This window comes from Loxodonta africana, chromosome 6 (assembly GCF_030014295.1).
Source record: "Loxodonta africana isolate mLoxAfr1 chromosome 6, mLoxAfr1.hap2, whole genome shotgun sequence".
NCBI lineage: Eukaryota > Metazoa > Chordata > Mammalia > Proboscidea > Elephantidae > Loxodonta > Loxodonta africana.
Genome location: NC_087347.1, coordinates 1,943,295 through 2,076,583, shown reverse-complemented (window position 1 = coordinate 2,076,583; position 133,289 = coordinate 1,943,295). Strand labels below are relative to the sequence as shown.

Here is a 133,289-nt window from a genome sequence, read left to right as displayed (position 1 = left end):
TTGACGCAATGGCAACTAGCACCAACAGGGTTATTTTGCCTTTTTTTTTTTTTAGAATCTCGCACAGCAAGAGTACGTTAGCATGTACTCGCGCGCTTGGACGCTTTCACTGAGCATCACCCTCTCGAGAGTCATCTGTGCTGTTGTATCAATCGTCTGTTCCTTTTTATTGCTGAATAATATTTCATTGTATAGCTTATTCCACAGTTTCTTTATCTACTCTTTCGTTGATGAACATCTGGGTTGTTGCTAGTCTTTGGTTATTATGAATGAAGTCTGAACATTCTTTTTTTTTAATTTAATTTAATTTTTTATTGTACTTTAGATGAAGATTTACAGAACTAGCTTCTCATTTAAACAGTTAGTACGCATATTTTATGACATTGGTTAACAACTCCACGACATGTCAACACTCTCCCTTCTCGAACTTGGGTTCCCCATTACCAGGTTTCCTGTCCCCTCCTGCCTTCTAGTCTTTCCCCTGGGATGGTGTGCCCCTTTAGTCTCATTTTGTTTTATGGGCCTGTCTAATCTTTGGCTGAAGGGTGAACCTCAGGAGTGACTTCATTACTGAGCTAAAAGGGTGTCCGGAGGCCATACTCTCAGGGCTGCTCCAGTGTCTGTCAGGACAGTAAGTCTAGTCTTTTTTGGCGAGTTAGAATTCTGTTCTACATTTTTCTCCGGCTCTGTGTGGGACCATCTATTGTGATTCCTATAAGAGCAGTCAATAGTGGTAGCCGGGCACCACCTAGTTTTACTGGACTCAGCCTGGCAGAGGCCGTAGTAGCAGTGGTCCATTAGTCCTTTGGACTAATCTTTCCCTGTATCTTTAGTTTTCTTCATTTTTACTTGCTCCCAAAGGAGCGAGACTAGTGGAGTATCTTAGATGGCCCTCACAGGCTTTTAAGACCCCAGATGCTACTCACCAAAGTAAAATGTAGAACTTTTTCTTTATGAAACATTTTATGCCAATTGAGCTAGATGTTTCCTGAGACCGTGGTCCCTACACCCTCAGCCCAGCAATTCGGTCCTTCAGGGAGTTTGGATGTGGTTTTTTTATGGAGCTTCCATGACCTTGCCTTGTACAAGTTGTGCTGGCTTCCCCAGTATTGTGTGCTGTCTTACCCTTCACCAAAGTTACCACTTATCTATTGCCCATTTAGTGTTTTTCCATCTGCACACCTCCTCTCCCTCGTAACCATCAAAGATTGTTTCTTTTTTTGTGTTACCCTTTCATAAATCTTTATGGTAGTCGTCTCATGCAACATTTGTCCTTTTATGATTGACTTATTTCACTTAGCATGATGCTCTCCAGATTCTGTGTTGTGAGATGCTTCACAGATTCATCATTGTTCTTTATTGTTGTGTAGTACGCCATTGTGTGTATGTACCACAGTTTGTTTATCCATTTATCTGTTGATGGGCGTCTAGGTTGTTTCCATTGTTTTGTTATTAAGAACAATGCTGCAGTGAACATGGGTGTTCGTATGTCTATTTGTGTGACGACTCTTATTTTTTCTCAGATATATTCCTAGGAATGGGATTGCTGGGTAATATGGTATTCCTATTTCCACCTTTCTAAGGAAGCACCATATTGTTTTCCAAAATACTTGTATCATTTTGCATTCCCACCAGCAGTGCATAAGAGTTCCCATCTCCCCACAGCCTCTCCAACATTTGTCATTTTCTGTGTTTTTGATTCATGCCAGTAATGCTGGGGTGAGATGGTATCTCATCGGGGTTTTGATTTGCATTTCTCTAATGGCTAGTGATGCCGAGCATTTCCTCATGTGTTTGTTGGCCGCTTGAATATCTTCTTTGGTGAAGTGTCTGTTCATTTCCTTTGCCCATTTTTTAATTGGGTTGTCTTTTTGTTGTAGAGGTGTTGGATATTCCTGTAAATTTTAGAGATTAGGCCTTCGTCGATTTGGAATAGCCAAAAATTTTTTCCTGTTCTGTAGGTTCTCTTTTTACTCTCCTGTTGAAGTCATTTGATGAGCATAAATGTTTAATTTTTAGAAGAGCCTAGTTATCTAGCTTATCTTCTGAAGTTTCTGTGTTGTTAGTTATGGTTTGTATCCTGTTAATGCTGTATATTAGGGCCTCTAGCATTGATCCTGTTTTTTCTTCTATGGTCTTTATAGTTTTTGGATTTATATTTAGGTCTTTGATCCATTTTGAATTAGTTTTTGTGTATGGTGTGAAGTGTGAGTCCAGTTTCATTTTTTTGCAGATGGGCATCCAGTTTTGCCAGTATCATTTGATAAAAAGATTGTCTTTTCCCCCATTTGATGGACTTTGGGCCCTTGTCGAAGATCAGGTGATCATAGGTGGATGGATTTACATCTGGGTTCTCAATTCTGTCCCATGGGTCAGTGTATCCATTGTCGTACCAGTACCAGGCCATTTTGACTACCATAGCTGTATAGTAGTTTCTGAGGTCAGGTAGTGCAAGTCTTCCTACTTTTTTCTTCTTTGCTAGTGCTTTACTTATCCGGGGTTTCTTCCCTTTCTATATAAAGTTGATGATTAGCTTTTCCATCTCTTTAAAGAGTGGTGTTGATATTTGGAATGGGATTGCATTGTGTTTGTAAAGCACTTTGGGTAGAATCATCATTTTCACAACGTTGAGTCTACCCATCCATGAGCATGGTATGTTTTTCCATTTATGTAGATCTCTTTTGGTTTCTTGCAGTAGCATTTTGTAGTTTTCTTTGTATAGATCTTTTACATCTCTGGTTAGATTTATTCCTAAGTATTTTATTTTTTTTTTAGGGGCTACTATAAAAAAAAAAAAATTTTTTTTTTTTTTTTACTATAAATGGTGTTGCTTTCCTGATTTCCTTTTCATCATTCTCTTTATTGGTGTATAGGAATCCAACTGATTTTTTTATGTTTATCTTGTATCCTGATACTCTGCTCAATCTTTCTATTAGTTCCAGTAGTTTTTCCATGGAATCTTTTCAGTTTTCTGTGTATAGTATCATATCTTCTGCAAATAAGGACAGTTTTACTTCTTCATTACCAATCTGAATACCCTTTATTTCTTTTTCTTGCCTTATTACTCTAGCTAGGACTCCCAGCTGAGTTCTATTGGCTAGAAGTTTGTTGAGAATTTTTGCATCTATTATTCAAGAGCAGTATTAGTCTGTAATTTTCTTTTTTTGTGGTGTCTTTGCCTGGTTTTGGTATCAGGCTTACGCTGGCTTCATAGGATGAATTTGGAAGTACTCCTTACTTTTCTATGTTCTGAAACACTTTGAGTAGTACTGGTGTAAGCTCTTCTCTGAATGTTTGGTAGAATTCTTTAGTGAAGCCATCTTGGCCAGGGCTTTTTTTTGTTGGGAGTTTTTTCCTTTTTTTTACCTTTTCAATCTCTTCTCTTGTTAAGGGCCTGTTCAGATTTTCAACATCATTTTGTGTTAGTTTAGGTCGGTAGTGTGTTTCTAGAAATTCGCCCATTTTCTCTAGGTTTTCAAATTTGTTGGAGTATAGTTTTTCATAATACTCTGTTATGATCCCTTTTGTTTCAGTTAGGTCTGTTGTAATGTCCCCTATTTCTTTTCTTATTTGAGTTTTTGCCTCCTCTCCTGTTTTTCTTTTGTTAATTTGGCTAGTTGTTGATATTGTTGATCCTTTCAAAGAACCAACTTTTGTTTTTATTGATTCTTTGTATTGTTTTTCTATTCTCTATTTCACTTATTTCTGCTCTGATCTTTATTATTTCCTTTCTTCTGGTGGCCGTGAGCTTCTTTTGCTGTTCTCTATTTGTTTGAGTTGTGTAGCTAATGTTTTGATTTTGTCTCTTTCTTCTTTTATGATGTGTGAATCTAAGGCCATAAATTGACCTCTGCCTTTGCTCTGTCTCAAAAGTTTTGGTATGATGTGTTTTCATTCTCATTTGAGTCTGGGAATTTTTTGATTCCATCTCTGATTTCTTGTATTACCCGGTGGTTTTTAAGTAGGGTGTTATTCGGTTTCCATGTAATTGATTTTTTCCCCCTTGCTCTTCCTGTTGTTGGTTTCCACTTTGATGGCACTGTGGTCAAAGAAGATAAAAAAAAAAAAAAAAAATTTTTGTTTTTTTTTTTTTACTTTGTATTATTTCAATGTTTTGGATTTTGTTGAGGGTTGCTCTGTGGCCTAAGATGTGGTCTGTTCTGGAGAACATTCCATGTGCTTTGGAAAAGAATGTGTACTTTGCAGCAATTGGGTGGAGTGTCCTACATATGTCTGTCTTAGTCATCTAGTGCTGCTGTAACAGAAATACCACAGGTGGATGGCTTTAACAAAGAGAAGTTTATTCTCTCACAGTCCAGTGGGCTAGAAGTCCAAATTCAGGGCTCTTGCTCCGGGGGAAGGTTTTCTCTCTCAGTTGGCTCTGAAGGAAGGTCCTTGTGATGTATCAGTCTTCCCTTGGTCTGGGAGCATCTCAGCGCAGGAACCTCGGGTCCAAAGGACATGCTCTGCTCCCGGCACTGCTTCCTTGGTGGTATGAGGTCTGCTCGCTTCTCTCTTTTATATCTCAAAAGAGATTGGCTTAAGACACTACCTAATCTTGTAGACCTCATCAGTATAGTTGCTGCTAATCCATTTTATTTCATCATCATGATAGGATTTACAACACATAGGGAAATCCCATAAAATGGTGGACAATCACACAATGCTGAGAATCATGGCCCAGCTCAGTTGACAGATATTTTGGGGGGACACAATTCAATCCATGACAATGTCTATGAGGTCAAGTTGGCTGATTATGTCCTTTAGACCTTCCATATCTTTTTTCTTTCTGAATGTTCTGTCCTTTACTGACAGCGGTGTGTTGAAGTCTCTACTATTATTGTGGAACTGTCAATATCTCTTTTCAGTGCTGTTAGAGTTTGCTTTATGTATTGTGGAGCCCTGTCATTGGGTGCATAATTATGGCTATGTCTTCATGACAGATAATCCCTTTAATCACTACATAGTGCCCTTCTTTTTCTTGGATGGTGAATTTTGTTTTAAAGTCTGTTATCTGAGGTTAGTATTGCCACTCCTGCTCTTTTTTGGTAGCTGTTTTCTTGATATATTTTCTCCATTCTTTGATTTTTAATAAATTTACAGCTTTGTTTCTAAGATGAGTCTCTTGTAGACAGCATATTTATGAATCCTGTTTTTTTTTTTTTTTTAATCCATTCTGTCTCTCTCTGTCTCTTTTGGTGCATTTAGGTCATTTACATTCAGTGTAATTATTGGTAGGTGTGAGATTATTGCTGTCATTTTGTAGTGCTTTTGTGTGTGTGTGTGTGGTGCAGATGTTTTCTTTGTTCCCCTTACTCTTCTTTGCTGGATTCCTTTTGCTTGTGGATTCTTTTTTTCATTTCTTTTGTTTTTACTGAGACTGTATGTTTTTCTTCTTTATTTGGAGGAGTAGGTTTGTTAACTTTCTTTGTGGTTACCTTGAAATTTACTCCTATTTTCCTAGGTTTGAACCAGCCTATTATTACTTGGTATCATCTTGCCTTCCTCTCCATTAGAAAGTTCTATACCTACACCGGTTATTCCCTCTTTTATTGTTCTGACATTGTTGTCATTTGCAAATTAACCTCTCTGGTTCCCTGTTGTAAATCTTTTGGTTTTGAAAAGTCCTTGAGAGTTCATTTCCTAGGTTGGTAGCTGGCTGGTGTGATCTTGTGTCCTAGGTTCATTCAGGCTGTCATCTGATGTTGTTTTCAAACTGAAGGACTCCCTTTAGTAACTCTTTTAAACTTGATTTGGTTTTTACATATCCCCTTAATTTCTTTTTATCTGGAAATGTCGTAATTGCACCATCATATTTGAATGAGAATTTTGCAGGATATATTATTCTTGGTTGGCAATTTTTTTCTTTCAAGATTTTATATATGTCATCTCATCGCCTTCTTGCCTGCATGGTTTCTGTCAGGTAATCAGGGCTTAGTCCTTCTGTATGTGATTCTTCATTTTTCTCGAGCTGCTGTCAGGATTCTTTGTCTTTGGTTTTAGTGAGTGTGATTATGATATGCCTTGGTGATTTTCTTTCTATCCTATGTTTTTTTTGAGATTCTTGGGTGATCAGCTTTTCATCTTTCCTGATATTAGGGAAGTTTTCTGTCAGCAATTATTCGATGATCCTCTCTGTGTTTTCCATTTTTTCCCCCTCTCCTGGAACTCTGATCACTAGCAAATTTTTACTTTTGATTATATCCCACATAATTCTCAGGTTTTCTTCATTTTTCTTCGTACTTTTTTCTGATTTTTCCTCAAAGTTGTATCCAAGTATTTGTCTTCAATTTCACTGATCCTGTCTTCCATCATTTCAAACCTGCTCCTCAGACCTCCTATGACACTGTCTGATTCTGAAATCTTGTTTATCTTTTGGATTTTTAATTGTTGTTTTTGTGTGATTTTTAGTTGTGAATTTATTTTGCCATTTTGTTCCTGTATTATTTTCCTGAATTCTTCATTTTTTTGTCTGTATTTTCCATGAATTTTTCTATTTTTTTCTCGTTTTGTCTGCTTTTTCCTTCATCTCTTGGATTGCTCTGAATATTAGAGATTTGAATTCCCTATCAGGTAGTTCTAGTGCCTTTTCTTCTACTAGAAAGTCATCTGGTGTTTTATTTTGGACATCTACTGGAACCATCCTGTCCTGTCTTTTTATATGTTTTGATATTGTCTGCTATTTTCAGGACATTCAGTAGTTATTTTCTTGGTTTATTGATTGTAGATTTGTTTGTTTCATCCTGCTTTTTTTGCTTTATTTGGTTATGTCTGAGCAGGTGGGCTATCTGTTCTTTGTTGTTTGCTCCTCTGTGGGCATACTTTTCACCTCCTTGTCCAATGGGCAGCGCCAATTGCTCAGCTGTGGTGCAGCAAGGCAGGTCCAGCTGAAGAGGAAGGGCTGGGGTGAGTTGTTTGTGGCACACACTGGGGCAGATAGGGTGGTCCAGGGGCCAGTGCAGGGCAAGTTCTTGTAGGCCATACCTGTGCTGTTTGGGAGTGTGATGTTCAGTGCATGGTGCAGGTAGGCAGGAAAGAGGGGGGAGGTTGTGGTGTGTGAAGCTAAGATGGGAATGGGAAAGAAGAGAGAGAAACAGGAGCCAAAAAAAAAAAAAAAAAAAAAAGTGCGGAGGGAGCTTGCTGTTGGAGTGGAGAGATGAGAAACTGAAAAATGAAGAAAAACAAAAGGGAAAAGAGAAAAAAGAAGAAAAAAAAGCCCCCAGGGATTCCACTGATGACTGGGGAAGTGGCTCTCAGGCCTTGGGGCACAGCCTGTCTAGAAGGAGCAGAGATGATATACAGCACCATGTATTCAAGAGACAGGAAAAGAAGGAAAGCAGAGAGAGATGAGAAACTGAGAAATGAGGAAAAACAAAAAGAGAAAAGAAAAAATAAATAAGTTTTTTTAAAAAAAGGCCCCCAGAGATCCCACTGACATGGCTGCACAGATCAGGGAAGTGGCTTCCAAGCTGTACTATACTGCCCAGTATAAGGGGCAGAGATAGCACACAGTGCCCCGTATTCAAGAGATGGGAAAAGAAGGTAAGTTGAAAGAGATGAGAAACAGAGAAATGAAGAAAGACAAAAAGGAAAGAAAAGAGAAAGAAATACCCCCAGGTATCCCACCAATGCAGCTTTGCAGACCAGGGAAATGGCTCCCAAGCCATGCAGTACAGCCTGGCTAGAAGGGGCTCCCAAGCAGAGACAAGAAAAAGAAAACAAAGAGACAAAACAAAACAAAAAAAGGCCCCAGGAATACCATCAGCTTGGCGGCTTGGACCAGGGAAGCATCTCCCCAGGCGAGCAGTGGTTCACAGCCTGTCAAGAAGCAAAGATGGCACGTGGGGCCAGGTGTTCAAGAGAAAGGAGGGAGAAGAGGCGAGAGGCAGGGAAGAAAACAAAAGAAGCCAATGGAAGCAATGCCAGCAACAACAAAATGGCACTGTAGGAGCAGGCTGGTGTGGGTGGGGCGAATCCAAGCTGCACGGAGCTGGCACCTCCTGGGTCGCAGTCACTCAGCTTGCTGGGAAGAAGTGCAAGAGCAGGAAAGCATATATCGCTGGTTACCGGGTGCTCTTGTCTCCTGCTGGGAGCTCCGTGAATCTGCTTTCCTATACTCTCTGTCCACAGACCTCCAAGAGGAGTCCGAGATGGTGAATCCGTGCTGCGTTAGTTGATAGGGGTCCTCTGCTCATATCTCTCTTGTCCTCTGTCAGTTTCCTATTCCGTTCTGTGCTCGACTGAGCTCTTTATCTCTTCATTTGACACTTAGGGTCCCAGAACTGACATGTGTCTGTTTTACTCAGTTGTTTGGGTCTTTACTGTGGAGGGACGGCACGATGCTTCTGTCCATAGCACCGTGTTGGCTGTGCCTCCAAAGTTTGAACATTCTTGTACAAGACTTTGAGGGGCTGTGTGCTTTTAATTTATCTTTAATAAATACCTAGAAAAGGAGCTGCTGGGTTATAGCATAAACATATATTCAGCTTTTTAAGAAATTGAGGTTCAGTTTTCCAAAGTGGTTGTAGTATTTGAGGTTTCTAACAGCGAGGTAAGAGGTTCTAACTGTCCCGTGTTCTCACCAACATTTGGTATCTTCAGTCTTTCATTTTAGCCATCTTAGGAAGTGTATTTCCTTGATGATTAGTAAAATTAAGAATTTTTTTTCATACGCTTATTGGCCTTTCATATATCTTCTTTTGTAAAGTGTCCAAGTCTTTGCACATTAAAAAAAAGTTGGATATTTTTGTTTTTTACTACTAAGTTGAAGATTCTTAATATATTCTGGATATAACTATCTAGTCAATTACATGTGCTCTGAATATTTTCTGCTAGGGCGTGGGTTATTTTCTTGACTTGTTTTTGATGAGCAGAAGTTTTCAATTTTGATCAAGTCCAATTTATCATTTTTTTTTAATGGTTTGTGCTTTTTTGTGTCCTAAGAAATTTTTGCCTCCTCCAAGACTGCAAAGATATTCTCTTCTAGTGTCTTACTGCTTTAGCTCTTTCCTTTAGGTCTATGACACAACATGAATCGGTAGCCGGTTGTTCGTGCACCATTTGCTGAAGAGGTCAAATCTCTTTAGCACCCTTATCAGAAATCATTGACCATATGTTCTGGGTCTAGACACTCTATTCTGTTTCGTGTTTAGAACCTATGATACTGAAGGAAGAAGTCCAAACTGCACTGAAGGCATTGGAGAAAAACAAGGCTCCAAGAATGGATGGAATACCAAATGAAATGTTTCAACAAACAGATGCAGCACTGGAAGTACTCATTCATCTATGCCAAGAGATTTGGAAGACAGCTACCTGGCCAACTGAATGGAAGAGATCCATACTTATGCCTATTCCAAAGAAAGGTGATCCAACAGAATGCAGAAATTATCAAACAATATCATTAATGCCACACGCAAGTAAAATTTTGCTGAAGATCATTCAAAAGTGGTTGCAGCAATACATCAACAGGGAATTCAAGCCAGATTCATAAGAGGACATGGAACAAGGGATATCATTGCTGATGTTAGATGGATCCTATCTGAAAGCTGGGAATACCAGAAAGATGTTTACCTGTGTTTCATCGACTATGCAAAGGCATTTGACTGTGTGGATCATAACAAATTATGCATAACATTCTGAAGAATGGGAATTCAGAACTCTTAATCATGCTCACGAGGAACCTATACATAGACCAAGAGGCAGTTATTCAAACAGAACAAGAGGGTAGTGCGTGTTTTAAACTTAGGAAATGTGTGCGTCAGGGTTGTATCTTTTCACCACACTTATTCAACCTGCATTCTGAACAAATAATTCAAGAAGCTGGACTATATGAAGAAGAACATGGCATCAGGTTTGAAGGAAGACTCATTAACAACCTGCGTTATGCAGATGACACAACCTTGCTTGCTGAAAGTGAAGAGGACTTGAAGCACTTACTGACGAAGATCAAAACTATAGCCTTCAGTATGGATTACACCTCAACATAAAGAAAACAAAAATCCTCACAACTGGACCAACAAGCATCATCATGATAAACGGAGAAAAGACTGAAGTTGTCAAGGATTTCATTTTACTTGGATCCACAATCAATGCCCGTGGAAGCAGCAGTCAAGAAATCAAAAGACACATTGCATTGGACAAATTTGCTGCAAAAGACTTCTTTAAAGTGTTGAAAAGCAAAGATGTCATCTTGAAGACTTAGGTGGGCCTGACCGAAGCCGTGGTGTTTTCAATTGCCTCATATGCATATGAAAGCTGGACAACGAATAAAGAAAACAGAAGAATAATTGATGCCTTTGAATCGTGGTGTTGACAAAGAATAGTGAATATACCATGGACTTCCAGAAGGACAAACAAATCTGTCTTGGAAGAAGTACAGCCAGAATGCTCTCAGAAGCAAGGATGGCGAGACTTCATCTCACATACTTTGGACGTGTTGTCAGGAGGGACGAGTCCCTTGAGAAGGACACCAGGCTTGGTAAAGTAGAGGGTCAGCAAAAAAGAGGAAGACCCCAGCGAGGTGGTTTGACACAGTGGCTGCAACAATGCGCTCAAGCACAACAATGATTGTGAGGATGGCGCAGGACTGGGCAGTGTTTCGTTCTGTTGTTCGTGGGGTCGCTGTGAGTCAGAATGGCTTGACAGCACCCGGCAATTCTGTTCCATTAATCCACTTGTCTTTCCTTTTGCTGACACCATACTCCTTGATCACTCTAGCTATCTATAAATTTTATTTCTTAAAAAAAAAAAAAAGATACGAAGCACAAGTAGGAAAATGTTAACCTTTGCTAAATTTGGTGATGGGTACATGAATTTTGAGACCTTTCAAAATATTTTAAAACATGCACTAAATATATAATGGAAGACTGATTCCAATCACACCAGCAACAGCATTTGAACAGACCTTGAAATAGATCTTATAATAAAGACTATAAGTTCTGGGTTTATAAGATGTTATTGAAAGACATAGAAATTACCGGAATAATTGGGAGATGTACTATCATCCTGGAAGGGAAGGCTATCATTATAAATTTGATATTATATATATAAAACACTTTGGCTGTTATGAATGAAGGTTTAGGATATTTTAGTAACTTAAATTTATTTTTATGTTAATCTAGGCAAAACATTTTTTTGGAAAACAAGACTAAGTGTTGTAAATTTAATGTAATTTTTATAAAAATCATAACTGAGTATTTTAGTAACAATTTTCTTCTCAAGTTGATCTAGGCAAAGCAAGTGGGAGTGGAGAGCAAGAACCACACTGAAACAAGAAGAACAATAAGGAGTAGGTGGTTACCTGCCCTGTGGCAAACCAACCTTGAAGCTACAATAACTAAAACAATGCCATCCTGGTGAAGGACCCGAAGAAAAAAAAAGAAACAGATATAAATAAATTTAGCATATTTATCATATATGGACGACACTTGAAACCATTAAGAAAAGAGTCATTCAAATTTTCAAACCACGTTTGTTGAGTAAATCATCTATTGGGGGAGGTATCTTCCTCGTTTCACACACAAAAACAAATTCCAGATGGATTCAAGGTCTAAGATAAGAAATAAAACTTCTGGTTATTTTTTCAGTATAAAAACAATTTTATAATCCTATTTTTCATCTTCTTGAGGAATTTGGAAGAGCCTTGCTGAGCCCATAGGGACCTGAGAGCCATAAAAGGCACACCCAAAAGATGTGACCACATGAAAGTCTAGAGCCCAAGCATGACAAAAGCAACCACGGACAGGGTTAAAGACAAAAACCTATGTGGGAGAAGTTTCTGAGATCTGTAAAAGACAATGTGTCAGTATCCATAGTAAAGAAAAAAAAATTTTTTTTTTTTTTTTGTAATGAGCCACCCCCAAACGGTAAATTGATGCTTCAATGTGTTTGGGTTGGGTTAGGGTTAAGGTGTGGCTCCGTCAGCCTCTCCTCTCCTCGGCAGCACTGCTCAGTTCTCTGATGTGTCCTGTGGTTTTCTCTCTGTGGTAGCCAGCAGGAACCAGGGAGGTGGAGTGCAGACGGCTGGAGGACTTGCACTTCTCCTCACTTCCTTGGGTGACTGCAGGGCCTGCCCTTTGGGCACGCCCTGGCTCTGCCAGACAGAAGACAGACGGTCGGGCGTGGCATGTCCCCTGTCAAGGCCAGGAATGAAAAAGAGTCTGGAAAGACAACCCCGAGATGGGGCCCAGGGCCACTGAGAAACGGAGAGGTCCTGAAGTGAGTCCCAGGAATACCTGGTCCATGAGCCACGTCTCCCTGCGCTTCAAGAATGGTCCAGTGCTTACCATGGCAGCTCCCACCCTGGTCAGGAGGGGGCACACCTGGTCCCATTCCCAGCCTTACCTGTCACCTGTCGCTAGTGGGTGGCTCTGGGCAGGGTACTCCTCTGGGGCCCTCAGTCTCCCCATCTGTACTGAGGAGCCCTGAGGCCACACTCTCTGAACCCCCTCCGCTCTGCTGCTTGGCTTGGGGACCGCTGCGCCCAGGGCCAGCTCAGAAGGAAGGTCAGAAGATGGCCGCAAAGCGAACTTGGCATCGGAAGTGGCTGGAATTGATCTTTCCTTAGGTCTTGGCAGAGGAGCGGCCGACCCTGGAGAAAGGAGTGAGGAGATCAATTTCTTTCTCATTTCTTATTCAGGAGGATGTGGGAGCAGCCAAGAGGCCCTCCAGCGCCCCTGGCTTTGTGGTTTCAGGAGCGTTCTCCGGGGCGACTGAGACACTCGGACTCCAGGAGCTGCGGCCGGACGCCAAGGGCCGCTCCGCTCAACTCTGGGCTCCTTGCACAGGGGTCGTGGCCTGCGGTAGGGTGCCTGAGCCCCCAGAGCCGTCGCCGGGAGTTGGCGGGGTGTCCTGGGCAGCGGGAACAGAGGTGCCGAGGCAGCAGTGCAGGGGACATCAGAGGAGGCAAAGCATGTGGGCCCTGCTCCGCGGGCTGCGAAGAGCAGGAAGCGAGCTGCTTCGCTGGTCTCTGCTGCTGGGGTCCAGACATCTGAACCGGGGCTTGCGGCCCTCACAGCCTCCCCAGTTGTGAACTGCCCACTAGGAAAGCACGCCCTAGGGGATGACCTCCGCTGCTCCCTGAGGCGACGCGCCTCTTCCCAGAGGGGAGGGTCACCCTCACCGGGACAGGACGGGAGCCTCGCTTCATGACTTATGCCACACCCCGCCCCTCCCGCGCTCTCCCTCCTCCCGCCCCCTTCGCACCTCCCGGTGCCCTCGCCCGTGCTCTTCCTGGCCCAGGCTCAGTCTCTGCAGGCGGTTGCCCTTCCGCGGGTCCCTTCCCTGCTCAGTGCCCCAGTGTCGTCATCTGTATAAGGCGTGACCGCAGGCTTTTCTGGAGGGAGTGTGAGAATGGCTGAGCTGAGGTCTGCAGAGGTGAGGAACAGCCCTCGTTGTGGTCATCAGTCCTTGTTACAGCCTCAGCACTCCCCCCCACGGCCTCCCCACGACCCCCCACTCTGTGCAGGCCCTGATGGGAAATCACACCCAAGCTTCTTCAGCTACCTTCCATAGCACCATGAAGGATGTTGAGGCTCTGGGCTCTGAGAAGACCCTGATACCCCACCTGGCTCCCTTCAATTAGACACCTGGAGTCACAATCCTGGCTCAGGAAACCGAGCCACAGAAAGAACCAAGCTTTCCTGTGAACAGCATGGAAGCCCCCAGCTGGTTCTGAGGACAAATTCCAGCCTGGGCCCTGCTTTCTCCTGCCTACACTGGTTTCCCAGAGAGCACCATTTCCTGGGTCTACACTCCCTCTAGAAACCTCCGGTGTCTATGAAAATACTTGAATTTAGGGAAAAACCAAAATATCCAACCCAACCCATTGCTGTCGAGTTAATTCCTAGTGACCGTCCAGGGCAGAGTAGAACCGCTTCATAGGGTTTCCAAGGAGTGACTGGTAGATTCGAACGGCCGACCTTTTGATTAGCAGCTGAGCTCTTAACCACTGTGCCACCAGGGGTCCAAACCAGCTGCTGTCAAGTTTGTTTCTGCCTCGTGGTGACCTCACACGTGTCAGAGTGGAACTGTGCTCCATGGGGCTTTCGCTGGATGATTTTCAGAAGGTCACCAGGCCTTTCTTCCAAGGCACCTCTGGGTGGATTCAAACCACCAACCTTTTGGTTAGTAGCTCAGTGCTTAGCCACTTGCTCCACCCGCAACTCAGTAAGGGTCAGATGTAGGAGGGCATCGCACTGAGACAGGAAAGCAGAAATGTGCCTCTAGGAGCTCAGATGACTCCAGGAGGGCAGTGCTGGGCCCCCCAGCCCCGCCCCACCCAGCGCTGAAGGAAAGAGCCTGGGCAAAGATGTTCACAAGGTCCCCCTCAAAAGTCCCTGAAACCCTGGCTCCTGACGCCTTCACTTTCCAGACTGTGTGGCCACTAGGGGGCTTCTGGACCAGCCCTAGAGGTCCAGACTCCATGCTGCCCTCCAAGATGGGCCTTCCAGGGAGGAACCCTAAGAGAGGGAGGTGTATGGGGAGCAGGGAGGAAACAGCCTGGGCAGATGGTCACACCCTTAGCCTGTGATCTGACACGCAGAGGGATGCTGAAAGGGACAGCCACTGGAGACTGGTTTTCAGACGTGCTTCCCCTCCAGGGAGGGTGGACCCAATCTGGGCCCTGAGGTGGGTGGCCCTCCTGGGGCTTCCCCTTTTTACAGCAACCTAGCAGCAGTGGCATTGTGGGGGCTGCGGCCACAGGGACAGATCCACTAGCTCCCCACACCTGGGGGCCAGGGTGCACTACACAGAGCTGGCCTGGGGGCAGAGCCTGAGTGTCACTGCCGCCACTATTCCCAGGGTGCAGGCAGGTACCGTGATTGGCCTTGGTATATTAGTTATGCAAAGCCAGCCCCTCTGCCCCTGCCCCGGCCTCACCCTCCCAGCCTCCCAGCGCCTGCCTGATTACTCTGTCATCAGATTGGGGGCAGGCTCTAAGCTTAATAAGGGGCCAAATTCACCATGTCCAGAATTTAATTTGACTAAAATATTATCCAAACAATCTAAATATCAAGTAGTTAGCCTTGGAAGAAGCTCAACCAGAATGCTCCTTGGAAGCAAAGATGGTGAGACTACATCTCACATACTTTGAGCATGCTGTCAGGAGGGATCAGCCCCTGGAGAAGGACAGCATGCTTGGTAAAGTAGAAGGTCAGTGAGAGACGAAGACCCTCAACAGGATCGACTGACACAGTGGCTGCAACAATGGACTCAAGCGTAACGATTGTGAGCATGGCACAGGGCTGGGCAGGGTTTCGTTCTGTTCTACAGAGGGTCGCTATGAGTCAGAACTGACTCGTCGGCTCCTAACAACAACAGTTAGTCTGAGCTTATAAAGATGTTCCCAAACTGCACGGTGGCACCATGGCATAAGGGGGGCGTGAGAAACCCTGCTAGAGAAAATGCTCTCGTATTTAAGGAACTATGTACTGATTTCATCTCCAATGAAAACTCACCACCATGTCAGAATCCAGGCCGCACACGAGGCTGCGTCCCAAGTGGGGCCCTGGGGCAAGACCTGAAAGCAGCTTGGACTGGCCTGGAGTTGCCCCCAGAGTCTGCACCAGTTAGAGCCCACGTTCACTGAGAAGAGCTCATGTAGGTTTTTATTACATTACTGTCCTCAGTCTGTTATTTGAAATAAAGTGAACGAACAAGGAGACTTCTTTCTGGTGCCATTATGTGAAAGGGCACCATGATGCCCTGTGCCGGGATGAGGCACTGGTCACCGCTGTTACTGGGGTGGTCTGTGTGAGCCCAGACCCTGCTGGACCCCATGGCCCCCTAGAAAGCAGGTCAAGACAGAATCCTGCACAGCCTGCCCAGTGGCCAGGACAGAGCCGGCTCAGCCCCCTGCTCCCCGGTGATGTATGCATGGTGGAGGTTTACATTCTATCTCCTGTGTCTGGCGGCCCTCCCCCAGAGGTGCCCAAGCAGCATCCACCCCCTGGGGTGGGGCAGGGTGGTTCACGGATGGTGGCAAAAATATTGCCCTTTTGTCACTTCTCGGACAGCCACAACAAACACCGAGGGACATGGTGTTCCCTCCAGAGCCTGCTCATCAGCTCAGGCCTCACACGGCCAGCCCTCACCTGGCAGAGGCCTGCACCTGCCACTCAGAGTGCCACCCCCCCACCCCGGAAAGCTGCATCTCACAGCGTGGGCCCTCCAGCACCCACGGGCCCTGCCCCTGTCAAGGCCTCGGATTCAGGCAGACCCTCTTCTCAGGGCCGGAGAACTGACTGTGGCCATGAGCACGAGGGCCTTGGATGGCCCTTGCAGCCCATAGAGACACTCCAAGGAGGGGCAGCTGGCCGCGGGGGTGAGGGGCCTCCCAGCGTCCGCCGATGATGCCGTTACCTGACGCGAATGGCCAGGGGCCAGTGGACCGTCCACATTAAGGCAACTCTGCAGAGAGCAGCCCAAAGGGCAAAAGCATAGTTTTTTACGTCAGTCAGAAAAAGCTCCAAGTTAAACTGAAAACGGAGACTCCATGCGGGATCTGGCAGTTTCCTCCAAGCTCCCACCTGGAGAACCTCAGCCACGTGATGCCCCTCAACACTAACCTGGGGAAACCACAGGGAGCTGGGCCCACTGGGGGCTGGGTGGGGCACCTGCCTGTCCGCTCAACGCTCATTTACTTGGTCCCATAGTGTTGCTCCCGGGCGAGCTCCTTCTCTGTCCTTGGCCCCAAGGCTGGCACTGTCTGCCCCACCTGGCCAGGTATCCCTGAGCCCCAGGACTGGGGATAGGAGGCGGGCAACTGCCTGCTATTTGCTGACATCAGCGGCTGTGCAAACCACTGGGGAACCTCCCTCGGTTGCGAAAGCTGCCCCCTGAGTCAGGTCAACGCTGCTCAGGACACGCACACATCATCTGGCTTTTCCAGGGGATACCACCCACCAGAACCGCCGGCCAAACCCCGACAGGCCCCTCACGCCCTCCCAGAAGCTGACCCTTGCACGCCGCACTGCATAAAGGGGGGTCCTGTGGAGAGGGCAGGCATGTGGGGTGCACTCAGTGTCAGAAGGGCCGTGGAGCACAATCAACATCCAGAACCACTCCCTGAACCTGCAGGAGACATGGCTAGAGCTCTGAGAGAAGACCCAGAGGGGGTGGAGCAAAGCAGGGACAAGCATTGAGGCAGAGGGAACAGCACTGCAGAGCAGACACACGAGGCAGTGGGGTGCATTTTGTTAGACGTTCTGGAGCAAGAGACACACCTAGGGGGAGGGTATGATGGGCGGCCCTGGAGGTGGGAGGACAGTAGTGGTTGAGAGAAGGAACCAGGGCCTATGGGGCTGTGAGTGAGGAGGCCTGAGCAGGAGTTGAGAGAGGCTGGGCCGCCTCTTCACTCACAACAGACAAGAGGACTCCCGGACTGGCCCGGCTCAGCCCTTGATAGGTTGGTACCAGTGCTGGGCAGAGGCTTGGCTGGGTAGACCCCACAAAAGACTCCAGAGGCCCAGGGTTGGGCATGAATGTGTCTAGGCCTGCCCAGGCTAGGCCAGCAGGCCTGCTCCAGCTGAGTGCCCTGCTGCGCCTCCCACCCCCCACCTTGGACCTGTGTCCCTGCAGCCTCTTGGTGGAGCAGTCCTCATCCCACCCACTTCCCCAAGGCCTAGGTCCCATGCCTCCACCCCGCCCCCATACCTCTTCCTGGTATCCCCGGGGCCCTCTCTCTCCTATAAGCTCACGGGCCCTTCTCACAGCACATGCGGCTGTTACAGACCTGGGCTTGAAAGGACACCACGGGTTGTAATGGGGAGGCCACCCCCCACAACAGAGTCCTCCCATTCCTTCTCTGCAGAGAGCCTTGCATTGCTCTCATTCTGCCCACCTGCCCTCACAGAGCGCCAAGGAGACCCCCAAGGGGAGTGCACCCTGAACCTCAGGGCACTCTGGATAGAGGCCAAGGAAAGACACATTCCATAAAGAAAAGGAGAGAACATGTCCTCAGTGAGTGTGTGAGTGTGTGTGTGTGTGAGGGCATGTGTGTGCATGTGTTCATGTGTGTTATGTGAGTGTGTGTGCTGTGAGCATGTGTTGTGTATGTGCACATGTTTGTGTGAGGGCATGTGTGTGCATGTGTTCATGTGTGTTATGTGAGTGTGTGTGCTGTGAGCATGTGTTGTGTGTGTGCACGTTTGTGTGAGTACACGTCAGTGCATGTGTTCATGTGTGTTATGTGAGTGTGTGTGCACGTGTTCATGTGTGTTATGTGAGTGTGTGTGCACGTGTTCATGTGTGTTATGTGAGTGTGCATTCATGAGTTTGCATTCACATGTTGAACTGTGTGCGTAAGTGCATGGGGTATATACATGTGTGTAAGTGCGTGTGTAAGTATGAATGTATATGCACAGTGCATGTGTGTTTTCTCAGTGGGGCCTTTTCATCAGCTAAGCTGTGTCAGCAAACTACCACTCACAGGCCGTTTCTGGCCCCCTCTCCTGATCTGCACACAGCCATATCGTAGCTGCTTGCACTCAACAACTACAGTGTTTAATTGTTTCAACTCAGATAGTGTGACCCGCCAAGCCTAAAATATTTGCCTTCTAGCCCTTTAAGGAAAACTTTTCAAACCCCTGAGCTCAGCCGGATGGGGCCAGGACTGGCCTCCAGGACCTGGTAAGAGGGAGCTGGAAGGGGTTGGAGGTGAGGACAGAGCCAGGCACGCTCTGTTTGTCATTTACAGGCCTGGAGGCACCGCCTCCCCCAGCCAGAGGTCAGCGCCCTGGCTGTCAGGCCCTGTGAGCAAGATCCCCATCGATAAGGGGTCAGGTAACAACAACCAACCAAAGGCAGTGAGGGCAGGAGGACTGCGGTTGGCACGGGGCCGGCTGGGAAATGTTCCGAGCTCTGGCCGTGGCCAGTGTGGCCCTGAGACCCCGAAAGGCAGGGCAGGTGTGGACCATGGCCTCCCACCAGCTGCTGGTGTCGCCCCCAGAGGCTCTTCGGAAGCCCCTCTCTGTCCCCAGCAGACTCCTGCTAGGGCCCGGCCCCTCTAACCTGACCCCGAGAGTCATGGCCGTGGGGAGCCTCCCGCTAATCGGCCTCATGCACAAGGAGATGTTCCAGGTAGGCCTGCGGGTGGGGTGCAGGCACCACCCTAGCCCCCTCTTTGCCGGGGGCTGATGTGTGTCCTCCCCAGATAATGGATGACATCAAGCAAGGTATCCAGTACGTGTTCCAGACCCAGAACCTGCTCACACTGGCCGTCAGTGGCTCGGGACACAGCGCCCTGGAGGCTGCCCTGTTCAACGTGCTGGAGCCGGGGGACTCCTTCCTGGTGGGGGCCAACGGCGTCTGGGGGCTCCGGGCCGCAGACATTGGGGAGCGCATTGGTAAGGGCAAGGGGGCCCCGTGCCATTTCCCAGGTGGGCACTTGCTCTGTTTTGGCTCTTCATACCTTCACCGCCCCCATGACCGCCCCCTGTGCCCTGGCCCCAGGAGCCCGCGTGCACACCATGCTCAAGGACCCCGGAGGCCACTACACGCTGCAGGAGGTGGAGGAGGTAGGGGGTGTGGGGTACACTGGCCTGGGGGGCTCTAGGGGGTTGGGAAGCCTACCCTGCACCATCATCTGGCTGGAGCCCCAGGAAGGCTCCCCACGTCTGGGAGCAGGTGAGACGCCAGGTAGGGTGGGCTCTGCCTGATAGGGAAACTGAGTCAGAAACCGAGGCCAGGGTCGGGGGCAGGAGGCAGGAGGCTGGGTGGGACAGGGCAGTGGGGCTCCCCAGTGGTGAGGAGGCCCCGACCAGTCCAGACGGTGCTGGCCTCATGACGGCCATTATCCCCACAGGATGACAGGAGGCTGGGGTCTCTGGACAAAAGTCCTTTTCTTGGGCAAAGTCACTTCCCAAGCTGACAAGCCTCCCCCTGCACACACAGAGGAGGGGTTTGAGGCATGTGGGGCCCTATGGCCTGGATCCTGGGTGTTCATGGAGGGTGTGGGGTGGTCCTAGCCCTGCCCTCCTGTGGAAATGGCCCTGGAGCGGGGGTGGTCAGTTGGCCCCAGGTGGCTCCCGACAGGCTCTGCCCCAGCTCTCCCGTGACCCTCAGGGCCTGTCCCAGCACAAGCCAGCACTTCTGTTCCTGACCCATGGGGAGTCATCCAGTGGTGTGCTTCAGCCCCTTGACGGCTATGGGGAGCTCTGCCACCGGTGAGTGGCCATGGGGACACTTGTGGGCCCTTGGGGGTGGGGGGCATGCTGGCTAGAGCTGGGCCCAGGCCTGTGTCAAGTAGCAGGCATGCAGGCACCCCTGGGGTCCTCCTGCTCTGGGTCGAGTCTGGGTGGCTCCTCATCTGGAGAGCTGTGGGGCTTGGGACAGAGCCAGGTGCTCAGGTGCTCAGGTGCTCAGAGTTCCCGCTGCCCTCTAGTCCCCACGGCTGACTGCTGCCAGGTACCAGGGCCTGTGGGTTCTGCCCCTCCTCACCCCAAGACCCCCAAAGGTGTCTCAGCCCCACTGCCCTCCTGGCAACGGGACTCAAAAGGCACTCCACGCCTAGTCATGGGACAGTTTTTATGCCTTTTTTTACTAAAAGCATGTGGAGGGGGAGGAGGAGGAGGTCTTCAGCATGTCTGCCTCTGGACTCTGCCCCCTCTGGCCCTGGACTTCAGGCCAGGAGGCTAGGCTGAGCCATGCGGCAGAGGGAGACGCAGGCCTTCATCCCTCCCCCAACCCACCCCCACACAGCCTGTGGGCCTGAACACCCAGAGCAAGCCCGAGGACCACAGCCCAGGCCACCCAGGGTGACCCTCCCCACATCTGTGTGCCAGGCCCTGTGGGAAGGGCCACTGGGGCCTTGACACCAACCAGACCACTGCCCCTGGCCCTCAGGGAGAGACAGCTGCTGGGAACAGGAGGCCCTGGGGAAGAGGGGCCACATGTGGGAGGTAGAAGCTTCCGCCTGCTTCCTTACTGGCCTCTAAGGGCAATTGAGGCCCTCCACACACAGTCAGGGGAGGACTGACCCCGAGGCCCCTCGTCCTGCTTCACACTGGTCCCCCCTCCCCAGGTACAAGTGCCTGCTCCTCGTGGACTCTGTGGCCTCCCTGGGTGGGGCCCCCATCTACATGGACCAGCAAGGTAGGGGTGTTCTGATGGCTGTTCACCCGGCGGGATCTCAGGGCAGACAGGCCCTGGCTGGAGCACTTCCTGTGAAGTGCCTGGATGCCCACCATGAGCCCACCCTCTGTCACCAGTCTGAGGGCCCAGGGAAAGGGCCCACTCCTCCTTGGGGGCTGGCAGGCTCCCTTAACTAGTCTGTACCGGACATTTCTGCTTGGCGTTCAGAGCCGGGCCAGGGTCAGGGTCTGACCGGGCACCCAGGGCAAGCGGAGGGGGTACCTCTCAGTGGGGCAGTCCCTGGAGAGCAACTAAGAGCACCTGTAGGACTGGGAGGAGGGATGTCAGGCCCTTTTAACCGGGGACAGGAGCGGGAACACTACCACACACAGCCTCAGCTTCCCCCCAGCTGTGGCACTGAGTAACCATGGGGTTGTCAGGGCCCTCTTGCTGCACCCCGCCTGAGAAGCCTCCATTCCCAGCCCAGTGTACCCTCGGCAGTGCCAGCCAACAGCCAGCGCCTGGCTTGGCGGGGCTGACTGCTCCTTCCTGTAGGGCCTGTCTGATGAGGGTCCCTCGGCAGTGAGGTTTCCCTGGGTTGACCCTCAAACTCCTGCTCCCAAAGGACAGACATGATGCTGGGGGCACAGGGCTACTCTGGGGTGCCCACACTGCACCCCCAGGGTGGGCCACACCTTCCTGATGGAGGGAGAAGCTGAGCAGGAGGCTAGGGCTCAGGTGACCCCAGCACGACGACTCCCCGGCCTCATTTACCTCCTGGGCCCCAGCCACCAGTCCTCCAGCACAGCACCCCCTCTCCACAGAGATCGACATCCTGTACTCGGGCTCCCAGAAGGTCCTGAACTCCCCCCCAGGAACCTCAATCATATCCTTCAGTGACAAGGCCCAGTGAGTGACCACAGACCCAGAGATGGGTGTCGGGGAGCCTAGTGAACACTGAGGAGGGGGACCCTGGGGCCAGTGTTCCCATGGCCACATCCTTCTGTCCCCCGGGAGCCCTCACCCTCATCCTGAGCAGAGTGTGCTGAGGCCAGTTCACAGGGGACAGTGGTCTAGGTACAGTGAGACCACAGGGGGCTGGGGAGGCTCTAGAGGGGGGCTGGGTGTGTGGGGGGCAGAGGCCTGGTGTGTGGGGACAGAGGACTGGTGTGGGAGGGAGCAGAGGCCTGGTATGTGGGGGGCAGAGGCCTGGGTGTGTCGGGGGCAGAGGCCTGGGTGGGTGGGGAGCAGTGGCCTGGCATGTGGGGGGCAGAGGCCTGGTGTGTGAGGGGCAGAGGCCTGGTGTTTTCAAAGCTACCAGCTCCAAGTCAAGGGGTGACCATCAGGATGGGGGAGCCGAGCCCAGGCCTCCTGCCTCCACCCTCCAGCTCAGCTCTACGGGCCACCTTTGCCCCCTCCAGACAGTGTCATCCACTATCCCCATGTCCAGACCCTGAGCAAGGCCCGGTCGAGGGGTTCAGCAGGCAGTCAACACCCAGCAGCCTTGCTCCTTGGCTGTCCACCTGTGGCCTGGCCAGTGTAGCGCCTTTACCAGACAGGCAGGGTTCCGGGAGGATCCGGCACCTGCGCTGGACGCTGGACCGTGGGAATCAGGAGTCACTAGGCTGAATCAGAGCTGGATGTACTTAAAGCCACAGCCAGTTGGCACTGCCTGTCGTAGGAGCAGAGAGAGCAGGGGTCCAGGCTGGGCCAGGCCCCCCAGGGTGCAGCTCCTAAAGACAGGAAGAGAGACAGCCTGGATTCTGTGCGGTTGCCAAGTGTGCGGACACGGTGTGAGGCGCCGTGGTTGGCCTCCCAGTTACACCTCAGCCTTGCAGCTCACACCTCAAGAGTGCAGCTGCCTCCTGAGAGGAGAGACTCCAGCCCCACACCCCGAGCCTCAGCTTTCCTGTCATGATGGATGGGTTGGACTGGCTCACACCGCATCTTCCTGTTTCTGGCAATGAGGCAGAGTCACTGTGAGAGGGGCCTGGGGCAGGCAGAGACCCACAGGGAGGGTTCAGGCTGGCCGGGTCCCTAGAAGGCCTACTTGTGCCCCAAACCAAGTGTCAGAGGCACAGCCAGGACCTTGGGGCTCCACACTGTGAGCTCCCTTCTGTGAAGTGTAGGGGGAGGAGTAGACAAGATGGCCCCAAAGACCTCCACCTGCCCTGCAGTGCTCAGTCTGACCCTTCTCTGCAGAAGTAAGATCTACGCCCGGAAGACAAAGCCCTGCTCCTTCTACCTGGACATGAAGGGTCTGGCCAACTTTTGGGGCTGTGAAGACAAGCCCAGGATGTGAGGGCCGGGCTGGGGTCGGGGTGGTTGGTCATGGTGACTGGGGGATACAGGGGTCGGGGGGAGACTTCTCACGATCCCCAGCCTCTATGAGAGACCCTGAGCCCCCACATTCACATCCCCACACGTCACCTGGAGTCCTGGCGCTCACCTGTGTCAGGGCTCACCTGTGTCAGGCCATCCAATGCCCCACAGGGTCCATCCTTCCCTCACCTGGTCTGCAGACTCGGGGCAAAAAGTGTGGCTCCCACCTTCCCACAGATCTGACCTCCAGAGACACCCCAGTACGCCCTCCCATACCTCATCGGGGGCCCTGCCACACCTCCCATCCTGGGCTCCTGTTTACCCACCCCAGAGGAGAGAGTAAACCCATTCAAAACAAAGCTCGTGATGCTGGGTTGGCCCCTCCTGTCTTCCAGATACCATCATACTGTCCCCATCATCAGCTTGTACAGCCTGCGGGAGAGCCTGGCCACCATAGCGGAGCAGGTGAGGGGTTGCGTGCCCAGCATGGGGGCTGAGGCTGGGCAGGAGCGGCCACTCCTGACGAGCCTAGTTGACCCATGGGGGTGACACATCCTCCCCACCCTCCCCCCCCAGGAGCACCAGGAACAGGAGGTGTGGGCAGGACACAGGGGTCTCCCGGCCTCCGTCCCCTTCCCATCAGACTGCGGGCAGTGGAGGTCGGGAGGAGACACCCTCAGAGGGAAGGGGCCCTGTGCTAGGTCGATGTGCCTTTCCTGGCACCATTCCTGAAAGCCCCTGAAAAAAACCCACTGCTGTCAAGTCGATTCGGACACATAGTGACCCTATTGGACAGAGTAGAACTGCCCCATAGGGTTTCGAAAGACTGGCTGGTGGATTCGAACTGCCAACCTTTATGGTTAGCAGCCGAACACATAACCACTGCACCACCAGGGCTCCGAAATCCCCAGAGGAATTGGCTTTCTGCCCTGAACCACCACCCTCGGCAAAACTCTGCAGCAACCTGAACACAGCTCCTGTCTATTCTTGGCTCGCGCTCAATCCCCGACATTCGCTAGCCCCACGTCAGGGCCGACGGAGGAGAGGCTTGACCTCTGTGCCCCCTTCTGGGGTCACAGGCTGCTGGGAGTGGCATGGAGATGGTGGCCTGGGAGGACGGTCGCCTCACGTCAGGGCCGACGGAGGGGAGGCTTGACCTCTGTGCCCCCTTCTGGGGTCACAGGCTGCTGGGAGTGGCATGCAGATGGTGGCCTGGGAGGACGGTCGCCTCACGTCAGGGCCGACGGAGGGGAGGCTTGACCTCTGTGCCCCTTCTGGGGTCACAGGCTGCTGGGAGTGGCATGCAGATGGTGGCCTGGGAGGATGGTCACCTGGAACAACTGCACGGCCTGACAGCCGAGTTCTGTCCAATGACTGGCCTCCCCTGGAACACTAGTTCTGAAAGTGTCGTCCGTGGCCATTTTATCTGCTGACTTGCACTCGGCCCCCAGGGCTAAGGTGCTCTCTGCCCCTTGCTATTCCCTCATTTCCCAGAAGATCCCACGTATTCTAAGTGCTCCGCGTCTTCCCAATGGGAGGCAGAGGGAGCCAGACCCCCCAGCCTAGACACCCCACTTGGGGACCACACTGCCCAGGTCTATGGGTGCCCCACGACACCAGCGGTCCGTGATAAAGGACCGGAAAGCCCCTGCCCTGTGGAGCCCCCAGCAGTGAGCGCGGATGCAAGTAGGTAAAGGCCGGTAGTGAGATGGAGGGAGGAGGAAGAGGCGCACCTGAATGGTGCAAACGCACCCAGCTGCTAGCAGAAACTTTGGAGGTTCAAGTTCACAGAGAGGCTCCTCTGAAGAAAGGTCTGGAGATCCACTGTTGAAAAATCACCTACTGAAAACCCCGTGGAGTACAGTTCTGCACTGACCCATGTGGGGTCACCATGATTGGGGGTTGACTCCATGGCAGCTGGGTTGGTTAAGGAGGAACAGGAATGGGGTAGGGGATGGAGACAACTGCAAATTAAAATAGGTGGGGTTCATTGCCAAGATGGAGGAGGTGAGGAGGCCTGGGCCCGGGAAGTGAGCCACAGCTGGGCCCTGAGACCGAGAGGGGGAAGAAGCAGGGGAGGAATAGAGGAGGCCAAGAGGGGGAGGATGGGGAAGGGGTGGAGGGATGGTGTGTGGGGGTCCTGGTGAGGTCAGTGCACTGGGGACAGGAACCGGGGCCCAGAGCCCAGAGGGTTGAGAGACATGGGAGCCAGTGGCTGCAGTGGGTGGAGGGCAGGGCTCCTGGGGGTTAAGGAGTGGGAGGCTTGGAAGCCTGGCCCCTCCTTCCCTCCCTAGGGTGAGAGCTGGCCAAGCCCCGAAGCAGAAGGGGGCTATAGAACACAGGGCTAGGACCTCCACCCCACTCTGTTCCTTTCCCCTGGACCCTCTTGTCTCGGCGCCTCTGACAGCTCAGCCCCTCCCCCTCCACTTCCCTTCCGCCAGGTGACAGACAGTGGAAAGAGTCCGGCTCCCCTCTGGTTCTGACCCAGCCTGGGCCCTGTGTGGACAGCAGCCCCTTCCCTCCCTTTGACTTGCCCCCACCTCCCCAAATGCCCCTACCTAACCACCACCAGGGGCCACATAGCTCCAAGGGCAGGTTGGACCCTGGGCAGAGCCACAACTGGGGGCTTGGGGGGCTCTAGGAGGCAGCGGGGACTCCAGGGGACTAGGAATCCAGGCCCGGAGAGGAGGCCTCCAAGCCTGGGGCTGCTCCCCATTGGAACCTGTGGGGCCTGACCCCTGCCCCACCCTGCTCAACGTCCTTGGTGCCCTCTCCCCACAGGGCCTGGAGAGCAGCTGGCGGCAGCACCGGGAGGCCGCAGCCTACCTGCATGGGCGCCTGCAGGCACTGGGCCTGCAGCTCTTTGTCAAGAACCCAGTAAGGGGCCTGGAGGCAGGGACAAGGAGCAATGGTCTGGTCCCTCCGAGGTCCTGACACCTGCCTGGAGTTCAGGGCAGAGCCAAGCCAGTGGAGCTGGAGGGCACAGCCCAGTGGCCTTTGGATGCTGGGGCTCAGGGCACTTGGACACTTGGCCTGCAGCCCCCAATCCTCCCCCAAAGCCTCCCTGCCTGGGGGTAGTTACAGGACCATGGGAAGGCACTCCTGAGCCCCCAGGCAGGGCCCCGTGGTAGGGGTGGGGGCTCCAGGGCTCACACCAGGCGGGCGGACATGAACAACCCTGGCTGTGGGGTAAAGGCGGCGCTCAGGCAAAGCTGAAGCCTCTGGCCACCTCCCAGGACTGGTGAGACTCACCCAGGCTCAGCTGCCCTGTCCTTCTGAGCCTTGGATGAGGGGCAGGCAGTGGGGTGGTGGGGGGCCTGCTTTCCTTGGGCCCTCTCCCCTGCTGCTGCCTTGGGCAGAGGCCAGGACTGGGCAGGCTGGGCAGGTGGCATGGGCGGCAGTGAGGGTGGGTGCAGCACTGCCCACCTTCTTGGCTGAGCCACCCTGTCTGGCAGGCACTCCGGCTGCCCACAATCACCACAGTGGCCATGCCTGCTGGCTACGACTGGAGGGACATCGTCAGCTATGTCATGGACCACTTCAACATCGAGATCATGGGTGGCCTTGGGCCCTCGGTGGGGAAGGTAAGAGGGCAGCGGCTCTGGCCACAGGACCGCTCTGGGGGCGAGGGGCAGGGCCAGTCCCACCTACACAGAGCGGATGCTCCGATCGGCGCACCCATGTCCAGCCGACTGGCCCGGTCAGCAGACACACAGCAGGAGGGCCCAGGACGGCAGGGGCAGCGAGAAGGAGCGACCCTGTTCCAACGCTTGTGACCCCTGCAAGGGGAGACCCCGGCGAGCGTTTTCTCCTGCCTCCAGCACCCGTACTTGGTGGGGTCACATGGGATTGCTGTAACATCAGCCTGGCCCAACTGACCTCCATAGTTCCACACAGAGGCCCCTTCCCACTGAGCAGCACTGATGCTCGGAGTCTACTGCCTGCTGGGGAGGCAACGCTCAGAAGGAGCCCTTGTTAGACAATCCTGGCCCCCCACTTCCTTCACTTGTTCTGTGGGCACAGGGGGAGGGTTGAGAGCCTACCTCTGGCCTGGGTCTGCATGGTCCCCCTAGTGGGGACAGGAAGAGTGACATCTGCACCCACCTGTGCCCCATCCCCCTAGGTGCTACGAATTGGTCTGCTGGGCTGCAACGCTACCCGGGAGAATGTGGACCGTGTGATCGAGGCCCTGAAGGAGGCCCTGCAGCGCTGCCCCCGGAACAAGCTGTGACCACCCACCCAGCCCCACACCTACCAGGAGGGACTTGAGGGAGTGACAGGACCAAACAGACTGTAAGACCCAGGGGCCGGGCAAGAGAGCTACTGACCCAGCAGGGCAATGCAGAGCGAAGGGCAGGACCAGGCAGCCTCCCTGAGCCTGTCTGAGTAGGAACCCGAAATCACACCCTTCAGGCTCAGTGTCAGCAGCTTCTAAATGCCCTGAAGCCCCCAAAGTCACTGACCTTCCTGGGAATATTCAATAAAGAACCCTGTGGCTGGGTCTTCGCTCCTCCCTGTAGGGTGGGCTGCGCGGAAGGCCCTCAGGGGAGCTGCCACTATGTTCTCAGCACTGCCCCGGGCAGACCCTGGAACCTTGGTAGCATGGACATTTGGGGCGCCATCTTGTCCTGGAGCCGAGGGGGCTGACCTCTCCTGGGGTCTCCCTGCGGTTGGAGGACAGGGATGTGCAAGTAAGTCAAGATGGCTGGGGATATTGTCTCCTTACGGCCTGGCCTAGGTGTCGCACCTGCAAAATGTATCAACAGACACAGCGACACCAGACGGACCCTTACAGCCGCAGGGCAGATGCGCGACCCTGCTCACGCAGACCAGGATATCCATATGGACCAGGGCACCCCCATTCCTGGGGCCGCATACCTGCGTGCACACACGGGGCAGTGCAGGTGCCAAAGGCCTAGGAGGGATACCACAATGGGCTACTTGCCCTCATACATGCTGCCAAGTGGATCACCCCCAGGCTCAGCCCCTCATCTGCTCAGATCCCTCTGCCTCTGGCCCCAGATCCCTGTCCCATGCTTGGGTTTTCTGCTATAGCGCGGTGGGGGTCCCTCCAGCCTCTCCTTCCTAGCAAGGCTCAGGCTATGTGGAGGAGGGGCCCTGATTACTCAGAACCAAGATGTGCTGGGCAGCCACCCACATGTCCACATTTCCCAAGAGGATGGTTGAACAGGTGGCTCTCCCCTTGTTGAGAGGGTATTCATAGTCCAAATGCTGCTATGTGCCTTTGTGTAGTCACTAGCCCTACCCCCTGTGCAGCGAAGGGTTGGCCTGGCTTCTTCCCTATGTCACTCACCTGGCACTGGATGAGCACAGTCTACTCACATGCGTCATTGGACTATGTTCGTGAGCAGATGATAGGCCAACAGGCCCATGGCAGGTTTCACAGCTGCTGGTAGATGTGGGCACAATGGATGGACACAGGCACTGTAACATCTTAGCTGTGGTCAGCACAGGAACTGTGAGGGGCCGGTGGGTGTGGAGCACAGAAGGCAAAAGGAGGAGCTCTCTAAGAGGAGGTGACAGTTTGAGAGGCCAGAGCATGCAGGGCCACGTAGGCCATGTTTGAGACTTTGGTCTTTGTCATAAGAGAGCAGTCCTGTCTTGGTTTGGGTTTCCCCAGAAGTGGGTGCTGAGAGCAGGGTTCAAGTGCAATGCTTGTTTGGGAGGAGATCCCAGGAATGACCCATATGAAAGTTCCCTTGGACTCCCAACCAGCTAGTACCTCTGCACTCCATCTTCTGATTTCTGTCAGCATAGATGAGTTCTGCCGGTATTTGGATTTCATATGGATGGAATCGTACGTATATTCTCTATTGTGTCTGCTTCTCTCACTGAACGTTTTTGAGATTCATACATGTTATTGTGGAAATCATGGTTTGCTCATTTTTATTGCTTAGTGGTATTCCATTGTATGGATATATTGCAGTTTGTTTATTCATTCTGAGTTGTTTCCAATTCAGGGCTATCATGAGTAAGGCTGTGATGAACATTCTCCTATAAGGTTTTGTGTGGATATATGTTTTAATTTCTTTTGGGTAAATGCCTGGGAATGGAATTGTGGAGTCATAGGACATGTGTAGATTTAACTTTAAAAGACACTGCCACAGAGTTCTCCGAAGTGGTTATAACATTTTACCTCCCCACCAGTAGTATAAGAGAATTCCAGTTGCTCCGCGTCCTCATCAACATTTGGTGTTTGTTGTCTTTTTCATATTAGCCTTTCTAGTGGGTGGGAAGTTGTGTCTAACTTTGTTTTAGTTTGCATTTTCCTGATGACTAATGATTTTGTGGACCTTTTCTTGTGCTTATTACCCTTTTGCATATCTTCATTGAGAAGTGTCATTTCAACAATTTTGCCCATTTTAGTTGTATTTTTTGTCTTTATTGATTTGGGGTAGCTCTTTCATATATTCTGGATACTGTCAGATGTGTGTGCAATGAATATTTTCTTCTGGTCTATTGCTTTCCTATTCATTTTCTTAATGATATCCTGAAAGAGTAATATTTTTTGATTTGGGGTTCTACTTATCAATTTCTTTTTTCTTTTATGTCCTGTGCCATTTGTTTCTTGTCTACCTCAAGGTTGTAAAGTTATCCTTCTGTTTTCTTCTAGAAGTTTTATGGCATCAGTTTTTTATGTTTCTATGAAATGAAAAATGAAGTTTAGTTTTTATCCATACTGATGTCTAGTTGTTTCCACAGTATTTGTTATAAAGACTTTACCGTTGAGTTGACTTGGCAACTTTGTCAAAAATTAATATATATAAGTTTATTTCTGGCCTCTCTGTTCTGTTTCTTTCTCGTGTTTATCTGTCCTTATGTCAATACGGAAACTCTGGTGGTGTAGTGGTTAAGTGCTATGGCTGCTAACCAAAAGGTCAGCAGTTCGAATCCACCAGGCACTCTTTGAAAACTCTATGGGGCAGTTCTACTCTCTAGGGTCACTAGGGTCGACTTGACGGCAATGGGTGTTTTTGGTTTTCATGTCGATACCATACTGTGTTTAATACTGTAGCTTTATAGTACATCTTGAAATCAAGCAGATGAAGTCCTCCAATTTTGTTCTTTCTTTTCAAGATTGTTTTATCTATCATACAGCCTTTGAATTTTCATATATATTTGAGAATCATCTTGATTTTCTTCAAAGTCATTTGCTGGAATTTTAGTAGAGATTACACAAAGTCTATATACCAAGTTCGAGGAATATACAGAGTCACTATACCAAAAAGAATTGGTCAACACTCAACCATTTCAGGAGGCAGCATATGATCAGGAACCAATGGTAATGAAGGAAGAAGTTCAAGCTGCACGGAAGGCATTGGCAAAAAACAAAACCCATTGCTGTCGAGTCAACTCCGACCCATAGTGACCCAATAGGACAGAGTAGAACTGCCCCATAGGGTTTCCAAGGAGCGGCTAGTAGATTCAAACTGCTGACCTTTTGCTTAGCAGCTGTGGCTCTTAGCACTACGCCACCAAGGTTTCTGGCAAAACACAAGGCTCCAGGAATTGACGGAATACAATTGAGGTGTTTCCACAAAGGGAGGCAGCACTGGGAGTGCTCACTCATCTATGCCAAGAAATTTGGAAGACAGATACCTGACCAACCGACTAGAAGAGATCCATATTTATGCCTATTTCCTAGAGAGGTGATCCCAACGAATGTGAAAATTATTGAACAATATCATTAATATCACATGTAAGTAAAATTTTCCTGAAGATCATTCAAAAGCAGCTGCAGTAGCATATCAACAGGGAACTGCCAGAAATCCAGGCCGGATTCAGAAGAGGATGTGGAACCAGGGAAACCATTGCTGATGTCACGTGGATCCTGGCTGAAAGCAGAGAATACCAGAAAGACGTTTACTTGTGTTTTATTGACTATGTAAAGGCATTTTAGTGTGTGGATCATAATAAATTACAGGTAACATTGCAGAGAAGGGGAATTCCAGAACACTTAATTGTGCTCATGAGGAACCTGTCCACAGATCAAGAGGCAGTCATTTGAACAGAACAAGGGAATATTGCGTAGTTAAAAGTAAGGAAAGGTGTGCGTAGGGTTGTATTCTTTCACCATACTTATTCCATCTGTATGCTGAGCAAATAACCCAAGAAATTTCTGGACTGTATGAAAAAGAACAGGGCATCAGGATTGGAGGACGACTCCTTAACAACCAGCCTTATGCAGATGACACAGCCTTGCTTGCTGAAAGTGAAGAGGACTTGAAGCACTTACTAATGAAGATCAAAGACCACAGCCTACAGTATGGACTGCACCTCAACATAAAGAAAACAAAAATCCTCACAACTGGACCAATGAGTAACATTGTGTTAAACAGAGAAAAGATTGAAGTTGTCAAGGATTTCATTTTACTTGGATCCACAATCAACAGCCATGGAAGCAGCAGTCAAGAAATCAAAAGATGCACTGCGTTGGGCAAATCTACTGCAGAAGACCTCTTTAAAATGTTGAAGAGCAAAGATGTCACCCTGAATACTAAGGTGTGCCTGACCCAAGCCATGGTGTTTTTAATCACCTCATATGCATGCAAAAGCTGGACGATGAATAAAGAAGAGCAAAGAAGGATTGACGCCTTTGAACTGTGATGTTAGCGAAGAATATTGAATATACCATGCACCGCCAAAAGAATAAACAAATCTGTCTTGGAAGAAATACAATCAGAATGCTCTTTAGAAGCAAGGATAGGAAGACTACATCTCACATACTTTGGACACATTGTCAGGAGGGATCAGTCCCTGGAGAAGGACATCATGCTTTGTAAAGTAGAGGGTCAGCGAAAAAGAGGAAGACCCTCAACAAGATGAATTGACACAGCGGCTGCAACAATGGGCTCAAGCACAACAATGATTGTGAGGATGGCGGAGGACTGGGCAGTGTTTTGTTCTGTTGTACGTGGGGTCGCTGTGAGTCTGAATCGACTTGAGGGCACCTACCAACAGCAACAATGTGTATCAAGTTAATGAGAATGAAAATCATCAAAATAATATGAATTCTAATATAGTAACAGTAATTTAGGTCTTCTTTACTCTCAACAATGTTTGCAGTTTTCAGTGAAGAGGTGTCATGGATTGAATTATGTCCCACAAAAAACGCGTGGTATCAACTTTGTTAGGCCATTATTCCCAGTATTGTGTAGTTATCCTCCATTTTGTGATTGTAATTTTATGCTAAAGAGGATTAGGGTGAGATAGTAACATCACCCTTACTCAGGTCACCTCTCTGATCCATTGCAAAGGGAGTTTCCCTGGGGTGGGGACTGCACCACCTTTTAAAGGAAAGGGAAGCAAGCAGAGAGTCAGGGATCTCATATCACCAGAAAGAAGCACCAGACCAGAAGAAAGCAAATAATAAAAATTACAGCAGAATTAACTGAAACAGAAAACAGAAAAACAATTGAAAGAATTAACAAGACCAAAAGCTGGTTCTTTGAAAAAATTAACAAAATTGATAAACCATTGGCAAAACTGACAAAAGAAAAACAGGAGAGGAAGCAAATAACCTGAATAAGAAATGAAATGGGTGATATTAGAACAGACCCAAATGAAATTAAAAGAATTATATCAGATTACTATGAAAAATTGTACTCTAACAAATTTGAAAAGAAATGGATGAATTTCTAGAAACACACTACCTGCCTAAGCTAACAAAAACAGAGGTGGAACAACTAAATAAACCCATAACAAAAGAAGACATTTAAAAGGTAATTAAAAAACTCCCAATAAAAAAAGCCCTGGCCCGGAGGGCTTCACAGCAGAGTTCTACCAAACTTTCGGAGAAGAGTTAACACCACTACTACTAAAGGTATTTCAGAGCATAGAAAAGGACGGAACACTCCCAAACTCATTGTAGGAAGCCAGCATATCCCTGATACCAAAATCAGGTAAAAAACAAAACACAAAAAAACCCAGTGCCGTCAAGATGATTCTGACTCATAGCGACCCTACAGGGCAGAGTAGAATTGCCCCATAGAGTTTCCAAGGAGTGCCTGGCGGATTCGAACTGCCGACCCTTTGGTTAGCAACCGTAGCACTTAACCACTACTCCACCAGGGTTTCCAATCAGGTAAAAAAAAAAAAAAAGACACCACAAAAAAAGAAAATTACAGACCTATCTATGAGGCAGTTCTACTCTGTCCTATAGGGTCGCTATGAGTTGGAATCGACTCGACGGCAGAGGAGGAGGGATGCAAAAATTACAGACTTACATGCAAAAATCCTCAACAAAATTCTAGCCAATAGAACTCAACAACATATCAAAAAAAATAATTCACCATGACCAAGTGGGATTCATACCAGGTATGCAGGGATGGTTCAACATTAGAAAAACAATTAATGTAATCCATCATATAAATAAAACAAAAGACAAGAACCACACGATCTTATCAATTGATGCAGAAAAGGCATTTGACAAAGTTCGACACCCATTCATGATAAAAACTCTCAGTAAAATAGGAATAGAAGGAAAATTCTTCAACATAATAAGGGCATTTATACAAAGCCAACAGCCGACATCATCCTAAATGGAGAGAGTGCGAAAGCATTCCCTTTGAGATCAGGAACTAGACAAGGATGCCCTTTATCACTACTCTCATTCAACATTGTGCTGGAGGTCCTAGCTGGAGAAATTACGCTAGATAAAGAAATCAAGGACATCTGGATTCTTAAGAAAGAAGTAAAAGTATCTCTATTTGCAGATGACATGATCTTATATACAGAAAACCCTAAAGAATCCTCAAGAAAACTACTGAAACTAATAGAAGAGTTCAGCAGAGTATTGGGATACAAGATAAACATACAAAAATTAGTTGGATTCCTCTAAGCCAACAAAAAGAACATTGAAGAGGAAATCACCAAATCAATACCATTTACAGTAGCCCCCAAGAAGATAAAATAGTTAGGAATAAATCTTACCAGAGACGTAAAAGACCTATACAAAGAAAACTACAAGACACTACTGCAAGAAATCAAAAGAGACCTAAATAAGTGGAAAAACATACCTTGCTCATGGATAGGAAGACTTAACATTGTAAAAATGTCTATTCCACCAAAAGCCGTCTATAGATACAACGCAATTCCGATCCAAATTCCAATGACGTTTTTTAATGAGATGGAAAAACAAATCACCAACTTCCTATGGAAGGGGAAGAGACCCCAGATAAGTAAAGCATTATTGAAAAAGAAGAACAAAGTGGAAGACCTCACTCTACCTGATTTTAGAACCTCTTATACAGCCACAATAGTCAAAACAGCCTGGTACATTTACAATAACAGATACATAAACCAATGGAACAGAATTGAGAATCCAGACTTAAATCCATCCACATATGAGCAGCTGATATTTGATAAAGGCCCAAAGACAGTCTCTTTAACAAATGGTGCTGGCGTAACTGGATATCCATCTGCAAAAAAATGAAACAAGGCCCATACCTCACACCATGAACAAAAACCAACTCAAAATGGATCAAAGACCTAAATATAAAATCCGAAATGATAAACATCATGGGAAAAAAAAAAATAGGGGCAGTGCTAGGAGGCCTAATACATGGCATCAACTGTATACAAGACATTACTAACAATGCAGAAGAGAAACCAGATAACTGGGAGCTCCTAAAAATCAAATACCTATGCTTATCCAGGAAACCCTGGTGGCATAGTGGTTAAGTGCTATGGCTGTTAACCAAAAGGTCAGCAGTTCAAATCCACCAGGCACTCCTTGGAAACTCGATGGAGCAGTTCTACTCTGTCCTATAAGGTCGCTACGAGTTGGAATCTATTCGACAGCAACGGGTATGCTCATCCAAAGACTTCACCAAAAGAGTAAAAAGATTACCTACAGACTGGGAAAAACTTTTTAGCTATTATATTTCCGATCAGGGCCTGATCTGTAAAATCTACATGATACTGCAAAAACTAAATTACAAAAAGACAAACAACCAAATTGAAAAATGGGCAAAGGGTATGAACAGGCACTTCACTAAAAAAGACATTCAGGTAGCTAACAGAATCATGAGGAAATGCTCACGATCTTTAGCCATCAGAGAAATGCATATCAAAACTACATTGAGATTCCATCTCACTCCAACAAGGCTGGCATTAATCCAAAAAACACAAAATAATAAATGTTGGAGAGGTTGTGAAGAGACTGGAACAGTTATACACTGCTGGTGGGAATGTAAAATGGTACAACCACTTTGGAAAACAATTTGGTGCTTCCTTAAAAAGCTAGAAATAGAACTACCATACGATCCAGCAATCCCACTCCTTGGAATACATCCTAGAGAAATAAGGGCCTTTACATGAACAGATATATGCACACCCATGTTCATTGCAGCACTGTTTACAATAGCAAAAAGATGGAAGCAAGCAAGGTGCCATCAATGGATGAATGGATTGGAGGAAGACTCATTAACAACCTGATTTATGCAGATGACACAACCTTGCTTGCTGAAAGTGAAGAGGACTTGAAGCACTTACTAATGAAAATCAAAGACCACAGCCTTCAGTATGGGTTGCATCTCAACATAAAGAAAACAAAAATCCTCACAACTGGACCAATGAGTAACGTCATGACAAACAGAAAAGATTGAAGTTGTCAAGGATTTCATTTTACTTGGATCCACAATCAACAGCCATGGAAGCAGCAGTCAAGAAATCAAAAGACGCATTGCATTCGGTAAATCTGCTGCAAAGGACCTCTTTAAAGTGCTGAAGAGCAAAGATGTCACCCTGAAGACTAAGGTGCGCCTGACCCAAGCCATGGTATTTTCAATTGCACCATATGCATGTGAAAGCTGGACGATGAATAAGGACGACTGAAGAAGAGTTGACGCCTTTGAATTGTGGTGTTGGCAAAGAATATTGAATATAACATGGACTGCCAAAAGAACAAACAAATCTGTCTTGGAAGAAGTAAAACCAGAATGCTCCTTAGAAGCAAGGATGGCGAGACTGTGTCTTACATACTTTGGACATGTTGTCAGGTGGGATCAGTCCCTGGAGAAGGACATCATGTTTGGCAGAGTACAGGGTCAGCGGAAAAGAGGAAGACCCTCAACGAGGTGGATTGACACAGTGGTGCAACAATGAGTTCAAGCATAACAATGATTGTGAGGATGGCTCAGGACTGGGCAGTGTATTGTTCTGTTGTGCATAGGGTCGCTACGAGTCGGAACTGACTCGACGGCACCTAACAACAATAGCAACAATATTCACACAATGGAATACTACTCATCGATAAAGAACAATGGTGAATCCGTGAAACATTTCATAACATGAGGAATCTGGAAGGCATTATGCTGAGTGAAATTAGCTAGTTGCTAAAGGACAAATATTGTATGAGACCACTATTATAAGAACTCAAAAAATAGTTTAAACAGAGAAGAAAATATTCTTTGTTGGTTACGAGAGCAGGGAGGGAAGGAGAGAGAGGGGTTTTCACTAATTAGATAGTAGATAAGTACTATTTTAGGTGAAGGGAAAAACAACACAAAATACAGAAGAGGTCAGCACAACTGGTCTAAACCAAAACAAAAGAAGTTTCCTGAATAAACTGAATGCTTTGAAGGCCAGCGTAGCAGGGGTGGGGGTTTGGGGACCATGGTTTCAGGGGACATCTAAGTCAATTGGCATAGCAAAATCTCTTGAGACAACATTTTCCATCCCACTTCAGAGAGTGGTGTCTGGGGTCTTAAAAGCTGGCAAGCGGCCACCTAAGATGCATCAATTGGCCTCAATCCAACTGGACCAAAGGAAAATGAAAAACACCAAAGATACAAGGTAATTATGAGCCCAAGAGACAGAAAGGGCCACATAAACCAGAGACTACATCAGCCTGAGACCAGAAGAACTAGATGGTGCTCGGCTACAACCAGTGACTGCCCTGACAGGGAACACAACAGCAAACCCCTGAGGGAGCAGGAAAGCAGTGGGATGCAGACCCCAAATTCTTGTAAAAAGACCAGACTTAATGGTCTGACTGAAACTAGAAGGACCCCAGAGATCATGGTCCCCAGACCTTCTGTTAGCCCAAGATAGGAGCCATTTACAAAGACAACTCTTCAGACAGGGATTGGACTGGACTATGGGATAGAAAATGATACTGGTGAAGAGTGAGCTTCTTGGATCAAGTAGACACATGAGACTGTGTGGGCAGCTCTTGTCTGGAGAAGAGATGAGAGGGCAGAGGGGGTCAGAAGCTGGCTGAATGGACATGAAAACAGAGAGTGGAGGGAAGGAGTGTGCTGTCTCATTAGAGGGAGAGCGACTAGGAGTATGTAGCAAGGTATATATAAGCTTTTGTATGAGAGACTGACTTGGTTTGTAAACTTTCACTTAAATCACAATAAAAATTAGAAAAGAAAGAAAGAAAAAAGCACAGGGAGCAGAGCATGTCTTTTAGACTTGGGGTTCCTACACAGAGGAGCTCCTAGTCCAGGGGAAAATTGACAAGAGAGACCTTCCTCCAGAACCAACAGAGAGAGAAAGGCTTCCCCTGGAGCTGCCACCCTGAATTTGGACTTTTAGCCCACGTTCCTGTGAGAAAATAGACTTCTCTCTGTTAAAACCACCCACCTGTGGTTCTGTTATAGCAGAGCTAGATGACTAAGACAAGAGGTCTTGCATATCTTTGGTCAGTTTTATTCCTAAGTGTTTGATACTTTTCATGCTGTTATAAACGGTATTTTTAAAATTTCATTTTCCACTTTTTATTCCTAATATATAAAAGTACAATTAGTTTTTATATATTAAGCTTTTGTCTTGTGGCTTTGCTAAATTCTAGTGGTTTTATGTAGATCCCTTCGGATTTTGCATGTAGATAACCAAGATAACTGTGAATAATGACAATTTTATTTCTTCATTTCCAATATTTATGCCTTGTATTTCTTTTTTTCTTGCCTTATTACATAGGTGAGGACCATGAATACAATCCTGAATCAAATGGTGACTACAGACATTCTTGCTTTGTTTCCAGTCCGAGGAGACCTGTGTTGACTGTATATGATGTCATGTAGTTTTTCGGTAGATGCCCTCTATCAGATTTAGGAAGTTCTCTTCTATCTTGGTTTGCTAAGAGTGTTTATCGTTATCTGGTGTTGGATTTTGTCCAGTGCTTTTTCTGTAAGAGAGAGATGATCATAGGATTTTTCTCCCTTACTCTACTAATGGGCTTTATTTCATTGATTGTTCTCTTATTTTCTTGAAATCACTGAGAGTGGGATGTTAAAATATCCAACTGCCAATGTGGATTTATCTGTGTCTCCCCTTAATTCTGTCAGTTTGTCTTCATGAATCTTGAAGCTCTATTGTTTGCATTGTTATGTCTTTTTGATGAACTGATCTTGTTATCATTATGAAATATTCCTCTTTATTTCTAGTAATACTCTTTGTCTTAAAGTGCATTTGGTCTAAGATTAAATACACACATCAGTTTTCTTGTGCTTAACATTTGCATGTTATACATACCCCCTCCCCCCACTTACTTTGAATTTAAAGCATATTTATTGTGAAGAGCATATAGGTGCTTTTTAAAAAATCTATTCTAAAAAACTGTAGCTTTTACTTGGAGTGCTTAACCTATTTACATGAGTCTCCAATTCTGATACAGATTTTTATTTATCCCACTTGTTCTCTGTTCCTCTGTTCTTTCTTTCTTGCCTTATTATGGATGAACTACATATTCTATTTTATAACTTGCATTGGTTTGTTAACAATACCTTTTTATATTATTTTTAGTGGTTGTTCTAGAGATTATAGTATCCATATTAACTTATCACTCTCTACTTTCCAATAATATTAAACTACTTCACACACATTTTGAGACTTTTAAAATAGTGTAATACCCTCTTGCATATTGTGATATTGTTGGTTTATATATCATTACTACATAACACATATATGTGTATATATGTAGTTAGGTGCTGTTGAGTTGGTTCCGACTCATAGCGACCCTACGCACAACAGAATGAAACACTTCCCGGTCCTGCACCATCTTTAAAATCGTTGTTATGCTTGAGCTCATTGTTGCACCACTGTGTCAATCCACCTCACTGAGGGCCTTCTTCTTTTCCGCTGACCCTGTACTCTGCCATACATGATGTCCTTCTCCAGGGACTGATCCCTCCTGACAACATGTCCAAAGTATGTAAGATGCAGTCTCGCCATCCTTGCCTCTAAGGAGCATTCTGGTTATACTTCTTCCAAGACAGATTTGTTTGTTCTTTTGGCAGTCCATGTTATATTCAATATTCTTTGCCAACACCACAATTCAAAGGCGTCAACTCTTCTTCAGTCGTCCTTATTCATTGTCCAGCTTTCACATGCATATGATTTGATTGAAAATACCATGGCTTGGGTCAGGCATACCTTAGTCTTCAGGGTGACATCTTTGCTCTTCAACACTTCGAAGAGGTCCTTTGCAGCAGATTTGCCCAATACAATGCGTCTTTTGATTTCTTGACTGCTGCTTCCATGGCTGTTGATTGTGGATCCAAGTAAAATGAAATCCTTGACAACTTCAATCTTTTTTCTGTTTATCATGATGTTGCTCATTGGTCCAGTTGTGAGGATTTTTGTTTTCTTTATGTTGAGGTGTAATCCATACTGAAGGCTGTGGTCTTTGATCTTCATTAGTAAGTGCTTCAAGTCCTCTTCACTTTCAGCAAGCAAGGTTCCATAACACAGGTTGTTAAGGAGTCTTCCTCCAATCCTGATGCCCCGTTCTTCTTCATATAGTCCAGCTTCTCTTATTGACACGTACAAAGAGCTGGAGAAGGAAAACCAAAGGGGAAGAACATGCTTGGCGTTTCTCAAGCTGAAAGAACTGAAGAAAAAATTCAAGCCTCAAGTTGCAATAGTGAAGTATTCCATGGGGAAAATATTAAGTGACACAGGAAGCATCAAAAGAAGATGGAAGGAATACACAGAGCCATTATACCAAAAAGAATTAGTCAGTATTCAACCATTTCAAGAGGTAGCATATGATCAGGATCCGATGGTACTGAAGGAAGAAGTCCAAGCTGCTCTGAAGGCATTGGAGAAAAACAAGGCTCCAGGAATTGATGGAATAAAAATTGAGATGTTTCAACAAACAGATGCAGTGCTGGAGGTGCTCACTCGTCTATGCCAAGAAATATGGAAGACAGCTTCCTGGCCAACTGACTGGAAGAGATCCATATTTATGCCTAATCCCAAGAAAGGTGATCCAACCGAATGTGGAAATTATAGAACAATATCATTAATATCACACGCAAGCAAAATTTTGCTGAAGATCATTCAAAAATGGCTGCAGTAGTATATTGACAGTGAACTGCCAGAAATTCAGGCTGGTTTCAGAAGAGGACGTGGAACCAGGGATATCATTGCTGATGTCAGATGGATCCTGGCTGAAAGCAGAGAATACCAGAAGGATGTTTACCTGTGTTTTATTGAGTATGCAAAGGCATTCGACTGTGTGGGTCATAACAAACTATGGATAACAGTGCGAAGAATGGGAATTCCGGAACACTTAATTGTGCTCACGAGGAACCTTTACATAGATCAAGAGGCAGTTTTTCGGACAGAACAAGGGGATACTGTTTGGTTTAAAGTCAGGAAAGGTGTGTGTCAGGGTTGTATATTTAATGTGTATATATATATAACATATATATGGATATATACATTTATAAAACTATATATATATAAACTCTCAAAGATTTTTTTTCTTTCAAACTATCAATAGTCTTTTAATGACATTTAAGGAAAAAAAACCCACATACACATTCGTAGATATAAAATAAACCAAACCCACTGCTGCTGAGTCTATTCTGACTCATAGTGACCCTACAGGACAGAATAGAACCACCCCACAGGAGTTCCAAGGCTGTAAATGTTACGGAAGCAGACTGCCACACCTTTCTCCCACAGAGCGACTGGTGAATTCGTACTGCCAGCCTTTCAGTTAGCAGTTGAATGCTTTAATTATTGTGCCACCAAGGATCCTTAGATGTAAAATAAAGATCTTTTAAAATGAAAAAAAAAAAAAAAAAGTCCTTTTATGTTTACCCAGATATTTTCCTTTCTGGTAATTTTCATTTTTCCTGAATATCTAGGGTTCTTCTATCTGGCAGTATCCCCTTAAGCGTAAGGAGCTTCCTTTAGCATTTTTTCTAGTGAAGGTAAATTCTCAGCTCTTCTCTGGATAAGAATGAATTTATTTTTTAAGGATATTTTCACTGGATGTAGAATTCTAAGTCAATAATTTTTTTTCTTTCAGTACTTAAAAAATGTCTTCCCACTGCCAACCGGTTTGCATTGCTCCTGGTGAAAAGTAAGCCATTACTTACGTGGCATCATATCTCATATATGATGTGTCCTTTTCCCTCTGGCTGTTTTTACGGCTGCTCCTTCTCTTTGGTGTTCAGCTGTTTGTCTGTGATGTACCTGAGTGTGGTTTTCTTGGTACTTATCACACTTGAGATTCACTGGGCTTCTTTACTCTGTGAATGGATGCCTTTCAACAGTATTTGAAAGTTCTTAGCAATTATCTCTTCAAATATTTCTTCTGCCCCTTTATCTCTCTTTTCTCCTTCCAGTACTCCAACTACACTTATATTATCCTAAAAAAAACCCAGTAAAAGGGTACTTATATTATCCTAGTTACCTCAAATAGTCTCTCTATTTTCTTCACTCTTTCCCTTTGTTTTAGTTTGTATCCTTTCTATTCACCTCTCTTCTAGTTCACTGAAATTTTCCTCCACTGTTCCAGTCTTCTGTCAAGCTCATCTAGTGAATTCTTCATTTCTAGTATCACTTTTTTTAATTTCAAGAATTTCCATTTTAAGGAAATGTATGGCGTCCTCATCTCTTCTTGCATATTTTCTACCTTTTGGAATGGACATTTTAGCATTTTCATCATAGTTGTTTCAGAGTTCCAGTTCCAGAGTTCCAGTTCCTATCTTATGATTCCATCATTTGGGCCATCTCTGGCTTTGCTTCTTTTGACAGTTTCCTCTCTTAATTACAGGTCACATTTTTCTGGTTTTGCGTGTGTCTAACCCAAGGGAGCTAGACATGTGAGCTGAGGAAGAGGCGGATGTGGTGAGAAGATAGTCCAGGCTACTGTTCATGTAACTACTGCCTTGTTACATCCAACCTGCTTGACCTGATCTGGAATGCACCATGCCCATGGTACAACAGGTTACTGCTTCACCCCCCCAAACTTATGGCCTTGTAACACCCAGCTCATGATAGGCAGCTCAGGTCAAATAGTCATTTGGTATCCCATGGCCAGGGGCTCAGCCTCTGCTGGGGCTCAATATCATGTCGGAGGCTGCTTTTGAACAGTGAATAGTTCTCTGCTGCAGATGATGTGGTCTTGCTCCAGAACTCTGTGATCGGCTCCCCTGTTGGGGTGCCCCTTACTACCATGGATACCACCAGTGTCATTGCGTATGGTAGCAAGCACCTGCTAAATAGCGCACCCATACGCTGGCCCCACTCAGAACTAACAGCTTTTTGAGTCACCCAGTAAACGGACAATCCTTAGTGAGGTATGTGTATGCAGCCTTCAAAATCCAACGAGGCTGCCAAGCACTGTCCTTGTTCTTGGTGGTACCATATTTTTATGCAAATAACGCACATGTGAAAAAAATTGGGATAGTGGAGCTTGCGAAAATACTTCACAGGGAAGGGGCAGTTGGCAAACAAAAGTAGAAGATGCGGGTCGTTTACTTAAAATACATCGCCCTACAGAAGTCTGAACTCAGGGCACTGGCTCTAGGGGAAGGCATTCTTTCTGTCAGCTCTAGGGGAAGGTCCTTATCTCAGCTTCTGTTGTTCCTCAGTCCCTTGACAATCTTCATGTGGCATCTGTCTTCCTCCCGTTTGTACTTGCTAGTCTCTGTGTCTCCTTGTAACTTAGAAGTGATTGATTTAGGATACACCCTACACTGATATGGTCCCATTAACATAACAAAACCGTATTCGCAAACAGGATCACAGGTACAGGAGTTAGGATTCCAACACATATTTTGAGGGGACACGATTCAGCCCATAACACCTTGGATGCAATGTCTCAGCAAGTCCAGGATCACTGAACCTCTACCACCTTATTCTGTGTCACACTCTTGAAACTTTGCGAGGCTTATTTCCCACCCTTTGGAATGAATGTCTCTTACAAGGCATCCAAAGTACTTTTTACAGTAAATACTCCCCAGGTCTGATAAACATGATGTCTTCGATATGGTGAACCAGCATGAAATTCATTCTACAGAAGATCCAGGTGATGAGGGTCACCAGGTCTGTACTGTGACCGAGAGCAGCAGAGTTAACATCAACCTGGGGCAAGATGGTGAACTGACATTGTTAGTTACCTGTTTCTAGCGAATGAGAGCTCTTTCTGATCCTCCTTTCTGCTGGGAGTTGAAATGGATGCATTCCCCAGATTGGTGGCCACTAGCCACTTCCAGAGGTTGTGCTGACCTGTTCTACCAAAGATACCACACCCAGAACAGCACCTAGGGTACAGGTTACCACTTGGTTAAGTTTATGAATTCACTGCCATTCGCTATGATCCATCTGATTTTTGCTGGGGCCGTATGGATTAATTAAATTTTCTGAGGGTGGTGCTTAGCTCTGCTATTACACCTGGGATACAGCATCATTTTGATGGCCTGTTCTGGCCATGGAAATAGGGATAGTTTCAACATCTTCCCTTTAGCCTTTCCTGACATTACGGCTTTTACTCCTGTTAAGTATGGTCACCTACATGTACTCAATACCAGTGAAATGACCATAGGGTGGGCTTATGAGTCAGATTTTGACCAAGATCCTATTTTCCACAAGCCCCCACTCTAATTGGGTGGGGGGGTCATGATGGCATTTGCGTCCCCTTGTGTCAGTGTCAGCTCAGGCTCTGAGTCTCAGATCCTGCAAAGGGTCTGGGCATTTCCTTTCATCCATGTGCATGATGGTGTGTGGCCACAGGTCCCTTTGGAGGAGGTTTAAGGGAGTTCCTGTCATGGACTTGCTGTGGTATTGCAGGCCCTACCCCCAGGAGCCCAGAGTTTCGTTGTGTCTCAGAAGCTAAGGAGCAAGTACCACCAAGAGGCCAGAGCAAATGGAGACCAGAAACTGTCTACTGGGTTGGGGCACAGGAGGATCACCAGAACTTTTGTGCAGGTGGTTCACTAGAGTGAGGGGCTGCAGCCTGGAGGCAGTGGGCTGTGAAGAGCATATGGGCTGGGAAATAAAGCAACAAGAATGGTTGGGATGGGGTGATGCCCAGATGCTAGAGGACAGGTCGCCTTACACAGGAGGGAAGAGGGTGTCTCCACTGTGACAAGAGGAAGCAGACAGGACCAGAGCCAGGTGGGCAGGCTGGATCAGCACCAGGGTGGGCAGGTTGGACCAGTGCTGGAGCAGGTGAGGCGGGGGAGCGGCTAGTAACAGGAGCTATGGATGCCCCACCTCTATGAAATGGGAAGTGGAAACACCTGCTGAAGAGGGGTTCATTACCTAGAGGAGGAGGAAAACCAAAGCTCATTGCCATTGAGTCGATTCCGACTCATAGCCGCCCTATAGGACAGAGTAGAGCTGCCCCATAGGGTTCCCAAGGAGCGGCTGGTAGACTCAGACTGCAGTCCTTTTGGTTAGCAGCTGAGCTCTTAACCACAGCGCCACACGGGCTCCTAGGGAGGACAAGGTAGATTTCAAATTGTCTACACACAGCCTTTTCTACTTCTATTTTTTCTAGGGGAAAATACTTACACAAAGTGAGTGCCACCTCGGCTGTATATATTCAGTGCATTAGTTTATTCTAGCATATATATACTATTTCATCTCTAGAAGGAACCATGTGGTATAGGCAGGGACAAACCCCTGAGCTCCAGGTCCATGAAGATACTTGGTTTTCAGAGTCTCGACATCGCCACTGGGATCAACACAGTGTCACACAAACCCCACAGCACCGTCATCCCAGACCTTCACCCCGGAGGACAAGGCAGCAGTTCCAGGAGAGCCCACCTGCCCAGCACCTTCAGGTTGCCATGAGGCCACACCCTGGACAGTCTGAGGGTGGTCCCTGGGATCAAGTCTCTCCACCACCCACCACTTGTCTCGAGGTGAAGCCACCTGCCCTTCATCATACGTCCCGCAGCCTCCTGTGGGCGGTATAGGGAGGCATGGGGCGTCCCGCTCAGCTCTCTTCGCTGCCCAGAGTCTTGGTCTTCCGGAAAATGCCCTGCATGGCTGCGATCCGGTCCTTATCCTGGATGTTGAAGACCTGGAACTGCGGCGGGGTGGGGAAGAAGGACCAGAGACATCTGAGAGCCCATCACTCATCACAGGCCCTGGACGCCACAGTGACCCCTTACATAGTGCAGGACAACTTGCCCACACCTGGCCACTGGGCCTCCTCCTTTGGGTCTCTGCCTGGACCATTCTCCCCATAAGTGGGCCCCAACTGGCCCAGCATCCTCTCCTCCAGGAGCCCTCCTAGTGCTCAGGGTCCCTGTGTGTGTGTGACACAGAGGAGTCCTCACTAGGGCTTGCTGAAGACTGATTGTGTACCACCCCTCCCCCCATGCACACCCAGGTCTGCTGAGAGCCCACCCCTCCCGCCTCCCCTCACCCTTTTTGTTTCCTCACCCTTCCTGCTGCCATCTCCCCAAAAATACTGAGGTCTGCTGAGAGCCCAGAGCCGGTCCTTCCCTTCTCTGGTCTGCAGACTTTGGGGTGACCCCAGGAGGCTATAAGCACCCATCAGGTGGGAAGTATGGCTAAGACAGGGTTACCACTGGGGCCCTGCTGCACTAGAGCAAGGGAGGCTAACCCGGAAACATAGGACAAAGCCACAGAGAGGCATTTGCTTTGAGGGGTTAACCCTTGGAGACAGAGTGGGACTGGACACCATGGGGATAGAGACAGGAGGGACAGCGGCCAGAGCAGCAAGAGAGGCCAGGCACCCCTAAATGCCCGGTCATAAGAGGCACGGGGGAAGGAGGGAACTGAGTCACAGGGAGGGGCGGGAAACTGTCCCCATGAGGGGCAGGGAAGGCTGATCCCTCCCCGCAGAGTGGAGTCCCTGGGGTCAGCATGCGGGTCTCTGAGCCTTCCCTGAGTGTGGGTTTGGTGGTGATTCTGGTGGGGAGCAGGGACCAGCTCAGATATGCCACCCTGGCTCCCAGAAAGTGGCCATGGGGCCACAAGGTCACTGGTAAGGGGGTACCCCATGATCCATCTGACCCCCGACATCACCCTCTCCCCCAGTAGATACTCTCGCTGTCTGGAGGAGGCCTGGCCTGGCTCCTGACCTGGGGGTCCTGACCTGGTTCCTGACCTGGGAGGGCCTGACCTGACTCCTGACCTGGGAGGGCCTGCCCTAGCTTCTGACCAGGGGAGTCCTGACTTGGATCCTGACCTTGGGGCTCCTGACCTGGTTCCTGCCCTGAGGGTTCCTGACCTGGCTCCTGACCTGGGAGGGTCCTGACCTAGGGGTGGCCAGGGTGCTGAACCAGGGCTCTGTGCCCACTGTGGGTGGTCCTGATCTCACATGGCCCCTCCAGCCAGCTGTACCCACCTTGTCCAGAAGGATGTCGAAGTAGGCGGTGGTCCAGTAGGCTGGGTCACTGGCGGGCAGCTGCAGCAGGGCCTTGACGCTGTTGTCAATGCGTGGCGGTGGGCTGCAGCCCAGGTGCGTGACATGGATGCGCAGGGATGCCTCGGGCTGGCTGGCGAAGTGCTCCACATGCTGGTACAGGGTGCCGAGGTCCAGGCCACTGGCCAGCAGCAGGTTCTGCCCCGGCCACAGAAAGTGTGGCAGGTTCCTGGTGGCCAGGCAGCAGAGCAGCACCACCAGCAGGCGGTACACGGCGCCCTCCAGGTCAGCCCAATCCTCGGGTGCTGGGAAGAGCACTGAGGCCCACAGCAGCACCATCTGGAGGGGGATGCAGGGGTGGTGGCAAGTCAGCCAAGCCCACCTACCTGTACCCTGCTTCCACCTGCCTGCACCCCACCTTGGACACCCCCGTCAGTACCTCTTCCCCTGTCCCTCCCCTCCTCCCTCTGCCCCCGTCTTTGGTCTTTGTCCAGACCCCTCCCCACCTGCTGTCCCCTGCCCTGGCCATGGTGGTGGCCCTGAGGCTCTGACACCCCCACCTGCAGCACTGATCCACCTGTCTGCCTCCCCAGCTCTCCTGGAGCACTGCAGCCTGAGTCTAAGCCCACTCTGACTGCAGTCCCCCAGCCTAACCTCCTCTCCTCACGCTCCAAGACATCCCGTGCCAGTCACCCAGGACCTCTCTCAGGAGCTTCTGATGCTCCCACCTGCCCATGCTCCTGAGCCTTTCCCTCATGCACCCTCCCAGTGAACTCCTACACACCCCCGCACCCCCATCCAAAGGGCCCGTCTGGTGGCATCATCCCAGCCCCGTCAGTGTGCCTATGACTCCTGAGCCCAGATAAACCTCTGAGAGCAGCAAGAACAGACTTCCCTGGCTGCCCCAGACACCCTCCTCCCTCCTGCCTGAGCCCCCAGCCTGGGCCCCTCCTGTCCCCAGAGCCTGCAACCTGGGGCTTCTCCTGTCCCCCAAGCCCCAAACTGGAGCCCCTCCTGTCACAGGATGCACCTTTCTGTGTCCTTACCCTCTCCTTCTGCCGATCCCATCACCCCTCAGCTCAGTCTGGGGCTCCGGAGCCACAGTAGGGGAGACCCATAGACTGCTGGAAGCCAGCCCTTACCTCAGGGATGGGAATAGAGACCCCAAGAGGGTATGGAGGAGTCCCAGGCTATATCGGGGATGCACACAGCACTGTTTCCAGAGGCCAGGTCTGGCCACCTCTCCCTGCACCTGGAGCCAGATGGGGGGCCGTCCCTCTCCTCCTACCATGGGGCTCTGCAATGGTGCCCACTTGGGGAGGAGGAACTGACAGAGCCCTGAGACTCCACAGCCCCCTTGCTTCCCTTCACCTCCTTGCAGGACAGGGGTAGGTGGAGAGGGGCAGTTGGGCCTAGGCTCTGCCCAGGGCTGGATCAAAACCCCCAGCCTGGGGCCCCTCCCTGGCTTCTCTCAGCACTTGACAATTCACAGAACCCTACCAGGACTCGGCTTCCCCTCGGGTCACAGCAGCTCAGTAAGCCACGGAGAAGGGGAAGTTTTCCCTCATGACAACGGGGGTCCCTGAGAGGTGACAAGGCTCTCCCTACATCCTCAGGGGCTGGTTCCACTTGAGAGAAGAACCCTTCTCAGGGCTGAGGAGCTGGGCAGACACCGGCTCAGCCCAACTGAACAAGAGGACTCAGAACTGAAGCCCTCGGTGGTCCTGGTGAGGGACAGCAAGTACAGGCCTTGCTGCCGGCACGCTGCGGCCACACCCTTGCCCAGTGCCCCTCACTGGCCGTGGCCTCCTTTCCTCCCACCCAGGCAGGCCCCACACGGAGCTGGCTCCAGAGCTTAAAGGGGAGGGACAATGTGGGCTCCTGGCTCTGATCAGGGTCTTAGTGATGACAGAAAACAGTGCCTCAGGCAACTAGTGTTAAATTGCTGAATGATCTCTCACAGCTGTGATGGAAAATGTGCTGGCCAATAGAAACTGCTCTTTGGTGCCCCACCTAAAGCACTCCCAGGGCAGCCCCCCAGATAGGCCTCTGCCTCTGACCCCTGGCTCACAGGGAGCACCAGCAGGACAGAGGGGCCAGGCGAGTCCCATGCACACTCACCTTCATGTGGCTGAAGGCCAGGCCAGCACTCCGGCCATTGTCCCGCCAGCTCTCGTGGTTGACCCGATCCAGGATGGAGATGCTGTCCAGGCGGTGGCCGGGGAGGGAGCCCAGTGCACCCAGCAGCCTCGTCAGCAGGTAGTCAGTGGAGACCCTGAAACCAGAAGTGCTGGAGACCCCTTGGCACCAGGAGTCACCCATGCCCCACAGGTCACCACTTGAGGGAAGCCCCCAGGCTTTGCTGGCCCCCAACATCAGGAAGGCCCAAGCCCTGTGGGACCGCCCAGGTCCGACGGTGGCCCCTGTAGTGACATGGCCTCCCCTGTTTGACCCAACCCAGTCCTCTCTCAGTTTTCTAAATGGCCCTCCATGAACTTTTAAGGGTGAAAGTTCAGCTGTTACATAGACTGCCAGCCCCAAGACATGAGGGACTTAGGGTGCCCCAGGCCAGCCCAGCCCCTGTTGGTGCAGACAGGAAGGTGGGCACTTCCCTTTCCCGCCCTCCCTCCCTCTCTCCCCCTTCCTTTCTCACAGACTCTGACTTGGGGTCCTCCCCCCATTGCCCTGCAGATGGGGGTCCTCACAGAGCCCTCAGGCCTCCTGGGCACGGAGGAGGGGCTGCTAGAACCCCAGGGCCAGGTAGATGAAGGGGCTTCCCTCCCTAGACACCTCAGGAGGAGGAACCCTCGTGGGGAAGGAAGACACTGTGATCTCTAAAGCGTGGCCCAGGTGGAAGATTTCAAAAAAGCCCAGAGCTGTTTAGTCTCCTTGACTTCATGCATCTCCCAGTGGAGACCCCTCTGCCACATGGAATCTGTGACCACTGTCCCCTGCCTCCTCAGCTGCTTTTCCACCTGAGAGGGAGGGAGTGGGCTGGGGGAGGCCCTCCCAGTTCTGTGAGCTGTGACCTAACACACCCCCCATCACAGGTTCCCTGTGGCCCGGAGACAGTGCCCTGTACTCAGAGAGAAGTGATGCCGGGTGTTTTGAGGTGTCTCCTCAAGACTCCAACAACCTCTTGCGTGATACAGGTGCCCCAGGGGGCAGAGGCAGACTGGAGAATTCCCAGGAGCAGCGGTGCCCACCCACAGGACCTGCAGATGGGGAGGTTTGTCCTACCTCCAGTGTTGGGTGCTGGCTGGCACGAGGTCCACCCCCTGGTCCAGGATTCTCTCCAGGCTGCCTGTGGGGAAGCGGGTCACCAGTAGGGTCCTCTCTGGGGCAGGTACCCTGCACCTCCTTCTCACCACAGGCACCACGTTGAAGCGGATGGTCCTCCAGCCGCTGGACACCAGCAGGGACAGATGGAGCTCCTCCTCCTGAAGGCTGGAGGCATTCAGCGAGCCTGCATAGAGGCCAGCACTGAGCCAGACCACTGGCCCTCTGTGCAACCCACACCTGACCCTGTCCCACCGGGCCACCCACTCTCAACATGACTTACCTGCAGTCCTCTCTGCCCTGCCACCTAGACCCCTACCTTTTCAGGCAGCTGCATCTCACCTCTCACCTCCTCCATCCCTCCCTAGACACCTGCACCCTCCTACCCTGGACATCTGTACCCTCCCATCCCTGGACACCTGCACCCCTATCCCTGGACACCTGTACCCTCTCTCCTTGGAGATCTGCGCCCCCCATTCCTGGACACCTGCACCCTCCCTCCCTGGAAATCTGTACCCTCCCACCCTGGACACCTGCACCCTCCTGCCCTAGAAACCTGCATCGTCCATCCCTGGCTGGGGCCAGGAGGCTGGCAAGGCCCCCACCTGCCTCAAGCGTGGAGGTGGTTCTTAGGGCCACTTGTGCCCTAGCTGCCACGGTGCCCCACGCCCCGATGGTCCCGCCTCAGGTGGCAGTCTGGGAAATCTGATGGTGTCACTCACTCCCTGTCTCAACACTCTGTGGCTTCCCCTGCTCAAGGGGAAGCTCGGCCTCCCCAGCAGAACACACAGCAGCCCCCTCCCAGGCCTCTGCCCCTCTTCCCCCACTGCCCAAGCCCACTCCATCCGAACCTAGTGATACCACCCCCAGACATGCCTCCCACCCCTGCCAGTACCACCCCGCTGCCTGGCTGCACTTCAGCCCTCTCCCGTCAGCACTGGCTCCCCTCTCAGGCTGCCCGACTCCCCCGCCCCCCCGAGAGGAGGTGGCTGCTTTCTGGGCTCCCTCAGCCCGTCTGGCACCAGCACTGCCCTCTGACTGGATAAGGTGGCCCAGAGCCACCCTGGGGCCCTCGAGCCGCCTTCCCAGGGACTCTTTGAAAGGCACTTACGCAATTACGATTAAGTGCCTTGGTTCCTGATGGAGACCAAGTGGGAACACCCCTTCTGGTTTGGTTACATTTTTCTCCTTTGGAGGGAGCCCAAAAAAATAGGAGTGGGCCCTTCAGGGCAGCAGCTGTGGCCCCTGAGGTCAGATGAGGGACTTTGTAGAGGTGGAGTAAGTGGACGGAGCTCACCCTGTGGGGCCCCACATCGGCACCTGTGACCCGTCCCTTTGGCCTCCGGGCATCCCTTCACCTAATGTGGCCCTGTCTTCTCCACCTGAGATGGGCTGGACGTGGGCTCCCAGGGGGCAGGCAGGGCTGACCCCCGATCCAGGCCTCCACACACATGTGGAGATTCCACGGCAGCCCCTGCATATTACTCTTGCCCCCCAGGCCCCTCAGGGTCAGAGACCAGCTTGAATTTGCTCACATTTGAGCTTATGCTGCCTCATCAGGAATGTCCCTTCTCAACCTGTGCAGCCCAAGGTGTGGGGAGCTCTCCTGCCCCAGGGATGGGACACTTCCCAAGGGTTCCCCCAGAGGTCCTGACCTATGGCCCCTGGAGGTGGGACACCACTTCCCCATGCAGTGCCAGACAGTGGCTGGGAGCCCCTCAGTCTGGGGGTACAGCCAGCATCCCCCGGCCCAGCCTGCTTACCCCCAAACCAGGAGCTGGGAGCAACTGAAGCCCTAGCGAACAGGTGGCCTTTAAGGCCCTGAGCTGGTGGGCTGCCAGCAGCCTTGGCCACTCTCACTGAACAACCAGCCCCTCTTTCCTGACGTGATCCACCTCAGTGGTGGTCATAGGAAGGGCCACCCAGGAAAGGGCCACTGGGGAGGGCGGGCCAGGCAGGACCCCCAGCGGCAGAGCACTCTGCCCCTCCCACAGATGAGGTCATGGCAGCCCCCGTTAAAGGACAAGGCCCGTGTGCCCCCAGACGCTGACAGCGCCCTGCGGCCCCTCCCAGAGCACTGCCCTGGCCGCTGGCCACTGACCAAGGTGGCGGAGGTCAGGCCTCCCAGGGGCAGCCTGTGCCCAGGAAGGCCTGAGGGGGTATAATAGCCCCTCAGCTTCGCCTTGGTGGAAAAGGAGGGGCCTCCTTCCAGACATTGGAGGCTCCTGTCACACCAAGCCAATTTCCTCTCTCAGCCCTTTAGTTGCGTTCTATCTATGAGCGGCAGCTTGGGAAGCAGCCAGCTGTGCCCACTGTGCCCATGCCCACCGCAACCTCCCATCACACAGCCCCTCACCTCACAGCCCCCACCTCACAGCCCCCACCTCACAGCTCCTGGGCAGAGGCAGCCTGTGCCCTGGTCTCCTAGCTTCTGTATCCCTCTCAGCTGAGCATCCCAGAACAATGTCTGCAATTCCCACATACCCAGCAGGGTTTTGGGCTGGTGAGTGTATCTCTCAGCCCAGAAGAGAGCTGGGGTGGTGAGGGGAGCTGGCAGTTCAAACAGTACCCCATGCTCACCCCAACTGTGGGCCTGTCTGTGGCTAGGGTGGTGGGCCCGCTGGGGACAGGGCCAGGTGGGAAGGGCCACGGTAGTTCAGACCACAGACAAGGTCCTGCCAACTCGTGCACAGTAATTACATGCTCAGAGGATGACCAGATGGGATGCTGAGGAGGGGAGGATGGGGAGTGGGTGCCAGACACCTAATGACAGGCCTCGCCACCCTTGGGGGCTGCTCACCATCCTCCGAGAAAAGTGGGCACCTGCTCTGGTCACAGGGCTGGTCTTCGGGGGGGCTTTTCCCATGGCCGTGCAGGTGTCCCTGCCATGGGTAGCACCCTGGGCCCAGGACTTCCTGGTGCTGAAACTCAGTCCAGAAGTCAGGGGGTCTTCTCAACCTCCCTCCACATCCCAGCCATGTCCTCCATGTGCTGTGCCTGACACACCCCCAGGAAGTGCCCAGGAGGAGACAATGGTCCTGTGGCCTTGGTGGCTGAGCCCCCAACTGTGTTCCACCTGGTGGGCCAGGCACCAAGGCTGGGAACCCTGAACAGGGCACACCCTGGTGGGTGCCTAGCGTCTCCATCCCCAGCCTCACAGACTGGGCACCTCATATGAGCCAACACCAGGGCAGATGCCTGGGGACTCTAGGCAACAAGCCCGTGGGAGTAAGTGCCTGTCCCCATCTCAGGGAAGCAGGATGGGTCCCAGGTCTTGTCGGAACAACCCACCACCTTAGCCCCGTTCACCACCCAGGGTCACTGCTGTGCTGGCCCTGAACAGGCAGCCTCTGCTGGAAGGGAGACCCCTGCTCCTGCCCTGCTGGAGCCCTGCCACCCCAGGATACGCCCCACCGCCTCAGTCACATCAGCATGGCATGGTGGGAGGGGTCAAGGCCAGCTCTCCCCTCAGCTCAGCTGAAAGCGTGCAGTCTCAGGCCCACAGGGCCCCAAGACACAAATTAGCAATGTGGCCATCAACAGAAACAGACATGTTCACACACACATGCATACACATGGTCCTACACATGTACACATATGCACACACATGCATACACATGCTTACATGCATGCACACACTCACGCTTGCACATACACACACTCTTGCACATACACACAGGCTCACACTTACACACACGTGAACATGCTCACACACACGTGCACACACCTGCTCCTCCCAACCTTTTGCAAAGTGACCAGATATCACAGTGGGGTCGGCTGCAAGGACCGTACCAATGGGCTGTGACTGGTTACACACCCACCTGCCCAGAGCCATAGCAGGGATCCCCATCAAACAAGCCAATTGGAAATCAGTACCCTGGTCACGAAGTTTCTTGCTATTTAAAAAGTAGCATCCATTAGATTTTTGTTATAAAAATCACTTTGTGAAAATGAGATAACACGAAAGTCATAATCTGTGTTAGAAGCGTATGAGGCTAGAAAGATTCAGGACATCTTCCAGCTCATGAGCACCCCTGAGCAGTCCCACTCCTGTACACACATGCACAATGATCACATGTGTGTGTACTCACTCATGTGCACCAAACACTCCCCCTGAGCAGTCCCACCCTTGCACACACACATAGAGATCACAGGTGTGTACTCACTGATGTGCACCAGATGACCCCTGAGTAGCCCCACCCCTGCACACATGCAGAGATCACACGTGTGTGTACTCATGTGCGCCAGCCATGCCCCCTGAGCAGCCCCACCCTTGCACACACACGCACAGTGATCACATGTGTGTGTACTCACTCGTGTGCACCAGACACACCCCTGAGCAGCCCCACCGTGCACACACATGCACAGTGATCACACGTGTGTGTACTCACACACCTGCACCCAGACTCGCATCCTGAGCAGTCACACATGGGCATACCTACACAGCAATCACACACATGTGTACACAGACTTATGCATGCCCGGTGCTCTCACGCATGTACGCAGACACCACGTGCAGAGGGCCAGTCCCCCTACCTGGAGCGATGAGACTGTGGTGTTTGCAGTGCACGATGGCGGCCACCAGGAGGTCCCTGAGGACGCACAGGACCTTGCCCGGCACGATGTGGCCGCGGCACCGGGCGCTGCTCTCCGAGGAGGCGCTGAAGACATCGTTTGCCGTCCAGGGCTCCAAGCCCGCGCCTTCTGTAGGGACCCCCAGGCGGCAGCATGCAGGGCCGCCCGCAGGCTCGGCGGCGCCCGACTCCTCGATCAGGAGGTCCTCGGCATCCAGCCCCAGGGGCACCTCCAGGTCCAGGGGCTCTTCGGAGGAGCGCAGCGCGAACTGGAAGGCCCCCAGGTCGCGGGAGTAGTCGACCAGGAAGCGGGGGTCCAGGGCGTGCACGCGCTCCAGCACGGTGAGCAGCACATCCTCCGCTCGCTGGAAGTCCTGGGCCCGGGGCGCCGCGCGCGACCGGACCGCCTGCAGGTAATGGTGCCACAGGGGCACCTGCACCGCCATGCCGGCGGGCGGCGGAGCACCAGCCAGTGCGGGCAGGACTGCAGGTGGGCTGCGATCCCAGGTGCTGGTGCGGACGGGCGGCGGAGCACCCGGCCGTGGGAGCGGGACTGCAGGTGGGTGGCGATCCCAGGTGCTGGTGCGGACGGGCGGCGGAGCACCCGGCCGTGGGAGCGGGACTGCAGGCGGGCGGCGATCCCCAGTGTTGGGAGCGGGCGGGCAGGCTAAATAGCTGAGCCCAGCAGAGGCCTTTCAAGTGGGTGAGTCAGTCACCAGCAATCAGGAATGTCACTGGGGCCTCGGCCAGGCTCCACCCTCCTCTCAGGGCCGAGGCACCGCCCCACCCTCCTGTCCCCTCTCCCAAAAGCCGCTCAGGGCGCCCCCTCCCAGGCCGGCCTCCTCCGCTGCCTCTGGGAGCGGGTGACGGTTTTCTGAGGGTTCCTCCTCGTCCTTCCCCAGGAGCAGGTCTCTGCGGAAGCCAGGGCCTCGCCACCCCGCCGAAGTTGGAGGGGACACGCAGTACATGCCTGTTTCTCAGACGAGGAAGGTGAGGGAGGCCTGCGGCTTCCCGGCGTCTGCAGTGTAGGAGCCACCTTCCCCACCTCCTCTCCCTCCCGCGGCCACTCTCCAAGCAGTTTGAGAGGCAGTGAGCCAGGCTGGGGCTGCATGGGCAGAACAAAGCTGAACAACCTAGACAGTTTCCGCCTCCATCGCTTCTGCCTGGTGCAAAGGCTGGAGCTCCACTCTCGGTGCAGAAGCGGTAGGGGTGGACCCTGCCTCCCCCCACCATGCGAGCAGGGCCTCCGGGCATCTAGCCCTCCTGGCTGGGGCCCTCATTGTTGCCACCCCCGAGCCTTGGGCCTTCTGGGCGTGGCACGCACCTGGGCCTGGAGCTGGGCCTCTGTCCTGGGTGGAGCTGGTCTCTGTGGCGCTGCATCACCAGCTGAAGAGCTCCCCTCCCCCCAGCACCTGTGCTGGGCACTGTGCCCACCCTCCTGTCTACCAGCTCAGGGTTTCACAAATCCCAACAAGCAGGGGGCAGGTGCCACCCCTGTGGCCCTTGATCCTGCCATCCAGTTCTCAGCCACTGGACCCTGCAAACAAAGAACAGGTGGCCCCCACTCAGGTGCTGCTAAGATGCCAGGTGCCAGCCTCTGGACCCCACCCCACAGCCCTCCAGGGGACCTATCAGCCCTCACTCGTGGTGGGACCTGAGCTGCGGGGTGCACAACTGGATACAAGGATGATGCTTGGAAGCCCCCTGTGGGGTCTCCCCTCCCATGTCTCCCAGGAAGAGGAGCTCACCCCACACTGGGCAGTCCATGCTAGCTCCAGCCAGACTGGCTTCCTTCCTGGGACCTGAAGTTCCTGTCCTCAGGCCGCAGCCCAGGCTCAGAAGATTTGGTCCCCAGCCCCATCCTCCCCACACACTCTGTGGCCCCTCTGTCTCCAACCGGCTCTGACATGCAGGGGTCTTCCTCTTGGGGTCCTCCTCTTGGCAGGAGCCAGAAATCCTGCAGCCCAGGTCATCGGGGTCTCAGCCCTCAGCCATGGGCTCGAGGTGGGCAACTCAACTCCTGGCTCTGAGCCTGGGCTTTAGGTCTGTAAGGACTGGGGAGGCAGACTTGATACACCTGGTTTCTTGGGCCCCACTCTCCTAGGAATCACCCAGGAGACCCCGTGGCCCCCAGTCCATCTGAGGTGGTCCTTGGGAGCAGCCCCACCTGTGCCCTGTGCCCACCCTATGACCCTGGAGTTCCCCAGGCCAGGCCTTGGCCCTCCTCTCTCCTCCCACTGACGTCACCTACCTGGGCACACGGCCCCCCTTTGCTGACACCCCCTCCTTCTGCCCTACACACCCTCCCCTGTGTGCCCAACCAGGCACCCCACACAGCTCCACACCTTCACTCCCCTAATCACACATCGAAGGGCACAGGCCTCCAGCTGCCACCTGCCAAGTCTGCTCAAGTCCCCATAACACTTTCACTTCTAACCTGCTAGCTAAAATTTGGGAATTCCCTCTACCCCCTCAGGATGCCCGCCATAAGCTCAGAGGTCCCCAGCCCCTCTCACTTCTGCCCTGCTGGCTCCCACTACTGCCTCGGGTTTGATAATTTTGTCAAACAACTCACAGAACTCAGGAAAACACTATACTTAACGATTGCAGCTTTATTATAGCAAAAAGGGTACAAAAGAAGAGACACAGAGGGCAAAGTCTGGGAGCGTCCCCAACATGGAGCTTCCATGTCCCAAAAAGGGTGCGTCACCCTGCAAGCATCAATGTCTTTGGACCAACCAGGAAGCTCACGGAATGTCTGAGTCCAGAGCCTTTACTGGGGCCTCTGTAGGCAGAGTGCCTGGGTGGCACCAACTGTGAATGTGCTCGACTGGTTCGAGTTCACTCAGAGGCCCCTAGGAAGGAAGGCTTGGAAATCTACTGAAAAATCAGCCATTGGAAACCCTGTGGAGCACGGTTCCACTCCGCACACCTGGGGTCGAAATAAGTCATAATTGACTGAATCAGCTCCCTCCCCTGAGGTTGGCTGAGGCCACATGGGGGTGTTTCTGGCCTGGGCAGCCCTCTACCAAGAGGCCCCTCATTGGCCTAAACCCTCAGGTATGGTCTGGAGACCGTTTCAAAGACATCTCAGCCACTGGGGATTCCACAGTTTTAGAGGTTCTCTCTCAGGAACCAATGACAAGGACCAAATTCTCTGGGCGAAGTTAGATTCTTTGACCCACAGAGGATTATCTGCTTTACCTAAAGTGAACCGACCTTAGATGTTAGTCACAGGTAGATACCTGAGTTGACCACATAAACTTCCTGTCACTCCTGAGGGTGCGGCGTCGCCTGCGTGGTGGGGGAGCTGGTTTTATCCCTAACACTCCACAAGAGCAGATAGGGAGGCAGGTCCTCATGAGTCACCCCTCCCCCAGGGCCCCCCAAGCTGGGCTCACGTGCAGCCACTGAGTGGATAAATATGGGGTGGGGTCTTGGTGCATTCCTCTCCCCCAGCCTCTCAGGCTGACCCACGCTCTGGATCCCCCACCAAGGCTGGCAGCCACCTTGTGGTCCTGCCAAGGGCCCACTGGGGGGTGTCCCAGAGAAGCTGGGTTGGTGGTGTCCCCAAACATGAGCCTCCCAGAGGCCCATCTGATCTGGCCACCCCATGACAGGTGTCCACTGCTGTCCTGTGGCTGGGCCCCCCAGAGGGGCACAGAAACAACAGCTGCACCCAGGGCCCAGCACCCACCAAGCCCATGTCCAGAACAGGGCTGTATCTGGTACAACCATAGAGTGACAGCGGCTACTTCAGTTCCAGCACCGCCAGGGGTCATGCCCTCAGGCACAGCCCACAGGGGCCATGAACCCAGGTCAGCCAAGCAGATCCAGTCACTGAGACTTTCAGCCAACATGGCACCATAAACAGAAGCACCACGTCATCCCTCCACAGCAAAGACCAGAAAACTAAGTAAAACAGAGACAAATGTCATTCCTGGAACCTGAAGTGTCAGATGAAGAGATGAAGAACTCAGCCAAGCACTGAATGGAATAAGAAACTGACAGAGGATGGAGAGTGAGGAGAGATATGTGCGGAGGGCCCCATCAGCTAACGCAGCACAGATCCACTTTCTTGGACTCCAGCCGGGGATTGGCAGACCGGGATCGTGGCAAAGCAGCTTTGCAGAACTCCCAGCAGGAGACAGAGCTTGCTGGCTGGCTGTGGTGGCTCAGCCGGATGGGAAGTGCAGCGTCCGCCCCACCCATGTCCGAGATCAGCAGACAGGGAGTACAAGAAGCAGGTCACAAAGTTCCCAGCAGGAGACAGAGCACCCGGTAATGAGCAATACAAGCTTTCCGAGCCCCTCCTCCTTCCTCCCCGCTTCAGCCTCCTCTGCTTCCCACCAGCCGCAGTCTCTTGGCCAGGAGGCAACTGCTTTGGCCTCAGGCAGCTTGGATTCTCCCTGCCCACACTGGCCAGGCCCTGAGCTGGTGTTGGTTCTTTCCGTCTCTTTTGGTTTCTTCTGTGCCTCCTACCACCTCCCCCTCCTTTCTCTGGAACATCTGGCTCTGTGTGCCATCTTTGCTTCTTCTCGTAAGGCTGTGAAGCCATGCGCAACTGGGGAACCACTCCCCCGGCCGGCAACATCAGGCTGGTGGGATCCCTGCAGCTTTTTTTTTTCCTCCTCTCTTTTCTTTTTCTTTTTGCAGCTTGGGAGCCCCTTCTAGCCAGGCTGCACTGCACCGCTTAGAAGCCACACCTCCCCCCATCTGCACAGCCGTGTAGGTGGGATTCTTGAGGGCATTTCTTTTTTTTTTTTCTTTCCTCTCTCTTTTTCCCTTTCTGTCCTCCATTTCTCAGTTCTCATTTTTCTACACTTATCTTCTTTTCTTGTCTCCTGAATACCTGGTACTGTGTGACATCTATACACCCTCTAGCCAAGCTATACTGTGCAGCCCGGGAGCCACTTCCCCAGTCCTAGCAGCCCCACTGGTAGAACTCTGGGACTCCTGGGGGCTTTTCTTTTCCAAATTTTTATCTAGTTATTTTTCTTTCTTTTTTTTAATTTCCTTTCTGCTTGTCTCCATTTATCGGTTTCTCATCTATCCACTCCAAAGGGAAGTTCCCTTAGCACTCTTTTTTGTTTATTTATTTGTTTTTGGCTCCTGTTTCTCCCTCCTTTACTTCCTCTTTCCCATTGCAATCTTAGCTCCACACATCACAACCTCCCGCCTCTTTCCTGCCTACCTGCAGTGTGCACTGAGCGTCACACCCCTGAGCAGCACAGGCACGGCCTACTGGAACCTGCCCAGCACTGATTCCTGGCCTGCCCTGTTGGCCCTAATACGTGTCATAAACAACCCACCCCAGACCCTCCCCTTCAGCTGGACCTGCCCTGCTGCACCACAACTGAATGACTGGCCCTGCCCATCAGACAAGGAGGTGAAAAGTACCGTGACTACAGACAAGCAAACAACAAAGAATGCACAGCCTGGCTGCTCAGATGTAACCAAATAAAACAAAAAAGCAGGATGAAACAAACAAATCTACAATCAGGAAATGAAGAAAATAACTACTGAATGTCCCAAAGGCAGCAGACAATACCAGAACATACATAAAAATAGGACAGGATGATTCCAGTAGGCATCCAAAATAAAACACCAGATGACTTTCCAGTAGAAGAAAAGGCACTAGAGCTACCTGATAGGGAATTCAGATCTCTAATATTCAGAGCAATCCAAGAGTTGAAGCAAAAAGCAGACAAAAATGAGGAAAAAATAGGCAAACTCATGGAAAATACAGAAAAAAAAAAGGAAGAATTCAGGAAAATAATACAGGAACAAAATGCCAAAATAAATTCACAACTAGAAATCATTTGAAAACAATAATTAGAAATCCAAAAGATAACAAGATTTCAGAAATGGACAGTGTCATAGAAGGGCTGAGGAGCAGTTTTGAAATGATGGAAGACAGAATCAGTGACATTGAAGACAAACACTTGGATACAACTCTGTCTGAGGAAAAATCAGAAAAAAAGAATGAAGAAAGATGAGGAAACCCTGAGAGTTATGTCGGAAACAATCAAAAGCAAAAATTTGCAAGTGACTGGAGTTCCAGAACAGGAAGAGAAAACGGAAAACACAGAGAGGATCATTGAAGAATTGCTGGCAGAAATCTTCCCTAATATCATGAATGATGAAAAGCTGACCGTCCAAGAAGCTCAACGAACTCCATATAGGATATTCCCCCAAAGAAAAACACCAAAGCATATCATAATCACACTCGCTAAAACAAAAGACAAAGAAAAATTCTTGCGAGTGGCTTGAGAAAAACAAGAAGTCTCACACAGAGGAGAAACAATAAGACTAAGCTCTAATTATTTGGTAGAAACCATGCAGGCAAGAAGGCAACAGGATGACATACATAAAACCTTGAAAGAAAAAAATTGCCAGCCAAGAATAATATATCCTGCAAAACTTTTGTTCAAATATGATAGTAAAATTAGGACATTTCCAGATAAACAGAAATTAAGGGAATATGTAAAAACCAAGCCAAACTTACAAGAATTATTAAAGGGAGTCCTTCAGTCTGAGAACAAACAACATCAGACCACAGCCTGAATCTAGGACACAAGATTGTAGGAGCCAGATATCAACCTAGGAAATGAACTCTGAAGGACTATCCAAAACCAAAAGAATTGCAACAGGGAACCAAAGAGGTTAATCTGTAAACGACAACAATGTCAGAATAATTAAAAGAAGAAATAAATGTATAGGTATAGAACTTTCTAATGGAGAGGAAGATAAGATGATACCAAGTAATAACAGACTTGCTCTTACCTAGGAAGATAAGGGTAAATTTCAAGGTAACCATCAAGAAAGTTAACAAACCTACTCACCAAAATAAAGAAGGAAAACACAAGTCTCAATAAAAACAAAATCTACAAAAACAAAAGAAATTCACAAACAAAAGGAACTCAGCACAGGAGAGTAAGAGGAACAAAGAAAATTTTAGCGCTACAAAATGACAACAATAAACTCACACCTGTCAATAATTACACTGAATGTAAATGGCCTAAATGCACCCATAAAAAGACACAGAGTGACAGAATGGATTAAAAAACGGGATCCATCAATATGCTGTCTACAAGAGACACACCTTAGAAACAAAGATGTAAGTTTATTAAAAATCAAAGGATGGAAAAAAATATATCAAGCAAATACCTACCAAAAAAGAGCAAGAGTGGCAATACTAATCTCAGGTAAGACAGGCTTTAAAACAAAATCCACCATAAAAGACAAAGAAGGGCACTATATAATGATCAAAGGAACAATCCATCACGAAGACTTAACCGTAATAAACATCTACACATCCAATGACAGGGCTCCAAAATACATAAAACAAACTCTAACAACACTGAAAACAGAAATTGACAGTTCCACAATAATAGCAGGAGGCTTGGACACACCACCCTCAGGAAAGGGCAGATACCATCACTGCTGTCTGTGGGAGACACAGCAGCCAAGGCAGGCAGAGACCTGGGGAGACAGAGACACCCAGGGACAGAGACAGTGAACCAGGTCCAGATCCCAGAGCAGATAGTGTGGGCAAGGGCAGCCTGGAGGCAGGGATGGGCGGGGACAGAAGTCTCCACATTCCTTTGTACCCCTCCCTCTTCCCAGGAACTGCCCTGCCTTTGAAGCCAGACACCTCGTGCTCAGGGAGCCAGGCTGGGTGACAGCCCTGAGTCACAGGCCCTCAGTAGGAAGCAAGATGCATCTCATGTGGGTTTCGGGTCCCTCCCCTTCCAGGGAGGCTCTGGGTCAGCTGCAGGTTCTGGACCCATGAGGGCTAGCTGGTGACCTGAGAAGTGAGGTTGGCAGGCAGGGGCTGGTCAGCTCTGTCTCAGCCCAGCCCCCACCTCCACCCTCTCCCCAGGGTGCCCATGTCCACCGTGGCTGGGACCACCAGGAGATGGAGTCCAGGTGTTGTGAAGGATACTCCTGGCGTTGTACACAGGGTAGAGGCCAAGCCAAGCCTGCCTAAGGGGCCCTGCTTCAAGGACGAACAGAATGACCAAGCCCAAGGTGGCCTCTGTAAGGGAGGGGGCAGCACAGTACAATGCCAGCAGAGGGTCCCTGATGAGACAGCAACAGGGACCGTGATGGATCGGGCCAGAGCGCTCCTCCTACTGGACACTGAGCACTGGGCAGGTGGCCTCCCTGCAGCGGGCCTCAGTCTACCGTCTGTAATGCCCAATTGCACTCTCTAATGCTCTCCCAAAAGTTAAATGAAGTTGTGATTCTAGACCCGGAAGCTGTGGTCTGTGCACTGCTCCGCCCAGTGTCAGGGTGGGTCTAACCGTCCCTGCCCCTCCCTGTGTGTGATCACTCAGGTGGACTGTTCCCCACGGCGTCCCCAGGTCTCCAGGGAAACGGCTTCCTGCCAACAGTGTTCTCTAGATCCCATGGCAACGGGCCCTGCACTCCTGTTTCCAGGACAACCAGCTTTAGCGTCGCGGTTACCACAGCAACGCCCCTGGGTTCGTTGGCTGGTGTTCCTGTGAAAGCAGCCGAGTGCCCAGCTCAGGAGGACCAGGCAGAGCAGCCAGGGGCCTTGCAGGTGTGGGCCAGGTGTCCCGAAGGGAGCCTGAGGGGAGGGCCGCCCAGGAGCCGCCGGGTTCTCCTGAGATGAGTTCTGCCTCCAGTGAGCCTGGCGATGGGGCTGCTGCTGAGCGGCCCCGGCTGGGGCTGGACGTCGTGATCCAGGTCAGTGGGCTGCAGGCACTGGGGGGGCAGGGCGCTGCAGGGGGGGCCCGGGCACTTCCTAGCTCCAAGGGCCACTTTTCACCCACTCACGTGTTCAGCACAAGCGTGCACAACACATGTGCACACACATGAGTGTAGATGTCCCTTGGGAGAGGAGCCTGGGAGAGCCCAGACTGGGGGTCCCTGACCCAGGCCTGCCCTCCCTCCGTGCTGCAGAAACTCAGGGGATCAGGCCCCTCCGAGACTCAGGCTGCAGCTGCACGCGGGGAGCAGACAGCTCTGCAGACTCCCCCAGCACAGCCCGCTCTGGACCCTAGTTCCCGGCAGGTGTTCAGTGACAAAGTCAGAGCCAGCGTTTGCTCCCTGGAGAGGTGCTTGCCATCAGCTCCGTGTGGTCCGTCCTCAATAGCCACTCTGACTCCAGAAGTCGTGGCTGTCTCTCAGCCCACTCACCTGCACAACAACAACCACGCAGTAACAGTAACAGTAAGGACCGGGAGTCGCCCTGACGACAACAACAACCACGCAGTAACAGTAACAGTAACAGTAAGGACTGGGAGTCGCCCTGACAACCACCACACAGTAACAGTAACAGTAAGGACTGGGAGTCACCCTGACAACAACCACCACACAGTAACAGTAATGACTGGGAGTCGCCCTGACACTCTCCACTTGCCCTTAGTCCCAGCACCAGCCCAATGCCCAGCCCTGCGACACCACCCTCTGCCTCGCAGCACGCCTGGCCATCTGTGCTGCCACCCCTGCCCCGGTCACCATGACCAGGAAGTCTCCACCTCCACTGACCTCTTGGGGAGCCCCATGAAACCTCAGTGAACCAGCTGACTCCGAGTTGTTTATTAACTGCTGTGCTGTAGGGGTTGACCTGGCCCTACATAAACAATACAGGTCACCTGAGGAAAGTAATTACCCATGGTTGGTGGCGGGTGATAGATAGCATGGAACAGCCATCACACACACACGTATACATACATATGCAGCTATATGCATGCACACACAGAGCACATGGGCAGGTCACATACACACATATAGGTATGCATGCACACACCTGTAGGCACACATGCACACTCACCCACAGGTGCACACACATATAGGCACGCATGCACACACACACATCTGCAGGCACACACATACACTCACACACACATGCACACAAGGACAGAACGGACAAGGGCAGGTGATGCAACAAAAGAGAAGGCTGGTCGGTGCCTTTCCCCTGGGGCTCGGCTGGCTCTCTGGCTCCCGTGGGATCTCAGCCCTGTGAAGTCCTGAGGGCTGGACGAACAAATGATGGGTGCAGTTTACAAGACACACTCAGCCATGACCCAAATGTCAGCCCTTTGGGGTTTTCATCACCTCATGGATGCTGCAGTTACAGGCTGGTTTGGGCAGGACCCAGGGTGGTGCCGATATCGTGCGGTGGGCATTGGAGCTGGGTAAACATGGCTGAGGGACACGTGTGTGAGATTGTCATCTGGAAGCCAGGTGAAGCCTTGCAGGGTATGCCACCAGGTCTGCTGGACCGCCCACCAACACCTGTTATTTGCACTGCGGTGATTGAGATCTGGGTGCAATTACATCTGGGGCCAGCGGCAGGCAGGCAGGCAGGCAGGCGCCACAGATGCCCAGATAGGCCTGTCCAGACTGCGCGGGGGGCTGAGGGGTCCTCTGCCCCTCCAGTGACAGAGGGGGAAGCTGAGGACCTGCGAAGGGTGTGGCCTGAGGATGGGGAGCCTGGAGGGTGACCAGGAGTGGAGTCTCCGTGCACTGAGTGTGCCCCCACGCCCCAGAACCGTCCCTGACTTCCCTCCCCCTCAGCGCCCCCCCCCAGCAACATCTGCACAGCATCCTGAGATCCCACTCTGCATCTCAGAGTTGGCATTGGCGCTCCCCTGGGACAGGTGTGGGAAAGATTCTTACCTTCGGCCCCTGGGCGGACACAGTTGGGTTGGGAGAGCGCACAGACCCTGAAATTCTCTGTGAAGTGAGGGGTGGCCGGGGCATATGTGAATGGTTTGGAGGGACCCATGGCTTTTCCCGGATTTTTGGAAGGTCCTGTCCCAGAGTAGACAGACAGTGGTGGGGGCAGGGAGAGTCCCGGAGGAGGAACGCAGATGAGGCAAGACTTCTGATCCTGTGGCTGGCTCCTGGAATAGCTGCAGGGCCTTTCAGATGATACTTTTTCTCGGCTCACTTTGAGTTAATAGTATTTTCATAGGAATTTGTCCATTATATATAAATTTTTCAATGGGTTGGCGTAAAGTCGTTCATCTTCTGCCTTTTTAATGTCTGCAGAGTTGAGGTGGGGCAACTCACTGTCCCAGTTTGCTCGAGACTGAGAGGTTTCTGGGACTTGGGATCCTCAGTGCTAAAACTAGAAAGTCCCCAACAAGCCAGGACAAGCTGGTCACCCTAATGTGAACTGACACCCCTTTTTTCATTTCTGGCACTGGTCATTTGTTGGTACTGTATTTATTTATTTTTCTATTTCATGAATTTATGTCTTTTCCTTGCTTTTAATTTCTTGGGGTTTTTAAGTTTCTTGCTTATCTAATTTTTTGGGATGAGTGTCCGGCGCATTGATTTTCAGCCTTTCTTCTTTAATGTACGCATTTCCCTCTCAGCAAGGTTTCAGCTGCATCCCACAAGTTTTCAGATAACAGAACTTTGATATAATAATTTTCATTATTATCCAGTTCAAACTATTTTCCATTTCCTAACTTCCGTTGTGATTTCTTATTTTACCCGAAGGTTACTTAGAGGTATATTCCAAACACGTAGAGATTTTCAAGGAGCCCTGGTGGTGCGGTGGTTAATAGCTCAGCTGCTGACCAAAAGGTTGGCGGTTCGAACCCACCAGCCACTCCACGGAAGAAGGATCTGGTTGGTGGTCTGCTTCCAAGGAGGTTTGCAGCCTTGGAAACCCTGTAGGGCAATTCTACCCTGACTTATAGGGTCGTTATGAGTCAGAATCAGCTCGATGGTAATGGGTTTGGGTTGGTTTTTTAGAGATTTTCGAATGACCTTTTTTCTTAATTTATTTTTTTACATCTAGTTTAATTACACGCATGGACCAAGCATCAAATTGTTGTGGATTTGATTTCCGAATGATTAAAAACATTGAGCAGCTTTTCACATGCTTATCGGCTATTCCTGTCTCTTCTTTTGTGAAGTGTCTGTTCAGATCTTTTGCCTATTTATTAAGTTGGTTGTTAATATTCTTATTCTCGAGTTGTAAGAATTCCCTGTGTATCCTAGTTGCCATTTCATTTTTGTTAACGATGCCTTTTGGAGAGCAGACATTTTTAACTTACATGAAGTCCAGTTTACTAATTTTTTTCTTTTAGGGTTCATGCCTTTTGTGTCCTAAGAAATCTTTGCTTACCGCAAATTATGAAGATTTTCTCCTATGTGTACTTGTAGAAATTTTCCGGATTTTTCTTTTATGTTTAAGTCTATGGTGCATTTCTAGTTAATTTTATATATAGTATGAGGCGTTCTTTCCCGTATGGATATCAAGCTGTTCCAACATCATTTATTAAGTTGATCTTTCTCTCTCCCACCTAATTATCTTGGTGCCTTTGTTGAAAATTAACACAGCAATGGTCTAGGTCTATTTGGGGGATCTCTCCTCTGTTCTGTTGATCCATTTGTCTCTCTTTATGCCAGTTCCACACTGTCTGGGTCACTGCAGCTTTATCAGAAATCTTGAAATCAAGCAGCGTGTGTCCTTCAACTTTATCCTTCTTTTTCAGATTTTTTTTTTAACAATGCTAGGTCCTTTGGAAACTCTATGGGGCAGTTCTACTCTGTCCTATACGGTTGCTATGAGTTGGAATCGACTCGACGGCACTGGGTTTTTTTTAGGTCCTTTGTATTTCCATGTATTTTTTAGAACCAACCTGTCAGTATTTTAGGGTTGCATTTAATCTATAAATGGTATTTTTTTATTTCAATTTCCAGTTGTGTCTTGCTACTACATGTATTTATTTTTTGATATATTGACCTTGAATCCTGTGAGTTGGCTAAACGCGTGTATTATTAGTTCTAGAAACTGTCTCATAAATTCTCTAGGGTTATTTACATGCACTGTCATGTTGTCTTTGTGTACTGAAAGGGCTACTTCTTCCCTTCCAGTCTTTCCTGCCTTCTATTACTTGTTAATGCCTTATTGCACTGGCAAGGACCTGTAGTCCAATGTGGAGTAAAAATGGCAAGAGTTGACGCCCATGTCTTATGCCCAGTTTTACGGGGGCAATTATTCAGTCTGTCTCCATTAAATATGATCTTAACTATAGGTACAGAAAACCTGCAAAAGCCAGAATTTGTCAGAGAAGGAAAACTCAAATGTTTTCCACTAAAATGGCTGATAGAAAAGTGGTAAGACTGCACCCTGTCACAGGTGGAAAACTTGTGAGACCCAGAAAAACAACACAGCCCTGTCGAGTTCCAGTTCTCACAGGCTTCAATGTATTTTGTAGCTATAGTTTAGCAGATTGAGGATATTCCTTATCTTCCTAATTTGCTTAGAGCTTTCATCTCAAATGAGTGTTGAAATTTGTTAAATTTTTTCTGCATCAGTTGACATGATTTGTGGTTTTTTTAGACTGTCAGTACAATAGAGTGCATTGGGTTTTTGAACACTGAAGAAGCTAGGGGTCTGCTAAACTTCTTGAATCTATAAGTTGAATGCCTTTTATCAGTTTTTAGAAAATTCTTGGGTATCACATCTTTCAGTATTTCTTCTGTCACATTCTCTCTCTCCTCCCCTGTTGGACTCCAATTACTTGTGTGTTAGACTTTTTGCACACACCCCTATCTGTTTTTAGCATTCATTTTTACCTGTTGATTAGTTTGGGTATTTTCTATTAACCTGATTCCCAGCTCACTAAACATGTCTTTTGCTGTGCCTACTCTGCTGTACCCACAAAGTTTCTCTGGTGAAATTCTTCAACCTTTCACCTATTTTGCCTATATTTTCCTGAGCATAGTAAATCTTTGTTAATTTGAAATCATCGACAGCTAAGTCCAACATCTGGACCATCTGCTTTGATTTGTTTGATTTTCCCTATCATCAGTCATTCTGTCTCTCCTCTTTGAGTGTCTACTGATTTTTTATTGTATGCCAGACATTGTGTATAAAAGAATGTTATCAGCTCCAGGGGATATCATATTTCACCAGGGAGATTTAATCTTTCCAGTGTTAAGCAGATGGAGTTGGGGGCTGTTTTGGGTTTGAGCTTGCCTGTTTCACTGCAGTTCTGATAATAGCCAGCCTGCTACTGGCTTGTCCCTGTCCCTCAGGCACACACAACAGCCTAGTGGGCCATTGTCTTCTCAGCCCTTCAGAGGCTTTCAGCTTAGCCTTCAGGTGTGTTCACCCCATGATGCTTCAAAAGTTGTGCATATCTTGAGAGGCAAACCAGCAGTGTGTTTGAACCCTTCAAGTCTCAGATGTTGCCCCTCCAGTACCATGGGAATGTCAAAATCCTGGCTGGTTTTCTGTTCCCCAACAGCAACCTTCCCACCATCTCCCCAGAATCAGTGAGGATACAGGCGGAGAGACACTCAAGATGCTTAGTGTCAAGTCACCACTCCCTTGGAGGCTTTTGAGCTGGCCTTTTGTTGTCAGGGCCTTTGCTTCTTAAGCACTGTGAGACTGAAGGGCACTTCCTCTGCCTGGCAGAGATGCTGGGCTCCCTCTTCAGCCTCCTCAATGACCTCCAAAATTAGCAAACGCTTTGTAGGAGAAGCCACATCTGGATCTAGGCTCCTCAGCTTTGTCACCGCAGTTTCATCACTCCGGCCCCATGTACCTCCTGGATGCTCTGTTGGCTGGTCTCCTTCCTCAGTGCCCCCTGTTTAGGCTGAGCTCAAACCATGACCTCCAGCGTATGCCGACCCACCTCTCCTCTCTGAATGGATCCCATTTCTCATTCCAATCCATCTCCTCGGTGCTTTCATAGCTCTTAGCTGTCTTTTAAAACACGAGCTTAATGATTTAACGGGCTGTTCTAGTCACTGCAGACGGAGTGTTAGCTCACCGCGTCCTCCTGCATCTTCTCATCTTTCCTGGAAGGCAAATCCTGTGTCCCTGGATTTTAACTCTGAGGATAGAGCTTCCACCCACAGGTTTTACAGGGCCCTGGGAATCACTCACAAGAAGGACGATAGGTCTTGTGGGTGGAAGCTCTGTGATCAGAGAGATTACACACATGTTCACAAGGTGGGGAGGCATGAAGGGGAGGAAGAGGAAAAGGGAAGGTACCAAGGAGGGGAGGGAAGGTGCTGTCAGGAGATACAGGCAGAAAGGTGAGTGAGGTGATGGGAGTCAGAAGGGAAGGCTGTGTGGAGTCCTCGTTCTGGTTCCAACTCTGCCGATGATTGTCTCGGCCTCAATGTCCCCACCTGTACGGTGGAGTGAGGCAGGTGGTCTCTGCGTGGCCTGCCCGTGGAACCGGAATTGTGACTGCTTTGAGAGTGGGCTGTGGTGTAGCAAGTACTTGCCAGTCCCTGGGAAGTGCCCAGCCCTGTGGGGGTAAGCCAGAGAGGGAGGAGGGAGAGTCTGGTCTCCCAGTCTCCCAGGCCCTCCCTTGGTGTCCATACAGCCAGCACTGCTGTGCCAGCCAGACGGGCCACAGCCCCCGCTCAGGAACCCGCCCCAGCCCCGCTGTCATGGATCAGCCCCACATTCCTTGGCTGGACCTCTGAGGCCCTCACAACCGGGCTCTACCTGGTCTCCTGCCTTGTTCCCCATAACCCCCGGACCCTGCTAGTGCCCAGCTGCCTGTCTGTGTGCCTTTGCTTCCACTGCTGCCTCTACCTGGACACCTGTACCTGGGCTCCCTAACTGTTGGACCCGTACACATCCTCTAAGGTCCACCTCACAGGCCACCTCCTCCAGGAAGCCTATGTAGGCACTGAGACATGAAACAAACAAGACAGACAGGGCCCTTGCCCTCTGAAGAGGCCTGTTCTGAGTAACGTGGAGTTAGTGATTCATACTTTTGGCAGTTGCTGCTGGGTTTTTGGTCACTTGTGTCCTGGGCTGTGTCTGAGGCCTTGCTGGAGGCTGGGGGTGCAGAGATGAAGGAGCCCCTGCTTTGGTGCCTCCCTTCAGGAGCACCCTGGATTAGCTCTCAGCTGAGGACCAAACCCCCTCCCTGGAGACATAAGCTCCTGTCCCTGGGGTGATGCCCAGACCCCCCCTGCCAAATGCTGGAAACACACAGGGACATGAATTGAGCAGCTGCTGAAAGGCAGCATGTTAGAGCCAGGTGCTCGAGGGACACAAAGCCACTCATTCTCCTCAGGAAGTGGACCTGGCAGGAGGCTCTGGCCAGCGCCCTCTCTGCGCAGGCCAAGGGCAGAAGGCCAAGAAGGCCGGGCCGCAGGCCCTGTCCTCAGATGTGCCCTCCAGCTGAGCCTGCCCCTGGAAGGAGCCCAAACGGCCACCTGGGCCTGCAGGCAGAAGCATGGGAGCGCCGGTGCGGAAACCAGCAGAAACAGCAGGAAGCTGGGGGTCTGAGTGGGAGTGGGGCTGCCAGTGCCTGCCGGGGCCATGCGTGTTTCTGCGTGAATCCTGGTCTTGCACAGAGGGCCCAGGCTGTGAGCATTAGCAACGCTGGTTCACTCGAAACTGGTTTGGGGGTTCAAGGTGGGGTCCCAGTCCTCACGCTGCCCCTTGTGACCCTGAGCAAGTCCCCAGCTTCCTGGGCCTCGGCTTCCTCGCAAGTGAAGTGGAGGTGAGAAGTTGCAGGATTCAGGGATATGACAACGCTTGCTAAATGGCCAAGTGCGAAGGAACTTTGAGCACTCGATGTTCGTGGGCATCCCTCCTGACTCCCTGGCTTTGCCCAAGCAGTCACTGTCTTCTTTTCCTCAGCCCCTGTTGCCCATCAAAGTCCCCATCCTGGGCGCCGAGGGCGGGGGCCGGGCAGCCCCTCCTGCAGTGCCCCGCGCGACCACACGGTGGCACTGGTGAGCTCCGCCGCTGCAGACCCCCGTCCCAAGGCACCTCTGGAGTTCGGCGCTCTCAGCCCCGCTCCCACCCGAGTACGGGGGCTGGGTTTGCGTCCTGGTTGAGTCGGGTCACCCCGGGGCATCTCCTCTCCTGAAGTGATTTTAAACAGGGGCTTTGGCGTCTTTTCCTACCTGCCACTAGGCTGGTCCACCGGAGGTGCCCCTAACTTGGAACCCAGAGTTGGGGGGGGGGGCCTCACCCTCTTCGCCCCCAGATATGCCTGGGCTCCTTTTGCAAATGTATCCTCCTGCGCTGCGGACCAGGACATAACACCAATCAGAGATACCCCAGGAGTCTCTGGGGACGGTGGTCTGACCCTGGCCGTGAGCGGAGATCGCTCTAAGGTCACATTTCCAAAGCGCTTGTGGCCTCAGTCTCCCCACCCCCGCACGCGGCCCCCGTGGGGGCTTCAAAGAAGCCGTGGGCACATCTGTACAGCCCCCCGCCACCGACTCTACACCGCCACGCGGGGGACCGGTCGTGCCCGGGTCCCTGCCCTCCTGCTCTTGCCTGAGCGCCCTACCCTGCAGGTTGGGGGGGAGGGGGTCCCATTGGACTTACCGCCCCCCCGCCCCGTTACAGGAACCTGACACGTCAAGAACCACAGCATTCTGCTTTCAGTGTGGTGCCAAGGGCGAGGAAGGCCCTATGCCCCGCGGGGGTCTCAGTGTCACCCCAACCTCCTCTCAAAAGGTGGCCCTGACCACTGCCTTGTAGGAGCGCCCCAAGATAACGCCCAAGGCGCGGGGAAGGGGGGCATGGGGTGGCCCACAGCGACCCAGGGCAGAGGCTGGTCCAAGAGGTCGGGTCCTTGTGTGCAGAGCGCTGGGCTGGGCGGTGTGGGCACCGGTTCCGACCCACTACCCTGAATAGTGGGTCATGCCCCTGGCCTATCTGCAGGGCCCAATAGGATAAGGCGACTTCCGGACCCACCGTCCGGTGATCGGCGGTACTCAGCCGGGATCTGAGGGGGAAGCGGAGGAGGGGACCCAGCAGCAGCCCCAGAAGCCTAGAACCACAGGGTCCACAGCAGGACACTTACCCCTGGGGGAGGTGGGGGAGCCAGGGTTGCTAGCAGCTTCCATTCCACGTGCCCTTCCCAGATGGTGCCGCTAACCGGGACGGTTCCGAGGCCTGGCATGGACGATGGTGGTGGGGGCTGCGGGTTCTAGGTCACCCTAGCACCGGGTCCAACTGCCAGTACCTCTAGCAGCCGGTTGCCCCTTGCTCCATTCCCAGCAGCCACGCTCCACCGTTGGCAAATTCCATGCCCAGGGTCTCTGGGGCCCAGGCAGCCGGGGCTACCCTCCCCCTTTTCACAAAAGGGACACTGAGGGCCATGGCACAGCTGAGGTTCAGGAGGGCAGGTGACATGCCCAGGGTTGCAGCACGCTGACGGCAGAGCTGGGACCCCAGTTATTTCTTAGCGGGGAGTCCTTCTCTAATCCTGGTGGTGGGGGAATACCCGAGGAGGGTGGGGACTACCCTTCGCCCAGGCAGAGAGCCCGAGTGGGGGTGGCCGGTATGAGGAGGAGGATAGGTACCCCCTTGTCGTGCATGGGCGGGACCCAGGCCCAGAACTGAGAGCCAGAGGCGAGGACCCAAGAGCTAGTGAGACGGGGCATTTAGCGCAGGAGGAGGGGCTGGGGCAGCAGCGCGACCATGGGGGCGGGACTCAGCTGAGTCTGGGGTCTTCTGGAAAACGGATGGCCAGCCCCGGTGTCCTTAAATCCAAGGCGGTGCCTCGGTTGAGGCTCCCAATGGGCCTTCTAGAAGGTTCTTCGCGCACTGTCCGGGTCAGAACTGGGCGCCCGTGCCCGTTAGCCCCCAGCCCCAACCAGGAAGGACCCACCAGCTGCGGGGGGAAGCGCCCTGCTCGGGATCTGCTGTGCCGCAGGTCGCAGCGCGACAGGAGCCTGGGGCGCCGGGGACGGGGGAACGCTGGGCGGCACCCCCACGAGGGGCAGGAAGGTCGTGGCCTTGTGACTCGGGCCGCGAGGCGGGCGGCAGAGCCCGGAGGGACCCGACCCAGCCGGAACGGGGGTCCGCGCAGACCTGGGATCCCCCAGATGGGGCCCCCCCCGCCCCTCCCCCCCGCGTCCCCCCCCGCCCCTCCCCCCGCGTCCCCCCCGCCCCTCCCCCCGCGTCCCCCCCGCCCCTCCCCCGCGCCCCTCCCGTCTCACTTCTCGGGCTCGCCCCCTTCTGTTGTTTCCGTGGGGGCGGGGCAGCCTTCACTCCCAGCCGACCCCCTCCTCTTGCCCCCCCTACGGGCGGCAGGGGCGGGGGAGGAGGGGACCCGGCACCCCTCCGCGCGGCCCCCCACCGAGCCCCCCGCCGACGCTCGGCCGGCCCGTCGCAGGCACCCGGCCACAGCTGGAACCCATTACGCCCCCAGCGCCTCCTGGGACGTCTGGGCTAATAGTGACCCTGTGTAAACGTTTGCAGTGAGTCAAGTCCATGCGGCGCTGCTTTCCCGTTAGCGGGTGGCGCCAAGGATGCCCCGGGGAGAGGCGAGGGGGCCGCTGCGGAGGAGGCGGGCAAGGGGCGCGTCCTTCCCGGCCTCGCAGGGTGGGCTCTGGGGAGTTCTCGTCACCCCAGGCCTCAGCTTCCCCGCGTGTAAAATGAGGGGTCTGGGCAGGTGATGGCTGTGGGCCCTCCAGCTGTTTCCTCGTCAGAGGACCTGGGAGGCGGCTGCTTCCAGATGGGGGGCAGCTCTGCCTTGGCCCCCTCCCGCCCCCAGGGCAAGGGCATCCCTCACTGCCCACCAAAGTAAGACTCTGAGGGCTTGTCTGGGGAACCCAGGGGACCCCAGTCCCACACCAGTGAACAGTAAGGCCCAAGTCCAAATGAGGGCAGGCAGACCCAGGCCATGGGCTCAGGCTGGTGGGGGCGGGGGGGGGCACTCAATGAGGGCCTGCCCGGGGGGCTGCTGGCTGTGCCCTCCCGCCTCTCTGGGCAGCACCCAGGTCTGGGGATGACTCGGCAGGCTGTATCTGCCCAGGAGGGGGCCGGCCTGGTGGGGAGCAGATGGGGAAGCTGCCCTGCAAGACCCGTGTGAGGGGGGAGCAGCAGGGGGGAGGAGAGGACAGGAAGCCCTCTAAACCCTCTCTTCCAGCCCCAGCTGGGGGGCCTAGGGTTAGAGCCAGGAGGAGGCTGGGCCTGGAAAGGGTCTTCAGGGAGAGAAGGGAGAGGTGGCAGGAAGGCAAGACTGGTGGGGAGGGGTCCCTCACCAGGACCCTGGGCTGGGAGGAGGTCGTTTTGGGCAGTCATGGGAGGGGGGGTTGCATGGGGGAGCTGGCCATGGGGAGAGGGCTCCCAGGTGACAGGGAGGGAAGGCTGTGGAACTGGGGGCAGGGAAGCAGGGGGACTCCAGCTTTGCAGCCCGGAAAACCCTCGCCCCCCCACCCCAGCACACACACACTGCCCTGAGTACTGGAGCCAGTGCCTTAACTCTGACGTCCTAGTGAGGTAGAAGGGTGGGAGGCTGGGGCTGCCCTCAGCCCTGTGTGACTTTGCTGGGCCCTCTGTTCCCCAAGGTTTCATGCTGGTTTGAAATGGGCCCGTATTGACCCACACTCCTGCTCCAGCTTTGCTGGGCCCTGCCAGTTCCCCCCATTTTAGCCATCTAGTGCTGCTGTAACAGAAATACCACAAGTGGGTGGCTTTAACAAACAAATTTATTCTCTCATAGTTTAGGAGGCTAGAAGTCCAAATTTAGGGCACCAGCTCCAGGGGAAGGCTTTCTGTGTCAGCTCTGGGGGAAGGTCCTTGTCATCCATCTTCCCCTGGTCTAGGAGTTTACTCAGCACAGGGACCCCAGGTCCAAAGGACACACTGCTCCCAGCTCTTCTCTCTTGGTGGTAGGAGGTCCCTCTCTCTCTGCTCGCTTCTCTCCCGTTTTATCTCTTGCAAGATAAAGGTGATGCAGACCACACCGCAGGGAAACTCCCCCTACATCAGATCAGGGCCCTGACCTAAGTAAGAAAGTTGCGTCGCACCCTAATCCTCTTTCACATAACCAAATCTTGCCTCGTTAACCACAGGCAGAGATTAGGATTTACAACACACAGGGCAAGCACATCAGATCGCAAAATGATGGACAGCTGCACAATACTGGAACTGATGGCCTAGCCAACTTGACACACACTTCCGGAGGACACAATTCAATTCATGACACCTCTCCAATCAGCACCCTGCTGAGACCCACGGGACGCCCTGCCCAGGCTGACTTCCAGGTCCACTATGGCCTGTGCAGCTGGGCTCCTCCCCAAGGAGCAAAGGGGCCCCAGGCCAAGAGAATGTGCCTGCTCAGAGACCAGGATTCCCTTTCTAGATGGATTCTGGGGTACCATCTAGAAAGGTACCCATCCCACCCAGCTGGGCAAACAAGCTGTGAGCCCTTGCCTGCTCCCATGGGTGGGAGGGGGTTGGGGACCCTGTGCTCCATTGCTCAGCAGCCCCAAGGACCAGCCACTGGGGATGTGGAGGCTTACATCACAGCTCTACCTGACAGTTATCTGCAAGCCTGAGCCCCAGTTTCCCACCTGTGAACAAGGCACCAAGCCTGCCTCCAACATCCCTGAGAGGAGGATTCTGGATGACAGGCATGGCGCTCAGCCCGGCCCACAGGGGATGGATGGGGCAGGGCAGGGCTGGTCTTGGCCAGGTGTTCTTCAGATCTGATCCTCTGAGTACCTTACTCGCCGCTCCTCAGAGCAGTCCCACTTGACAGGTGGAGAAACTGAGGCACAGTGCTCTGGGTGACCTGCCCAGCCTGGCACAGTCCTCTGCGGGCCCTTGGCCTTCACAAACTCCAGTGGGGTTCTTATGAGAGGGGTGCCAGGCAGCTGTCCAGGGACAATAGCACCAGGGTCTCCGGGCCCGTGTTTTTTCAGAGACTGGAGGATACCATCCTGGGCCCCATGGCCAGCAGAGAGGACCGGGCACTGACTGTCCGGGGGGAAGGCCAGCAGGCGTCACCCACCCCCGTGCCTGTCCGCATCCGTGAGATCGTGGCCGGCAGCCTGGGCGAGGAGCAGCCGAAAGGTGAGGGGGGTGCGAGGGCACCAGGGAACCTCGGGCAGCGGACTAGGGTCCAGCTTCTGGGGGCCAAAGCACACCCCCAGCCAGGACTGCCCTGTGGCCTGTAATTGGGGCTGCCTCTGCCTGGTGGGGCGTGGTGCCACAGGGCTGCCCATGGGGTGTTCTGTCCACGCTCGCGGGGTCCCCCTGAGACCACAGGAACTGTCCCCAAGCCAGGCTGCATCTGCACCTGCTTTAGGTGGCCGCCAGTCTAAATGTACCCCTTCCTCCTTGACGTTTCATCAGCCTGGCCCCCGGGGGCACAGACGCTTGGCGGTGCTGTGCCACGCTCCTCTTGCCTCCCACCCAGCCCTGCGGGGCCCCCCCACCACCACAGCACCATCCTAATCCTTACCCCTCACACCTGGGCACCTGGGCTCCCAGTCGGTCCATGTTGGGAGCCTGTGCCAGGCTCACACCCTCATGGGGGGGCCCAGGGGTCCGTCTGCTATAGCAAGGGTTTGCGCAGCTTCTGAAGGACCTGGGACACTCGCCGTGTGCATGAAGGAAAAGGAAACCCCACTAGGTATTTAGAAAAGCAATTGATACAGGGGTGGGGCCTGGCCGCCCTGACACCGTGGCCTCGCTGCCTCACCAGGCAGGAACCCCCGTGTTCAGGCCGGCCCGCTGGCTCTGCTGTGGCAGGTTCGGGGCAGCAACTGGGCACAGGGATCTGTTTGGATTTGCTGTTCGTGTTAGATGCGGTGGGGTCAGTTCCACTCATAGTGACCCCGTGTACAACAGAGCACAACCCTGCCCGGTCCTGCTCCATCCTCACAATCCTTGCTATGCTTGAGTCCGTTGTTACAGCCACTGTGTCAATCCATCTCTTTGAGGGTCTTCCTCTTTTCCGTTGACCCCCTATTTTACCAAGCATGATGTGCTTCTGCAGGGACTGCTCCCTCCTGACAACATGTCCAAAGTACATGAGATGAAGTCACGCCATCCTTGCTTCTAAGGAGCACTCTGGCTGTACTTCTTCCAAGACAGATTTGTTCTTTCTGAGGTTTAAGAATGTTGATAAAGGCAGAGGGAGCAGTAGACTGCCCACCGGCAAGTGGGGAAGCCAGGCCCAGAGCATCCAGGTGTCCCCACCCTGGCTCCTGGGGTGTCTGGGGTCTGAGCTGTGGCCCTGCCCAGTGACTGAGGCCGACCCCACTTGGGAAGCCGGCGGGCAGCCCACCGTCCCACCTGGGGGCCAGGTGCCATGGCTGAGGGGACTGAGGGGACAGGGCCCTGAACTGGGGTACCCTACCTACAGGGGTGCTGGAGCCCCCTGCTGCCGCGGCCCATACGCGGGAGGAGAATGAGCTGCTGCAGAAAGAGCTGGCCCGGCTGGAGGACCTGCTGGCCCAGGCGGGCGCCGAGCGGGACGAGCTGAGCAGCAGATACCACGCAGTCAGTGAGCGGGTGAGTGTGAGGGGGAGCTGGGGCCGCCTGCATGGGGTGGGCATTGTGCAAGGAGTCTCAGAACATGCCACGAGGCAGCCAAACCCTGGCGCTACAGATGGAGAAACTGAGGCCCAAGGTGGGAAGGGCAGAGCAAGCGGTTTCCCCAAAGCCCCCTGAGGTCTCCAGACCCAGCTCAGCATTAACGTGTCCCCATCCACCTGCCTGGGAGTCCTGTAGGCTGGCCTTGCCTGCCTGACCGCTCGATTGAGCACAAAGCTGGCCCCACTGGAGGGAGCTGCAGGGCCAGCAGGAAGGATCTGGCCCCACCCTGGGAGGAATGGCCCTCCCCCAGCCCTCTTTTCAGGCCTCTGAGGGTGGAGATGGGGCAGTGGGGTCAAGGTGCCTTCCAGTGTGCCAGAGAGCTGCATCCAGGAACCTATTTGATCTTGAAGTGTGGTCAGGGAAACTGAGGCAGGAAAGTGAAGAAACTTGCTAGGCCAGAGCCTCTTTCCTGTGTTGGCCACTCCACAGGCAGGGCCAGGCCAAGGTGAATGTGGAGCAAGGGGCCCAGCTCAGAGGGTGGGGGCTCAGAGCCCCACTGTGCTTGGCCCAGCCCCCACCAGGCTTCTTTCAGAACCCCAGCTGTTCTTTGAGGGGCAGGACCTAAGACCCACTTTCCAGATAAGGAAACGGAGGCTCAGAAGGGGCCAGTGCTTGCCCAGGGCTGGGCCACCACTGCTGGGGCCAGGCCTGAGCCGGGGCCAGCCCTTTCCCTGGCCTGTGGCCAGTGACCAGTGCTAATGCCCGCAGGCCAAGCAGCCTCCCTTCTGTGGGGCCCCCGGGAGGCTTCTGCTGTCATGGGCCCCCAAAGTCTCTCCCCCTCCCCCATTCTCTGGTCCTCCCCTTCTGTAAACCCAGCCCTCATCTGTGCACCCTTTACCTGCCCCTCCTCCCAGGGAGTTCCTGGGGCAGGAACCATGAGAACGTTCTCACCTCTGGGGAGACCCAGCCCCAGGCCCTCCTTCAGGCTCTGTGTGTCCCAGGCTGGGTGTGTGGGAAGGGGAAGCTGTTCCTCACACAGGGTGGGGAGATGTTGGGAACCGGCCCTGGGGTGGCGGGGACAGAAGCCACAGAAACGCTGTAGACAAATTAGTAAACTCTGAGTCAGCGCCCAGCTCCCAGACGTGGCCGCCCCACGCTCGGCTCCAGCAGGACATTTCGACACCCTTGGACGCTACAGGAGCCCCTGGATAGGCTTCAAGTTGCCCCCAAGTCAGTGGGGTGGGATGTGGAGGGGTCAGGGTGGCAATTGCACCTGCTTCTTGGGAGTCTGCACCCCAGTGGCCCTCCCAGCCCTTCTGGCCACCAGCCTTGCTCTGGGCCCCTCAGCCCCTTGTTCTCACCTTGCTGGGGGCTGTGTGGGGCCCATGTACCCCCACCTGCCCACCCACCACGCCCAGCCCTCCACCATGCTCACCTTCCTCAACCTCACTCCCGAGATGGTGGGGTCAACTTGCACCCCAGCCAGAGGGGGCCAGATCATGGGACTGGACCAGGCTAGGAGGTGTGGGTACCCTTCAGCCCTGCACCCCTTAGCCTCAGCTCCAGCCCCCTTCTTGGAGGAGACAGGGCACCCCAGGAGGGCTGCGGGGAGCTAGGCAGGAGCTGGGAGAGGATGGGGTAGGGGCCTAGTCGTTCACACCAGGCCTTGGCCCTTGCTGACGCAACCAACTCCTGGTAAGGCCTAAAGCTCTGTAACAACACAAAACAGAAACCCCTGCCTTCTGTGGGGGTCGACTGGGGTGGGAGGGCGTGCAGTGAAGGTGAGGGCTCATATCCCCAGGCTACCGGAGAAAGAAGGCAGGTGCCCACTGCCCAGGCACTGTGCAGGGTCAGAAGCCCACCTGTGAGGAGGCTGCAGCAAGGAAGCTGAGGCCCAGAGAGCGGGTTCTGCCCTGGCCCTGTGGCCATAATGCTGTGCTCAGTGCCATGTACCTCCTGCCAGCTCCCCAAAACCCCCTGGCAGGGAAGCTCCCCATGGTTTCTGGAGCCCTGTTGTCCATGGGACCTCACTTCCAATCCGCCATTGGGGCGGCCTGGAGGCTCCTCCCCATCCCTCAGTTTACCCGCCTGTGAGCCAGGTGTAAGGCTGCACCAGCCACCTCAAGCACCCTGCAGCCCTACCTGTGGGCCACCCACCTTGCACACCCACACCATGCCCTGCCCAAGCAGGGGCCCATCAGTCACACCTCCAAGCTCAGCCCAGTGCCCCTCACCTGCCCTCTCTCTGCTGTCCCTCGGGTATAGGGGCAGGCCTGATGCAGATGGCACCCCCAAGCGTGTGCTGACTGTGGGGCCAGCTGCCTGACTGGATGTGTGGAGGGCCAGAGCCTGGCCCACTCCAGCCTCTGCTTTTACCAAACTGTCCACACCTGGCTTGGTGGCTTACGCACCTTTCCAGCTGCAGGCCCGGCTGGAGACGACCGAGGCCCGGCTGCGGAGGTCAGAGCTGGAGCACAGCGTGGACCTGGAGGAGGCTCTGGGTCGGCTGGAGGCCGCCGAGCAGAGGTGAGGCAGGTGGGTGGAGGTAGAGGGCAGACTCCACTGTGTCCTGCCCTCTGCCCAAGGGGGCTTTCAGTGACATAGCCCCAGAGCCCCAGTGGTAACACCACCATTCCCAGAAGTGACCCCACCAACCTAGCAGGGCCCCCAGCTCCCCAGTTTCACCTCCCAGCTACCATGATTGTTAGCCACAGCAGGTGGGGCGGGGCCAGAGGAGAGTTCAGAGTGAGAGTAGGGGCTCACATCAGAGGCCGGTGAAGGCAAAGAGCCATGTCTCAGGAGAGAAGGGGTGCAGAGGATGGCCCCATCCTGGGCCTCAGTGGGGGCTGATGTGGGGCCATGGCAGGTGGTCAGTGCTTCTTGGGCTCACTGCAGGGCTGTACACCTGAGCTGGGCCAGCTGGTACAGGAGGCCTGGGGTGCCATTTGAGCCCCTTAATTGAGGGCCTGGGGCTCTGAGGCCGCCCTGAGGTTCCTGCCTGCCCACCACCTCACTGCTGTGGTCTGTCCTGTCCAGGAGCACTGGCCTCGCACAGGTGAACACGCTTTTGCGGGAGCAGCTGGAGCACATGAAGAAGGCCAACGACGCACTGGCGGAGGAGCTGGCCAGGACGGCAGGCGGTGTGCTGCGTCTGAGGGGTGAACTGGGGCGTCGGGAGGAGCGGCGTCAGCCCAAGAAAGAGGTGCTCATCCCCGTCCCCCACCTGTTGGGGGACTCTGCTTTGGGGCAGCAGAAAACAGGGAAGGGTGGGCTGGCTCCAGCAGGCAAGACCACTGGCCTTCTGGAAACCCCACCCCCCACCTGGCCACAGCAGTCTGGAATGAGAAAGCCTGGTGTTCCCCTAGAGGGGAGAACTCCTTGAGATGAGGTAGACAGGACCCCGAGGCAGACGTGAAAAATAGAATGTGATGGAGGGGCCGAGTCCTGGCTTGGGGGGTCTGCACCCTGGTGGCCCTCCCAGCCCTGCCTGTCATGGACCTCCTTCGTCTCTGAGGGAAGGAGGCCCTGTAGGTCAGTGCTGGTCAGATTGCAGGAGGGGGTCTCTCAGAGGAGCCTGGAGCCTCACGGTCACCCACCGACCCTGGCCAGGTCACCAACAGTGCCTCCACAGCTCACCTGCTCAGTTTCTAAAACCCTGAGCCATTGGTGGTAAAGGCACAGTGCTCCAGGGGTCAGCACCTGTGGGAGAGCAGTGTCCAGGTGTTCATGGCCCTGAACCCATCTGTCACTGGAGGTGGGTCCCTCTGGAAGGGGTGTGGTGTTGAGGGAGGCAGCTCTCTCAGTTGAGGCAGTCCCTAAAGAAGCTGGGAGCTGAAAGTGTCCCCAACACCCTCCCAGCAGAGGCGAGGGCAGCAGCCCTTCACCAAAGGGCATCTGGACAGCACAACCCAGTGTCCACCACATGTGCTGTGGGCAGGGCTCTCCCCCAGGAGCTGCTTTGAAAGTGGGCTCCTTCCAGGTGGAGAAGAAGCCTGAGGTGGTCCCCAAGTGCCTGTGCCTCGGGCTGGGCTCTACACAGACATCCCCCCAAACAAGCCCACCTCAGAGGATCCGTAGGTCAGGCAGCAAGGGCAGCTACTTGGGCTACTGTGGGCCCACAAGGTGTCCTTAGGCAGAGCCATCACATGGGAGGGGCTCAACTCCCCTGCCCCTAGAGCAGCAGCTGTGGACCCTCTTGCTGCTGCCACCCTAACCCCATCCCCCCACCCCCCTCCTCCTTACCCCCCCACCCCCGCCGAGTTGGGAAAGGAAGGAATCATAAACCAATTGAGACATAAGAGAAGACGTGGCCACTGAGAGAGCTGTGTTTGTCATCAAGGGGTAATCTCTAATGATGGAACGTTGGTGTGGTAGGGGAGACACTCGAGGCAGATCACTCCTCATGGGCTATTGCCTGGTCTACACTTTATACAGCTCATACGGCTCGCTCAGCACGTGTGCCAGCAAGGGTCCTGGGAGAAGGGAGTCCCCAGAGTTCAGTCTGGTGTTAACGTGAATCCATTTCACCCTTGTCCTTGAAATATATTCTCCCTGGATGACAGTTGTTTTCCTCTCAGCACTTTAAAAACATCCTTTCTCTGTCATCTGGCTTCCATTGGTGCTGTTGAGAAGTCAGTTTTCCAGCCTCCTTTGATTCTGACTGACTCCTTGTAAAGGTAATTTGTCTTTTCACTCTAGCTGCTTTTTTCCTTTTTTTTAATTCTTATTGTGCTTTAAGTGAAAGTTTACAAATCACGTCAATCTCTCATACAAAAATTTATATATATCTTGCTATATACTCCTAGTTGCTCTCCCCCTAATGAGACACCACACTCCTTCCCTCTACTCTATTTTTGTGTCCATTCAGCAAGCCTCTGACCCCCTCTGCCCTCTCATCTCCCCTCCAGATGGGAGGTGCCCACATAGTCTCATGTGTCTGCTTGATCCAAGAAGCTCACTCTTCAGCAGTATCATTTTGTGTCCTGTAGTCCAGTTCTGGCTGCTTTTAAGATCTTTGCTTTGACTTTGGTGTTCTACAATTTTTCTATGATGTGTCTATGTGTAGATTTATTTTGTTTTTTCTGTTTAGGATTCATTGGGCTTCTTGTGTCTTTCATCATTTCTGGGGAGGCACCATTATCTCTGTAAATATTGTCTGTGCTCGTTATTGCTCTCCTTTGGGCTCCAATTAGATGTATGTTGGCCATTCTTATGCCATCATCTGTACATCTTAACCTCTCATATTTTGTTCCTTTTTGTCACCCTGAACTGTACTGTATAAAATTTTTTCATTGTTAAAAGTTCTGTTTGTTTCTTTTCCAAATATTTCACTCTTTACTCATACTTTCAAACCTCCCACTTGTTTGCTGGAGCATATTTAAAAAAAAAAAAAAAACATTTATTTTGTATTCTTTGTGCAGTTTCTAATACCTGAAGTTTTTCAGGGTCTCATTCTATTGTTTCTGCTGGCTGTTGATATGGTGCTTTGTTTCCTTGTATTTCTGGAGATTTTTAAAACTAAGAGCTGCTTATTTTCCTTGGAACTTTGTGAGAATTTTTTGAAAGCTGGAATGAGTGTAGCATCTTCCAGAAAGGGTTTGCATCTCCTTCTGACCAATGCCCATGTGCTCTGCCAGTCCCTGGGGTCACTTGAAGTAAATTTGCAGGTTGAGCTTTTTGAGACCACCCAGATTGTGTGAAATCAAGTTGCAAACTGCGTGATGGATAACTTGTGGCTCCAAACTCACAGGAATTTTTTTTCCCTTTTGCTCAACTCCAGTGTTCTAGACAGGAAGTCTTCCTTACAGTCTGCTGCAGAAGTGTGTGTGTGTGTGTGCACGTGCATGTGTGTGTGTGTGTGTGTAGAAGAGTATTTTAATTAACTCTTATTCTGAGAGTGCAGATTCTGGGGTATCACCTTTATGTGTGAGGAGTTCTCTATTAGCCTGCCCACTTTGGGGGGCCCCTAGGATTTGCTCTCTGTCCCCTGAGCCCCTTGTGGCAAGGAAACTGATGTTCCAATTGCCCAGTTTGTCAAGAAGTTGCCTACATTCCTCTTGGGTCCCTGACTTCACCCGTTCTGACGTGACTGTTCCTTACTGTTTTGGTCCACCTATCCTTGAATTTAAGAAGTTGTTAAGTATGGAATCTAATGGATTTAATTGTGTTTATTGGACAGGTCAGTCCAGGCATTTGACTCTCCATGTTGCTCTTTTGATGATCACAATCAGGGTAGGGTAGAGGCACAGCTAAAACAAGTATACAGAAGGCTTGGTACCAGACAGAAAGTGTACACCTTACAGAAGATACTTAGCAAAGCGTTACTTGGCTCCGTGGGGTAGGGGTGACCTCAGATTTGGGACGAGGGGATCAGGAGAGGCTTTAAAAAGAGAGGCGCTTGCATGGGTCTTGAAGAATGGGCAGAATGTAAACACACTCGGTCTGAAAGCAACACTGAAGAGCGTGGGAAGGAGCTCATCAAGAGGTCAGGGTTGTCACAGTCAGGGAGGGGCAGTAGGGATGTGGCACCTCCAAGGTGCCAGACCCCACACCTGACCACTCACCGAGCACACCTCAGGTCAGAGCAGCATCTTCTGGGACTGGAGAAAGAGAAGGACCCCTGTCCTCCACCCTGTCTCAGGGGACAGGAGCTGAGTTTCCCAAGGGGTCTAATGTCCCAGCGGGGAGATAGCTGAGTAAGTCTTGGTTCTGGGGGTTTTAATTGTTGAGAAGTTCCAGATGATAGTTGGTGAGACCTGCTGAGTCAGCACCCCTGCCCCTTTGTGGGACCATAAACCCCACCCCACTTGGTCCCCACCAGTAAGCAGGTTCTGCGGGGCCTCTGGGGGCCATGCAACCCTCCGCCATTCATGTGGGGGCTGAGGGTGCTCTCCTGGGGGCCACAGCTTGCCAAGGTTGGGGTATGGAGGAGTCCAGTGTTCATATGCACTGTTCTGGCAGGCAAGCCAGCGGGACCTGGAGATTGGTGGGTGGTTCAGCGTCTTGGTACCGGGACCCTGGGGAGCTTGCCCGGCATGGAGCCTGGAAGACAGTCGGGGAGAGGGGTGAATGGTATCCCAGGGCTCCAATTCCCTGCAGCACCTAGGCCTCTCGCCTGAAGTAGACACACACCTCTTGCTATCCAGGCCTGTCGGACACGCCCAGGGGAGTCCCAGAACCTCCTGCCTCTGTGGAGACAGGCCACAGCACTCCAGGCATACCTGGCTGAACTTCGAGCAGCCACCGAGAGGTGAGTGTCAGCTGCAAGACTGCAGGCTACCAAGGGCCTGTGTGGGGGAGGAGGAGGGGTGTCGGCCCCTCTGCAAGGCTCCTCCCATGGTGCAGTGCCCAGTGGGCGTGGTGAAGAGGGAAAGGAGGGTGACCATCTGGGAAATGGGTAAACAGGCTGACCCAGGCAGGCACAGGGAGTAAGGAGGGGGACCACAGCAGAGAGGTGGGTCAGGTACCCCAGACTCACACAGGCCACCCGATGCCATGTGGGTGTTCTCTTGAGGATGGGGAGCAGGGCTGATGGGGTCAGATCGTGTTCCCCGCTTGGCTTAGAGCCTCCAGCCCCGCGCCCAGACAGCTGCAGAGGCACAGCTGTGATTGGAACCCCGCCTCTCCAGGGGTCTTGCCGACATGCGGGCAGAGGCGGCCAGGACAGCGCGACGCCTGCACACGGCTTGCCTGAACCTGGACCCCAACCTGCGGCTGTCAGCCCACAGTGCGGCCGGTGCCCAGGAGCAGCAGCTGCGTGACAAGGTTCAGGAGATGCTGGCACTGCAGGGCTGCTGGGACGCTGAGAAGGTGGCACTGCAGGCCAGGTGGGCTCCGAGTGTGGCTGGGCGGGCACGACACCATGTCCCAGCACCGTCCTTCCTGTCTGCTGGGCTGCGTGGTCTTGGGGACTGCGACACGTCACTGCGTCCAATTTTCACCCAGCAATCTAACATCAGGATGCTTCCTGTGACGCAGCAAATGCTCACAGTCACTGTTTCCAGTGGGGACATGACAGTTCCCAACTCCAAACCAAACCCTGCTGCCATCTAGTCAATTCTGACTCATGGCGAGTCTGTGGGACAGAGTAGAACTGCCCCATAGGGTTTCCAAGGAGCACCTGGTGGATTCCAACTGCCAACCTTTTGGTTAGCAGCCGTAGCTCTTAACCACTATGCCACCAGGGTTTCCACGTCCCCAATGCAGATGGGCCCAAACCTCCTTAGCCAGTCCCCTAGGGGCAAAAGTGTAGGGTGTCCCTAACATTTGAGGATTCCAAAGAATGCTGGAGTGAACACACGCATGGTTCCCAGGAGAGGGTTCCCAGGTCTAAAAGCAGGACCTTTTTAGCAGGCGCCTGTGTTTTGAGACCAGTTGGTTAAGGAGCTGAGGCCAGGGCAGAGGGTTATCCTGCCTTGTGAGGAGCCCAAGGCCCCGAGTTTAGGGTGTGCCCTGTGAGTGTCACAGCCCTACCTCTGGGGCTTGGCTCCCTGGCCGAGGTAGCACTGTGACAGAGCCTACCCCTCTGGTGTTTTCTCAGCCACAAGGCCCTGTATCCTGGCTAACCCAACTTGAGCCTCCCTGCCTACAGAGTGGCCCACCAAGTCCATCGTGCCCCAGTCCCAGCCCAAAAGGAGGGAGCACCTGAGTGGGGTCCAGGCATGTGCCAGGAGACCCTGTGCAGGGCAATCCCTGGGCCTGACCGAGGACTCTGGGCCATGGGAAGGTGGCCCCGGTGCCATGGGGTGAGCCAGGGGCCTTAAAGAAGAAAGGGGCCCCCAGGAAATGGGGATTCAAGTCTGTCAGACTGAGGGTGATGGCAGTGTTCCAGGCAGAGGGACTAGCCAGGTCAGAGGTCAGGGGGTGAGCGTTGAGTTTGCCGTGTCGGGGGACAGGGGCCAGGGTCTTGGGCAGCCACTGGCATGAGGCTGGAGTGCTGAGTCAGGGCCAGTATGGGGGCCTTGAATGTTGGACTCAGGGTCAGTGTTTTATTCCTGAGACAGCGGGAGCCATTGAAGATTACGTAGCAGGGGAGAGGTATCTGACTGGAGCAGGGACTGAGGCCCATTTGGGCAGGGTTGTAGCAGCTGACTGGTCGGCACTGGCACCAATCTCTGGCAGGCAGGCCAAGAGTGTCCAGGAGGGCCTGGGGCCGCGTGAGCTGTGCACTGACCACCTGCCCACCCCATGCCCACCCCTCTGCAGACTCTCGGAGCAGACGCAGCTGGTGGAGCGGCTCACAGAGGAGAACACCGAGAAGGAGGGCACCATCCGTGCCCTCACAGTGGAGGTGCAAGGACTGGTACGTGGGGCCAGGCAGCCTCCCACGGCCCACCGGGATGGCCCCACAGAGGGGATGTCAGCCTGCCCCGCTGAGGAGTCTCCCCAGTTGCAGGAATCCCGGAGAGGCAGGGGTCAGCCATCTGTGGACGACCTGAGAGATCAAGTGGACGCTCTGCGGCAGGTGTTGAACAGCATCACCAAGGTGCCCCTGCCCTCTCCAGCCCTCCAGGGACTCAGGGTGTTCAGAAAGAAGGATGCAGGTGGGCCCAGGGCTCGGGAGTGGAGCTGGGACTGGGCACCTGTGAGCATTCCAGACGTTGCCTCACTCTCACCAACTTTGTAGCCTGGCACCCGTCACTCAGCCTCCCTGGGCTGCCTCAGTTTCCCCACCATTGGTAAAAGAAATGCTCTGCAAGTCTGGAGGATTCGTGGGTCCAGCTGGAAGGTCCCACTTAGTCATGGCCCCGTCCCCTCTCACCCTCTGTCCCTTCCTCTCTGCGCCCCAAAGGTGGCCAAGGCAGACTTGGGGTGCACAGAGCTGGTGCAGAGCGGCAGCACAGAAGGCTATGAGATGCTGGGCCAACCAAAGAGGCCCCTCCACACCACGTACCCCGGACCTGGGGGGCTGTCCCCGCCCCAGGCCCAATCCCCAGCTGCCCTAGACCCTGCCCTGCGGGCCGTGCGGGTGGCCATTGAGAGGCGACAGCAGAGGGAGCAGGTGGGTGCCACAGCCCATGGGCCCCAGAGCCAAACTGTGCCCAGCCCCCTGGGCTGCCCCAAGGGCACGTCCTGGTGAAGGGCTGCCCTGAGCCCACATCCTGTGGAGGGGCTGCCCTGAGTCTGTATCCCAAGGAGCAGCTGCAGGCTTAAGGGTGTCTTTCCTGGCGGAGCTGGGAGCCCAACCAGCCTCACACCCACCCCCGCATCAGGAGCTACGCTGGAAGCTGGAGGCCTCCCAGGCAGTGGCGGCTGGGCTCCGGGAACAGCTATCCGAGTGCAGGCAGGAGCTTCTGGCCTCGAAGGGACCCCTGTGGGAGCAGGCGTGGGAACATGAGGCCCTCCTGGGCGAGCTGGAGGCCCATCGCTGGGAGGCCCAGGGCTGCAGGGCATCCGAGGAGCGCCTAGGAAGGTGATGGAGGTAGGGGGTGGGTGTGGGCCGGGCAGGGGCAGAGCAGGGCAGGACCAGGTGAGGGGCTATGCCTGAAGCCACCTCGTTTCCCCTCACCTGGCCCACCTGGGCTACCCCTGACACTTCCTGATGCACTGTCCACACTGCCCCAGAACCCAGGCTGAGCTCATCCCTGGGCTCCCCTGGGCCTGCGAAGAGCTGGGCCTGTGGTGTCCTAGTGAGCAAGAACCCTCACGTGACCTTAGGCCTCCCACAGGGCCAGAGGCCCCAGGAGTCAGAGCCCACGGTCTCAGTCTGCCTCACTCTTCCCTTGAGTCCCTGAGCTCCGTGCCCCATGGCTTCAGAAAGTCTGGACCCCACATCCCCACCTCACGCCAGGCTTGAATCTGTCCAGGGAGGGTCCTCATTTCCCCCACACTGCCCCTGCCCCAGAGAGAAGGCGGCCCTGGAGGCAGTGGTGGAGGAGCTGAGAGGGCAAGTGGACATCTCAGCTGTGGAGAGGTGCAGGCTGGAGGCCGAGAACGTGGAGCTGCAGAGAAGCCTGCTGCTGTGTGCGGAGCAGGGGAACGAGCTGGCCCAGCAGGAGCAACGGAGCCGGCGGGAGCTGGACACCAGGTGGGCTCAGCCTAGGGAGCTCCGAGTGTGGGAGGGCCTGGCCCAGCCCCCTGCAGACTGTGTGGCCTCAGTGTCCTCCCTCACTGCAGGGGCCGCATGCTCCCCACCCATCTCAGCTAACCGTGGTGAACCTGGGAGGCAAGGGGTCCACACCCCCAACATCTGGACCCTTGCTTTGCCCCCTGCAAATCGACTGTCCCAAGGGCCCAGCGAGGGGTCGGAGGGCCAGGGCAGTCAGCTCAGGGCACACAGTGCTCCCCACTCCCAGCAGGTGTGCACAGGCACACTCACACTTGGTCACACACATTTGCGTACTCGGGTCGATGTACACTTGCATGTATACACACACTTGCACACTCACAAACTCATAAATACACACTCACACACTCACCCTCTGTGGGTGGATCAGAAAACCCACACCTCACCCTGGTGAAGGATCTCGGCTGAAAACCCCCTCCAGCCCAGAACCAGGGGCACATTTGACCGCTGTCTCCTCCAGATTCACCCACTTCCTGGCCCTCTGGGGAGTCCCTGCTGGGCTGGGGGAAGGAGCAGGGGTGGGGCCTGGGGGTCACCCTGCCCACACTGTGGTGACCTCATGGCCTCTCCCCTCTTGGTCCTCAGCCAAGGGCACCTGGAGCAGCTGGAGGAGAAGGTGTCGGGGCTCAAGAAGGAGCTAGTGTTGGCCCGGGAAGCGTTGAATGCCACACAGCTGCAGCGGGATGTGCTGGAGGGCGAGAACGAGGGCCTGCGCAGTGCCCTAGCCCGGGTGTGCCCATTACCCACAGTGCCCAGGCCCCCCAGGCTCGCCCCCACTCACCTCCCCTCCCTGCCTGCTCCCTTAGCCACCACCAGAGCCCCCAAAGCAACACGGGAGGCCTCCTCCTGTCCCCACCCAGGGCGCCCCACCTCATCCTCCCTGGCCCTCGCTGCTCTTACCCCCATGGCTGCTCCCCACCTCTGCTGGTCTTCCCTGGCCACCCTCCCATGCCTCCTGGCTGGAGCCTTTGTGCCCTGGTGGCTCTCTCCTTCACTGGGATTGCTGTGAAAATCCTCCTTCTGTGTCCTCACTAGGGCCTGCCCACCTCCATGACGGGGGGCGGGGTAGGGCACAACTTCTCGGGGCCGTGAATCTGGAACACCCTCTCTGGCGTGCCCCTCTGGGATGACCTCTGCTCCTCTGCCCTGCCCCAGGCTGAGTCCAGCAACGCTGACCGAGAACTGCTGGTGACCCGGCTCAAGTCTGAGGGGGTGGAGCAAAGGGACTCCCTGGCCAATATGGCCACCCTGATGGAGGGGCTGGCTCAGGACAAGGGCACCCTGAACCACCTGATCCTCCAGGTGAGCCCAGGACTCAGGTAGGCCAGTGGGCAGGGCAGGGCCACCCCCACAGGGCTGTGCTGGGACCTGGCCCTGAGCCTTGGTTTCCCCTAGGGTAGCTGCGAGACTCTTGACCCCAGTCCCCCTCCTTCATTCCTTACCCAGTCCCCCATGGCCTTTTCATTCCTGGACTGAGGCTCACACTTCCCGAGGGACGAGGGCTTGCTAGATGCACGACCCCACCCCGCCTGACACTGTCCTCTCCTGCGGCAGCTGGAGCAGGAGCGGGACCGCCTTCGGGAGCAGCAACGGGTGCTGGAGCAGGAGCAGGCCCGCTCACTGGAGCAGCTGGCACGGGCAGAGCAGCAGCTGGCACGGGAGCAGGCGGAGCGCAGGAGCCTGCTGCAGGCCTTTGGGCACCTGGAGGAGCAGCAGGAGCAGCTGGAGGGGCAGGCGGCCCAGCTCCGGCGAGAGAGGGCCCAGCTGCAGGAGCAGGTGGGCCAGGTGAGGCATCTGTGGGCTGGGTTGTATGAGAGAGCCGGGGCAGAGCCACCTCTGTGGTGTGGACACGCCATGGCATCCCTAGACCCAGTACTGTTTTCTAAATTGCAGTGCCAACTCCCTCAGCTCAGTGGCAGTGACCCACAAGTCTCAGAATCTGGCTGGTGGTGAGGGCGGGGTGCAGCATGAAGGAAGACCCTTTCCATCAGACCTCTCCCCGGTACCCAGGGCCTGGGGTCTGCCCTCACCAGGGCACCTTGGGCCTTGGGCCTAGCGAGCTCCACATACCTGACCTGCTTCCTGGCATACCGAGCTCCCCTCCTTCCTCATCCACATCCAAAACACTGAGCTGTTAGTCGCTTGTGCATTCAGGCACTCATTCCAAAATCCACTATCAACATAAATCTTTTCTTGAGCAGCCTTGACTCATTGTGTAATAAAACTGAAGCTGTTTTGTTTTTTCCAACCCAGGCCTCAGGTGCACTGTATGACAGCTCCGTCCCAGCTGAGTCCCTGCTGCATCTCAGCCCGTGGTGGCACTCAGATCCCATAGCCCCTGTCATGCTTGGAATCTCTCTAATGCCTTCAGACAGATTTTATAAATGCCATACAGCTTTTCTGGTTGGTCTAAATGGGAGCATTGGTCTTCAGCAGTCTCCACCGTTACCAGAAGCAGAAGGTTCTGGTCTTCGTTTTTTAAGAGTATTTTCACTGGGTATTTTTTTTTATGGAATATTAGGACAGCCATTATTTTCTTTCAGTGTTTTAGGGAGAAGTCATTCCATCATCTTCTGGCTTCCATTGTTGCTGTGTGGAACACAGCCGTCAGTCTTACTGTTGCTCATTTAAAGATAAACTCAAAACCAAACCCTGTTGCAGTTGAGTCGATTCCAACTCGTAGTGACCCTGTAGTGATCCTATAGGACAGAGTAGAACTGCCCCATAGGGTTTCCAAGGAGTGCCCGGTAGATTCAAACTGCGAACCTTTTGGTTAGCAGCTATAGCTCCTTACCTACTATGCCACCAGAGCTGTCTTTTTCACTCTGATTTTTTTAAGATTTTTTCCTTTACCTTTGGTATTCAAAAAATTTACTGAGATGTATCTAGGTGATATTTTCTTTATATTGATTCTTTTGAGAATTTATGTCTCACCTTAAATCTATGGCTTGATGTATTTTGTGAGATTTGGACAATTATTAGCCAGTATCTTTTTAAAATATTCTCTCTCCTCTCCTTTTTTCTTTGGGCCCTTTTTACCTTGCCCTCTGTTTCTCTTACACCCTTTTCTGAATTTTCCATCTGTTTTTCTCTTCATGATCCAGGCTGAATACATTCTTTTTATTTATCTTCTAGATCATTAGTCTTCTCATCTATTCTATTAAATCTGTTGTTGAACCCATCTATTAATTTTGGCTATTGCATTATTAAATATATAATTTATAATGGGTTTCTTTCCTATAGATTTTAGTTCTATTGTGAATTCTACACCTTGCCAACCATCTTCTTGAACATATAATCACAAATATTTTAAAGTCCATGTTTGATAGCTCTAATATCTGGATAGCCTGGAGGTCCAAGTCTATTTTCCGTTTTTACATGTGTTTTTTGTTGTATGATCTTGTCTCCTGATACGCCTGGTAATGTTGATTAAGTGTCAAGTATCGTATATTACAAAATTAAGAAATAATTTGAGAGTCTTGATGATGTTACTCTCCATCCAGAGAGAACCTTTTGATTCTGGCAGACAATGAGAGTAGGAGATGATTACCACAATCCGGCCAGTGCTTAAGCTGATTGGAACCTGAGCTTCAGTTTTTGTGAGCCATGGCCTGTTCACCACTATGAGGGTGAAACCCTTTTGAGACTCCAGTGGAACACTTGAGGTGCTTATCAATGCCCCTCTGCTTTGGTGGCTCTAAACTCCAATTTTTGTACCCCAAAGGCCATAGCGGAGTCTCTAGATGGTATAAAAGGCTAAGTGCTTGGCTGCTAACTGAAAGGTTGGTAGTTCAAGTCCACCCAGAGGCATCTCAGAAGAAAGCCCTGTGATCTACTTCCAGCCGTTGAAAACCCTGTGGAGGAGCACAGTTCCGCTCTGACACAGGTGGGGTGCCATGAGTCGGATTTAACTGGATGACAGCTGGTTTTTTTAAGGCTGTAACACTGCCAGAAGTTCTCCTTGGCTTCTCAGCTTCGTCACAAAAACTTTTAAATGAGCAACTGCTTTGAGGTGAGAAGAGATACAGAATGGCGGGCTCATTCCTCTGCATCTCCTCCCTCCGTGATCTTGGCTTCCCCAGTCCTGGCACCTTGGTAGCTCTCTGAAGCCTCGGACAAATTCTTATGATGTTTTGTCTGGACTGACTTATTCTTCTCTGTCTGGAACAATCTAAGTTTTCTGCCACCTTTCACTGGCATTCCTATGCAATGTTTCTTGCCCCCTGGACACATATGGCTCAACAAACGTTACCATTTAGATTGGCCGCTGGCTCCTGCTGGGAGCGCTTAGTCTGATCAATTCTCCATCATGAACCAGGGAGTGGATGTCCCATCCGCTGTGAAAACAGACAGATGCGCTCTGAGGTTCAATATGTTTCTTGTGTCTTCCCCTCTTTTCCCTCTCTGCCATTCTTGTTCAGAAGCCCCTCCTTCCCTCAATAGGCCCCTCCTCAGCCTCCCACTCATTCTCATTGTCTCTGCTGGCCCTCCCCTCCCCCTCCCACAGGTCACATGCGGGAAGCAAGCCCTGGAGGAGCAGCTGGCACAGAGCCTGCAGGACCGGGAGGCCCAGATGGACACCCTGCAGCGAGCCATGCAGGAGAAGGAGGCTTTGTCCGAGGAGCGGGCCCAGCTGCTGGCCAAGCAGGAGGCTCTGGAGAGGCACAGCCGGCTTATGGCCAAGGAGACAGCTGATCTCAGGTACCCCTGGGCCTATGCTCAGGGCACAACCCACGTGGCCTCACCCTTGGAGAGCATGGCAGGGGGTAGACGCTTACACCGTGTCTGAGGGCTGAGCGAGTGTGTCTGTGCACAGGAGAGAGGCTGTGCCTTTGGGGTGGGAGGCACCTAGAAGAGGTAAAATCCAGTGGGAGCCCTGGCCTGGCCCCCCGAAGGACATGTCTTCCTTGTCAACACCTGCATGGTGCTCCAGAGACCAGCAGCACCATAACTTTTAAAACGTGCTCCCTTTCACTGACACTTCAGCCAGTAAGTCCAACTAATGCCTTACGGACGGCTGTAGTGGCCACTCTCGTATATGCGTTGTCAGGGCGTGTGAATTTCTGTAGAACTGACACCTTGAGATGGAAAAGCTGGGTCAAAGAAATGCATATTTTAAGTTTTGAAATTTTCCCACCCCCCCCCAAAAAAATGGCCCCCACATCCTTGCCAACGCTGGATATTATCACCGTTTTAGGTGTTTGCTGATGTGGTACACGATCACTACAACACTGCGGGACCGTGGCCTGATCTCGCTGTGTTCTAGTGAGGCTGAGCAGACTTCACATATTTAGTGTTCGTTGGCCATTTGTGTTCCCTTTGTGAACATTCTTCTGTAGTGTCAGCTGACCTTCTGTCATTGGTTGGTAGGAGCTCTTTGCATATGTTGGATCTTAGCCCTATATTAAAAAATATATATATATACGTATATATATATATGAATCCACTGCTGTTGAGCCAATCCCAACTCATAACAACCCCATAGGGTTTCTAAAGCTGTAAATCTCTATAGAATCAGATTACCATATCCTTCTCCCACGAGGAGCTGCTGATGGTTTCGAACTGCCAACCTTTCGGTTAGCAGTCCGTCCCTTTAACCACTGCACCACCAGGGCTCCTGCTATATATAGTGTGGATTTTTCTCCAAGTCCGCACCTTGTCTTTTAAGTTGGTTTATGGAAACTTCTCTGCACGAAACCCCCATTTCCCACTGCTGTTGAGTCGATACTGATTCACGGTGAGCCTATAGTGATCTTATAGGACAGAGTAGGACTGCCCCAGAAGGCTTCCAAGGAGTGACTGGTAGATTCAAACTGCCAACCTTTTGGTTAGCAGCTGAAACTCTTAACCACTGCACCACCAGGGCTCTGTACAAAATGCACCCCCACCTCCCTTTTTAAGTGTATTCAGGTCTGTTGGCCTTTTTGTTGTTGTCTGCTGGGTTCTGTGTCTTGCTTGAGAAGATTACCAAATTCCCTTCCATGTTGCTCCTCGAGTTCTGGTTTTGGTTTCCCAGGGCTGCCATAACAAGATACCACAAAGTGGGTGGCCTTAAAGAGCAGGAATTTATTTTCTCACAGTTCTGCAGGCTGGAAGCCCAAATTCAGGGTGTTGACCAGGCCGTACTCCCTCTGTCTGCCCTGGGGAAATCTTTCCTTGTCTCTTTCAGCTTCTGTAGCCCTGGGCATCTCTCTGCCCTCCTTGGCTTGCAGGTGCATCTCCACGTGGCGTCTGTCTTCCCCCGTGTGACACTGGTCCATGCCTAATCTCCCCTTTTATGAGACATCACTCAAAAGGAAATAGGACCTCATACTCTTGTATGGGACCCCTGGTGGTGCAGTGGTTAAGAGCTTGGCTGCTAACCAAAAGGTCAGCGGTTTGAATCCAGCAGCCGCTCCTTGGAAACCCTATGGGGCAGTTCTTCTCTGTTCTGTAGAGCCGCTATGAGTTGGAGTCAACTCCATGGCAACAGGTTTTTTTTTTTTTTTCTTTTTTTTACTCCTGTATGACTTCATTAACTTAACTGATAATAGAAGAAAAGCCCTATTTCCAGACAAGGTCACATTCCCAAGTACAGCGGTTAGGACTCAGCACCTCTATTTGGGGGACACAGTTCCATGTGTAGCATTGCTGTGTGATTTGTTCTGGTTTTGCATTTAGCTTTTTATTTCACCTGACATGGATTTCTGCATAGGGTCCAAGTTCACTTTCAGAGACCTGAGACAAATGCCATGTCTCCTGTGTGCTGTCTGATATGCCAGCCTGCTGCACAGCCGTGTCACCCAAAGACTGGGCTCCAGCTGGATGCCACTCCTTGTAGGTGGTGGGTGAGGGTGACCCCCTGTGGTCTGATGCTTGTCTGCAGGGTGGAGAGGGACTCCCTGGAGAGCAGCCTCTTTGAGGCCCGACAGCTGGTGTCGAAGTTGCAGACACAGCAGGAGCAGCTGGAAGGAGAGGCTCAGAGCGCACGCCTCATGCGGCAGGCCCTGCAAGGTGCTCCTCCAGGTCCCCGAGGTCCTGCCTCTATCAAGGTCCCCAAGGGGCATGGACATGGGGCCTGGTACCTGTGCAACTAGACAAGCTGTGCCAGCCGTTGTCTGTGGGGGTGGGCAGGTTCCTCCCTGCCTGGCTTGCTTCCAGCACTGGCCTGAGGCTCAGGACTAGGCCATGGCCACAGGGTCAACAAGCTGGCTCTCTGCCCCCCTCTTTGAGGTCCACTCAAGGGCTCCCCCACTACCCTGCCCCCACCCCGGCAGGCTGTCACTACCGGTACCCAAGCCTGGTCGCAGCCATCATGGCGTGAGGGCTCAGGACTCACCCTGGCCATGAGCGTGGAATGCTCCATGGGAGCTCACCAGGGCCTGGCTGGAAAGACAGCTCCACGGCCTGTGGCCCCCACTGGCCGACCTGACGTCGTGTCCTCTCACAGTGGACATGGAGCAGCTGAAGAGTACGGGGGAGGTCCGGGAGACAAAGTTGCAGTGGGACTTGGAGCAGCTGCGGCGGCAGGTGGCACAGCAAGAGCGGGACTCACAGCTAGCCCTGGAGAGCCAGGCAGTGGCCCACCGTGAGGACCTGGCACGGCTCCAAAGGGAGAAGGTCTGCTTCCCAAGCCCCACCAGGCTGTGGCCACTTCCCAGGGCTCTCCCACCTTCTGCAGGGTCACAGACCTCCGGCCTGAGGGTCGGGGGGAGGCTGGAGACCAGCCATGGAGGTGTGTGCCAGGCAACTGTGCAGGCAGGCCAGAGGGGACCACAGAGATGCCTGCTCACTCTCCATAGTCCAAATTGGGGTCCAAGTGGGCAAGCCCCTCTCACCTGGGACCCCAAAAATGTGTGCAGGGCTACTGTGGAGACCTGGGTGCAGCCTGAGGCCCCAGAGCTGGAGGGGGCCACATCACTCATCTGAGCTGCCCACTGGTCACAGGCTTCTGGGAAGCTGAGGCCCTGTTTGATGTGACATGGTGCTTGGCATTGTAGAGGCCAGGAAAGGTTTATAAAATGTTAAGCAAATGTAGGATGGCCGGTACTGAGGCCCAGAGAGGCTCTTCGCAGCTCTTGCCTCAGTTTTTCCTTGTGTAAGACAAGGGAAGTGCAGCTGACTGGGCTGGACAGCCCTGGAGACTCATCCATCCATCTATCCATCCATCCACCTATCCATCCACCCACCCACCCACCCACCCACCCAGCTATTATCCATCCACCTATCCATCCAAACATCCATCCATCCACCTATCCATCCATCCATCCATCCATCCACCCACCCACCCACCCATCCACCCATCCCTCCACCCACCCATCCATCCATCCATCCACCCACCCACCCACCCACCCATCCGTCCATCCGTCCATCCATCCATCCATCTATCCACCCACTCATACATACATCCATGTGCACATCCACCCATTCACTCTTTCATCATTTCATCCATCCATCCATCCACCTGCCCAACCATCCACCTGATGAGTCACATCTCACTCAGGACCGTGGGCCTGCTGGCCTCATGCATCCTGACCTGTGCAGTCCTCACAGCCTGTTGCCTTGCCTTGGCCCAGGAGACCATGTGTCTGGCACTGTCAGAGGAAAAGGACATGGCCGTGTGCCAGCTGCAACAGGAGAAGGAGCTGGTGGCAAAAGGTGCAGCCGAGAGAGAGGCTTTGAAGGAGGAAATTCAGAACCTGAAGCAGGAGCGCGATGAGAGCCTTCTCCAAATGGAGCACGAAATGCAGCAGGTGACGGAGAATTGTGAGACAGTGGAGGGTCCTGACCCCTACCTCGCCATGCCTTCTCTGGCCCAGCACAAGGGCTATGTGGCAGGCAACCCACAGCCAGGTGCAGCCTTTCCAAGTCACTGCTATTGCAGCTGTTTTCTTCTACAGCAGTCCTACAGACAGACATCCAGCCACCTACCCATCAATCCATGCATCTGTCCATCTGCCCATCCATCCACCCGTCCATCTATCCATGTATTCATCCATACATCCACCCACATGTCCACCCATCTGCTCATTCATCTATCCATCTACCCATCCATCCGTCCATCTGTCCGTCCATCCATCCACCCAATCTATCTGCCCAGCAATCTATCTGCCCAACCATCCTTCCACCCATTCATTCCCCCACACACTCAACTGTATCTCCATTCACCTGTCCGTCATCTACCCATTCGCTTGAAAATAACGTCTTTCCATCCACACACCCGACCATCCATCAACACACTTGACCGTTTATCCACCCAGCCACTGAGCCAGCCACTTACTTATTTCTCCACACATGCACACACAGAGTGTTGTTGTTCTTCGTCATGGCTGAGTAATGTTCCATTGGTGCAGGGGTCATCCTTTATCTTGAGGCCCCTCAGTGGACATTCAGGTGTTCCCAGTTTTCCTGCCCTTTTACAACACTGCAGCCGATGGCCCTGGCCACTGGTCATTCAACAGCTGACGTGTCCCCAGCTGTCTCCACCTCAACACAAACATATACCTCTGTGATTGTGTTGAGTGCTGCCAGGTTCCTTTCGATCTTCCAGCGTCACTGAGAGTATGTCTCTACTGTTAGTGAGACTTAGCATTTGGGGTATGGACAGACCATCAGTGGCTCCTCCTCTGTGCACTGGAGGGGTTGGGGGCTTCAGGTAGGGGTGGTTTTGAAGCCCCCAGTCTGCACTGGGCCTTTGGAGAGAGTAGGATCTGGACAGGTACAGGGCATCCCCAGTGGGGGGCAGTCTGGACAAAGGGGTGAAGTTAGGAAAGTGCCCAGCAGAGGAAGGAGACTCTGGGACTGGTAGGGACTCACCCCACCAGATCTCCCCCCAGGTCTTAGATCCTAGGTAGGGAACTCAAGGGCTGCCTCTGTAGGTTCCTGCCCCCTCCCCACAGCAGCAACGTACAAGTGGGAACATGAAGTGACTTGCAGGGGTGTTAGCGCCCAGCATTCTGTGGCAGTTCTGCTTAGAGAGGGGCTGCTTCATCCCGAGCCCCCGTGTCCTTCACCTGCACCCCATCCTGTCACCTCCAGGCCCTGTCTCTGAAAGAAGCAGAGCGGAACCTGCTGAGGGAGGAGCTCTCCACGGCCACACAGGAACTAGAGCGGGCACGGCAGGAGGCCCAGGGCCAGCAGGAGCGAGCCAAGGTGAGCCCCTGCACAGCCAGGGACCTGCACCCTACAGACACACCTTCTTCATGTCAACCAGTGTGTCTGGGCCGCCCCCTCCCTGCCCGCCTGAGCCTCAGTTTCCCCAGTGTCTCCTGGGCCCCTTGGGAGGAGACAGTCTTAACGGGCGGGAAGGGTCTGCAGGAGCTCAGCTCTGCTCAGGAAGAACCAAGAACCAGGACCACCACCCCAGACACCGTGTCTAGCACTGGCAGGGCCAGAGGCCAGGGCCCTGCCTGGGCCCCACCTGGTGAGCAGCGGGCCCTGCACACACGGCCTCCCCACTGCACACTTGAGCTGCTCCTAGCAAAGAACATAGGCATGGGGAGGGAGGCAGGGGGAACAGGATACGGATGAGGCCACGGAGGCTAGGGACAAACTCACCGAGAGCGCCCTTCAAAAGGAGAAATTAAACTGGAGAGGCCAGCAGATATCTCAGGCAGCCCTCAATCATAAGGACTGTTTCAGGGATCCCAAGCTGACCAGGAGAGGCTTCAGCCTGGGGGGCCACCAGGGGGCCACGAAAGCCCCCAGGGAGCAACCACGCACCCCAACAGTGAACTAAGGCTGTTGTGGGCAGCTAGCTAGTGTTCCTGGGCCTCTCATCTGGAGCGCGTGCTGGGGTGGCCAGGCAGGCAGAAGTCGGGACGACTCTGGGGCCCCATGCCCCCACCCCATGGGTGGGCTGGGCACTGCTGCTGTCTAGGGCAAGGTGGCCACCATGCTCTGGGGCCCAAGGGCTCCTCCAAGTCCTCTTCAGATGGTACAGAGATGGGGTGGGGGCGGCCTGGGGCAAGAGTGATGTGGCAGGAATCGGAGAGGAGGGGGCCAGAGCCGGGGAGGACAGAGGAAGGTGGGTGTGAACCCCTGGTTGTAGGGAGCAGGATCAGCGGCCAGGGGGCTCCCCCGCAGGGAGCAGCCGAGGTCCAGGGCGCTGGCCCTGCCCTGGCCGCCCAACTCCAGCCTTGGCCTCTCTCCCCACGTCTTGGTGGAACACGCCTCACCTAGCCGGGCCAGCCCTGCTTCCTCTGCCTTGGCGTTTTCCTGCCAGCCCCACGGCCGTTAGCCATGCCGAGGCGTATTCCGGAAGTCTTGTGCTCATTTTTAGTCCAGGAGATCCCAGGTGCCCCAGCTTCAGGAGGCCCCAGACTGGAGGGCCCAGTGGTGTGAGTGAGTCAGAGCGAGTGAATGGACGAGGATGTCTGCACTGGGCAGTGAGTGGGAACAGCTTTGCACCGCAGGCCAGCAGGCCAGGGGCATGTCGGCAGGACAGCAGCCCCAGGGAGGCGGCCTTGCTCACTGCCAGTCCCCAAGGCATCTGCGGCGGGAGAGGGTGTTGCAATGGATGATCTGCGCAGCCAGGGTGTGTCCTCACCTCCCCTGCCTGACGCCACGACCGGTCCCAGGTCACCCCAGCAGGGCCGCCCCAGGATCCAGGAAAGCCTTGCCCAAGAGCTTCCCGCTTCCTGGAGCCCCTGCTTGGCGCCACCCCGGCCCACACCAACCCCCCCCCCGCTCGGCGCTGTCCCCGCTCCCCCCTCTCGCCCCCACCACTTGCCCCCCCGGCCCCGCCCCCCGCGGCCTGGCCAGCCGGTGGTCTGAGCGGCAAGGCGAAAGGGTGAGCTGGTGCAGGGCTGTAGGGGTCTCTTCCCTCCTCCCACCCCGCCCCCTCCTCCGCCCGCCCGGTGGGCAGTGGAACCAGGACAGGCCTCCTGGGGGCAGTGCTGGCTTCCGGAGCCTTCCGTTGAGCTAGGTCTGAGTCTCCCCTGGACTGGAGCGCGCCTGCCCACCAGCCGGCTCTTCGGGAGCTCCTCAAGGGCTCTTTTGCCACCTCAGCTCGGAAATGGAAATTAACCCCACCTGGAGGGGAGGACAGAAGTGCCAGCCAGGGTGGCTGATCGAGGTGACCTGAAGCAAGCGCACCCCGGGAGGGGAGCCTGCCCTGAGTCATGGTACCCTCACACCCTGGCCCCATGATCCCCTCAGGACATTCGAGGCCAGACCTCACTGAGTGCCCACTGAGGGGGCGTGGAGTCCACAAACTGGCCTTTCAGTTGAGGGGATAGCAGGGGCCAGGGGCCGGAGAAGGCCAAGAGCAGAGGGTACAGCCTGATGGGAACCCCCACCCCACTGGTGCCCTGGAGCAGCAGATTGCAGAATCCAAGGAGTGCGATGTGGGGCATTCCACAGACCCCAAGCTGGAGGCAGCCACCCACAGGGGGCCGTGCATCTCTGGACACACAAGGGCGGCTCCAGAGCCCCGCCTCCACCTCCGCCCCAGGCAAGGCCTGTACTACTTGGCCTCTAGGGCACACATGGCACTCTGGGAGGGAGGGTCCTCTCCCTGATAGTGAGGCCGACACCGGAGTAGTGAAGAGTCCATGCCTGGGAGGGCACAGGGTGAGCCAGACGGTGTCAGGTCTTTGTTCTTTGGGCGGGTGACTTTGAGCACCGCCAGGGCTGGGGGTCACTCTGGAGAGTGTCGTGGCTGCTGGCCGGCAGGAAGGCAGAGTCAGGCAAAGCGTTAGCAATCAAGGACTTCAGATCTCCTGGGCCCCGTTGTGCAGGTGTGTGAGATGCCACGGGCCCACCCCCCACCCAGTTGACCCTCCTCTCACAGTGCATCCCCTCAGGGGGCTGTGCTCCTCATCCTATATCCTTGATTCCTCTGGACTGGCGTGGCATCATAGGCAGTGGTCGGCACAAGAGTCCTGACCTCCAGCCACCAGGCCAGGCTCGACTACTGCCCCACTTGGTGCCACCTGAATAAGCTGCCTGCCTGATCCCAGGACAGCATGTGGCTGCCAGCAAGACCCAGCAGACCCAGTGGGAGTCTCAGGGGCCAGCCCCTGACGCCCAGTCTCTCCCCAGGCCACCATATCCACGGTGACCGAGGAGCTGAGGGTTCTGCAGGCCCAGTTTACAGATGCCATCTCCACCCACCAGAAGGAGTCTGCAGCCCTGAGCACCAGCCTCCGTGAGGTGGCGGCAGAGCGGAGCAGCATGGGAAGAGAGGTGAGTGTAGATGGGGGGCAGGGGGGCAGACCAGGGGGCCCGGAGTCCATGGTCCCCAGGTGGGGTCCAGGCCTGCATGCCCCTCACTGATGCCCCGACCCCAGACCGTGGCGGTCTCTCTCAGCTGACAAAATGCTGCCCGCCCCCGCACCGTCAGCTGGGGAGACAGAGGCTTTCATTTTTGAGTGAAAAGACTGGTACGTTCCTCAAATCTTCTAAAGTGATAGATTTGGCTTCAGGGGAGAAACGCGACTTGAGTCAGGGACCTGGCTGAATTCCAGAGGAAAGTTGCCTGTGGACAATGGCGGGGCTTTGACAGGGGCCTGGGTCCTGGGATGCAGCTCCTCGCCTGCTTAGTTCTGCGCATGTGTTCTTGTCCAGCAACTCTCGGGTTGCAGGCTCTCTCTGAGGGCCCCAATTGGAGAGAGGCCGGGTGGCCAGATGTCAGGGAAGTGGTAGCCCAGCCTCGACCACACAGTGAAGGCACTGGGGCCGTCTAATCCAGGGGAGAAAGTTGACAGAGAGGCTGGCTCAGGAGGGCTGAGGCCTCCAGCAGGGGAAGCACCTCAGGGCATGGGGGCATCCAAGTTCAGCAAGGCCTCCCTGGGAGCCCAGCCCTCAGCCCAAGGGGAGCCCCTTTTCCTGGTCCTCCATCCCCCAAGCCTCAAGAACTGCTTGGATGAGGCTGGTGCCCCAGACTCTGGCCCCATGGCAGCACAAGTCCAGGACTCCGTGGTATTCCACACTGGGGTGGGGTGAGCCTGGATTTCGGGATGCCTGGGGTAGAGGGGCAGCGAGGAGGTGGAGGGTGTTGCTGGGGTTTTCAGAGGCGCTTGGATGACACGGGAGTCCCCAGGAGCCACAAGACAAAGTCCTGGGGGCAGCCTTGGGCGGAGCAGCAGAGGCCCACGCAGGGCCGGGGCACTCAGCAGGCAGGCAGATCTGAGGAGTGTTTCTGAGGCCAGTTTGACAGGACTTAGGGGGGCAGCGGGCCTGGGGGTTTGGGCCAGAGTCTGAGGCTTCGAGGCTAGGGTTTGGGGAGGAGGCAACCCAGAGGCCAGGTGAGGCTGGGGGACGTGGCCGCCTCTAGCACTTGGGCTCTGGGCTGCGTGCCAAGGCTAGCAGGCGGGCCCTGACCTGGCGCCAGAGCGAGTGGCCGCCAGGCTCCAGGCCTGGGGGGAGCAGCTCCGCTGGCAGCAGCGGGTGAGGAGAGGGGCTTGCCCCCTCCAAAGCACCCTCTGGAGGGCAGGCCGGGAGAGCAGGACCGGCAGGGAGAGAGTGTGATTTAACATGACAGGCTGTTTACTTTGGCCCCGAAAAAGAAAGGTCCCCTTTCAACAGATTTCAAAGTCAGCCGGTCAGCGACCACACGGGGAAGCAAAGGGGAGATTTTAAAACTGGGAGTGGGGAGCAGCTGGGGCGGGGGGTGAGGAAGGCAGCAGGGGCCTCCTGAGAAGTTCCAGGTTCTGGGAGAAGCAGCCCCCGAAAGAAGAGAGGGGAGCCCCCAGAAAGGGTGTGGGGAGGCGGGTGTGTGTGTGTGTGTGTGTGCATCACAGAGAGGCAGCTCAGAAGAGCCATTCCAGGCGCCAGGCTGGCCCAGGGTCACCATGGAAACCATAACATTTTCAAAGCCTTTAAACTGGGGGAACTTCAGACCTCCTGCAGCCCTGCTAGAGGTTCACGTGTGTGTGCACACACATACATGCACATGAACACACATGTAAATCCACCCATGAACACCACACACACATATGCACACACTTGCGCATTCACATACACACACCACATGCACAGGGACACACTTGCAGACAACATGTACATGGGTGTGCACACGTGTAAACACATGGGCACCACACACAAGTACACACATGCACATGCACATATGCATACCAAACACACATGCACAATGCGACCCCACACACGCTCACATGCACAGACATCATGTATGCATATAAAGGGACACACGGACACATGTAAGTACATCTGCATGCACACAGATTCACACGTACACCAAACGCATCCGTTACTCCACACATGCATCCATACCCCAGGCACTCGTGTACACACACAACACGTGTTTAAGCACATGGGCACTGTGCACACAATCATGCATTCATGTAAACAGACACACGGACACATGTGTACATATACAACGCACAAATGTATGCACACACCCCTGCACTCATGAGCACACCCAACATGCATAAACACATATGGGCACCACACACATGTGCTTACATGCATATGTATGCAGGCACACGAAGCACATAGTACATGCAACTCTCGTGCACATTTTTCATGCATGTCAACAGATACATGTGCACACATACACATGGACACACAGATACATGCACACCACACCTATGCACGTGCTACATATGTGTACACACCAAGCACACACACACTGTGTACATGCGTGCACATGCACACACATGCCCGAGTCGGGGTGCCCACGCTGGCCCCCTGCTCTCCCCTCTGCCCTCAGTACAGAGCACGTGAGCTGCTCCCCTGCAGGAGATTTCAAAAGAGGCTGTTTATACGATTTCTAGTGAAGAAGTAACTCTTATAATCACATTAAGCGATTTGGCTGTAAAATTCCTGTCAAAGGAACGGCTGTTCTCAGAGGCCGAGGGAGGGGGCGGTGGGGCCTGGGGGAGCCGGGCTGGGCGCTTCCCCCGAGTTTGTTTTGATTGTTTTCATCTCCCCTGCCCTGGGAAATGAAAACAGTTTACTTTATGATGGATCGGCCCTTTCTCTGGTCATTGACCCTCTGGGCTCGTTTCTGCTGAGCTCGCGGAAAACGCTCTGCACGGCTGTGCTCCCACATGGGGCGGGGACGGGGGGGCAGTGGAGGGGCCGGCTCGGCCCCAAAACAGAACAACAGTAACAGTGGGGGGGCCGGAGCCAGCCGGGGGCCTGGACAGCAGCCCGTACAAGCGGCCAGGAGAGAGGGCTGCTCTTGGCAAACTTGCAACTCGCCATCCCGGCGGGGTCCTGGGGCTCCCTCACACCAGCGGACTCTGCTGGCTCCTCTGCCTCCTCCACAGGGACCCCGAGAGTCAGAGCGGAGCCTTCTCGGACTGCTCTGCTTCAGGCCAGAGCTCAGGCCTGGGAAGCCAGAGACCAGGGGTCCCGGTACTGGGGAGCGGCTGTCCAGTCCCCCTGCCAGCCTCCACTCTTCCCTAGACCTTCCCATCAAGGGGCTGTGGGCTTTGTGGAGCCTGGAGGCTCCTGTGCCTGACAGACCTGTGGGTAGGGCTCCAGACCCCCACTCTCAGCCCAGGAAGCTCAGTTCTTGTGGTCTATGTCAACAGGCCCCACCCAGAAGCCCCTCGGGATGGGGAGGGCACAGTGCAGGTCACTGTCTTCAGGCCCCATGGAAGCTTGGTGGGACAACGTCCGTTCACAAAGGCCCCCTTGGGTCAGCTTGGGGCTGGGAGATGATCTGGGGGCACTGAGGCTGGGGCTGGGCAGGGGCCTTGAGCTGTCCCACCTTGGGCCCCTAGCCTCTGCTCCCCACCCCTTGTGGCTTTGGGGACCCCCGCTGCTGTGTAGCCTCTCTTCTGTGAAGCATGCACTCCAGCCGGCTCCTGTAACAGCCAGAGCCCCCTGCCCTGGCTGCTCGACACCAGCCTGCCACCAGCTCTGACACTGATGGGGGGGCTGTTAGGGGCTCAGGGCCAGAGCCGTCCAGTCCAGGACCCCAGGCAGTTGCTGCCTGCCCACACACTAGGACGAGCTATAGCCACGATGCCCCGCCACTATTAGAAGAGAGAGGTGGGCATCAGGGGCCAGCAGGTGGGGTGGGCCGTTGGGCAGTGGCCAGCTGGAGCAGGGGTGGGGACAGTGCAGACATGTGGACAGGGCTATGGAACAGGCCCTGATGGCCAGCAGTCCCAGTGTCCAGGGAGGGACCAGGGCAGGACCAAGGCCGGGATAGGCTGTGTGGAGTCTGTCTGGGGCCCTCAGCGGGGGTGGGGAGGTACGGTGCTTTGGCCGGGTGGCAAGCAAAGCAAGAAGCCTGCCTACTCCTTTGAGCACCTGGGTTGGGGGGCTGTCGAACACCAGGCATCTCCCGGACCGGAGCCCAGAGGCTTTGGGCTACCTGAGGCTGTACCTAGGGCAGAAGCCCTAGTACCCGGTCCCTGGCTCCTGCCTCCCCCAGCTGGCACCTCAGAGCCACATGCTCCCCGCCCCAGGCTGAACGGCTACGGGCGCAGCTGGACGTGGCTCAGGAAGGGCTGGCTGTACTGCGCCGGGAGCTGCAGGGCGTCGAGGAGAGCTGTGAGGGGCTGCGCAGGGAGGCCCTGGAGGCTCGCCGGGCGCTGGCTGACGAGGCCCGCGAGAAGGACGTGCTGCAGCTGTCTAACACTGAGCTTCGGGCCTCCATCCGCACAGCCGAACAGGAGAAGGCCAGGTAGGGGGTGCCCCTCAGAGCATCTGGCAATGACTGCACAATAGATGGGTGCAGGACAGTCCTGTTGAACCAACCAGGCGGACAGACCCAGGCTCCCCTCCAGCTGCACCTCCACAGGGCCCCAGGGTGCTGGCCCATGCAGGGGTTGGCTAGGGACACAGACAGGCAGGCAGACAGACCCAGGCTCCCCTCCAGCCACACCTCCACAGGGCCCCAGGGTGCTGGCCCATGCGGGGGTTGGCTGGGGGACACAGACAGGCCTGTCCCCACAGAGGCTGGGGGGCAGAAGGAGGCCAGCAGTGTGCTGGGGCCCAGGAAGGCTGCCCTGTGGGAGGGACAGTGAAGCCAAAGGAGGTGGGGACCAGATCAGTGGGGCCCTGGGCCCTGAGTGGAGGTGTGCCCTGAAGGCGAGAGGGGCCCTATAGCGGCTGGGGTTGTGGACGTGGGGAGAGCCAAGACCAGGTGTCTCACTGGGATGGTGGGGCCTGCTGGGCAGGTGTGATGGTCACCCCAGGGAGGTGCCAGCCTGGAGGGTTTCCCTGGCCCCAGCCCTGGCACCTCCACAGTTTTAAGCGGTCCAAGGAGGAGCATGAGCAGAAGGTGCTGATCCTGGAGGAGGCCCACGCCGCGGCCCGGAAGGAGGCGGGCGAGCTGCGGGCTGGCCTGCGGGAGGTGGAGAGGGCACGGGCGGACGCCCGCCGTGAGCTCCAGGGGCTCCGCAGACAGGTAGGAGCAGTCTGGGAGGAGGAAGCGGGCCACCTTCCCGCCAAGCCCGAAACCCCGGGCCCCCACAGAGGCCGGTCTCTGGGCCAAAGACCACCAGGCCCTCCGATGGGTGCCAGGGGGCTGCAGAACAGGAGACCCCAGGCAGCCCTCCCTTTGGAGCGTTCTCTCCCCAGACGGAGCCAGCAGCAGAAGGGCCCTGCTCAGAGCCATGGGGCTCCTGGCTGGGCCTGCCCAGGGGGCACAGGTGACAAGACCAGGGAGAGCAACAAGAATGTTTTACAGAACTGAGTGGAGAGATACATGACGACCTGGTTAATGGGGCTGCTTGATGAATTATCCCCAAAATCAATGGCTTATATCCACCATTTTATTACACTCATGAGTTATGGGGGTCAGGAGTTCAGACAGGGCTCAGAGGGACCGACTAGACTGTATTCCACAATTGGGACCTCAGCTACAAAGACCTGACAGCTGAGGTGACTGGATGACTGGGGGCTGGGATGGTCCAGGGGCATCTACTCTCACATGTCTGGTGGTTGATGCTGGCTGTCAGTCGGGAACTCAGCAGGGCCTGTCACTGGTACAGCACCGTGTGGCCTCTCTGTGCTCTGGGCTTCCTCACAGTATGGCAGCTCAGAGCTCCCAAAGGAGTGTCCCCACAGTCAAGGCAAACACTGCATTGCCTTTCCTGACTGAGCCCCAAAAGTCAGGTGGAGTAACTTCCACCACATTCTATGTGTTAGAAGCAAACCTCAAGCCCACCCAGACTCACGGGGCAGGATGTAGCCCTCACCCCTTGATGGGAGGAGTGTGAAAGAAAAGGTGGCCATTTTCCTTAAACCACTACAGTCCACCCTATAGCCACAAGCTGTTTATATTCATCCCACTTGCAAATACATTACTTCTCTCTCACCCCCTGAAATCTCATCCCATTATGAACCTCCAGAAGTCTCATCCCATAATGGCATCAAGCTCAAGCTAGATGTCCAGGACCTTTTTATTAAATCAGGTCCAGGTGCAGGTAAGGGTCCTGCGTTTGGTCCTTTGCCGTGACTCCTCATGCACAGTCCTCTCGATCTGAAGACCTATGAACTAAGGAAACACTGTATTGCCCCTCACACAGCCAGCATATGACAATGCGACAAGCAGAGGACCTGCACAGGAGATGCTCCTGTTCACAGAGTGGAAATGGGAGCATACAGCGATCACTGACCCAAACAGTTCTGAAACCCAGCCTGGTACCAGCTGCCGGTTTCCTGGTTAGGACTCAGCCCTGCTCCCTAGGAGTCGTTCTCTGGCTTTGGGCTTCACCCTCCGTCTGAGGCTAGGTTCTCTAGAGAATCAAAACCAGAGAAGCATCTAGAAATACAACCAGAATTCTCCTTGGAAGCATATGTCTCACATACTTTGGACATGTTGTCAGGAGGGTTCAGTCCCTGAAGAAGGACATAGTGCTTGGGAGAGTAGAGGGTCAACAGAAAAGAGGAAGACCCTCAACAAGATGGATGGAGACAGCGGCTGCAACAGCGGACTCAAGCATAGCAATAATTTTGAGGATGGCCCAGGACCAGGCAGGGTTTTGTTCTGTTGTACATGGGATCGTTATGAGTTGTAACTGACTCGACGGCACCTAACAACAACAACAACAAATATATATATATGTATAAAGAGAGAGATTTATGTTAAGGAAATGACTCACTCAGTTGTAGAGGCTGAGAAGTCCCAAGTCCATGGGTTGGGCCGGAGGCTTCGCCAGACTCACGTAGCTGCACAGCTGGTGAATCCAAGATCAGCAGGTCAGACAGCAGACCTCTGGCTCACAGGCTGTGGAGGCTGACAGGTCCCAAGACTGGCAGGTAAGCTGCTAGCTCAAGTCTCAAGAACTGGATGGCAGGTGAACAGGTGCCAGCTGCAGGATCCAGAGCAAGCAGGAGCTGGAGAGCTTTGCCAGAAAGTCCACCTATATGGGATGCAGGCCACACCCCCAAGGATACGTCCTTTCAACAGATTGGCTACTCACAGCAGATCCTGTCATGGAGGTGGTCACATCGTATCAGGTCTTCATCATGGGAGTGATTACATCATTATACGACTGCCGAACTACATCGTAACTGCCAGACCACTGAGAATCACGGCCCAGCCAAGTTGACACACAGCCTTGACAATTGCACCCTCTAAGGCCTTCTTTTTCCATAAGTGGCCTGTGATTGCAACTGAGTAAACTTCTCAGCTTGCTTCCTGATTATGGTAGTTCACAGATCCAAAGAATTCCCTTCATTTGGTACTGTCTCTGTTCCCTTCTGTTCAAGCCCGTACAGCTCCGTTAAAATCTCTGTGAGTTTCATGCATATCAACTTAGAATCCATTTCATTAGATGAAAGCCACGCTCACAAATCTCTTCAAGATAAGCCTTTCTCTACCTTGGGCTCCTCATGAGGCTGCTGTAAAGCAAAATCCTTAATATTCTTAGCAGCCGTACCATTTAACAGAGAGGGTCTACGAAGTGTGGCCTTAAGATTCTCAGACGGCTTTTTGTTTGTGTGAAAGGTTTGTGAGGCACCACCTTAAATCCTTCTGAGATTTTAACACAGGGACTTACAATGTCACCCTGGATCTGATTTTTATCCTACCTGGAGACTCTGCTGGCTAAAATGACTATTTTAAGTATTTTATATTTCCTCCAAATTCCACTCAAAAACTGAATAGTTTATTTTTCAGTTCACCCCTCTCATTTTGTTACAGACAGCTAGAATAATTCAGAAAGCATCTCCAAAATGCTGCCCAAAAGTCTCCTTGCCTAGATCATACACACATTTTCCATATTATCACAAATGTCAGTTTTGCTAACCTTTCCACCACTCTGTAACAAGGGTCTCCTTTCCTCCAGCTTTCAATTTCCTCCTTGCCTCCCAGCCTTTGTCAACAGTTTCTTTGAGGGCTGCCAGCATTCACTAAAAATCTCCTAGGTTACTTCCAGTTTCCATGTTTTGCCCAGTGCCAAAGCTATTATGACATTTTAGGTTTTTGTTATGGCAATACCCCACTCCCAGTACTAAATTTTTGTTCCAGTTACTACTGCTGTGGAATAAATTATCTCAGAACTTCCAAAACCAAACCAAACCCAGCGCTGTCGAGTCGATTCCAACTCATAACTCTGGTGGCGTAGTGGTTAAGTGCTACAGCTGCTAACCAAAGGGTCAGCAGTTGGAATCCACCAGGCGCTCCTTGGAAACTCTGTGGGGCAGTTCTCCTCTGTTCTATAGGGTCGTTATGAGCCCGAGAACTTAGCAGCTTAATAAAAAGCAGCCATTTTGTTATGCTCATGAATTGCCTGTGTCAGGAATCCAGATAAGGGGATGGGGCTTGACTCTGCGTCACAATGTCTGGGGTCTCAGCTGAGAAGACAAGTAGGGATGTTTAGATTATTGGTGACCGGAAGCATCTTTTCTCTCATGTCTCTCTGGTGGTTGATGCCTGGTATGGGCTGGGAGCTCAGTGGGGCTGAGCCAACTGGAGCATCTACATGTTTCTCTAAATGGTGTGGGCTTCCTCCCAGCATGGCAGCCTCAGGATCGTTGGGCTTCCTCACAGTATGGTGGCTCGGGCCCCCAAATCAAGTGTCCCTTTGAATAAGGCAGACACTGTTTCATCTTTTCTGAGTTTGCTTCAGAAGTCGCAGGTCACTTTACATCTCATTCAACTGATCACACGATTCAAGTGGAGGGACATAGACCCCTCTGCTCAATGGGAGGTGTGTCAAAAGAATTTGCAGCCATGTTTTTTAAACTCTTCGATGAGGTGCTTAAGAAAATGTCCACTGTAAGAACAGGTGCCATTGATCGAGAGCTCCCTCTGCACCAGGTCTTTTACATCTGTCGTTCTCATTAAAGGAGCCCAAGTGGCACAGTGGTTAAAGCGCTCAGCTGCTAGCTGAAAGGTTGGTGGTTTAAACCCACCAGCCACTCCAAGGGAGGAAGATGTGGCAGTCTGCTTCCGTAAAGATTACAGCCTTGGGAACCCTGTGGGGCAGATCTGCTCTGCCCTGTAGGGTCACTGTGAGTCAGAATTGACTAGATGGCATTTAATCTGTCCAGCAATCCTGTGAGGAAGGTTCTGTTCCCTCCCCACTTTCCAGAAAAAGAATCTGCGGCACAGGTTACATGGTCGGGCCAGGGTCACACCGCTAGTGAGAGCAGGAACTCAGAGTTTGCACTCCTGAGCACTGCTCCACACTCCCTGGGCAGTCCCCACTCTGCACCCCCCTCGGCTTTGGGCACTGCCCAGGCAGGGCATTGAACTCTCCTCTTTGTCCCAGGAGCACTTGATGTCACTGAGGCTCCCAGCTCCTCACAGTGTCCTGGCCCCAGAGAGAGGGCGCCAGGCACGTGTTTGTGGGGTGACCAAAGGTGGCAGCCCTGGACCCCAGAACTGGTCACAGGGAGGGGACTCAGCATGAGACCCCACGGGTGCAGAGAGGACATGTGAGGGGAGGCAGGGCTCAGGGAGGCTGCCGGGTCCCTGCAAGGGGCGCGGGTCCACTCACCACACGGCCCACACTCAGGTGAAGGCGCTGGAGGCTGAGTCCCAGAGGAAGGGCCAGGAGGTGGGAGAGCTGCAGGCCAGAGCTGCCCGGGACACGCAGCTGCAGGAGCAGGGCCAGCAGGAGGCGCTGGAGCTGCAGAGGAGGGCGGCTGAACTGGAGGTGGCCTACGAGGGGGCCAGGAAGGAGGTGGGTGAGACTGCTGGCCCCTCAGAGGGGCAGCCAGGCCGGACATGCCCCAGAGAGGGGCCCTGAGGGTGAGGCCTTGGGAGGGTGGGGGCACCTGGGTCCAGGTCAGCCGTCCTCTCGCTCTGTCTCATGAGCACCCCATGGGCCTGTCTACACCCCCGCTGCTCCAGGGGATCCACACGCATCAGGGACTCTGATGGAAGAGCCTGAGGTAAAGCTGCAGCCCCGTTCCCCCTGGGCCCCAGCGCTCAGAGCTAGAAAAGGAGGTGCAGGGCTTTGCCCAGGTGAAGATCAGAGCTCTGAGCCCGGTGGAAGGCAGGGGGACCCAGAGCCCTACGCCCTCCCCTGCACACACCCAGACTCCCCTCTGTGCCCACACACTCCCACAGGCACATGTGTGTCCCCGTGCCCACACCTGCTTACACACATACAGCTGCGCTCACAGCCCCCCACCAGCTCCAGAGACTCACTGGTCAGTGCCAGCTGGGCCTTCCTGTCCTGTTTGCTGAAGGGCCGTGGTGCAGGCAGGTGCTTGGGGCCCTAGAGGTGCCTTTCCCCATCTGGGCTCGGGTGTCCCCCATCAATCGTGGGTGGGGGGACAGGTCCAGGGCCCCTGGCTGTGGCCTGCAAGCACGGCCCGCAAGGACTGTGGTAGTGCGAGTGAGGCCGAGGGCCCGGGGCAAGTGGATAGGTTGGGACAGTGACCCCAGGGTTTCCTCTCAGTCTGGCTGGACCCCCCTCACCCAGGTGCCAGCTCCCTTTGAACCTCCGCGTCCCTCCACAGGTCCTGGGGCTGCAGCGGAAGCTGGCGGCAGCGGAAGCCAGTGGCGAGGCCCAGGAGAAGCAGCTCACGGCACAGCTCCGGGACAGCCGGGCAGCTGAGCAGACGCTGCAGGCCGAAGTACGCAGTGTGGCCCGGAAGCTGCGGCTGGCAGACGGCACGGCCGAAGGGCTCCGGGCACGCCTAGACAGCGCCTGCAGTCGGATCCGCGGCCTGGAGCAGGAACTGGCCCAGGCAGAGGGTGCCCGGCGGGACGTGGAGACCCAGCTGGACCGTCTGTGTTCCACCCTGCGCCGTAGCCTGGGGCTCCAGGGGCAGAGCCCCGTGGCCTCCCCTGAGCGGTCTAGCTCCCCCACCAAAGGTCAGTGGCCTCTGTGCCTCTGTCCCAGCTCTGCCACCCACCTGGGCACCCTGACACCTCCTTGGGCCAGTTTCAGGAGCCTGGGCCCCCAACCCCCTGTGGCGGGCACAGCAGAGGGAGGGGGTAGGAGGTGCCTGCGTCCCCGTCCCCATCCACCTCCCTTCAGTCACCAACTCCTGCAGGCTCCGATGGCTCCCAGGCTCAAACCTGGCGGCAGAGCACCAGCCCCCCTGCAGAATCCTGTTCGCAGTTACGATGGCCCTCGCCTGGCGCCAGGGACGTGGAGGTCCTGGATGTGGTCTGTGTTCGGAATGCGCTGAGGGACTTCGTGCAGAAGCTGTGGGATGCCCAGAGAGAGCGCGTGAGCCCCCCCCCGCTGGCCCCCCCACGCACATCGGAAACAGGAGTGGGCACACGGACTCGTTCAGATTGCTGTCCATCTGTCCGTCAGTCCGGGCCTGCTGAGACCTGAGACCTGGCAGGCCCCTCGGTTCACAGTATGGAGGCTGCCCTTTGTGAGACGAGATAAATGCTGCTCAGATGGGGCACCAAAACCCCTGAGCCAGCTCCCCTCCTCGGGATGCGCCCTACTCCAGGCTCACCTCCACATCCCAGCACTTCCCATCTCTCCAGGCCTGGGGGTCAGCTCAGCCGCCTGCCACCACCCAGCCTTCCATGCAGCCACAGCACTGCCCACCTTGCCCCCCCGCATCTTCCCCAAGCTAGACTGAGCTGCCCGGGGCGAAAGCCACCTGATCTTCCACCACACCTGCCCCTGTCCCCCTGCTGGCAGACACCTCGGCCACCCTCCAGGCTGCCCCACTGACCTTGGCCTCTCTTTCCACCAGGACGACGCACGCTGCCAGGCAGTAAGCCTGAGCAGCCAGCTAAGTGAGGCAGAGAGCGCCCGGGCCCGAGCCCAGAGCCGCACCGCGCAGCTGCAGGAAGCGCTGGCCGAGGCTGAGGAAGGTGACCTCCCTGCCCCCCACCCCACCCCAGGGAGTGGCTCTGAGGGGGTCTCCACCCCAGGGCGAGGGCAGGAATGGGCATTCATGCCCCAAGAGTGGGAGGTCCCAGGAGCTGCTGGGGTGGACCACAGGGCCCCACCCAGACAAGCTGCTGCCCCCATCACACCAGGAGAAGGGGTGCTAAATCCAGAGACTTCAAAGGTCCTACCCAGTCCAGCCCCAGACCCTCCACCAGCCTTTCCTGCCCCTCCAGCCACACTGACCAGGCAGCCCCCACCGCAGGGCCTTTGCACTGGCTGCTCTGGGAGTCCTCTCCCTCCCCAGGTGGCCCCTTGGCTTGCTCCTCCACTTGTCCAGGCCTCTGCCCTCAAGGACCCCCCTTCTACCACCATATCACACACCTGTTTTTATCTGCTTACTGCTCCCCTCCCATTAGAGGGTCAGCCTGGAGGGCCCAGCCCACATCTGGCATGGGTTGGTGATGAAGGATGTTTGTGGAAGGAAAGAAGGCAGGACAGAGGGACAACAGGCAGCAGGAGCGAGGAGGAGGGCCTGGAGTCCAGGCAGAGGGAGCTGGGACCCCCAGGCCAGCCCCCAGGAACCCTCGAGCTTTGAGGTGCCATCACTGAAGCTCACCAAGCCTCAGTTTGCTAACCTGTGAAATGGGAGGAAGGGTTCTGCATGGAAGCCCTGCCGACCCCAGGGCCTCGGCAGCCTCGTGAGCTGCCCGGTTCTCTGCAGGCCAGCGACGGGCGGAGGCCGAGGTGAGCAGTGTGCAGGCGGCTCGGGCTCTGCAGGAGGAAGCTCTCAGCAGACTGGAGATGGAGCACCTGGCAAGCACCCGGGCAGCGGACAAGGAGAGATGCCGCCTCCAGGTGGGTCCCTGTGGGTAGAGGCACAGCTGGAGTGGGCCTCAGAGCTTGCGGGAACACGGCGCCGGTACCTAGAGCTGCCTGTGGCAGAGCTGTCTTCTACAGATAGGGAAGCCGAGGCCCTGGGCAGGGGAGCAACTTATCCCTGGTGGCACAGTAGGGGGAGGGGACAGTGCCAGGGCCAGACCCTGGGCCAGCATCCTCCAGGCCCTTCCCTGACAGCTGTCTGAGGTCTCGTTTTTGCTGCCCTAGGACCTCTGCTGAACTTAGAGCCACTTCTGTGAAGGGCAACGCACAGGAAGAACTGGGGTAGATGGTGTTAGGAGCTGGCTCCGGGCTGCAGAGGAGCCGCGAGGCTGCGGCTTTCAGTGGGGTGGAGAGGGTACGGTCCAGGCTTCAGAGCCAGGCCTCCCCCTGCACTGTTCACAAGGCAGCTCTTGCTGCAGCCCCAGCACAAGTCTCAGTGACCCCTGGGATGTGCTGAGCCCCTCAGTGGGATGGGCCCTCAGGCAGCTGAAGCTGCCCGTACCATGTCCAGGGAGCACCCCACAGAGCTCAGAGGGTGGAGAATGGCAAGCCCTGCGAGGCAACTACCCCCAGGCATCAGGGCATCAGAGCCACCCAACCCTCCCCCCCACCCCCCGCAAAGATGAAGCGAGCAGAGAACAGGAGGAGAAGGCGGCATAAGATCAGGGCACTGGGCAGGGTGGGACACGGCCTCTAGTTCCAGGGGTGCCGGAGCGGCCGGTCTGCTAAGGAGGGGAGATGGCCTTCAGGTCTGCGGAAGTGAGGGGCCAGGCACCGTGCAGAGCCCCAACCTCAGAGGATTCACACTCATGCTCCCGGTCAGCGCAGGGGCCTGTGGGCTCCGGTGGGCCGCAAGGGCCTGCGGGGTGCGGGGTGGCCAGGAGCTGAGCCACCGGAGCGATGAGGGGCAGCTTTGGGGAAAGTACATCCCCGGTCAGTGAGGGCCAGTCTGAGGAAGGAGTCCTGCTGGGAGAAAGGGCAGTTCTGCTTCGGGAAGGTCCCTGGTGCAGCCGCTGTCTGTGCAGACTTGCCGAAGGGTCAGGTGGCTGGCTGGGGATGGCGGCAGGACCTGGAAGATGTGCGGAGATGTGGGGGTCAGAAAAGGGAGGCCTGAGCTGAGTTCCATTTTGAACCAGCAAGTTTGAGGAGCCAAGGGATCTTGGGGCTGGAGCTGAGCCAATGATGCTGGAGGCAGGTCTGAGAGGCCTGGCCAGGGATGGAGGGTAGAGGTCCGAGGAGCGCAGGTGGGGGTAGACTCACCCCCTCCCTGTGGAGGAAGAGGAGTTCAAACAAAGGGCCACTGCCTACCCTTCAGGCCTGCAGCAATAGCTGCCTACTTACCTGCCACAAGGGAAGGAAAGGAGGTTTACCCCGTCCCCATTCGCAAAGGGGCGGGGTGGGGGGGCAGACAGGAGGGAAGGAAAAGTCTGTCACTGCTGTTTTCGAGTCACTAAATTGTTTTAAGGCACCCTGGTGATGCAGTGGTTAAGCGCCGGGATGCTAGATGAAAAGTCGGTTGTTGAAATCCACCCAGCAGCTCTGCAGGAGGAGAGGCCCAGTACTCTGCTCCCATAAAGAGTACAGCCTTGGAAACCCCATGGGGCAGCCTGCTCTGTCCTAAAGGGTCACTACGAGTCCGAATCGACTCGTTGGCACACAAAAACAACAGATTGTTTATATTTGACACTTTAACCCAAGAGTTACTTTAAAAAGTCATTGTGGTCGGCAGAATAATGGCCCCCCAGGATGTCCGTGTTCTAGTCCCCGGAAGCTGTGAATTCTTTAGGGAATTAAGTTTGCAGATGGAATTGGGGCTGCTGGTCAGCTGACCTGGAGATGAGGCCGTCATCCTGGAGCACGCGGGTGGGCCCAGCATCATGAAGTGGTCTTTATTAGGGAGACACAGGAGGGCAGGGTCAGAGTGATGCAGAGTCAAAGATGCCACAACGGCCAGTGCTGGCTTGGAGGACTGAGGAGGGGCCACCAGGCAAGGCATGCGGGTGGCCTCTAGAAGGTAAGAAGGCAAGGAAATGGATTCTTCCCCATAGCCTCCAGAAGGAACCAGCCCTGCAGCCCCTTGGTTTGAGCCCTGTGAGGCCATTTCCAACGTCTGCCCTCCAGAGCACTATGATAAATGTGTGCCTTTAAAGCAAGTACGTGGCCTTTGCTGGAGCACAGAGGATAACACTAGAGACGCCTCTCTTGTTTTAAGTCAGGCTTTCTATCTCATTGCCACGAGTGTGTGCTCCATGTACTTGCTGCTTTCAGAACCTGTTCTTTTCCTCAAGGTCCGATACATGAATCTCTTTTGAAAACCTTTTCATGTACATTTGAAAATAATATTTTTGTTTGCAGGTGACACATTTTGAAATACACCTATTAAATCAACCTTAAAAAAAAAAAAAAAAAACCCGTATTCGAATGCTCCACGTTTGATCTGTCTTCTGAGTTTATCAAACATGAGCGTGGTGTGTTGGGTTTTCCCGCTTCAGTTCCTTTTGTCAACATCTCCTTTATTTCTAAGGGTCTTTGATGTATAGATTCTTCTGACTCGCTCTGCGGAATGTAGGGCGTCTTGACTTCTCGGCGGTGTAGAACGGCCCCGCGGTGCTGTTGAATACTGTTTCTGCCTTGAATCCGCCTTCGTCCAGTATGTCAGTGTCTTCTCTGCTGTCTTCCCTGTCCTTGCCTCTGCACTTTTCCTCTTTATGGACTGAGCCATCATTTCACTGGCCTGTCCCTGATTTCAATCCTGTTCTAGGGGAAATCATCCCACTTAAAGGTTTTGCTCAGGGCCCTGGTGGTACAGTGGTTAAGCATTTGGCTGCCAACCGAAAGACTGGCAGTTCGAATCCACCAGCTGCTCCTCGGAAACCCTATGGAGCAGCTCTACTCTGTCCTGTAGGGTCGCCATGAGTCAGAATTGACTGGACGGCAACAGGTTTTGTTTTGGTTTTAAAGGTTTCGCTCTGCTCTACGTAGGGTTGCTGTGAGTCAGGACTGACTCAACTGCGCCTGACAACAATAAAGGCTTTGTGATAATTTACATATTCTGCCTTTGCTTTGATCACTGACGAGATGCCTCCTGCTTCTTAAGCTTCCTCACTAGGGTCCTCTTTCATCACCTTGCTGCTTGTTGCTGTCTGGTCGGCTCCGACTCATGGTGATCTCATGTGTAACAGAAGGACACATTGCCTGGTCCTCCGCCATCTTCATGGCCGTTGGTGTCTGAGTCCATCATTGTGGCTACCGAGTCAGTCCCTCTCACGGAGGGTCTTAACTACATCTGCAAGATTCCTCTGCCGTGTAACCTCACCTGATTCTTGGGCCGAAGCTCACGGGCAGTCTTAGAACTCAGCCCACCACCCTTGTTTCTAGCAACGTGTTAGACATTTGGGCCGAATGCTTCATGCCCACCCTTGGGTGCCCCGTCACTCCCCTTCACTCAGACACAGATGATGTAGAGCCTGCCTCCCACCTCTTCTGGGAGCAGCCCGTGTGTCTCCCCAGTTCAGTCTTGCTGGTGTCCTATGGCCTCAGATAGGTTTGAGAAACATAAAGATTCTGTGGATTATTTGGATTTTTCTTGTAGACAGTCCTAGGCAGCTTTTTACATCCTAGACAGAAGCCAGGAGCTCCGTTACCTGTGAAATTCAAAAACGTCTCCAAAGCACTGATTTGGTGACATTTCCTTCCATTATTTTTGCCTGTCCATGGTGAACCGTCTCCATTCGCAGAAACAAATCTATCTGCAGTTCACAGAGCGTCTTCCGCTTTAGAAACACTTCTCTCCTCCTCCATCTCCTCCCTTCCTTTCTCCTGGGATTGCCCGTGTCCCAGCACTGGCTCCCCTGGCCCTGGCCTCCCAATCCGCTTCCCTTCATTGCTCTCCCAAGTTCTGGGAGGACTCACGATCTGATGAATTTGGTTACCTGCTGGATCTGACCTGCTTCCCTGCCTCCACGGCCCTCTCTCTTGGGTACTTGTGGTTTTCTCTCATGAGGACACCCCTGCTCCCACTCCATAATCGCAAAGCCATTTTGAATCTCGTTAAGAACATCAATTAGCATCTTCTGAGCTGAACTACTATTGCAGTAACTCTTTCTTTAATCAGAGAGCCCTCAGAGCAAATTCCTGGGCCACTTTCTTCTTTCGAGCCATAGCTGATGGCCGCTTATTCTGTGGTTTTTCCCTTGCATGTCTTTAAAGAAGGGAGTATGGTCTTGTTGGAAAGTGGGCATGGAGAGGACCCATCAGGGACTTCCTGTATTCCTGTCCAGATGTCAGTCCCCAGTGAGAGGCTGACGGACAGGCTCCAAGATCCTGAAGCCGTGGGGGAGAGTGGGGAGGTCAGCAGTGGGGGCAGCATGCCCCCTCCCAGCACATTTCTGTCCCAGGAACAGAGAGGGCAGGGCCCTGTTCTCCAAGTGGGGCCACTGGTCCCTCACCTGCTATGACCCTCATCCCAGAGGCCCTTGTGGGATATAGCTGGCCCTCCCCCTCTGCACCCCTGCCCTTCTGCGTTGGGGTCCTGGGGGGGGGTCCCACTTCCAGTCTGGGGAGGCAGTATCTCCACAAGGAGCTGTGGTAATGGGCTCCTTGGAGCTAGGTCTGCATGCCCTCTCCCCCCGGGCTCACAGGAATCCTCACTGACATTGTCTCCAACTTTGAGGAAAGTTTTTCTCAACTTTTGTAAGCTGTCGGCCATTGGATGGGCGTCCGGGAGGGGGGTTTAGACACACATACATTGAAGTCTCCATCTCACCAGATGTCCCAGGCACCTTTGACTAAGAACAAACCAAGCAGGTAAATGGGGGGCCAGGGTGTTTCCTCTGGGCCTGCGGCTCCCTGCTGCCCATGACCCCGGCATGCCCAGGTCAGGTTGCCGTACCCAGCAGGGCAGGCCCAGTGCCTCTCCCAGCTCTGCCAACCCACCAACGTGTTCCAAAGCGAGATCCGGATTTTATATGACTTCTTTCACTTCCATGAACTGCTTTTTCCTTCTTTCACATAAGCCAATGTGTTTGTCAAGAGAAAGTTAATTAAAAACATATTTTTCTAATTAAATGGTAGGCTGTGCTATGCAAACAGTAAGATTCTTGTTTGAAAGCAAATCCCTCGGTTTCCAGGGCGACCCCAGGGACTCAGTAGAACAACAATGCAGAACCCTGCCTGGGCGTCAGCACACACACCAAACCAGCCCCCGGGGGGCCCACCCGCAGCTGGCCGGCCTCGGAGCCACTGTGACTCGGGCAGGGGGCCTGGCTCCCACCCAGCCTCACCCCCACCCTACCCATGCTCACGTGGAGAGGCCACCGGGTTGTTGTCCTGGGATGGGAGCTAGGCTCACAGCCTCGATGGCTGGGAGGGGCTGATGTGTCCTCAGACTCTGCCAGTGGCCCCTCCCTCCCCGACCCCCAAACATGCCCTGTCCAGCCCCCCAGTGCCAGCCTCTCACACACTTTCCCTCTTCTCTGCCAGAGAACTCTCCTCCAGGGCCCACGCTGAGCGTCAGTCCCCACACCCAGTTCTAGAAGCAAAGTCCCGGGAACCTCTCACCCTCCTGGGCACGGGTCTTCGGGGCTGGCAGGGTGTGCAGTCCACAAAGTCCCATGCCAAGGACTCCCAACCGCAGCTGTAATTGAATTACCAGGGTTTGTCAAGAAGTTTTGCAGCTGTATTACTTTATGGCTTTGTATTTATCGGGCTTTGGTGTTAAAGACTACTTTACTTTCAGAAATGAATGGGTGAGCGTCCCATCGTCACCAATAAGCCGGCCAGTCGCAATAGCATGGGAATTACATTTTCTCTCAAGGTTAATTTGAACTGTCTGAACACTCTCCTCCTCCTGATGTGTTAAAGAAACCAGAAGCCAAACGCATTACTGTCAAGTCAGTTCTGACTCACGGAGACCCCTGTGGCAAAGTAGAACTTGGCCGTAAGGTTTACTTGATTGTGATCTTTATGGAAGCATTTGGCCAGGCCTTTCTTCTGCGGTGACAGCGGGTGGGTTCACACAGGTGTTTAGCTTAGCAGTTGAGCACGAACTGTTTGCGCCACCCAGGACCTTTCTGTGTTAAGTAACAGATTTTAATTCCATCACCAAGCACTTTTATATCCCTGATCTGTTTTAGCTTTCCATCTCTTCTGGAGTCAGTTTTTGTCTTTGAGTAGTAAGTCATCTATCTCACGTTTTTCAAAGGTATGCCAAGGATTTGTTCATGGATTTGCATAACGTCACCTTCGTCTTATGTATGTGTAGTTATGGCTGGTCTCTGTCTTTAATGTTGTAGATATTTGTTTTATTTTTCTTAACCTGACTTGCCAACGGTCCATTTATTTTATTGATTTTTCCAAAGAATCAACATTTAACCTTTCTTTAATTTTTGTCTGGTTTATTCATTTTAGCTTTTACCTCTACTACTGCCTTCTTTTCTTACTGTGGTTTTTCTAATTTCTTACACGGAATCATTGGCTCACTGGGTCTGGGAATTGTCACGCAACAGTAAAGTGTTCAATGTTATCACAGTTCCCCAACTACGCTTTGATGCGTGAGTGTCTCATAGGCTTTTGATAGGAATTCTTTTTCTTTTTAGTAATTTTGTCCTAGCTTCAGTTTCTATTTCTTTTTTAATCCAGAGGTTATTAAAAAGAACAACCATGTGTTTGCACCTTGCTTTGCTGCTCTCACCTAGCCTTACTGGAGAGAGGGTGCAGGTGGGGCAGTTAGAATGATTCTCTTCTGGTTGCCTTCTGGATGGATCTTTATGTTCCCGGTTTGTTGGCTGTTTGCTTTCTTGGTTTGGGTTTGTCTGTTTGTTTGTGCTGTGTTTGGGTGGGGGGGAGGAAACTGGACAAACCGGTTGCAGAGTTCATGAGGAAGAATAAATGTTTGTGATTTTCCAACCAAATTTTGAAAAGGACAGTAAAACTTACTATAAAGCTAGTTCAACCCAAGCAGGAGGGGCTGGCACAAGAGTGGACAAAGAGACAAGAGGGACAGCCAGGGTCCAGACGTGGCCCAGACTCCTCCTGTCTGGGCCAGAGGCCCCCACTCTGTAAAGTGAGGGGTTTTGACCCCCTTCATACGGAGGCCCTTCTGGTGCCTGGCCTGAAGGCACCTGTGGGCACAGCCAGCTATGCTGGGGCCCCAGGAGGCTCTTGCTAGTCCGTTATCAGCCAGTCAGCTGTGGATGAGAGGAGAGCAGGTGAGGGCCAGTCAGCTGTGGATGAGAGGAGAGCGGGTGAGGCCAGTCAGCCGTGGATGAGAGGAGAGCGGGTGAGGGCTGTGGATGAGAGGAGAGCGGGTGAGGGCCAGTCAGCCGTGGATGAGAGGAGAGCGGGTGAGGGCTGTGGATGAGAGGAGAGCGGGTGAGGGCTGTGGATGAGAGGAGAGCGGGTGAGGGCTGTGGATGAGAGGAGAGCGGGTGAGGGCTGTGGATGAGAGGAGAGCGGGTGAGGGCTGTGGATGAGAGGAGAGCGGGTGAGGGCTGTGGATGAGAGGAGAGCGGGTGAGGGCTGTGGATGAGAGGAGAGCGGGTGAGGCCAGTCAGCCGTGGATGAGAGGAGAGCGGGTGAGGGCTGTGGATGAGAGGAGAGCGGGTGAGGCCAGTCAGCCGTGGATGAGAGGAGAGCGGGTGAGGGCTGTGGATGAGAGGAGAGCGGGTGAGGCCAGTCAGCCGTGGATGAGAGGAGAGCGGGTGAGGGCTGTGGATGAGAGGAGAGCGGGTGAGGCCAGTCAGCTGTGGAAGAGAGGAGAGCGGGTGAGGCCAGAGCCATAAGGGCCCGGGGTTGAGGTGCGTGCCCGGCACGCTTTTCTTCATAGTACAAAGTGCGGAATGTTTAATGAGATCCCTGTGCCCTAGACGGTTGTTGGTAGCTGCTGTTGAGTCGGCTTCTGACTCAGGACAACCCCATGCACAATGGAATGAGACACTGCCCAGTCTTGCGCCATCCCCGCCATCAGTTGCAGGTCAGACCATTGTGATCCACAGGGTTTTCACTGGATGATTTTCAGAAGTAGATCTCCAGGCCTTTCTTCCTAGTCCGTCTTAGTCTGGAAGCTCCACTGAGACCTGTTCAGCCTCACAGTAACTCGCTATGGTGCTGCACGCGAGGTGCGTTGGCCGAGAACCAGCCCTGGCCTCCCACGTGGAAGGAGAGGGTTCTTCCACGAACTACTACTGCCCCCAACCCTAGGGGGCGCCTGAGATATCTCCCCACCTCCACAAAGGGGAGCTCCATGTGAGAGCCCCGTTCTTAACAGCCACATTTGGGGGTTACCTCGTGGTCTCCATGGCACTCCCATAGCCCCACCCATCCTTGGTTTGATCCTGACGAGAGCCCATGAGGTTGCATCATACCCATGCCACAGTTGAGCAAACTGAGCCCAGGCCTGGTCCAGGGACACAGGCTGCAGCCTGACATCTTGTCCCAAGCCTGGGGCGCCTCCCTGCACCGATTCTCCCAGGAGGAGAGCAACTGGAGCCCCTGCAGCCCCAGGAGAGAAGGACGGGGTTTGTGCTTTCCTTTAGCTGCTTCAGCTCTCCAACTCATCCTCATCAGGGAGGCTGTCTCTGTCCGCCTCGTCACGCAGCACCAGGAAGGACAGCTGCCTTGCCCCAGAAAGGGGAACCTCCAAGGGGCAGGGTGGGGCGTGAATAAGGGGCACGCCATTCAATTACCACGGTTCGTTTGAATTCCATAAAAGCTGAGTCATTACAAGAGGAGCAAGATGCTTCAGATAATTGGTTTGGGGCCTCTTAAAAATACCATGAAATATTTAAGCCATGTTTGAAGGAAACCTCTCCTTTTTTATGAGAAAATGTGTACAAGCGGAAAGTGGTCATTTTCAAATTTGCAAGGATGGGTGAAACACAGCAATTTTCGGCACCAGCATTGCCCTTTTTTAAAGTAATAAAGCAGGAAACAAAAGCAGTGCTTGCAGGGTCCCCCCACCCTGCCCCCACCTGACAGCAGAGGACAGACATGAGGCCTGGTTCCCCTCCCAGCCTCCAAGCCCCAGCAGTAAGGGTTCCAGCACTTGGTGAAAACAGAGTACGAGCGGTGCCCAGGAAGGCCCCGGTCATTGTTAGCACCACATGTTTGCTGATGGAGTGGAGTGAGAGTTGGAGGACCCCTGGCATGCCTCGGCCCCAGACTAGGACACCTGCAGCCTTGCTCCTCTGTGGCTCTGTCCCTGGTCCCTCCCTCCCTCAACAAGCACCTCCCCTGGCCCCACACTAGACCTCTCCCTCCCTCCTGAGAACCCCCTTCTCCACCTCTTCCACCTCTCTGCTGGACCCTGGGTTCCTTCTCTTCTGCTCCCCTCTCCTGCAGCCCACCCTCCCTGCCCGGTGGTGCCCTGGGCACAGCTGTGGCTGAGGCCCCTGTGGCAGCAACTCATGGGTGGCCCCTCAAGACTGAACTATGAGCCTCCACCCCACATGTGCTCCAGTGTCTTCCCACCACAGGAAATGGGGCCTGGGAGGAACCCAGCTGTCCAGGCTAGGTACCCTGGGATCCTGAGGACAGCCCCTCCTCCCCCACACCCTGGCCCTCCAGTCTGCCTCCAACTTTCACGCCAAATCCTCCTCTTCTTGCCCGGATGAGCCCAAACCACTACCCACTCTTGTGTGGACATCTCTCCCCCACCCCCCTCCCAGTCCTCCACTCCAGCCACTTGAAGCCCCAGTGGGTGTGATCAGTGATTTTTTCGGGCCGCAGGCAGCCAGAAGGAACTGCCATTTCTCCCACGAACACTCATTGTCCTCAAGTCGATCTGGAAGTGGATTGCCAGGCCTTTCTTCCAAGGTGCCTCTGGGCGGAGTTGAACTTCCAGCCTTTTGGTTAGCTAGCTGCCCAGCACTTAACCGTTTGCAGCACCAGGAGCTGCCCGTGGCTGCATTACAAATGGCCTAATCAGCACACACGCTTGACCCTGCTTCTCGCCTGTGTCCACCCCAGTGACACAGACCTGCAGGGCAGGGCAGGACGGACAGATGCCCTGTACGCCCCTTCCCTCGTGTTTCCAGAAGGTGTCCCGTGTCTCTCTCCCCCAGGAGCAGCTGGACGCGCTGCACCAGGCGCTGGATGAGAGCAGGAGGCATAGCCAGGGCCTGGCCGCCACCGGGAGGCTGCTGGAGGGGCAGCTGGCAGGCCTGGAGCGCAGGTGCCAGGAGGCGGAGGGCACCCTGGAGCCCCTGCGGCAGGTGAGGTGCCCCAAGAGGACTGGTGTGCCGTCACCAGGGGGCGGTGAACAGTGTGGGAACAGGTCCTCAGCGGGAAGGAAGGCCTGGGAGAAAGATGCCGGTGTTTCCCAGGTTGACAGATCAGGAAACTGAGGCTCGCAGGAGTGGGGCGGAGAGGGTAGGAAGTCAGAGGCCCCAGGGCTCTCGCCAGGATTTCCTGTCCTCCGCGCCCACCCCCAGTATGCATCCCACGACAGAGCGGTCAACTGTGCGCACCAGAGGCCCGGGGCGCCCCTCCCCACCCCCACACGCCGTGCCCCTGCCCACGCGCGGCCTCTCGCGGCCCAGGTGCTGCGGCAGCGTCAGCGTGGCGAGCAGGCGGCGGCGGCTGCGGAGAAGCGCGTCCTGCGGGAGCAGACGGCCGCCCTGCGCACCGAGCGGGCGCGTCTACAGGGACAGCTGGCGGCGCTGCGCGCGCGCTTGGCACAGGTACCGTCCGCGGGCCCGGGGGTGGGGCGAACGAGGAATCCCGGACGGGGGAGTCAACGAAGGGGGCGGCCACTCGAGCGGATACCAGCGAGGGTGGGCGTGGGAAAGTCCAGGGTAGGCGGAGGGGGGTCCCGGTGAGGAGAGGTCCCAGAGGAGATCCCAGCGGGGGCGGGATCCGGTAAGAGGGCCCTGGAAGAGGATCCCAGAGGGGGGAAGGGGCGTCCCAGGGAGGGGTGGGCTCCGGCGAGAGGACGGGGCTGGGGGCTGGGGGGGGCAGTTCCTGGAGGTGGGGGGAGGCTTCTCTGTGTCCACATCTGCCACTGGGGGCAGGGCCTGTTCCAAGCACCAAGCTCTTGGTCTCTGGGAGCAGAGGACCCTACAGACCACAGAGCCCTTTGGGTAGTGTTACCTGACCCCCCATTGTGGGAGGCAGGCAGGGCCCTGGCTCATCTCCAGCAGCTCAGAGCCCCAGTCAGCCCTGTGAACCACCCACCTCCCGAGCCCAGATGCCCAGGTTGAAACGGCCCCTACCTCCAAGAGCGGAACCTGGCAACAGGTGGTGTGGGTCCCAGCCAGGATAGATGTTCAACCACTTGCCCTTCCTGGACTTCCTCCTAGGACGCTCACAGGGACAAGTGACCCAGACCTTGGGGTGGGTTGGGTGGACAAGGCCAGCCCCCTACAACACAGAGACTGGAAAGCGCATGGCATGGAGGGGCCACCCCAGCAGACCTCCCAACACAGGTTGGGGTGCAAGGCAGTGTCACCACCCCAGGGGGTCAAACAGATGCTGAGAACACATCACAGGGCCAGGGGCAGGACACAGCTGACGCCCAAAGTGCAGAGAACGAGAGATGGGCAAAGAGGCTGAGGCAAGGCTGTCCGGCGGGTCCCCGGGCCAATGACTACAGCAGACCGATGTCCTGCGCCCCCATGTATGAAACAGACCAAAGGGGAACTGTCTGGGATGAAATGGGTGTGGCGTCCAGAGCATCTTCCTGGAACCCAGGTTCACTGGCAGGGAAACTGAGGCCCAGGGGAAGGGAATGGAGCCTCTAGAAAGCATCTGCCCAGGCTGTGTGTCGCCAGGCAAGCACAAACGCCGCCATAGGGAGGGCCCTGTCCACCAGGCATTCACTGTCCAGTGGCTTTTCAGGAGAGGAGTAGCGGCCAGTGGGGCCACATCTCTCTGGGGACAGGATTGGGGGCAGGGTAGAGGCAGGGAGGCCCCCTGGTCAGGGCAGTAGCTGGAAACCACTAGCCAGCTTGTGAGATTGACACAGCGGCTGCAACAACCGACTGAGGCATAGCAAGGATTGTGAGGAAGGCCAATGAGACCTGTTCTATATCGGGTCGCTGTGAGTCAGCACCAACCCCAGGGCACCTAACAGTGGCAACAACAACAGGCCACCTGCCCTCCCCACAGAGGTGCAGTCCCAGGGACCAGGCTTTTCCCTGAAGCATGGCCCGGCACTGAGTGGCTGAGCTGGGGGCGGCGGCCTCCCCGTGGGCGTGCCTTTGGGGGTGCGACGGCAGTGCCATCCACAGCAGAGTGGCTGTGGGCACGGTGCCTGCTGTGGGTCCCTGGAGGGGGAGGGGAGGATCAGCTAATGACTTCCAGGAGGTCAGCTGTGACGGCCCGAGAGCCCATAAACCCTTTATTGGTGTCTCAGGAGGGGACCCATGTGGCCTGTGTTTATTTTGGATCCCGCTTTCTTCACGGCTTTTTAGCCTGCACGTCCAGGCGGGTAACTGGAGTTTTAAAGGAACAGGACTTCCTTTCCCAGGGCAGGGGGTGCTTTGTTTCTCCGTCCTAAAGAAGAAGAAGGAATTCTGGTTTTTGTAACACCCCAGCCCTGACCCCACCACGTAATCCACAGCGATGTGTCTCAGGGGCACCTGCGAGGCCGGGCCCACTCCACAGCTTGGGCCCAGAAGGCAAAGATGGAGGGGCTGACCTGGGACTCCAGCTCAGCCACCCAGGCCACCACGCCCCACCCCAGGCTGCACCGTATCCAGCATGCTGCCCGAGACCTAGTCTGGCCCGGAGTAATGGAGGAGACCAGTGTGGAGAGCAGGGCCTGAGTTCTGATCTTGCCCCAGCCACCTGGGGGTGCAAAGCAGATGGGGGAGCAGGTGGCGTGGGGCCCCAGACTACAAAGAACCCCTAGAGGCCTGGCCTGGGATCCAGGTCCCCGGAACTGGGCCTTCTGGGCCAACAGGTGGCGCTCCTGTCCCCAAATCTGGGCTCCGAAAGGCTCTGCTCTCAGAGGGACTGGGTTCTGGTCCCACTCCTCCCTCTGAAAAAGGACTGTCCAAAAGGGGACAACACGGCCATCACATCTCCTGGGTCACTTCCCTGATGTTTGAGCCCAGCCTGCCCTCCTGCCCTGGGCCCGGCCTGGTGAGGGGGTGGTGAAGAGGCAGCTCTGATCAGGTGACTTGCAGCCACTGAGGAGATCAGACACACTGTCTGTGAGGCCCCGACAGGCAGGTGATGGCCTCCTTGCGCTGCCAGCTCTCAGGGGATCTGGAGCCCTGTCTAGGTACCATGGCTTCATCCAAGGCCTGGCACCCCACATGCTCCTGGAGGGAAGGCGGCCTGATCCCTACCCCTGCCAGGAGGCCGGCACATCCTACCCCAAGGCCCACCCCCACTCTCTGCAGACGGAGCGTGAGACGATGAGGAGGGAGGGGACCGCAGCAAGGCTGGAGGCCAAGAAGGAGCAGCTGGACCAGTCGCTGAGTGCCCTGCACCAGGAGGTGAACGGGGCCCTGCGGCAGAACCAGCAGCTGCAGGTCAGCAGCAGCAGGGCTCTGCACACCCTGCCTCGGGGGCAGCGGGCAGGGAGGGGCTCCAGGTGGGTGTGGGTTCCCGAGGCGGTGCAAGTATCTGTGTCGTGTGCACGCACACACGTGTGCACACACACGGAGAGGGTGGGCTGGACCCTGGCTTTTGCAGAGACACGGCCCAGGCCTGGGCAGGTTCTGCCAGGCCATGTCTCCATCCTGGGCAGAATTGGACCAGAACCCCGGTGCCCCGGGGCCCCCTGGGGTTCTCTCCAGGGCCTACTTGTTAGTAGGATTCTGGGATCCCCGTGAGGAATGGTGGGGCACTCAAGGGGAGCAATACTGGAAGCCAGGGTGGGGACTCCCCTCTGTGTGGAGCAGGGGGTCCTTAGAGGCACCAGTCTGCTTTCTGATGGTTGTGAGACTCTGGCCACTGATTTTGTCCCTTTCCCCTATTGAGAAGCCAGCAAGGGAGAGTGGACAAGATTCAGCAGAAGGTAGCCTCAGGTCCCCACTCTCGCCAACCGGACATGAGGGCCGTGAAGGCAGGGGTAGCCAGCCCAGATGCTGGGCTTCAGGCAGCCAAAACCCAGAGCACAACGCCTGAGCCCAAGGCAGAGTGCCGAGCACACGTTCAGCCCTTGTCTGAGTGCTGGCTCTGGGGCTGGGGCATGTCCCCCGCCATGGCCCTGCCCTCTAGAGTGGCATCGGGCCAACCCCAAAAGGCAGGCACCGTGGGCACCCCCTGGGTTCTGTGCAGTGCTCCACTGGGGGGTGGAGGCGATGAGGTGACTAGATTCTCTTCCAGGCCCAGATGGCAGAGCTGGAGCAGGCCCACACCCAGCGGCTCCAGGAGCTGGCAGCCCAGCACCAGCAGGACCTGGCCGCAGAGGCCGAGCAGCTTCATGGGGCCCAGCTGCAGGCAGCACAGGCCCTGGAGTTCCGAGAGCGGACCCACCAGCAGCGGGTGAAGGTGCTGGAGCAGCAGGTAGGGCTGGAAGCCTGGATGGGTGCAGAGGGAGGGGCCCTGCGGGGGTTAACTGCCCTGCCTCCACTTGAACTCATCCCGCAATGGGGAGTTCATCACCCTGCCCAGCGGGGTCCAGACCACCTCAGTGGGCGACTCTGGCTGTACTGCAGTCCCCTTGTGGAACAGAGCCCGGGGGACCTGCGTGCCCCGTCAGCTGGTAGTAAGTCTATCTGTCAGCCCGATGTTTCTTTCTCCTTGGAGTCCCGTCATTGAGCACTCCATGTGCCGGGGGGGTCCTGGCCCCAGGGCATCCCCACCCATCTGAGTGCCCACCCTGTCTGCAGGTGGCCAGCCTGAGGGAGCAGCTAGACCAGGAAGAGCAGCGGCGGCGACAGTCCCCCCAGGCCGGGAAGTGAGCCTGCTCCCATCCCGGGCACCTGACCACCTGCAGCCCTACAGGCATGGGGGTGGGGGGGTGGGCAGCAGGCTCTGGATGAGGAACTAGGGGCCCAGAGCCGCTGGGGACTTGAGCCCCCCAGGAGGAAACCCAGCCGGGAACCACCCTTGGGAAAGCTGGCATGGTGAACCCTGGTTGGAGGGGCCGGCCCTGCTCCAGTAGGGGAGGCACGTTGTCAGTGGGGAACCCGGGACGGAGGTAGCCCCAGCACCCAGCACCTACTCCTGGGGTGCAGCAGCAGGGGTCCCTTGTGACGCCTGACTGTAGACCTGGTCTTGAGGAATCCCCCTCCCTGCCCGGCCCTCGGGACCTTTGCTTCCGGCCGGCACAGGACCAAGCGCGCTGGTTCCAGTGCCTCCGCCCGCTGGGCCTGGCCTGGCGCTCAGTTTCCGCCGTGGACGTGCTGATCGGGCCAGGCCCAGCCGGCGGCTGCCTGGGCCCCGGCTGCATTCCACGCCCTCGCTCTGTAAACACGGGGAAACACGTGGAAAACATTTCCACCACCCGGAGCCAAAAACAGAATGTCCTGCAGGGCCTGCCACCCGCTCCAGGAACCGAGGCCGTCACGCTGGCAGGTGGCTGGAAGTGACTCATGCCACGGGAGGCATGGAGTGTGAGGTTGTGGAGTGGGAGGTTGCTGCAGGCCCCGCCCCGCCCTCCCAGCCCGCAGACCCTGGGAACATTCCTCCCTCAGGCCCTGCTGCTGTGTGACCCAGGCGCCATCTTGCCTGCACGCACCTTGCCTGTGAGCACTTTGGCATCTCCCCCGTTCACAGGGGCCGCTGAGTTGTTTTTCTCTCCAAATGCCTGCTGCCGTTTTGAAGGTGGTGTGTTTGGGACATTTGTGGGGCGTTGGCCACCCCGTGAATTCTGGGGCATGCACAGCCCTGGCTGCCCCTCAAGCTGTGTCCTCACTCCAGGGCCCAGAAGCACACACGGCACCTGGCCCGCTACACCCTCCAGTACCGGGGTGGGGTGGGGTGGGAGGCTGAGAGCTCGTGGATCCTACCCCATCACCATCCCCGTAAGCTGAGTCTGAACAACATTCCGGGCCCAAACCTGCAGCAGCCATACATCCACCTGTTTCAAGATTGCTCCTGGACTTCCAGAGGCCAACCTGTCAGGCCTCAGGAATAGTTACCAGGCGTCGTAAAACGCTGCAGAAGCAGCAGCTAGAAAGAGATGGGCAAGTCAGTCGTTGTGCCTGCCAGTTTTGCCTGGCTGTTAGTGGCTGTGTAGAGAAGGATTCTGCAGTCCAGTCCTGGCCGTGACCCATTGGCACTGGCTGCTCTGTGCCAAGGAGTTAGTGGCGGTATATGTGGCCCTATACTTGCCCACCGACAGTGGCCAGTTAGGGCAGACAGCAGGCCCAGAGGAGGACGGCAAGCAGTCTCACCTTCGCTGTTGGAGAGCATTCTGCAACAGGGGGCAGGGCAGTGCTGTTGAGAGCAAACTCGTGGCACTCAGGGCCTGGCATTTAGTAGGCACTCGAAAGTGCTCCGATGTGCCCCCTCCCCTCCTCTCCTCCCCTCTGTGGTTTGCTCTGGAGGCTCCCCCTACCAGTAGAAGAACCAGAGAGCCAAGGGATGGGGCCAGGGGGAAGCTGGGGTCATCACCATGGGAGCCCAGCATGTCCTCCGAGGCTCCCACAGCCACACATCCTTATGGTGCCCTGCAGGACCAGCTGCTGCCCCAGCATGACACATGTCTCTGGGGCTAACACCCCTACACGGAGAAGGGCTGGAAACGTGTGCAGGTGGCGTTTCAGTGTTAAAATGAAGGCCCCCAAAATCCGATAGACATGACTTCCTGGCTATTTTGGGTGCTCAGTGAAAACATTTGGAGTGATTTATATTTTAACAAATAATTAAATCAGCTTAGGAAACGTGATTTTTACTCGTTCAACACAAAGTTGCATACTTAGAAAAAGACTTTTTTTTTTTTTGTAATGGAAATAAAATGGCATTTTCTAAAAATGTCCCCATAGGCAGTGTGTGGGCCTCTGTGTGTTAGATTCCAGCCAGCCAAGGCTGGGGAACTTGGAGAAGTTGAGCTTGGTTCTCAACAGCCCTTTGGGCACTGGTTTTACAGGCCAGGAAGAATGGAACCTCAGACAGGCAGTGCTTCTTAACCACAGGCGGTCCCAGGCTGGTCAGCTGGTCGGAGGCTACGTTAACCAGGGACAGAAGTGTGCCCAGTAGGCTGGGCTAGGACAGGCGCAGGTGCTGGGGCTGGGCACCCGCCTGTCCTCACTTGAACCACCCAGCCCACCCTCTGAGGGTGTGAGGCCAAGGAAAACCCCCTGAGGAAGGAGCTGAGGTGGGGGCTGGTCTGGAATGCAGGGAGCATGGTGGGGGCCGTGTCCTAGGCAGCCCCTGGAATCAAGGGGAAGGATGTCATCCACCTACCTCCAGCCCTGGCCAGCAATCTACCCTACCCAGGGGACTGCTGAACGCCTCAGACAGCCCACCCACCCACACAGGGCCCCGGAGGCAGGTGGGATCCAGTGTCTGGGATAGAAGCAAAATCCCTACAACTCTCTGTAGCCCTGGGGACTGTGGCTGAGGAATTTGGGACTCAGTGGGGGTGTCAGAGGGACCCACCCAGCCTCTGACCAGGGAGCTCTGAGCAGGCCCTTGGACGCGGGTCAGAGGCCCGCCCTCCCTACGCCCTTCCATTTCAGGGAGCACAGGCTAGTGGAGGGGATCAGGGAGCATACTGGGGAAGAGGGCTTCCCAGAAGGAAGGCAGACCCAGGTAGTGGGGTACAGGGGACCCTCCAGCACCCAGCTGGGGCAGGAAGGGCTAGGCAGGCCGAGAAGGCCAGCTAGAACCAGGGTGCACTACTCAGTTCCACAACACCCATTTTCGGTAATTACACGATAGTTTTGAACACCTGGAGCGATCCCAGGTGAGGGTTGGGTTTCTTTTCTCCAGCACACGCTGCTGGTGGACTGTGGGTTATGTACTTGTCACTGTAACTTTAGAATGTCCCCCATGTCGCTAACGTGGTAAAAGTAAAGGCAATCTTGTACTCCTGCCAGGCCTTCTGCACAGAAGTGGACCTGGCTTGACTTCCGGGCCCTCCTGGACTGTATGGAGGCTGGAAACCTGTGTCCTGCAGTGGGGGAGGGGGGTGACAAAGGCC

At 54.1% G+C, this 133,289-nt stretch overlaps 3 protein-coding genes across 3 annotated transcripts; 2 read left to right on the top strand and 1 right to left on the bottom strand.

Annotated features, from left to right (window-relative positions):
* Nucleotides 1-18,900: 18,900 nt before the first annotated feature.
* AGXT (alanine--glyoxylate aminotransferase) lies at nt 18,901-27,625 on the top strand. The gene is made up of 11 exons (XM_003421167.3): nt 18,901-19,080; nt 19,154-19,346; nt 19,453-19,517; nt 20,065-20,165; nt 21,023-21,093; nt 21,897-21,981; nt 23,275-23,370; nt 23,790-23,859; nt 26,176-26,271; nt 26,850-26,978; nt 27,518-27,625. Exons 1-11 carry the CDS (start codon nt 18,916-18,918, stop codon nt 27,623-27,625), a joined length of 1,179 nt encoding a protein of 392 aa, XP_003421215.3. The 5' UTR covers nt 18,901-18,915.
* A 17,548-nt stretch (nt 27,626-45,173) lies between these two features.
* Nucleotides 45,174-55,829, bottom strand: MAB21L4 (mab-21 like 4). Its single transcript, XM_003421166.4, has 6 exons — nt 55,649-55,829; nt 54,824-55,483; nt 50,249-50,474; nt 49,130-49,283; nt 46,991-47,347; nt 45,174-45,700 (listed from the first exon to the last, which is right to left on the bottom strand). The coding sequence occupies exons 1-6, from the start codon at nt 55,827-55,829 to the stop codon at nt 45,608-45,610; spliced, it is 1,671 nt and encodes a 556-aa protein (XP_003421214.3). The 3' UTR covers nt 45,174-45,607.
* Nucleotides 55,830-69,974: 14,145 nt separating this feature from the next.
* On the top strand, nt 69,975-130,731 carry CROCC2 (ciliary rootlet coiled-coil, rootletin family member 2). The gene is made up of 37 exons (XM_064287379.1): nt 69,975-70,132; nt 70,908-71,339; nt 71,499-71,649; nt 71,992-72,147; nt 73,114-74,025; nt 76,513-76,672; nt 77,961-78,109; nt 80,553-80,659; nt 81,170-81,335; nt 81,905-81,911; nt 85,298-85,382; nt 85,762-85,959; nt 87,338-87,434; nt 87,924-88,133; nt 88,345-88,544; nt 88,977-89,159; nt 89,784-89,928; nt 90,354-90,500; nt 90,753-90,983; nt 93,706-93,899; nt 96,064-96,191; nt 96,628-96,797; nt 97,754-97,930; nt 99,216-99,329; nt 102,222-102,365; nt 106,565-106,782; nt 107,349-107,508; nt 112,070-112,237; nt 113,022-113,379; nt 113,562-113,740; nt 114,228-114,348; nt 115,089-115,222; nt 125,308-125,457; nt 128,593-128,724; nt 129,524-129,703; nt 130,030-130,097; nt 130,410-130,731. Exons 1-37 carry the CDS (start codon nt 69,975-69,977, stop codon nt 130,729-130,731), a joined length of 7,011 nt encoding a protein of 2,336 aa, XP_064143449.1.
* Nucleotides 130,732-133,289: the final 2,558 nt, after the last annotated feature.

What these genes read in the sequence shown, in the direction of transcription:
- AGXT (XM_003421167.3), top strand. Translation starts at nt 18,916, where the DNA reads ATGGCCTCCCACCAGCTGCTGGTGTCGCCCCCAGAGGCTCTTCGGAAG. An exon ending in CATCTACATGGACCAGCAAG is followed by an intron (nt 21,094 to 21,896) that starts GTAGGGGTGTTC and finishes CCCTCTCCACAG; the next exon opens with AGATCGACATCCTGTACTCG. An exon ending in TTGGGCCCTCGGTGGGGAAG is followed by an intron (nt 26,979 to 27,517) that starts GTAAGAGGGCAG and finishes CCATCCCCCTAG; the next exon opens with GTGCTACGAATTGGTCTGCT.
- MAB21L4 (XM_003421166.4), bottom strand. Translation starts at nt 55,829, where the DNA reads ATGTACTGCGTGTCCCCTCCAACTTCGGCGGGGTGGCGAGGCCCTGGC. An exon ending in GCCAGCACCCAACACTGGAG is followed by an intron (nt 49,284 to 50,248) that starts GTAGGACAAACC and finishes TTCTGGTTTCAG; the next exon opens with GGTCTCCACTGACTACCTGC. An exon ending in TCGACATCCTTCTGGACAAG is followed by an intron (nt 45,701 to 46,990) that starts GTGGGTACAGCT and finishes ACCCCGCCGCAG; the next exon opens with TTCCAGGTCTTCAACATCCA.
- CROCC2 (XM_064287379.1), top strand. Translation starts at nt 69,975, where the DNA reads ATGATTGTCTCGGCCTCAATGTCCCCACCTGTACGGTGGAGTGAGGCA. An exon ending in CTGAGCGCCCTACCCTGCAG is followed by an intron (nt 72,148 to 73,113) that starts GTTGGGGGGGAG and finishes CCCTTCGCCCAG; the next exon opens with GCAGAGAGCCCGAGTGGGGG. An exon ending in TGCGCAGTGCCCTAGCCCGG is followed by an intron (nt 89,929 to 90,353) that starts GTGTGCCCATTA and finishes GCCCTGCCCCAG; the next exon opens with GCTGAGTCCAGCAACGCTGA.